The sequence below is a fragment of the Apium graveolens genome, chromosome 9, assembly GCF_009905375.1.
Source record: "Apium graveolens cultivar Ventura chromosome 9, ASM990537v1, whole genome shotgun sequence".
In the NCBI taxonomy this organism is placed as follows: domain Eukaryota; kingdom Viridiplantae; phylum Streptophyta; class Magnoliopsida; order Apiales; family Apiaceae; genus Apium; species Apium graveolens.
In genome coordinates, this window is record NC_133655.1 from 3,641,005 (window position 1) to 3,766,265 (window position 125,261).

Below are 125,261 nucleotides of genomic sequence, written 5' to 3' on the forward strand. Positions count from 1 at the left end.
ATAAGTTAAAACCTGCAGAAAGTTAAGTGACAAGATCAGTTTTGAATTCATAAAGACTAGAGAGGGCAGGGCATTTGACATGTTTGACTCATAGTTGGAACTGTGGTTATGACAGTTTGTTGTTCACCACTTGGGGGAACCTCCATTTGAATTGGAGGGGATTTGACCAGTTTACTGTCATGTACCATGACCTCAAACCTTGCTCTTTTTGCAGAGAGCTGACACTTGAATGTGCTTGACTTGCCTCCCCTATAACAGACTCATTGGCAATTGGACTCCTAGCTTCAATTGTTAAGGCAATGTCAGCTAGGGTTTTGAGGGGAGTTATCCCTACATGAGGAACCTCCAATTGAATTGGAGATAATTTGTTAGAAAATGGAAATTTGAGGACACGTGTAATATGTCTTTTTGATGTAATTTCGGGTTAATAACAAGTGGAGGTTGTTCCTTGCTATAAGGACATAAACTTTCATATTTGGATCTAAGACATTTTCTTAGTGAAATCCATGTAGAAATAAGAGCAGGAATGCTTATTTGTATAAGAGTTGTTTCGATTTTAGCTGAGAAGCATATTGTGAAATTTATGCAATGTTCAGGACCTAGGGCTAGAGGTTCAGGGCCTGATGATGTGCTGAAATAAGTTTCTGCAATGTTCAGGGCCCGATGGTATGCTGAGAATGTTTCTGCAATGTTCAGGGCCTCAATGTTCAGGTCCTGAGGTGCTGAAAAGTTTTGGTTTGTTTAGGGCCTGAGGCTTATACTCAGGGTCTGAACTGGAAGACAATTGCTAAAACTATATAAACATGTTTTGTATAAATAAGTATATTATATATTAATATTTGAGTGAGGATTATTATTATTTTAATAATAATAATAATTAGACTCTTATACAATGTAAGAACCCTGATTTTTGTAATATTTTAAAACTTCTGTGAATAGTAACTTGAGCTGATTAAGTAATACGTATGGGGATCATCATAAAATGAATAGTGGAATTTTGAGAATCCGAGATCATATTCTTGTTTATCGAGGAAAATAAGTGAATGTAAAAGCCGACGGAATTCGAAGATTCACGATTATACTACGTGTTTTCGTATCCGTAAAGAATGGCGTAAAATCGGGAATACTACGTGAAATAAATAATATATCAAGGTATTTCTATGATCAAGAGAAGGAATGTAATTGGTTATAGGAATATAAGTGATAAAAGAAATCGCTACGAAACAAGTCGTTATACGTGGAAACTATCGGAATGGAACGACGATTGCGTTTACGATAAATAAACAAATGAGAAATTAAATCCCATGCAAGTTGGTCATGCATAACCAAGTCCTAACTAGTAGTTAGGAGTGTAACTAAATGATTAGAAGCTAACTAGAATAGTTAGTGGAATAGTGTTGAATAGTGATGGGAGATAAACAAGTACACAAGCCATACTTCTCTCTTTTCTCACTTCACCACACAATCAAACTAACCCATACCTTTGCCAAATTATTGTCAAATCTGCTGCATACATCCCATATATTCATTATACACTCCCACACTTTAGCCACAAAAGAAAACAACCCCTTTTCCCTCACTTAAAACTCTCCCATTTTTCATTCCAGCAGTTCGGGTTTTCTGAGCAAGGGAGAAAGAAAAATTCATAACTCAAAATATACTCATTTAAATATCATGAAATTTTTACCATATCTTCTCTATATCATGGGTAAGCTTCGTACGAAATTTCAGCCTCAAATTATTTTGTTTAAATTTTATAAAAATGTTTGAATGAGGTGCTGAAAGGTAACTCCGAAATTCTAACTTGTTTCTTGGTTTTGTTTCTTAAGGATCTAGTCCTTCTAAGTGTTTTCTAAGCAAATCAAGCCTCAATCATCCTAGAACTAACATTCCTAGTGTCCAAGAAGGTATAAGTTTCAACCCTTTAAGGTTTTATGGTTGGATTTAAGAGTTATGTTTGTTGTAGTGTTAAGATCCAAAGGATTGTGTTTGTTTGAGTTTGTATTGATTATGTTCTTGCTAAAGGCTTGAGATGTTGAGTTGTAATCCATGTATGTGGTACTAGATAGAGCATATAAGGTGTATGTGGGTGGATCTTGAGAAGTACTTGTGTTTATGATGGTTATAGGTAGTGATTGTGTTAAGATCAAGTAGTAAAAATTGAGTTTGGACATTCTTGCACTTGATCTATTTTCTGCAGGACATTCGGCCATGAAAATTGTTAAAATTTGAAAACCACTAGACATAAACAGATAGATCTTGTTTTTTTGTTTCTATACATGTGTAGATCATCATGAGGAGATTTACGGTTTAAGAGTTATGGCCGTTTTAGTGTAAAACATTTCTGCGATTAGCCAACTGCACTTAAGTCCACTTGCAAGGTGATTTTGAAGGACTTAAAATAATTTTGAGATTCTGGAAAAATTATGAAAAATGAATATGACAGTAGAGAAGACTTTCCAAAACGAATTTTGAGAAAATATTAATTTTTCGGTTTTGTAAAAATGTTTTGGTAAAGCGAGCGCAAGCGAGAAACGCATAAAAACCTAGTTTTGACGCGCATTTTCTCACGTTCGAGCTTAAAACTCGAAATGGACTTTCTAAAGCGAATGATCGATTTCAAAACTCGACGATGTTATAAAGTGAGAATATAAGTGTTGAGAATGTGACGATCGGAGATTCGTTATACTTGAGTAGTTGTGAAAGTTGATTAATAAAAGCGAGACGTTAATCGCGTACTAACTTAGACCGTTGGTTCTTGTTTATAGATCGCCAACCAAACACCAGAGACCATACCACTTCGATTACTCGAGGCAAGTTTTCGAAACCCTATCTCATACTATCCATGCTATATATATACTGTTGTGATATTGATGCCATGATTTACAGTTCAAATACATATGCTTGTCTATGATATCAATGCATACGAATTATGCGATTGTTTACAAAAATAAATTTCGTTTTACACGAGTATGAGAAATTGAAACGTATTTCAAATATAATATATGATAATGGGAGTCAGAGATATTTTAATAACGATTTAATTTCGGAGAGAGCCGGACGCGAAAGATTTCTATTTCGATAAACAAAGTACGTTCGCGTAATATATATATCAAACGAACGATTGAGATTTTGACTTAAACTTCGAGAAATATTGGTTTATTCATTTAAGGGACTCCCTTACTTGATTGATTATTTTATAAAGCGATACTTAAGGGATTATTAAATATCCAGAAAGTATTTAAAAATATACTGAATAGTTTATAAATCATTTCACGTTATTTAATAAAGATTTAATTATTCAAAGAGCAATTATAGGATACCAAATCATGTTTTGATTATTTGATTAAGGTGTCTCCATTTGTTGGACCTTATTCAGAGATATTTTGTATTTAAGATTTTTTTATTAATTCATTGAACCTTAATTAGAAATACTTTGTACTTAAGATTTTATCAATTCATTGAACCATATTCAGAGATATTTTATATATAAGGTTTTTATCAATTCATCGAACCTTATACAGAGATGTTTTATTTATAAGATTTTATCAATTCATTGAATCCCTCTTAAATTATTATGAGATCTTAGATATTTAATATCTTCGGACTTCTAAAAACTTATTTAAAAATAGACATGGTTCCCAAAGGTACTTTCTAAATTATTTAAAACTCTTGAAAGAGACTAATCATTTGAAACGTATCAAAACCTTAGGGAACTTAGTCTAGAAGCATAAGAATTTTGTTTCCTCGTTCAATAAAGAACAAGTGAGTAATATATGTGTCACCTACTACAGATAGGGATTTGAAAATGTTATTAAATTCAAAACTCCGATAACTCCCAAAGATCAATTGAGTTAAAAGTGATGAATAAAACATCTTATTTACAGGTCAACTTTTAATGACCTATTCCTTCGAAAAAGGATTTTGAGCAAAAGATATAACTATTTTGGGACTGGAATGTGGCCTGCCCGACACAGAGTGGTATCGGGCAGTGACCAGGCGCGGAGTGGCGCATTATGCAAGCGCGGAGTGGCGCATTGTACGGTTATATGGTCTATGTGACCATTGACTTTCAGACTTGCACGACAATGGGCAATCACCGTGTAGTGTCTTGATGAGCCCAAAGGCGGCTAGGTTTGTATTCCTTCTACTAGTAGAGAAAATTTCGTATTCGGCTGATCACCGATACGTGGTTTGTTCCAGTATAGTCCATTTCTTCCATTTTAGAAAAACTGTTGTGAAATATACAACAGAGAGCCAATAAGGCTGAGTTTTAAACAAGGATATTGATGAATATATATCAAATCCATTTGAGAAATCTGCCGATAAGGCTGAGTTTTAAATTGGGATGTTGATGAATATATATCACACCCATTTGAGAATCTTGGTTCGAGTAACATCTTGAGATTTTGAAATAACATGAGTACGAGTATAAAATGATTTTGAGAAAGAGATGAATACAAGTATTCAGTGGATATACTATTGTAGTTGATTTTGAGAATATTATAAATTTGACAAGCATATAAACTTTCAGAACGCTTTGGAGATACAAAGTATAATTATTGGTTTTATTTATCCTTACATACTTAATTATGGGGATATATACCTTGCTGAGCTATAATGCTCACCCTTGCTTTTATATATCATATCACAACAGACTACCAGCATGGATCAGACCAGGACTGCTGTCCGTAGGCGGGTAAGGAATGCTCGTGAGTTCCGTAGGCTTTTTGTACGCCAGCCCCGTCAGGTAGATAAGTGGAGATGATTTATTTGATACTGTTTCCAAGCATATAACCTGTGTGTGTGGGAGTTTGAATAAAAGGTCGAGTAATATTGTGAAAAGAGAATTATTTAACTAATAAGTGATCGTAAGAACCCGAATTCACGACCTTGGGTTTTGGGGTGTTACAGAAATGGTATCAGAGCCAAAGGTTATAAGTCTTGGAAACAGTAAGACTAAAATGGGTAGACTGAGGATCTAAAAGTTAACAAGAACTCTCATCGAGTTCGTAGTCGGATTACTATGGAGTAGTCACGACGGTAGTACCCAAGAGGACCTTAGCCTTAAGAGTTGAGGCATTGGTTGAGTTATTAACAGTCGATTGAAAAGCCAACATTAAGGGAAGAGAATGAGTTGTAGCACTCAGAGAAAAGAGTGCTAAGAGTTATATGCAAAAGAGAGTCCATTGGTTGAGCCGATAGAGTTTGTTGATAGACTACTAGGAGTTATGTTGAAGTGTTTATGTGAAGTGTTCTACGGAAATTGATGGGATCGTTTAAGATCGACAAAATGAGGAAAGGAGAAAATTGTACATGATTTTTTATAATGTTGATATAGAAGTGGAGCTAAGTCTCCGGGGAAAGCGGGATGAAGACGATACCCCAATACCATGGGTTGATTGGAAAACCCGAGTCTTGCCACTCATAGCTCTTTATAGAGTGTCCTTGAGGAGACATATTAGGAAAGAATCAAGATGCTTAATTCTTTTACTATTAAGGTTATTACGTTACCTGAATTGGTTGAAAGTATTATTCCGATAATAAGGATTCAATACATGACGAACAGCGATTCTACCAAGAAGGGTATTCGCTATACCATTGAGGAATCTATGTCCTATAAGGAAGATTTTAGCGTGTCCCAAGAAGAGAATGCTATGCTATAATACGAAATCATTTCGTCCGTTAAGCCATTATGTTCGGCACGGAAAGCGAGAATCGACAGAATAATTTCTGAAAAGTTTCATGCTCCTGCAATCAACGCAGCAAGCTCCGAACTACAGGAGGAGAAGACCAATAAGTCTGACGTAGAATTCCAAGAGTGGGATGTCACTAGAAGTTACGTGTATATTCTCGACAGGATGTCGTCTTTTGTTAACGCATCAAATCAAGTGCGTGGGCACAACGTTGCGAGTAACTAAAGAGGAATGAAGAATGTATTTGAGACAAAGCGAGTTATTAAGCGACTTTAACATAATGAGTAGAGACGCGAATAATGTTATATTGGTGATCTTTTATATTAGCATAATGATGTCACCCCGACATATTGGGAAACTAGAGCAAACCCTGCTGAATTGGTAAACCAAAATAACCAAGAACACGAGGAAGTCGAATATAATAAATTCGACTTAGAGGATTACAATGAAGAAGAAACTATGGATACTAACGAGGGGGAAGGCCAGAGCGGAAACCCCATGGACCAAATTATGAATCTTCTTCGAGAGAATTTAAATTGTCACCCTCAACCCAGGTTGATCATGTTCCAGTTACTAATGTCTTTAAGGCCTTTAAGTTGTTAAATCCCCCAGAAATTTTAAGGGACTGCTAACCTGTTAAGGCCAGAGCTTGGCTGAAAGAAATGGAAAAGAGCTTTGAGATAGTGCCCATAGAAGAGACGCAAAAGACTGTGTTCACCAATTATATGTTGAAAGGAGAAGCAAATTATTAGTGGGAACCTAAAGGAACCCTGGAGACTAATGTGATTATCACATGGGGAAAAGTATTTCCCAGGTTTATGGAGGCTTAGATGGAGTTAAAGTTTCTAGAGATTAAGTAAGATAAGATGTCAGTGGCTGTGTACAAAGCCAAATTTATTGAACTGTCGAGATTCGTGCCGGAGTTTGTGAACACGAAAGAGAAAAAGGCAAGGAGATTTCAGCAAGGGCTGAAACAATGGATTCAGGACCGAGTGTCATTAGTTGAGATAACAGACTATGTGCAAAAAGGCCTCGATTATAGAGGCAGAGAGTGAGCAAAGTCAAAAAGAGGAAGAGAGCAAGAAGAAGAGTTCGGAAGCCAAGGCGGCAGAGCGATAAACAGAAGTTTCCGATTAGGACTGAGAGGGGAGCGGTGTCCCAACCCGCAGTGGGTACCGGGTTTAGCGAACCGGTAAGCAAGAGTATCGCCCAGGGAGGTGGTCAATATAGGACTACGTTTCATAACTAGTTTCGGTCACTCATACCAGATCATAAGTCATGTGGGGAGAAACATCCCGGGGTATATAATTTGGGAAAAGAGCTACTGAGGTGCTTTAATTGCAACCAACCAGGACATTATTCTAGCAACTGCCCCAACCCAGCTAGGGCATGATAACAGGTAACCTTTTACTCAATTTGGTTACTGCAAATATTCTGTTTAATTCTGAAGCAACTAAATATTTTATATCGCGAGATTTTTGGCCAAGTTAAAACTTAATGTGATTCCAACGCGAGAATTATTGCGAATAGAAATAGTGAATCGAGAGGTTGTTCCAATTAATGAGATTCATCTAATCTGCAAGTGGGAACTAGGAGGGAAGGACTTTAAGTTGGACTTAATTCCTTTCAGGCTGAGAGAATTTGGTGTGGTCTTAAAAATGGATTGGTCGTCGAGCAATGGTGCTCGGATTGATTATAAAGGAAAGAAAGTTAAAATCCGAATGCCTAACGGCAAGGAAATTGTGATTAAGGGTCAGCGTTAGACCCAATTTTTTTTGAATATTACTCAAGCGAAGCAATTATTGAGGAAAGATAGCAAAGCGTATTTTGCATACGTGGCGGATACCAAGAGAGAAGCCCCGATGTACGTGACATACCAGTTGTTAACGAATTTGAGGATGTGTTTTCCAAAGACCTTTCAGGATTATCACCTGACCGAGAGATAGAGTTCGCTATCGAATTATCATCAGGAACGACATCAGTTTCAAAAAGCCCCATATAGGCTAGCCCCGGTTGAAATGAAAGAATTGACTTCACAGTTGCAAGAACTATTGAACAAAGGAATGATGAGACCTAATGTGTAACCATGAGGCACACCAATGTTGTTTGTCAAAAAGAAGGATGGCAGTATGCGATTGTGCACAGAGTATAGGGAACTGAATAAGCTGACTATTAAGAACAGATACCCTCTCTCTAGAATTGACGATTCGTTTGACCAACTTGAAGGAGTTGTACACTTTTCGAAAATCGATCTAAGAACGGGATATCACCAACTGAAGATTAAAACAGGGGACAAATACCATATTTCACACGAGGTATGGATATTATGAGTTTTTTAAGATGTCGTTCGGGCTAAAGAATGCCCCAGTAGCTTTCATGGACTTTGTGAATCGAGTGTTTAAAAAGTATTTGGACGTGTGTGTCATTATTTTTATTGATAATATTTTAGTCTATTCTAAAATGGAAGAAGAACATGCGGAATATCTGAGGATAGTGGTAGAAGCATTGAAAAGAGAAAAGTTGTTTGCCAAATTCTCAAGGTGCGAATTCTGGCAAAATGAAGTTCAGATCTTAGGAAAATTGATGAGCAGTGAAGGAGTGTTAGTTGACCCTACCAATGTTGAGGCAGTATTCCAATGAGAAAGAATAACCACACCTACGGAAGTAGGAACTTTTTGGGAATTAACCGGTTTTATGAGAGGTTCGTACAGGATTTCGCTAAGATATCAGGACCTTTGACTAGGCCTACTTGCAAAACGGAAAAGGTTGTGTGGAATGAAAAATGTGAGGAAAGTTTTCAGGAATTGAAAAGGAGTTTGGTAACAGCCCTCGTGCTGGCATTGCCCGATGGAAAGGGTCATAAAGGATTAGGATGCATGCTCATGCAGCATGGGAAAGTGGTTGCTTATGCCTCACGACAGCTGAAGGAATATGAAGTAAGATACCCTACTCATGAATTAGAATTAGCAGCAATAGTTTTGCTTTGAAAAATTGGAGACAATATCCATACAGAGAAAATTGCGAGATCTACACTGACCATAAGAGCCTTAAGTATATATTTACTCAGAAAGAACTCAACAGGAGACAGAGGAGATGGTTAGAGTTAATGAAAGACTATGTCGGTGAGATTTTATATCACCCAGGGAAGGCCAATGTGGTGGCCGATGCCCTTAGTAGTAAAGAGAGACTCAATATGTTGACAATGCCGGAGGAACTAGTGAGAGAACTCGAGGAGATGGAGATAGAGGTGAAGTCACCGGTAAAGGGACTGATGGACTATTTGAGATCAAATTAGGAAGAGAAGACGGATGAAGAGCGAGAATCTTTGACTGAGAAGAAGCCAAATGTGAGAAAGATGAGAAGAAAATTATGAGGTATGCGAACGGGATTTGGATTCCGAATGTTCGAGAATTAAAAGATGAAATTTTACGTGAAGGACATAATTTTAGATATTCAATTCATCCTGGAGGTACCAAGATGTACCGAGATCCAAAGGAATATTATTGATGACCCAACATGAAAAGAGACGTGGCCAATTGGGTCAGTAAGTGTTTGACCTGTTAAAGAGTGAAGGTGGAACATCAGCGACCGAGGGGACTCCTACAACCCTTAGGAATTCCGATGTGAAAGTGGGAACAAATAGCCATGGATTCTGTGGTAGGATTTCCCCGAGCTAAGGCTAATCGTGATGCAATATGAGTAATTATATATCGACTAACCAAGTCAGCATACTTTCTTCCAATCAAGAAAACCTACATGGCGGATAGATTAGCAGAGCTATACATCAAGGAAATTGTGATAAGACATGGAGTCTCTATAGCTATCGTATCTGACAGAGATCCCCGATTCAACTCCAGATTTTTTTTGAGGAGCTTTCAGGAATGCTTATGAACCAAACTGAATGTGAGTACTGCATACCATCCCCAAACCGATGGACAAAGTGAGTGAATTATTCAAACATTGGAGTACATGTTGAGAAATTGTGTAATTGATTTTTAAGGTTATTGAGATGAACACCTATCTTTGATAGAGTTTGCCTAAAATCATAGTTATCGTGCGAGTATAGAAATGCCCCCACTGGGATGAAGTTGGTGAAAGAAAGTTACTAGGTCCCGACTTGGTGTAAAGAACGAGGGACATAGTTGAGTTGATCAGAGGATGCTTAGCGGCAGCCCAAGACCGACAGTGTAAATATGCCGACTTAGCATGAAAAGACAGAGAGTATGAAGTGGGTGACCAGGTATTTTTGAAAGTGTCATCATGGGAAGGACTGATGAGATTTGGAAAGAAAGGGAAGCTGATTTCCCGATATATGGGTCCTTTGAGATTTTATGACGAATAGAACCGTAGCATACGAATTGGCTTTACCTCCAAACCTTCAACAGGTTCATAGTGTTTTTCATATGCCAATGTAGAGAAAGTATAATGCGGATACCAAGAATATAGTGAAACATGAGTAAGTACTAGATTTGTCCTACATTGAGCAACAAGTTGAAATCATTGGTTGAAAAGAGCAAGTACTCAGGGACAAGAGTGTCAAGCTATTCAGAGTTTTGTTAAGATATCCTAAGGTCGAGGAGTCGACTTGGGAATTAGAGAGCCACCTGCGAGAAATGTACCCCCATCTATGTGTGAGTTGATTCCGGGACGGAATCCTTTTAAGGGGGGGAGACTGTAAGAACCCTGATTTTTGTAATATTTTAAAACTTCTGTGAATAGTAACTTGAGCTGATTAAGTAATACGTATGGGGATCATCATAAAATGAATAGTGGAATTTCGAGAATCCGAGATCATATTTTTGTTTATCGAGGAAAATAAGTGAATGTAAAAGCCGACGGAATTCGAAGATTCACGATTATACTACGTGTTTTCGTATCCGTAAAGAATGGCGTAAAATCGGGAATACTACATGAAATAAATAATATATCAAGGTGTTTATATGATCAAGAGAAGGAATGGAATTGGTTATAGGATTATAAGTGATAAAAGAAATCGCTACGAAACAAGTCGTTATACGTGGAAACTATCGGAATGGAACGACGATTGCGTTTACGATAAATAAACAAATGAGAAATTAAATCCCATGCAAGTTGGTCATGCATAACCAAGTCCTAACTAGTAGTTAGGAGTGTAACTAGATGATTAGAAGCTAACTAGAATAGTTAGTGGAATAGTGTTGAATAGTGATGGGAGACAAACAAGTACACAAGCCATACTTCTCTCTTTTCTCACTTCACCACACAATCAAACTAACCCATACCTTTGCCAAATTATTGTCAAATCTGCTGCATACATCCCATATATTCATTATACACTCCCACACTTTAGCCACAAAAGAAAACAACCCCTTTTCCCTCACTTAAAACTCTCCCATTTTTCATTCCAGCAGTTCGGGTTTTCTGAGCAAGGGAGAAAGAAAAATTCATAACTCAAAATATACTCATTTAAATATCATGAAATTTTTACCATATCTTCTCTATATCATGGGTAAGCTTCGTACCAAATTTCAGCCTCAAATTATTTTGTTTAAATTTTATAAAAATGTTTGAATGAGGTGCTGAAAGGTAACTCCGAAATTCTAACTTGTTTCTTGGTTTTGTTTCTTAAGGATCTAGCCCTTCTAAGTGTTTTCTAAGCAAATAAAGCCTCAATCATCCTAGAACTAACCTTCCTAGTGTCCAAGAAGGTATAAGTTTCAACCCTTTAAGGTTTTATGGTTGGATTTAAGAGTTATGTTTGTTGTAGTGTTAAGATCCAAATGATTGTGTTTGTTTGAGTTTGTATTGATTATGTTCTTGCTAAAGGCTTGAGATGTTGAGTTGTAATCCATGTATGTGGTACTAGATAGAGCATATAAGGTGTATGTGGGTGGATCTTGAGAAGTACTTGTGTTTATGATGGTTATAGGTAGTGATTGTGTTAAGATCAAGTAGTAGAAATTGAGTTTGAGCATTCTTGCACTTGATCTATTTTCTGCAGGACATTCGGCCATGAAAATTGTTAAAATTTGAAAACCACTAGCCATGAACAGATGGATCTTGTTTTGTAGTTTCTATACATGTGTAGATCATCATGAGGAGATTTACGGTTTAGGAGTTATGGCCATTTTAATGTAAAACATTTCTGCGATTAGCCAACTGCACTTAAGTCCACTTGCAAGGTGATTTTGAAGGACTTAAAATAATTTTGAGATTCTGGAAAAATTATGAAAAATGAATATGACAGTAGAGAAGACTTTCCAAAACGAATTTTGAGAAAATATTAATTTTTCGGTTTTGTAAAAATGTTTTGGTAAAGCGAGCGCAAGCGAGAAACGCATAAAAACCTAGTTTTGACGCGCGTTTTCTCACGTTCGAGCTTAAAACTCGAAATGGACTTTCTAAAGCGAATGATCGATTTCAAAACTCGACGATGTTATAAAGTGAGAATATAAGTGTTGAGAATGTGACGATCGGAGATTCGTTATACTTGAGTAGTTGTGAAAGTTGATTAATAAAAGCGAGACGTTAATCGCGTACTAACTTAGACCGTTGGTTCTTGTTTATAGATCGCCAACCAAACACCAGAGACCATACCACTTCGATTACTCGAGGCAAGTTTTTGAAACCCTATCTCATACTATCCATGCTATATATATACTGTTGTGATATTGATGCCATGATTTACAGTTCAAATACATATGCTTGTCTATGATATCAATGCATACGAATTATGCGATTGTTTACAAAAACAAATTTCGTTTTACACGAGTATGAGAAATTGAAACGTATTTCAAATATAATATATGATAATGGGAGTCAGAGATATTTTAATAACGATTTAATTTCGAAGAGAGCCGGACGCGAAAGATTTCTATTTCGATAAACAAAGTACGTTCGCGTAATATATATATCAAACGAACGATTGAGATTTTGACTTAAACTTCGAGAAATATTGGTTTATTCATTTAAGGGACTCCCTTACTTGATTGATTATTTTATAAAGCGATACTTAAGGGATTATTAAATATCCAGAAAGTATTTAAAAATATACTGAATAGTTTATAAATCATTTCACGTTATTTAATAAAGATTTAACTATTCAAAGAGCAATTATAGGATACCAAATCATGTTTTGATTATTTGATTAAGGTGTCTCCATTCGTTGGACCTTATTCAGAGATATTTTGTATTTAAGATTTTTTTATTAATTCATTGAACCTTAATTAGAAATACTTTGTACTTAAGATTTTATCAATTCATTGAACCATATTCAGAGATATTTTATATATAAGGTTTTTATCAATTCATCGAACCTTATACAGAGATGTTTTATTTATAAGATTTTATCAATTCATTGAATCCCTCTTAAATTATTATGAGATCTTAGATATTTAATATCTTCGGACTTCTAAAAACTTATTTAAAAATAGACATGGTTCCCAAAGGTACTTTCTAAATTATTTAAAACTCTTGAAAGAGACTAATCATTTGAAACGTATCAAAACCTTAGGGAACTTAGTCTAGAAGCATAAGAATTTTGTTTCCTCGTTCAATAAAGAACAAGTGAGTAATATATGTGTCACCTACTACAGATAGGGATTTGAAAATGTTATTAAATTCAAAACTCCGATAACTCCCAAAGATCAATTGAGTTAAAAGTGATGAATAAAACATCTTATTTACAGGTCAACTTTTAATGACCTATTCCTTCGAAAAAGGATTTTGAGCAAAAGATATAACTATTTTGGGACTGGAATGTGGCCTGCCCGGCACAGAGTGGTATCGGGCAGTGACCAGGCGCGGAGTGGCGCATTATGCAAGCGCGGAGTGGCGCATTGTACGGTTATATGGTCTATGTGACCATTGACTTTCAGACTTGCACGACAATGGGCAATCACCGTGTAGTGTCTTGATGAGCCCAAAGGCGGCTAGGTTTGTATTCCTTCTACTAGTAGAGAAAATTTCGTATTCGGCTGATCACCGATACGTGGTTTATTCCAGTATAGTCCCTTTCTTCCATTTTAGAAAAACTGTTGTGAAATATACAACAGAGAGCCAATAAGGCTGAGTTTTAAACAAGGATATTGATGAATATATATCAAATCCATTTGAGAAATCTGCCGATAAGGCTGAGTTTTAAATTGGGATGTTGATGAATATATCACACCCATTTGAGAATCTTGGTTCGAGTAACATCTTGAGATTTTGAAATAACATGAGTACGAGTATAAAATGATTTTGAGAAAGAGATGAATACAAGTATTCAGTGGATATACTATTGTAGTTGATTTTGAGAATATTATAAATTTGACAAGCATATAAACTTTCAGAACGCTTTGGAGATACAAAGTATAATTATTGGTTTTATTTATCCTTACATACTTAATTATGGGGATATATACCTTGCTGAGCTATAATGCTCACCCTTGCTTTTATATATCATATCACAACAGACTACCAGCATGGATCAGACCAGGACTGCTGTCCGTAGGCGGGTAAGGAATGCTCGTGAGTTCCGTAGGCTTTTTGTACGCCAGCCCCGTCAGGTAGATAAGTGGAGATGATTTATTTGATACTGTTTCCAAGCATATAACCTGTGTGTGTGTGAGTTTGAATAAAAGGTCGAGTAATATTGTGAAAAGAGAATTATTTAACTAATAAGTGATCGTAAGGACCCGAATTCACGACCTTGGATTTTGGGGTGTTACATACAATATATAATAGATCAGATTACATACGTTACTTTAGTAGAGAAGAGCAAAAGTTGAAGTGTGTGAAAATCTGAGAGGGAGATAGATTGGAAAAATAGAAAGAAACCCTAGAACATCATCTCTCTGGATCTTTCCCACATATACACACATATATTCATTGATTTTCTAGGTGAATTGAGGTGCTGATCGTTGTCGAGCCTTCTCGTATCTGTGAACGGATCGCTCTGAGCTGTTTTATCCTGGAAGTGATATTGCGGCAACCCATCACAGCGTAAGTGAGGCAATAATCTCTTCAAGAACAGTGAAGTCTTCTCGAGGGCTTGGCGACTCAGCTGATTCTCTAATTCTAATAAAGCTTCATAGATCTAAGTGATTTTCTCTAATTTCTTGTCAATTCGGTCTCTAATTATATATTATTTGTACCTTCGTGCTTGTTTCGTTACTTTGTTGAATTTGCTTGTTCTTGTTAATTTATTATATATAACTGTCCCATTGTTGCGCGTAGTCTTAGTTCTATTTAGAATTATACCCAACAGGATTTAGATAGCTCTCCCTCAAGAGTACTACCCTCAAACCTATCAATCTGTGAAGATTGTTTCGTCAACTTTGATAATTACATAGGAACTTGAACTTCCCCGTAACTAAGTTACAACTACAAGTTCCAAGGTAATTAAAATATACGTGTTTGGTTTATTGATATGTAACTAAATGTTACGTAATTAATTTTAATAAGTAATTAATATTTTTATATTAAATAGCTACGTAACTTGTGGCGACCATGATTGAGCTTGGTAACTAACTTCCCCTGTTTTGTGATAACTACAAAAATCATGAAATTTGAAGTTCACTTGCCCAATTTAAAATACAGCAACCCAAACAGTGTAGCTCATTTATATCCAAAGGACTTTAAATTACATAGTTGGTTTACATCGAAATAAACGAGGCCAAGAGAATATTATTAAAATACATTTTTTACTCTAATATATAGATTTTTACCAATTCGAAAAATTACCAAATTTGACAATATTGATAAACAAATACCAACTTATAGTCTTGTGGAGATACACTGACGTATACAACCCTATCTCTGTACAAATTATTTAGTTTTTTGAAAAGATTTCATGCAAATTTTATATTTTGTCGTTTTAGTAACTTATTATTAGACAATGTCACTTTACGACTTTACTTATAGGGAAAAAAATATCTTATTGTCTATAATGCCACGTTTTCCACCAATCGTTAACTTTTTATTTAAAAATAGACATTTGTTTGAATAAAATATGAAATCTGATGACCTGATTCTGATCTATTCTCAACGCAGCGTAATTATAAGGGTATATCTATCTATCTATACTATATTATAATATACGAAACATTAAAAGTTTGGTAGTCGGTCGGTCGGTAATTGCTGAAATTACTTAATAACCCTTACTTAATTATTCTAATCCTAATTATGGGGTCAATCAATTCTAATTCTAATTGATATTGAAGTCAATTTCCTCTATTGTTTTACCAATTTCAATTCTATTTTATATCAAACTCTATATCATTATAATTTATATTAAATTCAACTTCTTCTACCGATTTAAATTTGACAATTTACCAAAAATACTAACTTTTCTAAGTTTTTTTTTTCAATTTTACTAACTTTTGACTTTTTTTGCAAAAATACGGAATTAACCAAAATCAACCAGAATCAACCAGATATGCAACTAGTTGAATAAAATTTTTTTGGTTGATTTGAGGTTGCATATCGAGTTCATATCGAGTTCTATATTATTCTAATTTGTTACTTCGGGCTAAATTAAATTTAAGCAAACTAGATATAATTATTAAAATTTAGTTGATATATAATGTGACTCTGGTTAAGATAAAATAATAATACTATCAATTCTCCTAAAAAAATATATTAATGAACTTGATAAACAAAATAATATATTTTATTTATACAGGATAGAAAAATACATTATACAATTTATTCGGATTAACACAAAAATCTAAAACAAAAATACAATTCGACCAACAAAAACACAATCATATATACTAATTATTCAGTCTAAAATAAAATTATCTTATTGATCCAGACTTTAAAAAATTTAAAATTAAACTAAAAATAATTAGTTTGATTTGGTCGGTGTATTGGGCATCGGGCTAAAATAAACTAATGTAAATCACTGATCCGAAATATATCAAATTAAAATTAGATTAAGTATAATTCGTATCCTATTGATATGAACTAAAAAATTAAATTTTAACTAAAACATAAATATTAATTTTTAAAAAATACACCATGCTAAAATAATATTTTTAGAGAGTTATACTTAATTGATTAAGTAATCACCATACTAAAATAATATTTTTTAAGGTACCAACATAATGGAGACATTAAATTTTTACCCTCAATAAAATAATAATTTCGTTATAATAATATTTTTCCCTTACCAATGCTATCACTTTAAATATGTTTAAATGTTTTAAAAAGTTATGAACATATACGTCTACTAATATATTTAGCATGAAGTCATATCATTTAAACTTTTATATGAACAAAATTAAAAATTGAATTCCATTTTTTTTAAAAATTATATAATATTAAAAAAATCTGTGACATCCGTGCATCGCACGTGTTTTAAGCTAGTAATATCAAATTTCAAATCCTCTAATTAAAATATAGAAAATGTGCGAACGTTACTCCAGAATCTCCTTTAATGGAAAGTGGAAACATAATTGAAAAATGACTAATTTGTTAAATCTATTTTCAGGGATGTCAAAAAAAATTGTTCTATTTTTCTCTCCAAGTATAAAGCATTGCATCTCAAGACTCGAGGTACCCATAAGGCCACAGGCTTAACCATATGCATGCCAATTTTAGAGAAGAGTATGAGCCGTTTCGACTCGGTTTCCAGATAAAATCGGAATCCTAATTATATATTTTCGGTTTTTAAAATTGAAAACCGCAATCGTCGGTTTAGATTCAGATTCGATTTTGATTTAAAAAATCACGGTTTGATTATAATCAGCTCAATTTTGATTATAAAATCGATTAAATATAAAAAAATTAATATATAAACAAAATAAATTGATACGCCTTCCATAAATAATAATAATAAAATACTCCCTCTGTTCCATTTTATTTGTCTCTTGACTTTTCTGCACACATCTCAAAATGCATTCACCGCATAGTAAAAAAATATTATTTTTAAAATTTTCTTTTTGTAAATAAAAGTTTAAGTTATATATTTTTATCCAGGAAAAGAAAATTTTAAAAATTATTATATTAATTATGCGGTTAAAACACTTAGAAATGAGTGCAGAAAAGTCGAGCGACTATTAAAATGAAACAGAATGAAACAGTGGGAGTAATAATTAATGCAGTGGATTTAACCCAAGAACATGTGCTTTTAGTGTTGTGCTACTTTTGTACACATGGGTCAATGGCATCTGCAGATGATATTTCACACAGGCTCAGTTTAGCCCAAGTGTATACACACTTCAAGGTTCAGTTTCAGTTAACAAATTGAAATTACAGTTTAATTATTCTTCAAATGTTCAAATATATTATTATTTAATTAATATTTTAGTAATCAGTTCAGTTTTTATCGGTTTGGTTAGGACATATAACCGGCACTCAACCATTTAAATTGGGTTGGTTTTTATTTTTCAGTTTCGGATCGGTTTTAATTTGGATCGGTTCTCTCTATTTTTTCCCGATTTCGGTTCGATTCGGTTTCAATTTGATTTTTTCTCAGCCCTAATGTTCATGCATATATGGACTTTTTCTTAAATGTACGGTCAATAAATTCATTTCACCAAGTTTTTAACTGTTCAAATTAAGAACTTTTTCAGAATATATATTAGAACTTCTCATTTTATTTATTTTTATAAAAAATATAAGTATATATTTCATTTCTATTATAGTGCTGGATAAGTAGTCGGTCATCTCAAAATGTTGTACTAATTTGTAAACACAATTCTCGTTAAAATAAAATTTATTTGGGAAACTGAATTTTATTTAAAATTCTGGATTTAATCAAATAACATGTTTGGAAATTTAAATTTGGATTTAATTTGAATAAAAGTTGAATGTTTTAATTTTTATTCAGAAAAACAAAATTGTAATTTTTTTTTACAAAACTACACTATATTCACCTTAAAATGCAAAATGTTTTGTAAACAAGGGACGGAGGGAGTATTATATTTTAACACTGACATCCATGTGTTGCACATTGAAAAATTATAGAGGATTCATCTGTTGTGGGGAGATGACGATTAGATCTTCAAGTCGCAAGTTGCCCAGGACATGAAGGAGCAAGTACCCTCATACAAACACCACATGCATTGTAATTACACTAGCTAATATACAAACAGTACCTAGTCATCCAAATATATCTTGATTATTGTAAGTTACAATCTGCAGAAAGTTAGGAGACAAAGCGACCATTCGTCTGCAATCAGAAGCTTAAAAAAGCTCTTGATTCCTTCAAAACAGAAGATAAACAGAAATAGTAATGGAGCATTGTACTCTTTTTACTTGTGCCTCGACTTGTCAAGCCGAGGCACTAAAAGACTGGTAATTACAAGTTGTTAGTCCCTAAATTTCATATAGTAGTTAAGTATTTTACAAGCTTCTACCATTGAACTACTAGCTTTGAAGGCTTGCAGAATGATGGTTGCCACACCGCAAAGCTCATGGATTTTATGTAATCTGTATTTTCATTGTGTTGCTTACTTTGAACTCAACTAGGGTTGTTCCACATTTATATTTGTTTTGTTCCTATGAACTACTATTAATTAAACTTCAGCTTCGTCTGAGATTGCGTTTGGAAACATGTATTTCATTTAAAATGATAGTTTTCAAATGACATGAGTTGTCATTTCAAATTCTTACATTTATACTAATATTTGAATGTAATTCAATTTTTTTTGGTATCCAGTCATGTTAATCGATCAAATTCAGAATTTCAAATTAAATCCAAAATTTTGAACGGGGGCATAAGATTATTTGCCGAGTCACCGATGGATTTTGCCTTTGTTTATACTCTCTACAAACTCTAAATTTCATACATTAAATTAAAGTAACCAAAAAATGGATGCAAATATCAAAACAAAACAAATAAACAACCAAATTTGCCCTCTCAACAGGTGATAAAATCATTTTTGCAACAGCTGTTAGTTTCTTAATCACATCAATTTGGAGTAAAACGCCAATGATCTCGTATGGAAAACGAAACAAGTGAAACATGCCTATGAACTTGAATCAAGGTCAGAGACTCATCAAAGTATCAAATAAGATGTAATTATAGCTGGAGTTTTCATTTTTAGATTAATATAACATATATTAGATTTATAGTTTCGCATAAGGAAGTCACAAGAAAGAAGCTAGCAAGATAGATATATAGTAGGGATAAATAGACAAGCAGACAGTAATTAACTTGCAGAGCTCGCCCTTGAACTTCACTGTAAGCTGAGATACTTCAAAAGCCTACAAATTAAAGCACAATTACATATCAATTATGCAGGGAATATCTAAAAAAAACATGTTGTAATACATGACAGTATATATAAAACGTGTTCCGGTCCTTGACAAGCGATTGTTGAATCATCTGGTGAAATTTTCCGCGTTTACAAGAAAAATAGACATGCACATGAGGGAAAGGAATTAATAATTACCTCTTTTCTTCTTCTTCATCAGCAGCAGAAATATTAGTGTTCTTGTAACTAGGGATAGGGACATGGCCAGATTCGATACGACGAAGATCTTCAAGAAGAATCTCGTAATGCGTCTTCACTTCTTCTGCAATTTTGCCACCACCAACTGCTTCAGCTATGTTCTGCCACCTCTCAGGCGTGTCTTTGTCGAACTGAGCAAGTGCCTTCTCAAAGGCTTTGTTTTCATCTGCTGTCCATGTTGAAAGACTATCCCTCAGAGAGCTGGAAGCCATAGTTAAAGAAATAGTAGTTAAAAGAGTTGATGATCAAGTGTTAATGATCAAGACAACTCTTTGAATTAGATTTTGAGGGAAGGGTTACTGAGGGATGGTGTATGAAAAGAGGAGGCTTCTAGGGGATGCTGGCTTATGTACACAAAATGAGGGTGTTTGGCTTGGAGTATCATGACAAAATAAGTACATATATGTCCCCTAAGAAATATCTAGGGCATATGGCATTTCTTATTTTCAACAAAAAATGTAGGTCTACATATTCTTTTCCTGAAAATAACTACTTATTTCTAAAAAATAAGATAAATAGGATACTAAGTATATGTTTTTTGACGGACAATAAGTACTTAAATCAAACACATGCATCCTTGGTGCCGAGTTTGGAATTTCTTAAAATAAGTAATTAACTATTATCTTAAAATAAACTTGTTCTTTAAATGATTTAAGAGATAATTAAACGAATATACTTTGGGCTGTAATTCGGGCCAAATGAACGAGTTTTGAACCGGGTATAATTCGAGTCGAATTTAATGGAGTTGAGCCAAGATAACTAATTTAACTAATCGAGTCTAAAGCTCTGGCCGAGCTCGACTCGTTTAATTTTGCGAGTCGAGCCGGCTCGTATAACTTTTAACGATTCGAGCGTGCCGGCTCTTATAATTAAACGAGTCGAGTCAGCTTCTTTAATTAAACGAATCGGAACCTCTACTAAATTTGACTCATTTAATCGAGTTAAGCTCATCTTAACGAGTTCGAGCTCGCGAGCCGTCCGACTTGAGTTACGCCTCTATAAGTTATGTACATAAAATTAGCGAAATGCTAAAATTCTAAAAATCCTTCATAGTTGTTAGCATATTATTATTGATTATTCACTCGTAATTGATATGGACCTCTCGTGTATATATATGAGTTCCACCATAAAATCAGGCCATGTGTCATTTTGAAATATTTTTATCATTTTGGGGCTGTAATACTGCTCATAAATAATTATTTGATACAATGATCCTGGTAAACACAAGTGTTCAAATACAAGTGATTAAGAATCAGAAAATCAAGCAATAATAAAATTAAGTTGGGGGTAAAAATATGTTGTTAGTAACTTTTGACTCATCATCCGGACGGAGCCAGAAACCCGAGTTTGGGGCGGTGATTTTTTTTCCCGATTAACTAATATATATTTTTAATTTATTTTATATTAAATGAATTAATAAATATTATTTTTAACAATTTCAATGTACAAAATATACTTGAATTCGTGTATCTAAATTTAAAATTACTAGCATAAATCCCGTGCGATGCACGGGTTTCCATTAATATTTTAAATTTTTATTTATCAAGTTATATTATATTTTTAAAATATTTATATAAATATATTATGATTATAAATTTATAATAAAAATAATAGAATGACATGTGGTCATAATTTAGTAGAATAAATAGACTATTTCTTGCGGTTTAACAATTTAGTAGTTTAGCAGATATGTAACACTATTATTTATATCTTTTAATATATGATAAGTTGTATTCGTAGTTTAGTAGGATAAGTATACTATATTTGGTAGTAGTTTAATAATTTAGTAGTTTATTAGATATATAACACTATTTATCTATTTTTGTAATAATCAAAATTAAGGAATTATCGTTAAACCAAACCGTTGAACAAAATTATCTCTATTCCGGCTATTATAATATAGTATAGATTATTAACATAACTAATATTAGTACTAAATTCATAAAATTTATATATTTTTTGTGGGGGCGAAAATTGAAAATATATTTTTTTTTATTTCTAAATATATAAATATGTAATTTTTTTACATAAATTTTAATACTAATTTCACGATTATACCGGAGTTTGGGGTGGCGGCCGCACCCGCCGGCCACCCCTGCCTCCGTCCCTGTATGATTATGGAAGGCATAGCTTGAGTTTACTAGTTCAATGGCAAACACCTTGATAAAATTTTTTGAACTCATAGCTCTGTACAGTAGAAGTTCAACTAGGGTTTGCAAAACAGGCCCATTGTATATTCTGAGAAAAAGTTGTCAAGTCATCATCCTGTTAGAAAATGATACAGACACATGTAGAATAGTCAATATTAGTATATGTTATTGTGACAGGAAAAAAATAATTGAAGAGGGTGATTTGGCACCACAGGTGATCAAATACAAGAAGAGAGGGGAAAGCCAGAGAATAACATGGAGCTTGTCAGCCTGCTCTCTGTTTTGTTAATATCTCTCTGCAGCTACTGCCCGCACTTGCATGTACTGCTAAATTTTAGAGCAAATGTGTGTGTTTTTAATAATCGACATTCGATATCTAATACCATGCGTACATGCACCTAATAATACTAATCGACATTCGATATCTGATACTAATAGTAAGGTCAAAAACCATAAGAATAATAGTAATCGGCATTCGATATCTTATGATATATCAAAAGGTTGCGGAGAACGAGTCTTGATTATTTAATGATAATCGACATTCGTTATCAGATACTATATGCACGTACAATTAATAATACTAATCGACATTCGGTCAATATAGTATAGTCAGTATTCTAAAAATCGATTGACTCATATAAGTACTCAAAAATCGGAGATGAAACAGAATTGGATTTAAGCGAGTATTCGTCGGCCAAGTACCAGTACTTGAATCCTGAAAACGAGTACTCGAAAAATTGACTAATTACTCTAATTTTGGATACGCAACCGAGTAGAAACAATTTCCGGGATCTTTTAAGCGGAATATAACCAGTCTGTATGCTTGTCACTCCATCTCTGCTACAGAAGACTTGCTAGCTAGCTGTAGCAGCAATGTTACTACTCAGTTTAGTGTTTAACATAACATTTTCTGTGGAACGTTCTGCCTGTGACATATATTAAATATATATTGTGAACTACAAAAGCTACATGACAAGGTTGATCATGTTCCAAAGATGAAACAAAAGTCCAAAAGATAGCATTGTATTTTGGCTGCAGATTTGCAGTTGCAGCAGAGCATATAGAGGTGCATACATATAATAATACATCAGTATATATTTAACTATTTATATATTCGTTTCAGGACTTAGGAGTTGGGATAGTTTTGGAATATTTTGCAAGTTCTGAACAACATTCCAAAAACATTTTGTCTGTTCACCTGAATTTTTACTTACACACACATGCATACTTCATCATGCAATCTTTTCTTCACTTTTTTATAGTACTAGCTGTAAATCACCTCTCTGGAGTCTTCAAGAGCTATCTTCTGAATACAAAATATCTACCTGATTCTTCATTTTATATTAATAAGGACGCTCATGTACTCGTAGACCCCTGTATTCGCGTCAAAAACACTATAATTTCACGTTGCAGTAAGCATGCATATGGTTATTTTAAAAGATCGATAAGAGTAATAAGGCAAAGGAAAATGCTAAAGACCCCAAATATTGTTACAAAATTTTTTCCCAAATGCTTTATAAATGGTAACTTTCCTAGTAATAATATGGGACCCCGCGTGCTTTCATATGTGCCCACGAATTATATTTAAACACGCGCCATGCCACGTCACTTTGTAACTATTTTGATACGAATTTTGGATTAGGTAACATTACTCTAAAGCAAAATACCGTGAAATCTTATCGGACTTAATACCCGCCCCTAAAGGCATAGCCATGTAGATACACTTGCCAATTTGGGCGCCTTTATTAATTATTTTTATTGTAGGAATTTCCCAAAAAATCATCAATCATATAAAAGGGAGCAAATATATGAACATGTTGATTTCTAAATTGTTTATTTTGTGCCCGTTTGGGAAATTTAAAAATAAGTAACTTACGACTTAAAATGAATAAGTGAATTATAAGTGAAAAGTAGAAAAATACTTATAAGTTAAATAAGTGTTTGGATAATTTTACTTATAAGTCAGATTTTTTTTTCTTAAAAGAACTAAAATAAATAATTATTTAATATAATTATATTAATTCTTGAATTTTAAGTTTGGTTAACATTTAAAAATATATATTTTAAAACCGAGGTTAATAAATAAGCGAAAAATCAAAATAAGTTGAGAAAAAATACGTCATTGCTAATATTCAACTTATCAGCTTATAAGTTACAAATTCAACTTATAAGTTGGTTCGACAAACACTCGTTGATAAGCTGTTACGGACTTATAAGTCATAAATAACTTAAAAGTGGGGTGTGGGCCTTTGGAAACAACTTATAGCTTATTAATCCTGGTATATATGTAAATCTAATAGAAATGTTAAGTCCTACTAGCCAGTGGCCCAGTTGCCACCAGCCCTTAATGTGGGTTCATGAATTGGGCCTTAAACAAGCATACATGTTCTTGTTATAGGTAATCACTTTGATCCATAGTCGTTGGAATTAGAAAAATGTTGGCCCATTCTGATTTTTTCTACATATGCGCCCATCCCACTCATAAACAGCCGATTCATACTTGGTGAAATGTTTTACCTATAAAACAATACTCCCTCCGTCCCGCTGGATAGTTACGTACACTGTTTGTATTTCGAGACTTCAATAAACTATAGTTTCATAATATTTTTTCTTAAAATTTTTTTTGAATAAAAGTTTAAACATGAAACTTTTTTTCAGATTTTTTTTTTAAAAAAAAATATTATGGAAGTATACTTTAAACGAGCATTGAAAAACGTGCCGAAAAATAACGTAAACAATACAGTGGGACGGAAAGAGTACAATACTAACTAAATATAGGGTTTGGCTGCTTTTTAATAAGTTGCTTATTTACTTATAAATCGGTAAATACTTATTGACTGTGTTTGTCAATCCAACTTATAAGTCGAATTTGTAACTTATAAGCTGATAAATGAATGTTAGGAACGACATCTTTTTCTCATCTTATTTTGATTTTTTCACTTTTTTATTAAATATATTTATTTACATATCACTTGTAAGTCACTTATTCGTTTTAAATTGTAACTTACTTATTTTAAGATTTCCCATAACATACACACAGTAAAAAGGACATGATTCCGGTGGGAAAAAATTATATGTGATAATAATGAAATTCTTATGTTTTGTTGACAAAGAATGACATTTATACGTGAGAATATTGTTCTGCACCTTTTTTTTAAAATATGCTACAAAACAATTATTCTCACAATTTCCGGACTTTCAATGTTGTTCTATATATTTTTATTGTTCTCGTATTTTCGAGAGCGTGCTGTAATGTAATGAACCCTAAATGAACATTTTTAAAATGTTGAACCAAGTAGGAATGTATATTTTCTTACCGTTCTTTGATTTTTTCGAGAGCGTGACGCAATATAATGAACCCTCGATGAAAATTTTAAAATGTTGAATCAAGTACGAATATATGGATAAACTACATGTGACATATTCCAAAATTACATAATTTCTTAGTTGACTCAAAATAAAAATGATTGAAAATGGTGTTTTGACAAGACCAAATGCTAGTGCATTGGATCATTTCAAGATCTCGCAGGCTCTGGAATAATTCACAAGGTCAGGTACGTTACTAAAGTTACATTATACCTATCTGCATTATTTGTAGACATACACATGAAGGTACATGAAATAATAGGACCCTCTATCAAATATTTGATCTTGTACCCTTCTAGCATAGTACTCCGGATGATATGTAACATTGTTTAAATTATAACCGGTCTGTTTAATCGTACGATTGAACAAACCGGACATGCCAGATAGTTAGACAAATCCTGAGACCCTTTCTAAACCGAAGTCTAATACTAACGACTTATCTAAAAGATTGAGGTGTTAGATGGAGTTGGAACTGTAACACAATTCTTGTTTTGTCAATAAAATGGATAATAATAAGTAATGAATTGCAATGTGACACTTGAACACTTGGGCATGTTTATTGTTTGGGTTTTGGCCTAGCTGTAGTGTGATAATGTTTTTATACATGAAAACATTAAAACTAGTGTAATTAATTTATGGTTCATGTCTTCAGTGACATGGTAAGTAAGGTGTCTTAGATTTATATTATATGTGGTCATTGTGTTCCTGGCATCTTCTGATCATGAAATTACTATTTATAAATTTCAGTCTTGGATGAGGCTCAACTTATCACTAATTCGGAGTGAGCGAGAATCCAATCGAGAACCACATAGGCTAAAATCTTTATATATGTTACTCGGACTCTTTAATTTACCTTCAAGTATTTGTGCGGACACTCGACATTCGAACAGGACACTCAGATTTAGACACTTATTTTAGGCCAAAAACATGTATATTTTTCAAAAAGTTACCGAGTCCGATACTCGGACACGTGTCCATGTCGGGCACTTCTAGTCGAGTCCGAGTAACCAGGTATTTATTACTTGAGTTGTCTCATCGCGCTACTTTACAAAAATTTAGATACACACTGGACCTGATTTAATATTTGCATTTCTGGGATTCTATCATCTGATAACAAGAATGAAAGGGTGAATGCATGATTCTATAATGTACCTAAAAAAGATTGTGGGGTATAATTATAAACATAATGCAAGATAGATAGATACAAATTTGTTGGAATACATGCTAAGCATGAGTTGGGAAATGGTAGGTATTGAATAAAACTTTATGAACAAAAGAATTGGGACATGCCCATATGGCCTAGCTAGTGGAATTCAGTACAAATCTTCCTAACACTCCCCTAGCCTTTTAGTCTTATTGTACAAATTCAAATATAAAATTATGAATCAACAAGCAAATACACAAATTAGTCATATAAAGCTTTAACTTTGCATCTTCACATCTTTTTTTCTTCATCTAGTTATGCATCTACAGACTAAAGTTGTGTTATCTTATTTACAATCTTTTGTCTTTCCTAGTCACTAGTCACTTCTTTAATTCTTATTGATAATTTGATACATATATATATATATATATATATATATTTGTACTATTGCAGAGCATTATAAACTTCTCGTGTTATTGTGTTTTCATCTATTGAGCAAGTCCAACAACGTCCTAGTATAAATCGTGTAAAAATTGGTTGGTTGGTTGAGACCCTCGACAGTTTGTAAAGGAAACGAGGGTGATATTGTTGGATCTAAGGTCTCAACTTTTTATGGAAATGCTATGACATTGCTAGAGTATAGCTCATATAGCTAATACATTGGACTTGTTATAAGCATGGAATTTTTAAAATTTTGTTGCTTTTGAAAATCTATATCATGAATAGTATTGGAACCAAAATAGTTTAGGGGGAGAGTCTGATACATTACTTTCAACTCCATATTTGGTTTATATTCTTGTCTCCAAAATGGCCCTACAAATCTATACAAAATAATTTGCAAGTTTTTTTATTGGCAAATAAACTAGGCCCAGGTATTCCCTGGCCAAAGGATGAGTCTCCATTCTGAAAACTTCCATTATCCGCGTGTGACCTCGATACCAATTAGCAACGAGACGTGTCGATTTTAGTTGTCCTAAATTCGACTAATCATTCTAGTCCTAGTGCATTAAAACATTTAAAACTTCCGGTATCCGTGTGTGACCTCGATACCAATTAGCAACGAGACGTGTCGATTTTAGTTGTCCTAAATTCGACTAATCATTATAGTCCTAGTGTATTAAAACATTTAAAACTTCTGGTATCCGTGTGTGACCTCGATACCAATTAGCAACGAGACGTGTCATTTTAGTTATCCTAAATTCGACTAATCATTCTAGTCCTAGTGTATTAAAACACTTAAAACTTCTGGTATCCGTGTGTGACCTCGATACCAATTAGCAACGAGACAGTGTCGATTTTAGTTGTCCTAAATTCGACTAATCATTCTAGTCCTAGTGCATTAAAAACTGAAAACTTCCGGTATTCGTGTGTGACCTCGATACCAGTTAGCAACGATGTGTCGATTTTACTTGTCCTAAATTCGACTAATCAAAGGTTAATGGACGAAATGTGCTTAAATGTAACAGCAAATTTGACCTGAATCTTATTATAAGTTGTTCTAAATCAACCAACTACTGTAACAAGTTATGCAGATGAAAAATCTTAGATTTGTTCGAGTTCAGAGTCTGAAAATGAAAATGCTGAAATCATCCTCGTAACGATTGGTGATCTGTACACCATACTTGTACCAACTCCAGAAACTCACGCACAAATTTATTCCTTTAAGAAGACTAAACATGGTAATGCAGAGAGTAGAACTTAAGTTACAATGAAAATCATACAATACATTATGCAATCATTGCCTCTGCTACTGACTCGCGGCTGTAACAAGAACCATTATGTACTAGATTCTATCAAACAATAACTTCAAAGTAAAGAAAAACAATACTATAAACTACATAGGATATGTGTATTATATGAAATTGAATTCGGTTAACGAGAATCGGATTGAAATTCTAGTACATTAAGGTTCTACAATCTCATTCCAATCACGTTAACCAGATTCAAATCTCATAATTTAAAAGGTCTCGTACACGTGTGTTTTAACACATGGAGATGGTCATGAGTTAGCGATTGATGCACCGTACCATAATGTGAATATTTTTCGCGTTACGTACAAAAATGAGCCCCTCCACATCAAAAACCCTCCCTCATGTATGCACACCAAAAACCTTACTGTACAGGCACCGCAAAAACTTTTCGCGGTATGATATGCTGCAAGAACCGCTTGCTTCTGAACGGGTCTTGTGTTAATGGTATATATTATTAGCTCTGGTCAAATGTGCATGACAATGTACATTTGCTGGGGAAAGAAAGATCGAGTTTGGGAAGTAGGAGTCATAAATTTGGTGACCAAAAATGTTGACTGAATAGGAGTGACATTCTTTAAAATATAATTGGGCTAATAATATCTAACAAAGAGAATTCATCAGCAACAGGAACTGCAGAGAAACTAGCCAACAGATTATAATTGTGTGATGCAACATGTATCATCACAAGTAACAGATGCAAGTTACTTGCTAAAAGACAGAAAACCAGTCCAGAAAAAAAGTGGTATCCATCCAACTTGCTGTTTCTTTTTTCATTTCCTGTATGCGTAGTCCTGCTATTATTAGTTACTTCCACACGAGTGTTCTCGTCTGTGATCAGTAACCGACTCTAAAACCTTAAGACGTTAGAGGAATTCACAACCGAATCTTTATATTATATACCAATCGCTTAAAAATTGGATAGTCGAGTGATAAAGGTTCATCTCTCGTATCTTTTTCCAGTGACAAGATTACGAGTCAAATAAATGTGTAAAATTTACTCAACCGAGTAAATGTGTAAATAAGTAACTGACTCTAAAACCTTAAGTACTCGTTAGAGAAAGACTTAACTGGATCTTTATATAATATTCTTACAGTTTCGCTTAAAATTGGATAGTCGAGTGATAAAGGTCCATCTCTCGTGTCTTTTCCGGTGACAAGATTACGAGTCAAGTAATCACTAATCACTATAAACATCTAGGACACAAATACTACACTGGATCTGATGCTACAAATTTGATTGGCCACCCATATCTTAACTCCATTATTGTTACATGACTACCATTTTATCCATTATATAGATAGAGATCGAAGATAAGATGAGTTTCTTATTAATACTATAGTTTAAGCAAGAGTGAGTAGGGTTCTTGTATTGCTTGCATTAATTATTAAGTCCCATAGGATCTCCATGGAAGTTTGCACTGCTCCTCCACGAAGTTTCTAGTATTCAGAGCCTGTCAGTTTATCATTATTGAATCCCCCATCTCTTTTCCTCATAAATTCCAAACTAGCTACTACTCTGTTTATAGTTTTAAAATGTGACACTTGTAATACGAATATATTTGTCGTCCAGGTTCTGGGTTCGGATCTCGCTATTTCCGAGATTTCTTAGAATAGATACGTATTTACTCCAAAGTACCAAGTTTTGGGTGACCCGTGTTGGGGCTCAGAATTATAGTAGAATTATAGTACTGGTAGCTATATTATTAAAACCGAAATATTTAAAGTTTGATAAACTGTTGTTTGAGGCGGCAATAGGAATATTATTAACTGTATTATTAAAGCCGAAATATTGAAAGTTTGATAAACTGTTGTTTGAGGCGGCGATAGGAGTACTATTAACTGTATTATTGAAGCCGAAATATTGAAAGTTTGATAAACTATTATTTGAGGCGGCGATAAGAGTACTATTAACTGTATTATTGAAGCTGAAATATTGAAAGTTTGATAAACTGCTGTTTGAGGCGGCGATAGGAGTACTACTAACTGTATTATTGAAGCCGAAATATTGAAAGTTTGATAAACTGCTGTTTGAGGCGGCGATAGGTCTGAGAACTGTTCTCAGACCTTGCTATCGGCCGACCTGCCGCATACTTGCTATAGATAATGGAGAATAAATGAATTGTTATCATAAGTTGGAACTGAACTTTGAATCAAGCAAAGTAGATTAAATGTAGTGTAAGTACATTGCACTTGAACCTCAGCCAACGAGAGATCTAAAGGTGGAAACATCTTTGAAAATAAGGAACGGAGAGGTGGAGTTCAAGAATACGATATAAGATTCTGGTAAGTTCCTTCCCACGCATCTTAACGGACGATTCACATTAAAAAGAATTTTTTTAACGGTGCGATAATAAATAGGTTTTCATATATTCACATTGAAAAATTTATTGTGCACCGTATTATAATAAATACGGTGATATAACACGATACAAAGTTACAAACGCTTGTTGCGGACCAAGATTAAGAGAATAATACAAAGATGATGCTAGTGGGATTGGAGTAGTTTTTCTGTTGATATAAGATAGCCCACAGAGAAAGTGATTGGAAAAAATGGGATCGAGAAAGGCAGGTGGCAATTGCCTTTAGTTAAGTCATGCATTATACTTTTATAAATACATTGAAGTAAGGTAAATTATCCTCATACAACTTGGCGGAAATATATCAGTCGCAATATTTTATCGCGGGCGGTTGTAATTAGGGTTATTAACGAACAGAGTTGTTCACGAATAAGCTCGTCCCGGCTCGGCTCGTTAGTTAACGAGCTCGAGCTCGAACACAATTTTTGTTTGATAAAAAAGCTCGGCTCGGCTCGACTCGATTTGTCAGAAAAAAAAAAAAAACTCGACTTTATTCAATCAAAACTTATCTCGATCGGTTCGCGAACAATCCTAGTCGCAATATCTTATTGCGATATGTGAGTACTATCGTAATTAAGTATTGCAATAGTTGTATCTCATCCAATAATGACGGGGACATCCTTATGTGTTGCTCTGTCTCTATAGTTCTTGGGTGTGTATATGAAGTCATTTTACAAGGGACCCCTTGGTGTTAGGGCTAGTGGAAGTAGACTTCATCCTCACTGGACTTGTTCCCCACTTTGCCTAATTATCTTTCTTTACATGCTTCAAACTTCAAAAACAAAATACACACTTATTACTGTGTAAGCAATGGTCATTGAACAACCAAGTTCAATTGTATGTATTCCCCTGGTATTATCATGTACATACATCTTCAGACAATACATGCATCTACATCCCTGCAGTTAAAACTCTCCAAAAACAATTGAAATTTCTGCGCATATAGTTTAATTTATCAGTAAACCCAATAATTTGGTTGACGACACGATCATGAAAATTTAGTAGAGCTGTTCGCGAACCGGTTCGCGAACAAACTCGAGCTCGACTCGTTAAGGGCTCGGTTCGTTAAGGGCTCGGCAGAAAAAATTAAAACTCGGCTCGGTTCGATCAAAACTCGATTCGACTCGGTTCGTGAACAACTCTAAAATTTAGTGCTTGAATTCGATTTTTGGTACCATAAACACGGATGTGCACGAAAACAAAAGTACATAATCAATTCAATGTCGGATAAGAATTTTTGCCTAGAGTACTTGACACAACACGACACAAAACGACACAACGCCAAACGGAAGTATACAAAATAAATATACTTATTTATTCAAATACAAATGAAATGTTGGTGTAAAATATAATTAATTTTAGAATTGTTCAAAAAAATATGCAAGGCCAAAAATATTTTTACAAAAATACTGTAATTTTTTTAGGTTTTTGCAAAAATACCTTTTATTTGCAAAAATACTATTTTTTTAATTTTTTTTTACAAAAATACGATTTTCTGCAACTTGATTCAACTATATGCAACATTCAACGAGTTTTTGCAATTTCACGCGATCTCGTACAACCTCAAACGCAACCAAAAAAACTCGATTCAACTAGTTACATGTCTGCTTGATTTTAACTGATTTTGGCTGATCTTGTATTTTTACAAAAAAAAATCAAAAAATAGTATAAAAAAAATTAAAAAATGTAATACTTTTGGTAATTTCTCTTATATAAGCTACATAAAAGGATGGACGTGCAAGTGTAGAATCAATTAATAAATAACAATTACATTGTGCAATACAAATAGCAAAAAGAATTTAGTAATTACATAAGAATATATCTATTAATAACCATGAAAAAAACCGAAAGCTCCTATTTACAGAAAGTGGCTATATTTAGAAAGTCTTTTTACTTCCTTAAAATCTGCTGTTCTTCGGCTAAAGTTTTTGTACTCTCAGTATTTCTGATTGGTGCATTCTTGTTCAGTTGCATTTGACGCATCGCTCAGTCCCATAAAATATTTAATCATATTTGGAATTTTTATTATGGACTACTTATTTGTTATCCCAAAATTGATAAAAACTTGAATTTATGACGATTTTTTTTGTTGACAAATATGGCTTATATCCTTACACATGAGTATGTGTTCTCATAAATCTCGGGATGAGCGAAGATCGAACCCAGTCTGGGAGAATAGAGGATAAACTCTTAATCATTTGAGCTATTCAACCGTGCTAGTTTAAAAAAAATTACATGACAGTGATGTACTTCACATTCTGATTTGTGAGCGCATATATATATATATATATATATATATATATTGCAAATTCTATTCAAAATTCTAAAATTCTACATTATTACTAGGGTGTGATAAATAATATTTTACACTTGTTCATTTGAAAATTTGGTTTGTTTAGATAAAAGCCGGCTCGAATTCGTTAAACTCGACTCAGTTTGTTTAACATAATTTTAAATAATATATATTATAAATATTAATATTTAATTTAAATAAACTTAAATTTACAAAGTAACTAAAATTAAAAAAATAATTGAACTCTTCTACAATTTTACCTAGTTCAAATCTGATTCACATTCGGCTGGAATCAAAATGATCGTGATCAAGTTCTTATCTGATTCGCTTACTAACGAGATGATCTTAAATATCATTTTTAAAAAAGCTCAGCTCGATTTATAGTAAAAAATAAAACTCAGTTCGACTATCTTAATTTACAGGCCGTCATCAAGCTAAGCATAAGTAAAGTTAGCTGATATGTGACCACCATGATTTATAAATGCACATTCTTTATCGAAATCGAGATCACCGTCATCAAGCTAAGCATAAGTAAAGCGAGCTGATATATGCCCACCCATGATTTATAAATGCACATCCTTTATTGAAATCGAGATCAAATTATCCTTATTTTGAATGAAAATGAATATAGTTAAATATGTACATAACAATATTTTGATCTGAATGTCAATAAAAATTGTTCATCTATAGCCGAAGGGTGTGCATATATGACCTCCCGTCAAAATCATCTAATCAACTTGCTTTACAACCTTGAGCAAAGATAGGAAGATACATGAAATTAAATGATATGATAAAAAAAATTTAGCTAGTTACCTAGATTGTAAAGCAGCACCCAAACACTATATTCCTCCAACATTTGCACGTGACAGTCACGTCAATACTGGGCCCACAGCCCATGGGCATAAGATATGGTTACATTTCGGCTCTTGGGCCTTGGCTCCCTCTATTTATTCCGGCCTATTCTTTCAAGATTCCGGCACATTTTTATCTCTTTAAAAATCATTTTACACCAAACTCTTTGCTTCTATTATTAATCTCACATTGTTGGTCTTGAGAGGACCTCATGTTAGGAAAACACAAGGCCTAGTCTTTTCTACACTTCCCTTTTTTCGATATCAAAACTGTGACCGTCTTACGAGAACTGTATCCTTATATATAATAAGCGTGAGAGGAGTTATAAGAGTAAAGTTGAAGAAAGATGAATGCATTACCGGACATGCTACACTGCATGAGTTCTGCTGCAAATGTTGAGATGAGTGTTTTCGAAAGACAACAAGCTCGAATGAAGTGGCAACAACACCAAGAAATGAGTTTTTTTGGTGGGAATGAGGTTAACATGTACTCTACACAGGCTCAGGCTCCAGAGTTTGATCAGCTGATGAGTAATGACAGTGGTTTTGCGAGTCTTTTTAACTGCGCGGTGAAGCCTGATCCTGGAATGGACAACGGGTGGCCTGATTACGGCAAGTTTGGTGGAGATAGTGATTTTTTGAGTTATGGATATGGGAATGTGAATGTGAATGAGTTGAGTTGTGCTATTTCCAGGACTATTAGTTGTCCACCAGCAGTGGCTGCTGCTACTGCAGAGCCTTCCGGGGATCATGCTAATGGAAAATTATCGGTGTTTCACGAGAAGATCAGCTCTGGTGTTGGAAGAGTTAGCTTCAAGAAGAGGAAAGCTGATAAGGCCCTTGCTCACAAGGTTGGTTGGTTACAACCAAAACTACATTTTTTTTAAAATTGTCGAAAAATGCTTAATGGTTTATGTATTTGTTTAGGTTATTGAGGATGAATGCATTAAGGAAAAGAAGACTAAAGGAATTGCAGAAGAGGGAGAATCAAAGATCACAACAGAGCAAAACTGTAACACCAGAGAAACATCTAATGACACTTCGAAAGAGAATTCGAAGATTTCTGAGGTTCAGAAGCCTGATTACATTCATGTCAGGGCTCGGCGCGGTCAAGCCACTGACAGCCACAGCTTAGCTGAAAGAGTAAGATTTTAAGACTTCTTAGTTCTGTCTTGGTCTTGGACTTAACTGTTAGGAGTTATCCCACATCGAAGGGAAGATTGCTAGCATATAAGCAGCCAGTTAACTTCAATTAGTATGAGGCATTTTGGGAGTGATCCAAAAACAAACTCGTATGGGTCAGCCCAGAGCGGACAATATCATACTAATGTGGAGTTAGGCCTGCTCAGCAAGCCTAACATTAACATCTCTGATCTCTAACTTATTGATTAAATTTATGCAATTTACGCAGGTAAGACGAGAAAAGATTAGCGAGAGGATGAAATATCTGCAAGACTTGGTGCCTGGATGCAATAAGATCACAGGGAAAGCAGGAATGCTAGATGAAATCATCAATTATGTTCAGTCTCTCCAGAGGCAAGTAGAGGTAAAAATTTCGTGTTTTTTCACTCTATAAAAGTCGTTGTGATGAAAATTCTTAAAAATAATCTAACAAACTTGTTACTACAACAGTTCTTATCCATGAAACTCGCAACTGTCAATCCGCGGATGGATTTCAACATTGACAATCTCTTCGCAAAAGAGGTAAGCAGATAAGAAAGCTGAAAATTGCAGAGAAAGATTAAGTGTTAGTAATTTTTATCAATAAGTCTGTTTTGGTCGATTTTTACAGATGTTTCCAGCTTTTGCATCAAACTTTACGACGACTGGGGTAACATCTGAAATGGCTGGTCCTTCCTACTTACAGTATAATACATTACAACAAGCAGCTAACTCTTCTGATATGACACTGAAGAGAACAATTAGCACGCCTATATCACACACAGAAGCATTAGTCGATTCTTCCTGCTTCAACGTAATTTCTTATAACCTTTCATTACTCACTTCTACAATAGTCCTAGATGTTTCAGTCTTCTGATAAGGATAACTGGTGTGCTGCAGCCAATACAGCCCCTCGGAACCTGGGATGCCGAGTTACAAAACCTATACAATGCTGAATTTCAACAAGGAAGCTCAACAGCATACCAATCTCAACCATTTACAGGTATGAATACCATACTTTCATTTTGATTTTGTCTCTGTTTTAGGTAGCTACATGAGATGAAGGTAGACAAATGACCAATCTAAATGTGGTAACACATGATAGAGAGCACAAAAAACCCACCTATGTTAATGATTTTGCACAATCAAAAGGTCCCCTTTACTTTATTTGAGAAAGTTCTTTAGTTAGTACCTATCATTTTCCCTGTCTTCAACCCAAAATGATAATTGCAAGACAGGAAAAAAAGGATAAAACTACTAGATAACCATAAATTTCCCCATAGTTGGCCATCGGATAATGCAGATATAGATCAAGAACAGCAAGAATATCCGTACATTGACAATTCATCATATGTAATTGTTCTACACACCTATCAGTCTGCTCATGGCTGGTAGTGACATCAATTCAAGCATTTGATCATATGGCACGAGTGAAACTTAAAACTAAAATATCGAGTTCTTGCTTCTTTATTTCTTGATATCATGAATATACATAAAAAACCTCGGTGTTAATCACAAGAACAATGTTGTATGCAGGTTGCATTGACAGCACCAATTTGAAAATGGAGATGTGAACCAACCACAATTCATTAAGGAGTTTGCTACAAATGTCTTTGATCACAATTTTTTTACTACTAGTATATACATGTATAGGCTAGAGCTATATGTAAAGTCATAATATATAAAAAATAGCGATTTCAATAACACTAATCATCAGGCGCAAATATATCATTTCATCAAGTGATGATTTAGATCCTAACACAGGTTGCCAGAAGCTAGATTTTGAAAGGAAACACTTGCCAAAACAAAAAGAATGCAACTTATGAAGTGAACTTTAATGAAACCTATCAAGTCATATTAGGCAAGGGGCAACATTGAACTCGAATAGTTCCATCTGTGGACAGGAAGATAAACAGTAAATGGACACTAAGTGAACAATTATGCATCATCTGTAACAGGATGAATTAATGCTAGAACATTTTGCCCTTGGTATATGTTGGAAGCGAAACAATGACATCCTACCTTCTGGCATTAAATTTATCTGGTTGGTATGCATGTCCCTATCAGCCTTTGAACCATCTAACTTCCATTACAAATTTCCCGAGATGCACAGGTTATAGCGATCAGAGATTAGATTACTATCTAACCCTGTAATAGTCATGCCTATGTCGCAAGAAATGATTTTGTACCTTAAAGAATATCTGGAAATACTCTTAGAATGAAAAAGCTTTTACCAAGTCATTATAATGGTGTCACTAAGGTTGGTATTTGAGAAACACCACTGTTAAAACAATGTGATGCAATCAAACTAAACTAATTTTAGGTATATAAACCAAACAGAATGTCATTAGGTATATCATATATGGGAAGACATTCATATTTGTCGAAGCTGAGCATATGGTATAGAGCAGAAGGTTAGAGGCTTTATTGCTCAGCATTTCAACATTAATATGGTATCTACCCCTATAAATCTTGAATCATCATTTTGCTTATGAGCCTAATGCTAGAAACAGAAACTGATATGTTAGGAAAAAGTGGGAGATACATTCGCTAAGAATTTAAGACACCGAGACAGTATATCCAAAGGCAATTGCAGGCTATTCTGACTGAAGAAGTTGAATTTCTGAAGAAAAAGAAAACCTTATAGATGTTGAATTGTGCCAATGGACTGGATCCTAAAGGTGGCTTTTCCTGTCAATGGATCTTTGCGTTTTCTGGACAAGATCTGCAGCTTGCCTTCATTTTCAAGCTATAAGAATTGGCGATGGGGGCCATGGGGTAGGATAAGGATTCATCCAAGCTTTCATGGCAAGATCTCATGATCCTCTTTGCCTGGTCAGATAGTGGGATATAAGATCCTCCTTCTAGCACCTTAAGATTTTACGAGAACTGATAACTTAAAAGCACTATCTTTTACCTGAGAATTATTCATCAAAATCTAGGGTACTATAAGTTAAATTTATCTTTCATCTTATAGTTACTTTCATATTAGTTTTGTTTCCAAGTCGACTTTAGTTCATCCTGCATATATAAATCTAGAGTGAAGGAAAACAACCTTCTGTTTACTGCTACACCGTGCCAGAATTTAAATGGTGCAATAACAATCATAGGATATCTAGCAGAAACATTTTCATTGAAGTAACCTGGGTGACTGAGGTGATCACTTATATCAGCAAGACCTATAAGGCTACAATTAGCAATGCATAAAAAGGTCGGTACTTACCAGAGGAGAGGTTAGCGAGGTCTTACTAAAGTATGGCTAAGAAAACAAATATTACATCTTACATATTTCTGAAACTAGAACCTGCAAAACTGGGCAGAAGTCTGATATCATCTGCACATATTGCCAGATTATAACAATTAAAATTATATACTTATCAAAAACGAAAATCCATTTTCTACAAAGCAAACCTGATGTTGTCAAGAGACTTAGAAACAACAGTGACATCGATAAAATCCAAATATGTTTCAGAGAAATCGCAGAGTCTTCAGGGAAACTGTTTCGTTCCACCTCCTAAATTCAGCTAAATCATCAATTTTTCTCTGCGTCGTAGCATAGACCGTAGCTTGTGCCTTAAATCAGTTATTCATAAATACATTGTCCAGGGACGATAATAACAGCTGTCGATTTACAGTTGTGGAAACAGTACTCACTCACACTTCCCTGAAATACGCTGAAAACAACCCAAATATTTTAGAAAGACAGATAGATGGGCAAAGATGGAGATAATGATAGGAGAAACACCTTTGAAATAAGCTTCTCCCCCTGGTTCCCATTACCAGAGCTGCGGGCTTTAACCTTTCAACTTCCTTGCATATTGCTTCGCCTGCATCTCCTTGAACAATGCGAGCCTTTGTTTCTACCTATTCATCAACAAGTTACTCACATTTCACATCTAAATATTTGAATATATGAAGTTCACATCTAATTGATCCATAGCTAACAGTAGTTAAAGGCCGAAACTGTATCCCCAAAATTTAGATGCATCACAGAAAATGTATCCCCAAAATTTGGATCTCGCTACAAATAACATTAACATAGAGTTATGCTACAAGATAAAGGTCTCAAATTGGATCCCGCTACAAATGCATTTAGGACAATGCATTTTGTCGAGGGTACTGTCAAGCCAAGTACCACGTAAGGAGGCAAGAGGCGGTTCTCTTTTATATAAAACAAACAAAAATTAGTACGAGCCCTTTTGAAAGATACCAAAATATATGAATATGTGCAAACTTGGCCTAAAGCGAACAATATCATACCAGTATGGAGTTTAAGACTTGATTGCGATTAACAATTTAATATAAAAAGATTCAAGTACTACATAACAGGCTAACCATAGCAACATTCATGGCCTCCACAGCAAGCTTCTCCATACGAGCCTCTGCAGCTGAACACACAACTTCATTCCTCAAACCTAATCAATCAAGAGATCAAGAAAATTACGAAGCCACATTTATGCATTCCCCTAATCATAACAAACGTACATGCAAATTCAAACAATCACACTACACTCACAATTTTATATTTCAAAAAATGTACAAATGTCATTGATCATTAACACGTACTAGAAACAGCATGAACAAGGTGAATAGTATCCGCGAGACGACAAAGATGAACAATGGCCCAATCAAAGGCATATTTGCTAGTAGGACCATGATCAATGGCTATAACAATGTCACGGCCACGGCGCCGTTCTCGGGACTCTCTTGGGAGTTCCGGTTGGCGTTCTATTGGTGGTAGATTCACGTCTGCCCAATTATATTCTACGTCTTCCATTAATGTCTCCATTGTCATTTCCTCTGTTAAAAATGATGTAAATAATTTAAGGTGTTTTTTTTTTGAATAGGAGTGTGTGTTTTTGAAAGGCTTGTTGTCGTTGTATAAGCGAGTTTGGCGCCACCTAGTGGTGATCAAATGACAAATGTGGTAACAAAAGGTAGGCAAATGCAAGAAACTCGAGTTCGACTAGTAAAATATTCGAATTTAGCTCGGTAACAATCGAGTCGAGCTCGAACTCGATCTTTTTGAAATTTTTATCAAGCAAAACTCGATCTTTAAATTACTCGACTCCTAAAATTTGGGAGTCTTATCGAGCCTATGTTGTTTTTAATTTATTTTATTACAAATACATTTTTATAAAAATATTTACTATTTTATTTATATTTTATATATTTAATCAGATTGAACTCGAACTGAACTTATCATATTTAAAATTTTTGATAATATTTATTTAGCAAAAAAAATTGATAATATTTAGTGAAATTTGTTCGAGTTTTCGAGTTAAACTCGAGTCTATCATAAAAATTTTGAGCCAGGTTTCGATTTTTAAATTAAAAGTTTGGTTGAATTTGAGCTTGAGCCAAAATATTTTAATCAATCTCGAGATTTTTTAATTGAGTTCAAGCCGAGTTTGACCGTGTTCGACTAGGCTCGACACAATACTCGCTCGATTACACATCTGCACCTTTTTTTGACGTTAAAAGGGGTTATTAATATATTAAAATATATCACACCTCATCAAAGAGGAAAGTTCAGAGGGCGACAACAAGTCCAATTCAAAGGAAACTCACAAGAATAGGGGTGTGAACGGATCGGTTCGGTTCGGTTTTTACCGAAAACCGTTACCAAACCATATATGTTGGTTCGGTTTGGTTTCTACCTAATAACCGTAACCGAACCGTGCGGAACGGTTTTTTTCGGTTCAGTTAACCATACGTCGGTTTCAGTTTTTTTCGGTTTTTAATTTTAAAAACTAAAATTTTATTATAATTATAAAAAAGAATTACCGTCATTTTACCATTGTATTTAGTCCATCAACTTTATAATCTAGAAATTAAGAAATTAAATTAATTACATAATATATGATGAAACTGAACAACATTCTGGAAAGGTTGTTGATACTGAGGGAATAAACATATAAATGAATAAGGACATGGTAAGAGAAGAGTCAATACAGCAAGTAGCAAGGTACTGGTTTATTTCGACTACTAAGATTATGTATAGTAAATAATTTATTATGAATATTTAATAATATATCATACATAAATAATTCTAATAAATTAATAAATATTATAAGCGGTTCGGTTTTCCGGTTCGGTTTTGAGGGTGAAACTGAAACCGTAACCTAACCGTTATATCAGTTCGGTTCGATTACGGGTTTTTTCGGTTTTTATCGGTTTCGAATTTTTTCGGTGCGATTTTTCGATTTTTCGGCTCGGTTTCGGTTTTTCGATTTTAGTTTGCTCACCCCTACACAAGAATAAGTTTTTTGAGCTATCTAGTGAGCTGTCGCATTACATAGTCTAGGAATAAAATGGAACTTCAAATTAAGTTTAGTTGCAAAAACTCGAATATATTCAACAATTGTACTAACATGTCAAGGAGGAGGGTTTTTCGAGGAAGCAAATGAAACAACTATAATCGAGTCTGATTCAATGAAGGCCAAATGAAAGTTCCTCTCATAAGTAAGGCTGCAAGCTTCAAGAAGGTGGCAATTTCGAACTTCGTATCATGTTCGTATTTATAAACGGATCAATTTTGGATCGAGTCGGGTTCGTATAGTGTTTCGGATCATTTCCGATATCACCGCCCCTACACCTGACATACTCAAAATTTTAACACGAAATTCTCGCGTGGTTATGACCGTTTACAACTTACAGCAAAATTTTGTACCTTTACAGTTGAAAAAGTTATACAGAAATTGTTGATGGACCATGCTTTTCTTTTTCGGAAGGTCCTCGTTTTTTTTTGAAGTAAAAGTACTTGCTTTTATTCCATCGAATCAATAACTAACATATCACGAATACAATCAGGAGGGGTATGCACCCACTTATGAACGCCTGACAAAGAGTGTGTGGCTCGTGCTAACACATGAGCCACTACATTCGCAGGCCTAGCTACATACCCAATTAGCACTTCGTCGTAGTGCTTAAATAATTCCACACATTCCAAGACAATCGAATGAAAATACGTATTTCCTTGAGCACTTATACACGCATCCACAAGGTCTTTCGCATCTGTTTCAAACACACATCTCTTATACCCCAAGTCTTTAACCCATGATTATGCTTCTTTCAATCTGATTGCTTCTACTGTTAGGGATTCGAGCATAAAAACGCAATGGAAAAATAAAATTTTCGAATCTCTACCGCAGGATCCATGTATAATGAACGGATAATTACGGAGAATAGATGTTTTACCTTAAGAAGCTTTACTTTAATGGAAAGATGGAGGTCTTGAATGATCACCACGTAGCCTGTCGCTGGAACGATCTACGCCTTGAAGGTATCCACACGAATGATCGCCCGGAGGATGGGTGTGTACTTGCACGTTCTTTAGGTCGCCTTCTTACTCTCTCTATCTCTCTTCAAACTGCTAGGGTTTATGTTTTATCAAATAAAACGTGTAACCCTAATTCTATTAGAAAGATATATTATATAGGCAAGAGTTAATGGGCCTCCAACCCTAAACTGAATTTTAGAGTTATTATTATTATTAAATTCGAAATTCTAATTATTGTATTATTAAGTCTCACTTAATCATCCAATAACTTAATTTCGGATTTAATATTAAATTCGAATTTCCTATTTATTTAATTAATTAAGTCACACTTAATTAATAACAAATAATTCGAATTACTTACATTTAATTTAAATCCGAATTTAAATTAAATAATTCTCCAATCATTCTTTGTGCGACCCTTTAGGTTATCATTACGTTGACAACAATTTTAAATCTAATTTAAAATCATAAACAATGAGCGGCATCTAGTAATACATCATTGTTACCCAAGTAATAATAATTAAATCGGTGATCAATTAAATATTTCGTGAATAATGTACAATGTAATATAATCCCTTTAGCCTTATATTATAGATCAAACTCGAGGCATGCATTGTGTCATCCTCTGTTAACGTTCAATCCTTCTTTCCTTGATCAATGAATAAACTATTAAATAAATCAGTATTTGAGCACAACCATGCATTTTATAGTCTTACTCAATCAAGAGGCCAATAATATCACTCCTTTAATAAAGGAAGGCTAAATCCCATCTAGATCATTCATATTTCTCATACGATTCATAATGTACCCAATGTATACTTTTATTATTACCCGGTCAAGGATAACTTTCAATAGTATCGAAGTATATTAATTCTCGTATAGAAATATAATGATTTCAGGTCAAAGGACCAATACATCATTATCACTATGAGATTAACTTATGACACTATAACCATGCAGTATCTCACAACGGGTCAATCCAGCACCATGTATTTAATACATGTGCCTGTGTTTTGACTTTAGTATCACCATACCTATGATCAATGAGATGTGATCATCAGCCAACAAACACACTAGTCTCAATGTATTTATTATCGTCCCTTAACAATAATACTTGACTAGGGACCTTTAGGAATATCAATACTATTCTCATAATCTCATCTCTAAGTCACGTACTTAGAGATATATATTTACATATCATATTCCAAGGACATTTATTAATCTAACATCTTATCGCAGAAAATAAAGATATAATAAATTAATAAAGAATAATCCATATAATCATAATTAATAATCCAAATGTTTCATAATATAAACATAATAGTGTTGTCTCTAGGGCAAAACACTAACATCTACTTCTCTAGGACTATACATGGCCTGCAACTTCTGATTTCGAGCTCGTAGGAACTCGCCTTGTTCATTCCTCATCACACTTCCAATACCTGTGCTTCCTCCTTCCATAAACACAGCAGCATCCGTATTAATTTTAACCAACCCCTGTTGCTGTCTCTGCCACTTTGCTGAACTTCCTGTTGTCCCCAGAACATGAGTCTTCACCTCTGCACATCGTTGCCTCCACTCATACAACATATTCATTGCATTTGATCGCACACCAAATTCTGAAACACTTATTTTGTCCCACACCCATCGATTTCTATGATGTCATAGATTCAAACATACCATGACGATCAGAGCCAGAGTATTACATGAGCATTTTTCTACAAAATGGTGAAAATACTTGCAACATTTCCTTCATACTACATCCTAGTAACCTCACTGATTCCAATATTTGACCATACCAGCCTTGCAAAAGGGCAGTCAAACAGGACATGAACAACATCTTCATTCTGTATTAAGCACCAGGGACATATGACATTAATTTGTACACACTTCCTAGCCAAGTCTACAGCCGTTGGCAAGCAATCACGACATATCCTCCAAGCAAAATTTATAACTTTACTTGGTAATTCTAGTTTCCAATTTTTTCTCCAAAATGGTGCATTTGTCCACTGTTATACCCCTTGTAGTGCTCTGTAACAACTCTTAACAGAAAATGTACCAGACTTTTCCCAATTCCAGAACCACGAATCCTCCCTACTCTGATTTGGAATAGGTATACTTTTGATCAGTTGTACGTCACTTTCATTAAATATGTCCCTCAGCACCTCTTCATCCCATCGTTTGTTACCAGTTTCCATTAGGTTAATCACTCGTATGTGTTCCAGTTCACGTGGCATCTCAGTAGACACAAAGCCATTATTGTCACCTGGCAACCATGGTATGTGCCACACACTAGTTTGCTCACCATCCCCTATTTTCCTCCGAATGCCTTGTTTAATAATATCCTGTGCTGCAAGAATACTACGCCACATATATGAGGGATTAGCTCATAATTTCGCCTGCAGGAAATCACAGTTTGGGAAGTATTTTGCTTTCATAATGCTAGTAACTAATGGGTTTTGGTTATTCAATAGTCTTCATCCTTGTTTTGCTATCATGGAGATATTAAATTTACCCAACTCTTTAAACCCCAAGCCTCCTCCTTCTTTAGCAAAACACATTTTCCTCCATGACAACCACCTAATCCCTTTCGTCGACCCTCCATTCCCCCACCAAAAAGAATTCATTTGCTTCTGAATCTGGTCACATCTTTCCTGTGGTATTAAGAACAAATTCATCCAGAAGTTCGATATAGTCTGTGCTGCAGTTTTTAGCAGCAAAACTTTACCTCCCCTCGATAATGCTTTATTACTCCAACTTGTTAATTTAGCACTAATACGATCTGCCTGAAACTTAAAAGCAATGTTCTTCCTTCGTCCAATGTGCATTGGCAGGCCCAGATAATTACCAGGTGTTGACACTTCATGCACCTGCAATATACCACAAACTTCACTTCTATTTGTACATGTAGTATTAAGACTAAATACCACACTAGATTTGTTAAAATTTATAGCTTGTCCCGAAATTCTTTCATATTTCAGGAAAATATTTCTCATAACCAAGGCCTCGGTTCTTGTGGCTCGGAAGAAAAAATATGAATCATCTGCAAATAAAAGATGTGACACCGGAGGTGCTCCTCTAGCAATGGAACATCCATGCAACAGACCCATTGCCTCATGTCTACGAAGCATAGAACTTGATCCTTCTGCACACAATATATATATATAAGGTAAAATCGGATCCCTTTGTCTAATACCTCGTTGAGGTCTCACATCACCAAAAACTTCCCCTTCTTGAATAAAGCTATACGACACTGTTGTAATACATGTCATCACCCGATCTCTCCACACAGCGTCAAACCCAAATTTTTTCCATCATAGCCTCGAGAAATGGCCATTCCAATTTATCATAAGCTTTAGCAATATCAATTTTAAATCCCACCACTCTTATCCCCCGTTGTCTCTTCCTTTTAATATAATGATTTAACTCAAAAGCAACTAAAGCATTGCCAGTAAGCAAACGACCTTCCACAAAAGCACTCTGCTTATCCGATATTAATATAGGTAAACATTCTTTTAACCGATTTGCCATAATCTTTGACATGATTCTAATTATTACATTACACAACGAAATCGGCCTTAAATCAGTTACTTTTCTGGGTTGTTTAACCTTGGGAATTAAACATACAACTGTTTTGTTAACATCAGTTGGTAACTCCCCCGTAATCATGAACTTTTGACAACATTCAACCACATCCTCACCTATTACATTCCAATATGTCTGAAAAAAACACGGATTTAAACCATCAATACTCGGAGATTTATCCGGATGCATCGAAAATGTAGCTAGCTTTACCTCATCTGTTGACACTGGTTTAATAAGCTTCTCATTTTGTTCAACTGATACTTGCTGCACTTCATCCCGTTCAGACAACATTCCAGCTGAACCTGAACTCTTAAAAAACTCTGAGAAATAATCCACAATTACATTTCAGATTCCTTCTTTATTTTCTTGTCAATCGCCATTTGAATCCTGCAATTTTCGGAGCTGATTTTTCTGTTTTCTACCAGTTGCATATTTATGGAAAAACTTTGTATTTTGGTCCCCTTCTCGGAGCCAAAATTGTTTCGCACGCTGTTTCCAATACACCTCATGTTGCTCCAATAATTTTAAATATCTCCCTCTTGCTTCATCATATTTTTGAACTCCATATCCATCCCTTCTTGATCTGAATTTCTGCATATCAGTTTCGCACCTTTTAATCTTTGCTCGTAATATGTAGTCCATCGAGTCTCATATCTATCTACTCGGCCCGTCCATTTGGTGCGAGACCTATAAGTTTGCTATATTTCTTCTGTCTTGCTAATACTTGTGTTTATGCTGTTAAGATAAGGTCGCAAAATCTGACACGATCTGATGTCGACTTAAAAAGTACAAATTAACGGTACATGTTGGACAATAATTAAAATACATTATATATTATCATTTTATTTTGTAATGTTGCAAATTAAAACCTTTTAATTTTATTTTTATAAATTTAATTTAAATTTTGGATTATTTCGAGTTGATTATGACACGATCCATTTAGTTCATGTCAAACATGCCAATTTTAAGTAGATTTGGCTAATCGGATAACTGGTTCGGTTTCGGATCGGATCAATTTCGAATCGGATCAATTTCTGATCAGTTCCATTTTCGGATTATGATATAATTGGAGACTTATCGGATCAGGTCGGATTTGATTTGATTCGGGTCTAATTTGGATTAAAAACGAATGAAATTCGGATAAAAATCGGACAAATTCAGTTCGAATTAAACTCGGTTGGAATATTTTCGGATCATGACCTATTCATTTTTTCAATTTATGAGATTATAAAAATATCTTTTTATTAATAGTAGTACTTTTAATATAATATAATGTATTTTTACAAAACATTATGATTAAATAAAAATATAATCATAAACATAAAATACTTTTAAATATGAATTTTATGAATTTTGATTATTTCAAATCATATTCGGTTTTGATAATATTTGACTCGATTTTGTTCGTTTTCAATTTATAATCGGATCCAATATTTCGGATCATTTTACGATTAAATTTTTTGTTCAGATAATTTTTGGATCGATTTAATTTGATTTCGGATAATTAACCGATTATATGTTTCGGATATCAGATCGGATATCGGTTACATGAATTTCAGTTCAATTTAGATCTCGGTTACATGAATTTCAGTTCAATTTTTCCGAATCTAGACCCATTTTATCAGATCTAGTTTCAAGTAATTTGGGTATCTATCGTGCCGAGTTCATGTCACTATTTGAACCCATTTCGGGTTGGCTACGTTAAAAAAAATCGGGTAAATCTAACTCACACAAACCCGACCCTGAACCTGCCATACCAAGAGGTTGAATTTCTTTAACAATTTTCGTTTGTCCACTTTAGCTCCAAATGACAAGATTAATGCTACTTAAACGATTCGTTACACCATATACATACGCTCAATACAAAATAACTGCGTCACTTACTAAAATGAGTTTTTAACAAGAAAAAAGGTTAAGAAAAATAAGTAAGAGGAAGGGCGCTCAGAAATTAAAATGGATTAGAAATTCTCCTCACAAATCAATCAGATTAACGAGATTACTTGTTCCTCATCATCGCGCCCTCAAAATTAACACAAATTATTTACACAACTTAATTAATAATAATATAAATCGAAAACACTTAATTATGATACATAGAAAATAGAGAAGAAAGAAGAATAAAAGGAGTGAGAGTGCTGAGAAGCAGCTGTGAATTAGGGTTTAGATCTGTTTGCTATGAATTTATAGAATTTTAGAATGGTTGGAAGATGTGTGTTATTACCAAACTGCCCTTTGTTTTTTAGGTAATAAATCTGGGCTTTTGATTGGGCTCATAGATTCAGATTCTTTTGGGCCAACACTTGGATTTGATCCGGCCTGTTTTGATGTTGTTCAGGCAGACCAAAATTTTTAAAAAAATTACCCTTGAAAAGTGTACAATATTTGATTTGAATGTTTTTTTTAATTTTTTATGAATTTAAATAAATACTCCCTCGGGCCCAAATTATTGTCTTTTTATTGCCAGAATTACTGAATTTTAACAAAATATGGTAAGAAAATCAAACTGGACGGTTAATTTGGGACGGTGGGAGCAATTTATAATTTATCGTCAAAATTAGGTTACAGTTAAACTTCGATTAAGTAATAATCGATAAAATAATAACCTTGCTAAAATAATATTTTTATTCGGTCCCAACATACAGTGTATTTTTGCTCCCGAAAAAGTAATAAACTAGGTAAAGTAATATTTTTTCTTGATCCCGACCCTGTTACTTTAGAGAGGTTTAACTGTAATTTGACGGAACAAAATCGAAATATATTTGTGATTTTTAAAAGGAGATAAAAACTTCTATACCGAATTATATAGTTGTGAACTATGGAAGGCACATGCAAACTTAACTTACTATCTTCTTAAACTAGATTGTGGCAACTAGCTAACGTTTCATGTTAGATATCTGAAGCTGCAATTATAATCTAACTGTCTTTTTGATTTGCCAACTGTGTAATAATTAACAGTTTATCAAATGCATTGTTGTTAAATCATTAGGCAAATAATCTGGAGAAGCCTGTGATCACGGCCGCGAAGAACTGCAGCAATCGACAAAATTTTAGTACTTAACATGTGAGGAGCATTTGTGAAGCTAAAGCCAAAGGGATTCGTCGAAGATTTTCTGAAAAATTGGTTTAGTATACAATGTATGGTCTTCCTTGCTTTCTGCAAATTTGAACAATGAAATAACTATCTTCTAACTGCTGTAATCAATGATAACTTCAAACCAACTTAAGGTCATGATCACAAAAATCAGACAATGTCAATGATATCTTCTAATTGTCGTAACGTGGCTGCCACAAGCAACTTCTGAGATACTTAGATACATTACATAATCAAGATTACTTGCAATTTTGAAATCTTGATCACGAAAATCAGACCATTAGTCCATTGACTATTATAGGCCATGCAAATTGTTAAAGAGTATAAGATCCTGTTCGGGACTTCCTCTACCACCTTAAGATTTTAGAACGACTGGTTACTTAACACAAATGTACTTCTGAAGATCAACTTTACTTGGTTTGGTTACAACTTCAGTTCACTCAAACAAAGTCTTCTGCACAATTTGTAGCAACTGCACATGGGGATTGACAACTACTTAAATCTTAGTGTTTGTGTTATTCCGATATTACTTGAGATTCTACTTTTTATTTTTCAATGGCTGATTCAAGCACAGAGCCGAAAGATTTGTCAACTGCAATTCTTATAAGGGTTGATCAATCAGGACAAGGAGATTTTAAAAAGATACAGGATGCTATTGATGCTGTTCCATCTAATAATTCTGACCTTTATTACATTTGGGTTAAGCCTGGAACTTACAGGTTCTAATTCTATTACAAGCACTGGACACTGGTATTTGTTCTACGGTTAAGACGATGATTAATAAACTATTTGATTATTGTTGTTTTGACAGAGAAAAGATTGTTGTTCCTGTGGATAAACCTTACATAACTTTGAGTGGCACAAAGGCATCAAACACCATCATAACGCGGAGTGAAGCTGGAGAGATTTATGATTCTCCAACGCTCTCTATATTAGCCGCTGACTTTGTTGGAAGATATCTCACAATCCAGGTATTTAATTTCCTAATGATCAAAGAACATAAATTTTTTACAATTATGTGACATTTAAACAAGAATAATGTACAATAAACAAAGGGGTTAAGGAAACCAGTAGCTCTAAAACCTCAAGGTGTTAGAGGAAGGTCTTTTTCACGATCTTATATTAGTATTCTAACAAAAGGCTACATATAGAAAAACAAAGTGGTATGACCGACCTTTACTGATTAATCGTTGTAATGTAGAATGCAGACGAGGGAAGTGGTAAAGCTGTTGCACTGAGGGTATCAGGAGATAAAGCTGCAATCTATAGTTGCAGGATACTGTCTCGTCAGGATACGGTGCTGGATGATGCTGGAAGACATTATTTCAAGAACTGTTATATCGAAGGAAGTGTTGATTTTATATGCGGAAATGCTGCATCCCTATTTGAAGTAAGTGCTTGAAGTTAAATTATCTTGTCTGTTATAATACAATAGTTCACCTTCAAAACTTGGAGGGCTCATTTTATAAACCTCAACATTTACATTAAGATATTAAGAACTCGAGGATCATAGCGTCCTTGACTTGTTTTGATATGCTAACATTACTAAGTCTCATGAATGTTTTTAGAAATGTCATCTGCATTCACTAGCAGAACGAACCGGATGGGTGACTGCTCAACATAGGGCCTCACCAGTAGAGAACACAGGATACACATTTCTAGGTTGTAAGATTACCGGGATTGGAACAACTTTACTTGGAAGGCCCTGGGGAGCTTATTCTAGAGTTATTTTTGCTTTAAGTTATCTGTCTAGTGTGATACAGCCAGAGGGATGGAATGACTGGGGTAATCCAAGCAATCAAAGGTAAACTATTACTCATTTTCGCCCAAATAAATACTTCCTCCGTCACAATTTATCTGTCATGTTTGACTTTTTATGGTCAAACTGACCCAATTTTGACCAAACTGACTCATATTAAAAATAACGATAATGCTACGTATATTGGTACATTCCCCATATTTGATGCGGAAAGCTTGTGTACTGGGTACGACCTAAGACCCTTACGGTTTGTCTGGCAAATAACTAGAACCAACAGCCCGCTAGCTCTTTTTAGCGTATTTTACAAAACGATACATTGTAAATCTGACAGGACTGCATTTTACGGGGAATACAAGTGTTATGGACCGGGAGCAGATAGATCAAAGAGGGTTGCATGGTCTCGAGGCCTATCGAAAGAAGAAGCTACACCTTTCCTGAGTAAAGGCATGATTGGAGGTGGTGGTTGGCTTAGAATCTCCCCTATCCACTTCAAAAAAGGCCTGTTGTAGCTACTACATTGCAAGCTGATATGTAGAAGACAACTAATAGCTATTAACACTTTCCTAATTGTCATGTTGTGTTTATAACATCTTATTTTTTTTAAAATTCAATATATTGTGTCAGTTTTTTACTACACATTTCATTGTAAGTTCATGGAACTCAAGATTCTATGTGTTTGAGAATTTCATTGCAAATGATTGAGAATTTGATGATATTCATACATATCTACCTCACTTAAATACTTAAAAGCTATACTAGAACAAAAAAAGAGAGATAAGATAACATAGTGATAATGGGCTTATTATCGGTTTTGTTCATATTCGATTCTTGTTCACCCGAAAATTATAATTCAACTTGAAAAAAATAAGAAAAAAGGAATTTTTAAAATATATCAAACACTTTCAGCAACTTGAAAAATTAAAATCTCAAGATTCCCATTAAAAATATATAAACTTTTATAAAAAAAAAATACTAGGTGCAAGAAGTTTTTATTGAAAAAAATAGTGCTTTTTGGGAAAGTATATTTGAGGTTGGGATAAGAATTATTGGTAAAGAGAAGAGAAAATGGAGAAAATGGAAGAGAAGGAGAAGAAGAGCAGAGTACTAATAATAGGATCAACAGGGAATCTAGGGTTTGAGTTAGCAAAAGCAAGTCTGCAATCTTCAAATCCCACTTTTGCCCTTGTCAGAAACTTTGATTCTGATTCTTTAAAATCCCACAAGCTTCAGTTTCTCTCCAATGCTGGGGCCACACTTCTTAAGGTTTGTGTGTGTGTGTGTGTGTGTGTGTTTGTGTGTTTTCTTGGAAATGTGCTTTGTGGGGTTTTTTAGTTTATGAATTTGCTATTGATGCTTTGATTTTTTTTTTAATGTTTTTTTGGGGTTTTAGGGTTCACTGCAAGATGAAGAGAGTCTTGTTGAAGCAGTTAAGCTAGTAGATGTTGTGATTTGTGCTGTTTCTTCTAAACAAGCCCTTGATCAGAAGCTGTTGGTTCGGGTTATCAAGAATTTGGGATCCGTTAAGGTTGGCAATCTCTTCTTCCAACTCTGTGTGTGTGTGTGCGTGCGCGCTCTTTGTTGATATTGTCTGTAATTTCCGCAGAAACATAGGATCTTTTTTAGTCTTATATAGAGGTGAAAAAAATTAGCCATTCTTTGTCATTTACGCGGAAAGATGGGATCCTTTTTAGTCATATAGAGAGGTGAAAAAATTTGGTCTGATTTGAAGAGTATACAATTACATTTGTGTCTTGCGAAGTAATTTTGAATTCTTTGTTCCTCAAGTGTCTATTTTGAGGCCAGATGTAGAGATCGAAACTCAAACTGGTGTTATGCGTTTTAATTTAGACATCAGCACTCAGAATATGTTATGCGTTTGAATTAATTGTCAATGGCATTTGCAGTGTCTCGTGATTTTTAGACCATTAAAATATGTGTGGGTTGGTGCAGAGGTTCATTCCATCAGAATTCGGGTTGGATCCTTACAAAACTCAAGTATCTGACTTGGATCACAACTTCTATTCTAGCAAGGCTGAAATTCGACAACTTGTAGAAGCTCAAAACATTCCCTACACTGTCATCTCTTGCAACTTCTTCATGAGCTATTTACTCCCATCCTTAGTTCAACCTGGTCTAAAGGCTCCACCCAGGGACAAATTTACTGTGTTTGGAAATGGTGATGTCAAAGGTTTGTGGATCAGTATTATACTTTAGGTGTAGCAATGTTTGAAGTATAATTCATGTTCGGGTTACTAGGTAAAAAACATCACTAACTCACTATCAACTTGTAAGTGGGTAATCATTACGTGGATGACTAATTGTTCGCTTTAGTGTAAAAATTTAACGGACTTCCATTAGAGTCAAAGGAGAATTAACGGCAGGGAAATATTTTTTTACATTCAATGATTATTTCGCAAGTTTTATTCATTAGTAAGCCTTTTGAGTTCGCTGACCCACCTGCAAATTGGCTACAAGTGTAGTGATGTATTTGCCTATTAACTCATTCTTTTTTCCTTGTTTTGTTTGTTTTGTTTATGAGTGGTTTATTTTCTAACGTTTGCAATGCAGCCAGTTTTGCAGAATTCATTATTTGAGTTACACTGTATTTCTGCTGGTCCATTGCATTGTTTGCAGGTGTCTTTATGAAGGAAGCTGATGTTGCCAGTTTTACCATTAGTGCTATGGATGATCCACGTACATTGAATAAAGTTCTCTATTTGAGACCCCCGGGGAATATATACTCCCTCAATGAACTAGTTGAACTATGGGAAAGTAAGCTCAAGAAGACACTTGAGAAGATATACATTCCTGAAGAATGAGCTCCTAAAGAAAATAAAAGGTGTGCCTTCTGTTCTATTTTATTGGTATGCGCATGAATTTTTTATTTAACTTCCAAAAAAGTTTGCGAGAAGTTGCTACATACTATCATTATGTGGATCTTGCAATATGCAAATGATAACATTCTTGTCTTGCAGAAATCGACATCTTTACTCAGGATAGCCAAATTGATTTTAGAATAGCAAACAGTTCAGTAATTGAAAATGATTCTTAGGTGGCATGGCATCTGAATCAAGTACAAATATAATTTTTCAAGTGCTTTGACACTTGCTCGTACCCCAGTAGTTTCAGTTCTTGTTCCTAATGGGACTTGAATCATATTAATATTTATGACAATTAGAAAATGTGTACCTGTTAGTCCCCAAGGCTAAATAGTATTTTTATTTGAGTGATCACATATAGTTTTATGTATTTCCATGATAGTCTTGATGCCAGTCCGTCTATAGATCACTTTCAAGTTATGTATCAGAATAGCATTATTAAGGTCTGCTGTTTGATCCTTATAAGCAGGCCGCGAGTTCTGTTATGATTAACTGACTGCAGCACTTGCTACAGCTATTCATAATAACACACTTGAATCTTGTGGCTTGGGTCTTGTCTTCTGCGTGTGATGCTCTTAAGAGTATCCACCAGGCTTTTTACTTAAATGGTGGCAGTATCTACTGTATATCTACTTATCTGTGCTTCAGCTAATGTGTGAATCAAAAACCTACTATCTACACATTTACTCACCTAATATAATATATTTTTTCGGTGTATTTTGAGCAAATAATCTAGTATATGATCCATTTTTATCCTTTATATGTCGTGAAATCTTTCAGGTTTGATATACAGTTTTTAGTCTAATTTTTCCCTCGAGTCATCAGTTTTGTATCAGTGCTTCATTTCTTTCTATCAGCTTTAATTCATACTCGATATTTCTTTCTGTTCCAGTTTGTTCTGATATATTTATAAGAGAGACTCCTTTCATGTGTTGCAGAAACTCCGTATCCAGAGAACATGACTATGGTTTTTATATACTCGGCCTTTGTAAAAGGAGACCAGACATATTTCGACATTGATTCATCTGGAGGGGTGGAAGGGTCACAGTTGTATCCAGAATTGAGATACACCACTATAAGCGAGTACCTTGACACCCTCTTGTAAGATTCATGTTCAACTTTACCAATGTCTTGTTATCTGTTTGTGTACAACACTGGTAGTAGGGAGAGGCAGAAACTGTAGTATGAATTCCAGGTGGCCAAACCACCTGGAAACCATTTTTTCTTGATATATTCTCAATATTGATACAATAAACACTTGATAGTTCACTTTTAAAACTTTGCAATAAAGGCTTTATAATTAGGACTTGGGAGTATCCTCTGGGCTTAGAAGATAGTATTATCTTCTCTTACAAGCATAATAAGTTAATCAAATGGATGATCTAACAAACACAAGCATGATATGATAAGCTCCAACTACCAACAAACTTTTATGTCTTTTGAGTAATTGACAGGGTACAGTTACTATCTGTCCCATTTAAATTATCTTTGAAGAAATGTGACACCTTAGGAATTGGAAACCATATGATAATCTCTAATTACTGCTCTTTATCAGTAACTATCACAACCACCTTTATTTCTTCAGTAACTATTACCTCAGTAAACAGAATTTGAAATAAACACTTGACCCTAGTATAAGAAATCAGGAGCTATCAATGCCACAAGAATAAGAGCATATACAACCATCCTTGTTTAATAATTTTTCGTTAGTCAACCCAAAAAAAACATCAATTTCTACATGAAATAGAATATCGAGTAAAGCTACCCATTATATATTTGATGAGCATTTGCTAAATGAACTCAGTTCAACAAATCCTTTTCCAAATTTAGTACAATCTAACAGTAGTCCATCATCATAATTGGCTACAACAGTTTGCTTCATACTCAGCTAGGCCTAAGATATGAAGCAGCAGTTTCAGTCTCTTCTGGACATGCTGCCGCTGCCGCTGCCCCCTGCAGGCTTCTTCCCCTTGTACTTCTGAAATAAGACAACAAACAAAATTATGGTTCCGATGGACACGGATATTACAGGATAAACTAAACCTACTGTAGTGGAAAAATCCTAAAACTCACCTGCTTTCCAATGTTGAAAGGAACATATTTGTACTTAATCATGTGCATAATTTGGCGCTTCATAGTAAGGAGGAACAGAACCAGCCAGTAAAGTAGTAATATAGGCCAAAAGACAGGTACATCGAACATTGAGAAGAACGTCATGAGAAATGCTACACAAAATGCTTTTGTTATAGCATACCTGAAATAAGGAAGAGAAGAAAGTCAACACCATGCACTGACAAGTAGTCTGACTGTGGGCTGCAACATGTTACTGAAAGCCAAGTGTTTATGTGATGTGGTGCAGATAAAAGCATCTATAAACATTTGTGCAGACATCTAATCCATAACAGAACTAAAAAACTGACAAAGCCGAACTACGACCACAATACTGAAAACTACTCTACTCAACGGTATATGATACAATATTTATGCACTAATGTATCACTTGATTAGGGTCCACTCTAAGTCTCCAGGTTGACTTGTAATTACCCAAGCAATCATGTTGCTCAAATTCTCTTATGCATAAACATACATATGAATAGACTGCTTAGTCTCGTCAAGTAATTAAAACAATTGATAGCATAAAACTTAACATTGATGATGTGCATGCAAGTGTAAGTGTATATTCTCAATTGCGTTCTAATCATATGGTAACTTAAATTTATGGCAATAGAGATTATAAAATTTTGCAACCAGAAACCACCTTATGCATCAATTTCTACTTTTACTTATCAAGGACTAAGATTTAAATTCTGTAAATTACTCGCCTTATATAATCAGAGACTTCTACTTGTTTATAAAAAAACGGCTTAATGGAAATGACATTTCGGCACCCAATTAACCTATACATATGTTCAGCCGTATTCCTTTACTTTCGTCATCATTAAAATGAACAGTTGAACAAACAATTAAAAAACCTATAGAAGATGATACTAACAAATTTATTAAGTTATGCTGCAATGCCTAAGCCATCTTCCTAGCCCATTAACATTTAGTGTACTTATAAGCTAGCGTGATATAAATAAACAGTGGCAACTAGCAGCACCTTGTGCAACCCACAGTGAAACAAATACACATGCAACTCTTTGAAAAAAGTATCAGTTGATCAAAGCAAGGTAGATGAGAATTAAACATAACCTTTTCAAACTGAAACAGAGACCTAAAAGAGAGAAAACAATAACAGCAGAAACGTAACAATCAAAGAAAGAGACCACTGGACGCTGGTAGCACCACTGACAAACTCCATTTTATCAGCGCATATGATATACAAAACATAAACACAAACTACAAAAAGGATGTATCAATCACTCACCAGAACTTAAACTCAGGGAGACGGCGAATGAAAGGCTTGAACTCATCAGAATCTTTCGTTGGCAGCAAAGACCCATTCGAAGGTTCCAATTCAGGATCAACAAGAGGCGACAAAAACCCAATCAACAAATTCAGTAGATAAATTCCCAAACCATAGCTAACAACGTAGAACCCTTGAACGTAATAACAACGCAGAGCATAAAGAGACGCTAAAACCGCAGTTCCAACCCATCTATAAACCGCATGTGGACTGCTCTTATCCAAATAATACTGAAAGCGTTTCCAAACATCATGTCTCCATTGATTAAGAGGCGCCCCAGCAGAGGCACCTTCACTTCCAACACCCTCCATGTTAAAAAATTGGCCTCCAAACCCTAACACATCTCGAAACAAACCTCAATCAACTCCACTGCACACATTCCCATTAACACACACCAAAAAAACCCTATAACCCAATACACATTTCCACACCAAGAACCCAACTTTTATCGAAAAATCAATCAAGAATCACTTGGGCAGCAAGGCACACACATTCTTTACAAAATCTTTAAATCTTTACACTAAAAACACCATAAACTACACTACTTGACTTCTTAAACCACAAGAAACCGAGAAAAAAGTCAATACACAGATAAAATCTTCCTGTTTTTCCAATATTTTCTCATAATTTCACCAACCCAGTACATAAATAATCAAGAAAATCAAGAAAAGCACTAACTTTACATTAATTTAGCACCAGATCTGAAAAGGGTCAGCCCAAAAATTGTTTCTTGGTTAGTATCTAAATAAAGATAATTTAACACATAGAATAAATTAATTTGAAGAACTTAAAAGATCAAGAAAGTATATAGGGGGGAGTTATAGACAAGAACAAGAATATAGATACAAAACTTACCTCCGGAGAATATGGAGCAGTTGAGAGATTGACAAGGAGAGGGTCTGAAGAGTAAAATTAGGAAGAGATCTGTTTTTTTGGTTTAGATATCCAATTTTATTTTTATGCTCAGAATATCATATTCTTTTTTCTTCCCTACGCAAATATATTTACGGAAAATAGGCAAAGGAACATAGTCGAGCCGAGCCGAGTTTTATTTTTTAATTTGATAACCGAGCTCTATTCATTTGCATTTGCAGGCCTAGAAAATACTATTACTTCTCAAAATAGTTACGGATTTTTATTTGATGAATTAAAATGGACCCATGATTGATACTGCAGACAACTTCTTGGTGGCTTTCGAAGTTATACATCACATGAGGAATAAAAAGAGGGGGCAGGATGGTGAGATTGCTTTGAAATTAGACGTTAGTAAAGCATATGACAGAGTTGATTGGTCATACTTGCATCAGAGGATGGTTGCTATGGGTTTTTGTGAGGGTTGGATCAAATGGATGATGAGATGTGTAACAACAGTGGGGTATGAATTCTGCTTCAATGGAATGACAGTGGGTCCGATTGTTCCAGGAAGGGGACTTCGACAGGGTGATCCCTTATCCCCCTACCTGTTTTTGTTTTGTGTAGAGGGGCTTTCCATTGCTCTTGATAATACTGCAGCTAGGGGAGAAATTCATGGATGCAGGATAAGTACTTCAGCTCCAGAAATTACCCACCTATTGTTTGCAGACGACAGCTTCCTTTTCTTTAAGGCAGAGGTGAGCGAGGTTTTAAAAATCAAGTCTATATTGGAGGAGTATGCTGTTAAATCAGGTCAGTCCATCAACTTTCAAAAGTCTGGGATTTTCTATAGCTCGAACGTTAGAAGAGAGAAGCAAGTTGAATTCTCGGAGATTTTGGGGGTTTCTAATGATATCTCCAGTAGTAATTACCTGGGTTTACCTGCTTTGATCGGTCGCTCGAAGAAAAGGATGTTTGGGTTTTTAAAAGAGAAAGTTAGTCGCAAACTGCAGGCATGGTGTGCAAAGCCTATCTCGAGAGCGGGTAAAACAGTTCTTCTAAAAAATGCTGCACAATCTATTCCCAGTTATTGTATGACATGTTTTTTGCTTCCAATATCGCTGTGCCAGGAGATAGAGAGATTGTTCAATGAATATTGGTGGAAATCAGGTAATGGTCAGAGAAGGGGTGTCCACTGGCATTCATGGGAGTCAATGAGTATGTCAAAAGGTAAAGGGGGCTTAGGCTTTCGAAGCCTGTATGGGTTTAACATTGCGTTATTAGGTAAACAAGTGTGGCGTTGTATGAGTCGTCCCAATCTTCTGGTTTCTAGAGTGCTAAAAGCTAGATACTTTTCTGATTCAAGTTTGTTACATGCTGTTAAAGGAAACAACTCGAGCACGGTCTGGGGGGGAATATGGCAAGTCAAGGAACTATTGAAGGGTGGTTACAGATGGGTGGTAGGAAATGGCAGTGATATTATTGCTACTAAAGATCACTGGCTAAGAGATAAAAATAATTTTTGTGTGGAAGATTTTCATGGCTATGCTGGCAGGTCTGAATGTGTCAAGTCGTTATTCATTCCAGGAACTAAAATATGGGATGAAAGGAAAGTGAAGCAGCTGTTTATGATGGTTGATGCTAAAGCTATTCTGGCAACTAGGGTGCCACATCATGAAGTTGAGGATAGAATAGTATGGTCCAGCTCCAAGGATGGGATATATACAGTGAAAGCTGGGTACAATTTTTGGCATAATCGAAATGTTGACAGCTCTGCAATTCCTCAGTCGAATGGCTGGCACAAGGTCTGGCAATTGACTCTCCCACACAAGGTCAAAATTTTTATCTGGAGATTTTGTCGCAATAATTTGCCTGTGAGAGTGAGGCTGCAAGGTAAAGGTATCCCAGTCCCTACTAGCTGTCCCATGTGTAATGTTGATATTGAGAATTTACGCCATGTATTCTTTGAGTGCTCTTTTGCAATGAGCTGCTGGCAACATGTAAATTTGCTGTACGACACGAATGAGATGGACGAAGCTAATGTATGGCTTCTTCATAAATTGGAGACGGCATCCCAGAGTGAAATTACGCAGGGGTGCATGGTTCTATATGGAATCTGGTTCTGGAGAAATAAGCAAGTCTGGGAGGGTAAGACGGTTACAGGGAAGGTAGCTGTGGAGTGTTGTAGCAAAATGGTGCAGGACTGGAAGGAAGCCAGAGCAAAGGGAGTGACAGAGAAGAGAGTTCACCAATCTCAAACGAACTGTAATCTGAGGAAGTGGACGACCCCAGCAGCTGGGGAATATAAGGTTAATGTAGATGCTTCGTGGTTTCAGGGGGCTGAATCTTTCTCCATAGGAATGGTAATACGTAACCATCTTGGAAGTTTTGTCGAGGGCCGAACTGTAGTCCTTTCTCAAGCAGCAGACGCATTGGAAGCAGAAGTTCTAGGGATAAGAGAAGCTCTCTCGTGGGTGAAGAGTATGGATGGTAGAAAGGTGACGGTGGAGTCGGACTCACTAGTAGCAGTCAATGCAATTAATGGCCAGAACAAGTTTCTGTTAGAGGTTGGCCACATAATTGACCATTGCAGACTATTGCTCCAGTCGTTGTCAGGGGTTAGTGTCAAGTTTGTTCGAAAGCAAGCCAATGAGGTAGCTCATGGATTAGCTAAAATGCCTTGTTCGGTTAATTGCTTTATCATTTTCACGTCTCCTCCTACCCATTTGGTGGAGATTTGTACTATTGATGCTTCTTGAATGAAATATTCAGTTTTGTTTCAAAAAAAAAAAAAAAAAAAAAAATGGACCCATGAATTTAAACTAATAACATCAATTAAATTATTTACTCAAAAAAAATATCAATTAAATTATTATATACTGTCAAATCAGTAATGTCACGATATGTTATAATAATTGTTTATATTTTTTTTGCCTCCGCATTACTCAAAAAATATTTATATACTTAAGTAAGTTTTTCTTTATTTTTTATGAATATTTTAAATAGGGTGATCAAGGTCTGATTGATTCGGGTTAGAGTTCAAAACTAAATCAAATCTTATGGTGCGGTTTTTAAAATTTTTAAACCAATCTACAACCATCAATCCATCTAATCTGAATCATGCGATTGCGATTTTAGATAATTCGGTTAGCGGGGTTTAGCCGATTAGTCTGTCTGTGACTAGTGATACAATGATTATCATAAACAACTGATATTACTAAAAAATAAAATGAAATGTTTCTCATTTGAATGTAATAATAGCCTGCAAATCATGATGTATTAATCATATAATCACAAATAATAATATTTGGATAATAATAACCAAAAACTTGCAATAATGAATAATAAAGGCAAATAAATAATTAAGAGTATTCCAAAAATAATTAAGAGAACAATAATATGGCAGCATAATTGTACTATATGTTTAACTAAAATTTTATTAAATAATGACAACTTCGGTGAAATTCCCGGAAGTAATATATAATTAATAAACTAAAATATATATTACTCTATATATGTGATTCAGTTTGAAAGTGGTTTGGCTTAAGATAAAATCGGAATTAAAACACGAACCTCGATTTATTAAATTAGGTGAACCGAAATCATGAACCTTGTTTCGATTCGTATCAGATTAAACTGAATTGGTTTTTGCGATTTTTGTGGTTCAAAACGAACCATGATCACCCCTAATTTTAAGATTGTTTTTAGATAATTTTTAATTTTATTATTAAAATGATAATTGTGTAGATTGATACGATGGAGGATTGTTTGGTTTTTTGACATCTGAATATTATTTAATTTTTTTCCTCTCTCTCGTGTTAGTATTTTTATGAATAGAAAAATCTATACTATACTTTAATAACCAGAATTTGTAGTTTGGTTAACCCCTCATTTTAATTATCCCTTTTCATCACGACCGTCGGATCTTTTTTATCAAATAATCAGAGCAGTTAGATCCAAATGCTAAAAAAATACACTACACAAGTTCTCATATTCGAATCCCGTCAACAACAAACATTTATATTAATATTTATAAAGATACATATAAGTTTTCAGGTTCGAATCTCAGCAAGAACAAACATTTACATGAATAAGATCTCATCAATCATATACTATATATACTATGTGAACTTAACTTGAAATTATACACAATGAAAGTATAATTATATAATCATTATTTAGAATGTATTTATTTATATAGAATTTTAATAAATTTACATAAATAAAAATGAAAATATATACATATTAACCGAGACCCGTTCATCGCACGGGCGTAGGCTAGTAATATTTAAGACGACAGAGAGAAAGAAATGACACGTTTAAAGGAAATAGAGTTTGTATTGTGATTTTTTTGGTCAGACTTTATCTAGTTATTAAAATTTAAAGTTTTTATCGTTTCATATTTAAGAAATAGTTATTTTCATGATTGGGAAAAGATGACTTAAGAAAAAAGTTGTATATCAAGATAGAAAAACTTCTAATAGATCAAATCCGGCAAGTTTTAGACTTTAAAATTTAAAATTGAACAAATTTTATATTAAAAGTAAGCCAGTAGAGTATTAGTTTGGGCTTTTTTGAAAAAATAAGCTAGTTAAAAAAAACAAAAATTATGTCACTTAATATAAAATATTAACAAAAATACCTTTTTATTATAAAAGTACTTTTTTTTGGCAAAAATAATTTTTCTGCAATAAGTTGCAACTAGATGCAATCTCCAATCTCCACAAATTTCCGAACTCCATGTAATCTCGATTGCAACCCAAAAAATCAGATGCAACTACTTACATATGTGATTGATTTCTGTATTTTACAAATATATAAAATCATAAAAAAAATTTAAAAAGTTATTATTTTTAATAATTTCTGTATTAGTTTTTACTTACCAATATTTTTATTTTGAAGAGTAACTAATCCAGAGCACTATAGCCTTTTGAAACTTGAAAGGCCTGGTAACAGTTAGCAAGTGTTTAAAATGATATAAGTCAAATCCTATCTATCAAACTGTTAGAATAATATAAGATCATTTTCTAATGCTTAAACTTTTAGAGTAACTGATTCATTTACATGGTATCAGAGCTCACGCAAGATGGGCACCCGATCCACTTTTCGACCCATAAATGGGCTTTCGAGCCAGGGGGAGTGTTAGAATAATATAAGATCATGAAAAGTGTCATTCTCTAACAACTTAGCTTTTAGAGTAACCGGTTCCTCTAAAAAACAGTAACCGGTTCCTCTAAAAAACAATAAATAGCAGAGTCAAATTCTATATTTGAATATTCGTTTCTGCATAAGCTTTTAATAATAGGAACCAGAAAGTAAAAACTTGAAAGCTGTTAGAAAAAATTGAATGTTGAAAGCATTATTTTTGGTGTGATCTGCATGTCTTATCCAGTCCAAATAATTTGGCTCTACTACCTTCAAAGAATCTCCTTAATTTACATTGCCTTTCCGAGCAATGCTGAGATATCAAAATTATTTCCGAATGACATGTATCGTGTTTTAATTAGTGGAGGCTTATATTATGCAGGCTTTTCATTTTTCAAGATATACATCCAATTAGATTATGTCAATTTGATAATGCCAGAAAGAATGTCACTAGTTCTATGATCTGCAGTACCAACATACTAATCTAAATGATTTATGATGGTCTGGATCAAACTCTATAGTTGTCCAAAACAGGAGCAGCTAATTTGTTATTCTTCAGAATTCTCAGGTTGTATAAAAAGAAAAGGAAGTAAGAAGCTACAGCTACCAGTCACCATCCAAACTCATCTGCTGCAGCTCAGCAAACGACTGTTGTTATTGTTCAGGGCATTAATCGACTAATCGAGGAATCATGGGCACTGATATTCATTATTTTGAGAACTCATTATACAACAGTCATCAGTAAAAAGCATACAGAAGTTTCGAGGATTATTTGGCAGCCTAGTGGTTCTTCTCCTAGTGTCCAATGGTAGTGAGTTAGATTGTATACTTATAATCTAATGCATTGAAACATATGTAATATACTCACGCTGTTTGAATTGGCCATCACAATATGAGCACTAGATTCTATATCATCTAATGCCAATAATCAAGTTAAAGTCTTGTCTAAATCTGTAAATGCATCTATAATTTAAGTGATAACTGAGATGTATGTACCAGAAGAAGAGTTGGTGGTGGCGTTAACCGAACAAGTAGGGATGTGATCAAGAAATGGATGAAGGGCATTGCCAGAGTAAATTGAAGCTGACATCGGTTTTAGAGCGGGTGGCTTCGACTCCTGGTGTGTTCGTGTGTAGTTAATTAGCAATAAAAGGATTGTGGTAAATTAGCATTAGTCTCTGAGGCTTGATGCTAAGAAATACCTATTAATGATGAAGAGGGGAATGCATTCTGGACCTTGATCTGATAGGATTTTGAAACATTGAATCTAGAAGTGCAGGCTAAACAATGGGGTCAAAGAACTACAGTAACAGTAAGCCAATTTCGCACTCTCATGAAATATAACAAGGCAGTACTTCAGACAAAGTTTATATAAACTGCTAGCAAGAATTCCAAAAAAAATCAGTCAAACTAGATATAACATAACCAATATCGATTCATGAGAATATCTTAAATAGAACTAGAGTAATATGTTTAAGTAAAACTTAATATTAGTCTGCTGAACCTATCATATAACTAGTCATATACCATGTTTTATCTCTTAATTTCTAATATTAATAGTACCCTTTGTGATCTTCTTTTGACATGGAGAATATGCAGGCATTTGAGACGACGCTGATGTGCTCCTGACAAGATGCTCTACATAGTTCTGTGACATCGGTTGCATGGATCCATCTGTATAGTTCTGTGCCATTGACTGCATGGATCCATCTGTATAGTTCTGTGCCATTGACTGCATAGAATCACCAAAGTAAGGCATACTGGGGGCTGCCATTAAATTGTTTAAGAAGTTTATGCTCTGCGGAATTCCTGCCAATGGATCACTGTAAGCCATATTTGGATCAACCTTTGGGAGAAGAGTAGCATTAAAATTGTTGGAAGAACCAACAAGAAAAGGATTATTCGAGTAATCTGTCCTCTGAATAGTGCACTGGTCTAAAGTAGGCCTATACTGCTGCAGTGGTATTTGCATCTGCAATGGCGTTGGAAAGTGAGAATTGTAAGAGTTATAAACTGGCTGGTGAGAATAGCTGTAACGCGAAACTTATTAGGTTGATTGAATTCTCCAAACTCCATGCTCCTTTTCTTAGTCCACATCTTTTGTTGCTGCTGCAAATTATAAGCATAGTTGTTACTCTCGTTTTCTTTCAGAATCTTAAATTTCTTTGCATATCCGAGCTTAGTCTCCAAGAACCTAGCAAAGTCAATAAGCTTCTCCTCCGATAAGTTATTAAATCTTTCATCTGATGTTGGGTACTTTGCTTGCACCTTAGAATTACGCAGTTTTCTAAGAGCATCTTGCGCCTTTTTGTTCCTATCCTCGAAGAAATTAGATAAAACAGATGTCTTCTTTTTACGCTCATCTCTGGGCTGAACTTTGTAGTTTTTGATCACTTCAAGAACCTCAGTGTGATTCTCAGGCCAGATGTCAGGTTGATTATCCTGCTCAGAAGCTTGCTTAGGCCCATAAATCATCATTATAGCTTTGACACCACAAAGAGTTGATAGCTCCTTAATTTTTTTCTTCAGAGATATTTTCCTCTTCTGGAAAGCCAAATTCCTAGATTTTTCTTTCTGTATCAATTCCATAGTTAGCTTAGCTCTACCCATCTGCAAAATCAGATCACTAACACTTCAAACATAGTATTGAATATTATTACTCTACATCTAACGGGACACTTGGGTTGCATGCCGAGTCCACGTGTCTGATACTTCGACACACGTCCCGGTATCGAACACTCGGATTCTTGCAGAATACTAATTTAATTACTATGTATGCAAACTGTATAATTTATTGAATCAGATTAATACTTCTTATGCATGCAACACATATCTAAAGATCACTATATAACCAATACACAATTTATTAATGAAACATCAACAAAAAGTTTACTAATTGTAAACCTGGTACATGCAATACCTCTGTGATTACTTCTTTGACCTTGCTAAATCAATACAAATATATATATATGATAAAAACAGTGTAAAAAGGATACATGCAAAATCAAAATCATCACCTGTGTGAATGTGTGAAGCAGTCTAATGAAAAGGAAGATTAGAGAGGATGAGGATTATGGAGGGTTTGGACAAATGTAATATATAGGTTGGTTGTAAGAAAAGATATTACAATATATAATCAAAAGTAAATCTTTGATGGACTCAATTAGGAGCATGCAAAAAGGAAAGTTTCAAGAAATTAGAATCTTCATAATTATATTGTGTTATGGTAATGATGAGATATTATTATCTTTTAATAACCATATGTTCCCTCAACCAAAGAAAATAAAGTTTCCTTTTACCAATTAAAATTTGGTTTCAATTTTTTGTATGTGTTAATATTTTTTAGAGCTCCCAAATTTTACCTGTTGTAATCTGATTGATTATAAATCAATTATTAACAATAAAACATCATGTATTCACGTAAATTTAATCAATAAAATATGATAATTAAGATATGACAGATGTACTAAAAATTTTAGGAGAATATTATGAACGATGATAATATATTTAGGAGAATATTATAAACGACGACAATATATTTAGGAGAATATTTAGTAATCATAGTTTTTGATATTTATTAACTCAAAAAATTGATAAAATTAAAAAAATAGATGAAATAATTTGAAAGACGTCACATAAACGCAACAATGGAATAGAACGGGATGTTTTGAGAGTTGTCCCCCTTGAAAATAGAAAAGAATGGGAGAATTTGAGATATTCATCGATGATTGATACATTGATTAATCATTGATCGATTACATAAGCATATTGATTTTATATGTCAAATATATTTATTTAATTGAAATTATATATATACAACTTTTAACCATTTTATTTTAAATCATTATAGCGTTTTAAGTATTAAATAACTTTAATTTTGTAATTTATTTATTAAATATACATCAAATTGCTTAACTTTGTGTGTGATCACGGCATTAAAGAATTATTTAGATGAAACTCAAATACACCTATTTAGCGCTCTTGCTACAAACATATTATAACTTTAGTATCAATCATGTAAATTTTTTGTTGTGATTTTATTACATGTAATAAGAGATCCATGTTTCAAAATGTGTTAGCTAGGCTGTCTGTTACTATGATATATATATATATATATATATATATATATATATATATATATATATATCATAGTAACTCTTCTCTGATCCTATTTCAAACCTGTCCAAAATATGGTGTTCACAACATGTTTGATAGAATGTCAAAATGAATACTCCCTCCTTTTTGTAATGTTATGTTGTGGAGCCCTCCTTTATTCCGAACATGTAACTGATCATACACATGATCTTAGCTTTCATCACTTTGGCTAAGATCTCGTTGGTAGTTTCGGAGTTTGATAATGCAACCTGACCTTGTAAAATTACATTTAATTGTGACAATTATGATTTATGTTATCTCCGTGCTTAGTACATTGTTGTAGGATACCATCATTTACTTTAATATAATGGCCCGTTTAGGAAACTGAATTTCATTTGAAATTCTGGATTTGATCAAATAAGTTGTTTGAGAATTTGGATTTAGATTTCATTTGAAATCCAGGATATTCAAATATTAGTATAAACATGAGAATTTGAAATGACAACTCAAATCCTGTCATTTGAAATCCCTCATTTGAAATGAAATGCAAGTTTACAAACTCCCTCTAAAGAATTTCATGAATATGTATTACACCGTGACAGAGTATGACAATGCGGACTAGTTTGTTGTAGCCGTGCCTGGAGCCGAAGTACAATGAAGAAGGGAAATATAGATATTAGGCCTCAAACAGATGAATCATAGAGGCTACGGTTTGAAAGACCTGAAGTTGTTTCGTGAATTCATATAGGTACTGGACTGAGGAAGAGTCATGTGTTAGATTGATCTAAGCTGCAGTTTTAGAATTTGCGTTGCAGATACTTGATTTGATACATTTTTTGGCTGTACAATACTTTGTGGTGTTTAAAAGTTGAGGTGCACCAATAGTCAATCAAAATTTAATTTATAATGCATTGTGCTTAATGTAACTCAAGTTGAAGCATTTTTGATAGTATTCGCCTTTATTGTTGTTGGTTCTTCAATAGGACTAGGTAGCAAAACCAGTCACAAGCCTAACTCACTATTGCTTTAGATCACTACTCGAAAATAAAGATGAGTGTAGGAAACACATATTTTCAGCTTTCTGTTTTTTAAGCTCATATATGAGCAGTTAGCAGCATGCGTGCTATGCTTCCGCTGTCATTACTTATTTAATTCAATTTGCCTATTTTTTCTTTCCTTTTTCCCTGAAATTTTTTATTTTACATGTTAATACAGGAGTTACTATGCCCTGTGACTGAAGTTGGTCATTCGTTTTGTCTATGACATACTGGAACGTCCTCTGAAGTCTTCAATATCCTGTTTAGTTTCATCATACATCATCTGGAGGTGAGTTACTTACGAGTTTTGATTTTTAATAAGTTTACTTGGGACATATTTATTGCACTCCGTCCCTTTGGCAAGTGTTTGCTGGCTTTTAGTGCCTATAAAGGAAGAAGGTGAAACGAAAGTTTTTAATTTTTCTTAAACTTTTTCTGTGGACCTTGTAATGACCAGTTCCAGTTCCACATCTACTTAACACTTTCTCTTTTCCAACCTTCTGTTTATAGAAGCATATAATAAATTAATTGTTCTTAGAATTTGGGATAAATAGATTAGCATGTGTAAGTATTCTCATTCTCTTTACTATTATATACCTAGTAGTAGGTTTGGAAAATGTCAGCAGTGAGATGGTAATGTAAGGATGACTTCTAGTGTCATAATAAAGGTTGGTTTATAAACTTCAAAAAAATTATTAGTTCAGTTCTATAGACAATAATTTTATTGATAAATAGCAACTATAATTATCAGATATTTAATGTAATTTCCAGGGGTGACTTTCACCTATCTCATTAGAAGATTGAAGCTCTTGAGACTTCTTCATGATCATCACATGATGACTAATTTGCCCAATTTTGAGTTTCCTACAAATATTAATATGTTCTCGCTTTTCAGGATGAGGCTGTCAAATACTTCATGTATTTGAACGAGACATTGAAAGGTCTATGCTACTTGGGGGTGGCTAGTACAAAAATTGGAGTTCTTTGTCGCTTAGGTTTTGACAACGAAATATTAATACTCCCTCCTTCCCAGTTATATTGGCCACAATATGGCAGCTGAAGTGTTAATTTTGTTAATTTATTTAAAAAATAATACATTTCTTTGGTAATTATTAATTTATTTAATATGGAATTCTATCTGTGGACAAAATAAATGGGACGGAGGGATTATATTGTAAATGCATATTTAAGAATTCCAAATGAAATGTCTGTTGAAGGATATGTTCATGCTCAATATCTTAATGTTACTTTACTGATATTGTATGCAAATGAATGGGATCCTAGAATCATGAGTCACAACCTAATCAAGTGCAGATTCAATTCACAGAACTTAACCTCAATCAATAATATATTACCTTTACATTTACCCTAACATATGAGCTAATTAAGTACCATAATATTGACTTTGAATTCACACCACAGCTTGAAACTAACTTTATTTTCTCACCTAACTGATGCTGAAAACAAAGGACACAAGACTTTGATAACTCGGATTCTTCTTAACCTTGCTATGACATGCATTTGTATTTCACCGATATCTTTGTCAATGAAAAATCTCATTATTATCGATATGTTGTATGGCGTTTGACATGTTGCTGCTGCTTTAAAATCATTAATTTAGTATAATGTATTATCTTTATTGAACTGTGTTGTATGCCACATGTGTAAGCTAAACAGTACAAAGTCTGTGATCCGATATATTATAGCAATTAATTGAACAATTTCCGGTGCTACCTTTGTATATGGACCAGATGGAGACACACTTGTTATCAAAGTCGTAAACAATTAAGAACACTTTTAATGCTCAGGTGAATTCCTGAGGTGTTTTATCTTAATTGTTTTCTTTTATCTTCCTCATTTTCTGTACTTTACGTTAAAGCACGGATTTCTGTTTGTGAATTACGTAAAATTTAGGCTTCAGTAAATTGATTTATACTTGTAAAAATTGGGAATCCATGGCAAAAATTAGTATTATATCTAATTTTATATTCTTGCGAGTTTGAACTTTGATTTTGGGGATTGAACTGATTCTTTTGATAATTCTAGATTTATGAGATTCAGGGTAAGGTGATAGCATCCATATAAGTCCTGGATCTTTGAATGTTTGTGTAACTTGGGTGTATGAACTGAAAATCTGTAGTAAGTGAGAGAAAAAAAGCGAAGTATGTATAAGAATGCATACTTTCCTGAAGTAATTATCATTTCCATCCTTTTCTCTTTTCGTTCTTGTTGTATCGTTTTGATAGAAAATCTAGCCATCATATCACTGCATGAATGAGTTATTAACGAGAGTTAAAGTTACATGGCAAAATTAGTTTTTATTAAGAATTGAAGTGACATCTAGAACTTTAGCATATGAAAATTGCAGTGAGACATTGAGGTGGAACATATAGTATGGTGATACATTGACATATGACGTGTTCTAAGCACACTGTCCTCTTATTTTGGAGTCTGCTGGTGAGTTATTAATATTAGTATACTTTTCTTTATAAGTTCCATTTTCAACAGGTTAATTCTTTTGCTTATTTATTGTAATCAGACTATGAGAGCATGTCATTAAACTCTTAAAGCAAATTTTGCATCTCTATATAGCGGCATAAGCAAATTGGCATGTTCAGTAAAATGCTTCGTTAGAGATAGTAAATCCTATTCCAGATTATAATTGTGTAGTTGTACTGCCTTAATGTCAAAAACGTTTAATTTTTGGTATGTGTTCACTTATACTTGTGGACTTCTTATATTTGCCAAGGGGTACCTTACTTTATAAGATTACCATACATATGCTCTTTGAATATTATATTCTAGAAATCTTAGGTTTGCTATGATACATTGTCTTCGGCACTCTTATATTTGTTACTGCAGCTACATCAAACAGAGCCTCATCTACGTATTCAAATGAATTGACAGAGAGAGTTACATGAAAAAATTCCTCGTGCTCAACATAAAGTTGCTCTGTGGTTGTCTGGATACTTGCATGAATGGAACATGGTAAGTTTTTGTTTGCTTTAGCAAGTTTACAGTAAATGCGCGAATATTTTTGTATTAATACATTTGTTCTATAAAAATGTATATTTTAAGTCTTGAATTTATATGTTGGCTAAATGACCTTTTGAGCCCCAAGGTTTGCACCAATATACTATCATCCCCTGTAGTTCAAAATTGTACCTATTAGCCCCTGAAGTACTGAAAACGTATCTTTTTACCCTTGGACCGGACGATTTACACCGTGTTTTTTTCCCGGTTCAAAGGTAAAATGATACGTTTTTAGTACTTTAAGGACAAAAATGAACGGTTTTGAACCATAGGGGCTGATGGGTATATTGATGCAATCCTTAAGACTTAAGGATCATTAGGCCTTATATGTTTGACGACTGTGAAACCTAAAATTTAAAATTTAGGAGGGACTTCAAAATAACAGAGTTTGTGTTTTTTCGAAGTTTATAGTGAATTTGGAAAACTATTGTATAAAATGTGATATCACTAAAATATTTCTGAATTTATATCCAAATTTCGATCGTAGTAATATTGGTAGTAAGACAAATGCTAATAATATGAAATTATTATACTTTACTAAATGGAATGTTTTTTTAGTACATTGTTTCTCGAAATGTTGTGGTCTCCAATATGGGAATATGGGGACTGTGCTTGGAATTGTAATTGGCAAAATGTAGTCAGAATTTAGAACTGAATTTATTTTTTTAATTCATGCTTAATGGTATCCCGATTCTTTAGTTGGTTACAACTCGTTAACATGTCATGCACATAAATGCTCAATACTCCCTCCGTCCCCACTCATTTATTTACACTATACTTATTTGGATGTCACTCTCAATTCTTTACATTTGAAATATTACCAATAGTAGTAAAATTTAATAAAATGAAAATCAACTACATCCACTACTTTACTCCACTATACTCACTTTATACTTAAAATATTGTTGGGTCCCACCACTTTACTTCTTTTATTTTTCGCCACTAATTTACACATTTTCTTAACCTCCGTGCCCAAATCCAATGTAAAGAATTGGGTGGGACGGAGGGAGTATTATAATGTGACATAGACTCTAATTGTATTGATGATAGGCTCCAAACAAGTATCTAGAATTAAAAAAACATGATATGCGATGCATATCAATAGTTAAAACAAAGAAGAAAAAGGTAATAGATTAAATAGTTCTGGATTAACAATAATAAACTCACAAACCCTTAAATGATTTAAGCGTAAAGAAAACATTATTTCTAGACTTTCTCAAAAGAGAAAGAGAAATATTTCTTAGTATTGCAACTTGTCACAAGAAAGAGAAAAAATCTCAATTTTTAAAAAATTAATGAAATTTTTCGAATGACAAAATATTCATACCTTATGTAGGGTAAACCTATAAAGTTACCACATAATTTTCTAATACTATTAAGATGGTGTTGGGTAATCCTGATTTTATCTTTAATATAATTAATATCTAATATATATATTAGCATTAATCTTATTTAAAAAAACATAAGTTTAACATTTTGATTTTGTGCTTTACATCATTTGATGCACGATAACAATTAAAAGAGGAAAACAATAAAAATGATTAATTCATCCGTGTAAGGGAAGCGTTTATTATTTCGTAAGTCATGACAGGAAACAAAATTAATTCTCAATTTTCTATAACCAATCAATATTTCATCTTCTTATATAGGAGTAGATCTCTAAATTAGGCACCATTAAATATCTAACAAGGAGACTACTAATACATAGATAAAAGAAACAATTATTTCCTAATTATGCTAAGATAATGAAGTTATTGCTTTTAATATATTTTACTAATAAAATTGATATGTAATAAACTATAATTAACTCGATTCATATATAAAAATATAAAAGCATAAAAGAAATAAAAATTAGTATTTTAATTTTGTAACCCACGTCATTTCTTTTCCTACGGAAGTTTTATAAAAATTCAAGAATTAACAGACAAAGAGATGATTTGTCACAAAACTTGAAACTATTAAATTTTAACTCCCGGATAACCTCAGAAAGAGAATGGTGCTAGAGTCATTCTCAAATGTTGTAAAGGCCTAAAATATCCATAGGTCCTACCATGATGACAATCTTCTCATTGTTTACAAGTTCTTCACTTTTAAACACCTCATCAGCCTACTTTTTCAATGTTTGATACACAAGTGTAAAAGGTTCAATAATATCATTCTCTTCAAAATAAAAACACGTTCACCATGTGACATGTTTTTCTTCTGGTGCCAAAAAAATCCGAACCAAACTAAATGTACTTGGCATATCCCACATAAAGTATAAAGTAGGGTCTGAGGAGTGTATGATGTACGCATCCATACCCTCATTCATAGGAATGAAAAGATTGTTTTCACAGAGAGCTTCGGCTTGTGTGTGTACATATGTAATGTATGAAATACATTATTATAAATAAGATACAATATACAAAACAAGATAATGACTGTTGTAAGTCACTTCTATTCTCCGTATACCCGCTCCCTTTGATATCTCGAACTCAATCTTGCTTAAGGTCTCTCATGAAAATTTTGTTCCGAAAATCAAATGAATATTTATCCAAAAACATTCGAAGGAAATACATCCTGTCTACCAGAAAATACAAGTATGATTAATACAAGAATTTTAATGGTTAGAGACAATACTTCATGAATTTGACAACGTATTACCAAAAGAAATAAGCACAATTATACAAGGAAAATAAGAGAACAAAAAGAAAAAAATCTACATTGTATTCTACTTACACTTTAAAATATAAGATCTATCGATCCCATAAGTTAATCCACTACACGCCTCCGAGAGCCTCAGGCTCATGGTGCCAAAAACAATTCTATCAAAAAAAATCCCCCGTATCTCAAGACTCAAATTCATCAACTGACTTAACCATGTAAATTCGTCGTTAATGCTAACACTTTTACCGTTCTACCATCAAAAAACTCGATAATAATGTTCATGGAAGTCTTTTTTTGCAAGATGAATATAATTTTTTTTTATTTTTTCGATGAACAATATCGCCTCGATAAATTAAATCACTAGTGAATCGTATCATAGATTGTGGCCTATGAACAGTGTTTTTTAATCATAAATCTACAAACAATTAAAATAATGATGTAGTAACCTACACTCTTCATACTAGTTTGATACATGATAAAGTTTAAACTAAGAAAAATAGTAAAAGGATCGATTATTATAGATTTAACGTAGCAAATCCACTAGTTATTAAGATACAAGCGCATAAGAACCACCGTGCCTAAAATTTCTCAACGACATAAGAGAAGTGTTTGTTAAGATTAAAACTTAAAACAAGAAAGTGAATCGGTTCTCAGTTTTCAATTATCAAAGTCTTCATATGATAATTTATTACATCACCTTGTCTAAGTGTTTAATCACCAAGTAATTATCTAATAAATAAAGGACTTGATAGAGAAAACAATTCATTTTCTTATTCTACTAAGATAATTCAAATGATTCTAATAATCAATTTTTCTAATACAATTAATTATTTATTTCTAATCACTAACATAGACAAATACATATTAGCATTTTGGTTTCGTGCTTTATATCAATATATATATATATATATGCATGACGTGAAGTGATCACATGAGATACTTGGACGTACTTTGAGTTAGTAGATCTATTCTTATCTCTAGTTTGACAAAATTTGGTCAAGTGAGCTTAGATAGCGAAGATAAAGAACCAAAGACCAAACGTATTTGTGGTAGACGTATTTTTCAATCGGTAGACTTAAAAAATATCTCAAATTAAAATGCATGATATTTATGCAAGACACTGTGTGATTACACGAGGTACTTGGACGTATTTTGAGATATTGGTATACACTTCTCTCTTGTTTGACTAAACTGATTAGCTGGACTTGAATATTAGAGATAAAGAAGATATAACGCAAAGCATATCTCTAACATGTTAAGTCTTGCCTGACGAAACATAGTTGTTAGTATACGGCCAGCTTTAATAACTTTTTTTCTTACTTGTGTGTGTGCATATTGTGTTTGGTTGGTGGACACGTTACGATTTATTATTTTTGTCATTTCGTTGGGAGTTGGTAGAGATAAGGCATTACAAATAAAGAGATTTCAGGGAAGTAATAAACACGAAAAACACAAGGTTCACTGGGAAGGAAGTGGGCACTCAAAAGTGAAGAAGATTTTGAAGATATTGAAGGAGATTTCCGCAAGACGTTTCGAAGAAAATAATGGTATTGTTTCTAAAGTTGTTAGAACGTTCTTGATTAAGCAAAAATATTTGTTAATTGTGGTAAATGTTTTTAGTTAATGGAGTCATATATTATACGATGTTAGATCGTAAGTTTTGAGAAGAGTTTAGATTTGTAAAAAGAAAGAATAAGGAATCTGAGATAATTCAAGTTCATTCCTTGAGATAGCAGCGTTTTGCTGCAGAACACAATTTATTGTTCTGCAGTAAATACATATTAGATAGCATTATTATGCATTTTTATGTAGTTAAGTTTTATATGCATCATAAATAGCATGAAAAGTCAAATAAACAAATAATAAGAAATAGAGGAAGTAATTTACTTTTTAGTAAATAACCAAACTTATCCGGTGTATGCAATTCGTAGAGGAAAGGGTAAGATGTAGGAAGATCTTTACTTTAAAAATGGAATTCCTCAATTTATAAAACATTTTATTGATGTGTATACATTGTTTATATGCTTAGCCACAATTTTTTTCAAATATGTATGATCCTGGTAATAAAACAATGTATCGTTGCTTATGATGTCATAATCTGATCTAGATATATTTGATATGTCTCTTTATTAAGGTTTTTCGTCCTGAGATTTGACAGTCTCTTCTTTTGTTTAACATGAAGCTCGTCTTTGTTGTATTGCCAATAAACTTAATTGTGCATCTTTGTAGTATATTTGTAGTCGGTCATATCAATTTTATCTTTTTGAAGAATTTTAAATTCTTATTTACAAGCAAATTTGTTATACTGTTTTTTGCACTCACATTGTTGAAGAATTCAAGTGAATAAGCTTTTCTTGCTTCCATTTTGTTCTTACATGGTAGTTATGGAAATGTCAACAAAAATTTAATTTCATATATTTTCAGTAATGTTATTGTGTTTAGAGAAAAATGCCCCTAAGTACGTACTTAGGGGAGTTATATGAGTACGCAATGTAATTTTAATGGTAGAGTTCTAATTTTTTAATCAAATTCTGTAATTACAAAAATACACCCATGCATTCACATTAAAAATCCTTTGTATTCTAGGTGAGTACGTACTTAGGAGCATTAAGCCCGTGTGTTTAAATATAAAGAATTTATTTGATTATTGTAGCTGGGAACACTCACATTTATTTTGTCTACAACATGCTTTGAACCTTGGATGTGAAGGTAAATCCAAGGCCTCTGTGCTCATTGAATTGAGAGGAGGTCAATCTGAGTCATAGGCACCTCTTCTTCTTTTTTAAAAAGGATTTATAGTTTAATTATAGTTCATTTATTCATTCCAGGACTTGAATCTGAGATTATATGGAAAAGAAGACATGTCACATTCGTCTGGAACAAGTTTCAATAGCGGACGTCAAGAGCAAAACCAGTTACTTACTCCTCTTGTGCATGATGCTAAGAATTACCTATCAGTGGGCAAAGTGGGGAATGCATCTAACATTTCTGAACCTCTGAAAGGATTTCAGAACGTTGAATCTAGAAGTGCAGGGTTGACAATGGGGTCAAGGAACTACATTAAGACTAACCCTAGTTCGCAGGGTCATTTAATGTCCTCCTATCTATCTCAGCCAAGTGGGAGCCGATTTGTTATGAACTATGGTAAACAGGCCACTGATGTACAACTACCGAAGAGTCAACTGGCTCAGAACTTTATAAACAGTAATAATGCATCATTTATCAGCACGGGAAACTACTCAGTACATCCGGCAGGACCTATGTGGGCTGAAACTTCACGCAGTAAGTGTCGTATTCATGAATAAAGTGTTTATTAAAACCTTTATATCTTCCAAGTTTGTTTACTGACTTAGTGGCAGCAGCTATGCTTACTTAGGCTACATGTCTATTTTACAGGTAAAATACCTCAAATTCAACCCCAGGGAAGTACTCTTAGAGAATGCATAAATGATGGAGGACGAAGTTCAATGCCATTCGCTATATGTAGACAAGAAAAGGCTGACCACTTGCAGTCCATGCAGGCATTTAGAAAAAACTCAGATACTGATCTAAGAATTCTGAAACAAGGATGTGGATGATTATCAGTCTAACTCTACACTGTTGCTCGGTCAGGAAAAGGACATCAGCTTAACTTCCAAAAGATCTGTAATTCCAATATTGAGGAAGGATGACGTTTCTTTCCTGATGCTGAATAATGTTTCTCCAAATAATCATTCACAAGCATGTTACCAAGAACTTCATCAGGGAATCCAGAATCTTTCTCAGATTGGACCCTTTCCAAGTTGGAGCAGTTCCTCAAAATCGAAAATGTTAGATCAGCAGCACTGCTTGCAGACAAGACTCGGTTCTGCACATGATGTGAGGACTATGAGGACATTTACTCCCGTAAATTCAATCATAAGAGCAAGTGAAGGTCCTCACATGATTTCTGAAACAACTCATAATTTGCCAAACGGGGAAAGGCTTAGTGCTAGGTTTTGCAAGGACAATCAACTTATCGAGAAGTTTGAAGTTCTTGACTTGAACAAAGATTCATGTCTAGCTTTTGGTCATAGTCAGCAAGGAGTAAAGCTTCAACGACTGGATAATTCGACAGGCAGTGGTGGAATAGAGAGTGTTCAGCATCCCTCTGCTTTTCTGTTTGTTTCAAAGAATGAATTATCAGCGGAAACTGGAGCAAACACAGATATCAAAAAAAATCTTTTTTCTGGTAAATATGTATTGTATTACCTACCTAAAAGAAAATTAATTAATAGAGTTGCAGCTCATTTGTCCAATTAATAATAGAAATATTGCTCTATTGTTGATTTGGCCATTTCTGTTCAATATAATGTTCTCATATTAGTATTATTTCTTCTCTGGCATGCATCTAACTTTTATTTGTTTATTGTTGCAGGTGCAGAACCTTTTACTGTAAACAAGGTACATAAATTTCAAATATATATTATGCACTACTTTCGTACTAGAAATTTTGCTACAGGTAGAAAACCCTTATGCAAGCATATATGGTATCTTTTATCTGTTACTAAAGATATCGTGAGTAAGGAAAACAAAGCTATGCATATTGGCAGAAGCTAACTGCGAGAGAACATCTATTTCTGGCTTTTACCAGCATCTGTGCCCAAATTTCTTTTAGCAAACTCTTCAAAAACTCAACCATGCTGGTTTCTATTACGTTTAGGCATCAATATTATACTAATTACTGATTTTACAGGATGTCAAGAACATCAAGTTAACTTCTACCGAGTTATCTGTTCCCCTTGAAGAAGTTCGGTCCAAACGTGTTATTCCTGTAATTCCTGATTTGAACATAGCACTCCCTGAGTCCCCTGATGCTGGAAAATTGATGGGGCATTCAGACTCAAGCACTCACCGAAGTAAGACCAGGAAAAAGCGTAAAATGAGTGATATCTTGGACTCAGGCGACAGCTCTCGGCAGGAGATGAACAAGTCTTTTAGGCAGGTTTTGAAAGGTAAAAGAACCAAATTGGAACGTACATTTGCTGGTAAGGAAGTTATTGTGCTAGATTCGGATGATAATGCTGATGATGATTCATCCCTTGGTAATGATCAGCGGGTCCTCTTCAAAAGAACTGATAGAGGTTAAGAAGAAAACAACCTCAGATAAGAATGCAAGACCCCTTCAGGTCTGAAACCTTGTAACTAGTATTCAAGTTTATTACTTGTTGGTAGATTGCTGCCTTTTCACTTGGGGATTTTCATATCTGATATGAAAAAATGATCTTCAGGAAGTAGGCAAAGTCGATCAAAGGGGTTATCCTGGCGGGGCGAGCTATCGTTCAATCTAGATTATTGTAGTAGTAACTTGGTTTGTTTCAGTTTGTTATTCTGTTCTTGATAGACATGTTACTTGAGTTGTAATAATAAATCTTGGTTACTCAAGACAGGTTTGATATACATTGCACATGTGTTTTGTGGTGTGAAGGCTCTGTTTGTGGTGCCATATGCATGTTCTTGTTTAGACCATTTTGGCTCTACTATCCTTTTCCTTGCTGTTGCAACAAGTGAAATTAAGTATATACTGCATCTGAGTTTAGGTTGAATTTGTCACCCTTTTCCATTTGTACCGGAAGCTGAGTTTGTTGCCGGAAAATTGATTGAATTTTTACGCTACGTAGAAATTCACCTGAGAGAGGTAAAACTAGTCCAAAGGGAGTACAATAAGCTTATGCTGCAGCTGCCTAGGAACTGTAATGCAGCAACTCAGATTTCGTTTATTTACATTCAAGAAAACGCATTTTAGCGATTGCTTTCAAAAATTAAGGTCCTATCTTCGACTTCACAGCCACTTTGTTCAAGTGCATCTTCAAAGAATCTCCCTCCGGTGATTCTAGAATCCATACAAGGTGGAGCAAACTGGATAATTATATCCCTCAATGTGAGCAATCCTGTTACTCTTTCCGCGTCATCTACTAAGAAACAGACATTGCTTTTGCTAGACGCAACTGTTTCCATTGCTTGCTTAAGACTCTCGGTGCTTCTAATTGTAACCGGCAAGTTCATGTTTGGAAGAAGCTTGTTTCTCAAAGAGAGAGTCTCTGTGGAGGTTAGATCGGATTCTGTTGTAGCTGTAGCAGTATCAAGATCATGATTAACAGCTTCGTCGGAGTTTAAACCAGAGGCTGTATCATCGAGATTCTTGTCAATAGTTGGATCAGAATCTGCTGTAGAGGGTTCGAGCTCGGATGAACTGATCCACACTCACAATCCTGTAATTATGTTTAATTTACATTATCATGTCACGGAGAATGCCAATAACGATATATTGGAAATCGAGTGCTAGAATGAAATAAACAAAATCAAGATGCAATGAAGCAAATACAGATGAGTAATCTAGGTGTCTATCAGTCTGTGTACAGGACTTACTTTCTATTGTTAAAGATGTCGTCGTTATTAAGAAGATGATACACGTCACTGATCCTCACGCAACCAATGATCCTTTCAGTCTGTCGCTGCACAACTGCAACTGCACATATTCGGTTAACCCACAGCATGCTCATTGCCTCCACAACGCTTTGGTCTTCATAAACTATGGCAGGCTGCTTGTCGAACCTGGTAGGACCAATAGGAAGTATGAGCAACAGGTTGTTTACATGAGTCCAAAAATGTTCAATTCATTCGCGAAAACACCTGAAGTCTGACAGAGCTTTATCTGCGATATTATCAAACCACTCTAGCCCTGCTTGATTGGAGAAGCAGGTCAACAACTGCACTCTACAGGAAGCAGCCAATTAATCGAAAAAAACCCTTCTTATACTGACTAGATCCTGTACTTTCTTCTTTTCCCAAATTTGAACTAATAATGTGATCATATTGTACTATTTTGATCACATTGTATTAATTTGTATACCGAAATCAGTAGTTACAGAGTCATTAAAAGAGTAAAAATAACTCAATTTTGCAACAAATTATTAACTAAAATGTGCTGCTCGACAACTGTTAGAATATCCAGTTTTCTATATTTGAAACTGAATCCAGTGAACTTATGCCGTAGCAGATGAAATTTACCTCGGTAATAAAACCGGTAATATTAGTTTTCTGTCCTTCGACGATAGGAACAAGGTGAAGCTGGTGTTTTGAGAGCAGCAACAGAACATGAAACAGTGTGTCATTTGAATTGATTGGGAAGAAAGGTTCCCACAGATATGACTTTGCTAGCTCACCAATCTAGTTTTCAACACAAATATACGGATAAGTAACTTAAGGAACGACAAGTAACAAATCTCGCAAATGTGCAAACCAAAAGATTAGTAAGTAGAACACCTTAGTTTCGGCAATGTGATGAACCTGTTCTAGCATTGAGAACATCCCACTGGTGACTTCGTATCTCAAGTCATCGTCTCTTTTGTTTCTAAAGTAATTTTCGCATTCCTGAAAATTTAATTTCCAAGTAATCACATATGGTACATGAATACATTATCGGATTAGGGTCCTTGTTCCCTGGCAATCGGGTGCCATATAAACTTTATCCAACACATTGATCCAGGGGCGTCGGATCTATATTTCAAGGGCCCAGATTCAATGATTTTTTTTTCTTTCCGCGGATGGGGCTTTTTCCTTTCCTCGGAAAATATCCACGGAAAGGAGAAAAGCCCATCCGCGGAAAATATACATGGAAAGGTTAAAAAAATCCTTGGATCTGGACCCTTTAAAGTAAAGACCTAAGGGCTTCTGGAGTAATATGTTAGATAAGCTTTAACTAGCACACGATTGTTAGGGATTAAGACTCATCGGATTAACATACGAACAAACACAACAAGAATTTAATTTCATTCGAGTACCTCGAGAAACCAAAGAACCATGCTACCAAAATCAATAACACCAACATAAGGATCAGAATGGTTAATGATGTCTGGATCAAACTCCTATATTGTCCATTATAGGAGCAGCAAATATGTTGTTATTGTACATGGTTCTTATCCCATAACTCACAGAATCATGAGTTCTGAATTTCAACACTTGCAAAAGAATTAAAAAATTAATAATTAAAATTCACTACATTCACAGCTCACTAAACAAAATCATCAGTACAAGTCACACAAAAAGTTAATGTAACATTGTAAATGCATATTTAAATAAGAACAACTAACAACTCAGTGCGCACCCGAAGGGTAGCAGTACGATTAAAAAAAATAAGGACATTAGTCTCCGGTAAACGATTTCTGTAACATATTATATTATTTAACGCAACATGGTATGTTGTAACAACAACATATCATAATATATACCGCAGTATGATATGCTGCAACAACCGTCTGCGGACAGGAATCCTATAAAAAGAGGAGATAAGTGACAAATATCAAGTGTAATTACCAGAAGAAGAGCTGGTGATTGTATCAAGAGAAGAAATAGGGATATGATCAAGAAAGAGCTGAAGAGCAGAGCCAGAATCAATGGAAGCTGCTGAGATGGATGTTTTGGTGGGCTTGGGCTTGGCATGGCCATGTTCATCAACATCATTTGCAGTGAGAATGGGAATAAGAGTTTCTTTTTTCTCTACAATACCACCCTTTGTCTCTTTCACTATCCTCTCTATCTCTCTCAAATCCATCTCTCTGTTGATAATTTCTCCTCTGTAAGCTATTTAGTATTATTTTTCAAAATACAGCAAAAAAACACTTAGTAATTAGTATAGCCAAACTTGTTTGGGGTAATATTTTGATAGTAGGAATTTTAATTTATACTATAATGATTAAAAAATAGGGAATTTACCAAAAATACCGTTTTTTAGCAAAATATTTGCAAAAATACGGACGCGGGTTGCACATGAGGTTGCAACGATTGCATATGTGGTTGCATATGAGTTTGATCCGTATTTTTGTAAATATTTTCTGCAACTTGGGTATTTATGAAAAAATCCCTAAAAATATTATTTTTTTTCGAGAAAAAGGTGATTAAGCCACTTTTCTGACAAAGTAAATTATTATTTATTGTTGAAAAAGTGATACTTAATCGCATGTTTAATCTCGGTTCTAAAAATTATCGATTTCATTGATTAATCACCCAATTAATTGTTTCAATATACTCCGCCGATCAGATTTTATGATCCGATTAATCAGTGTATTTTTTTTAAAGTTAATATATTTAGTTTAATATTTGATTATTCTATTAATCATTGAAAGATTAATCTAGTGAACAATGTCGATTTCCGTTTTTTAGAACAATATATTTAATGGATAAAAGCAAAATTTGGTTGCTATATTATAAAATTGAAATTTAGGTCATGAAAATGTTAAACCGGGTAAAATTTAATCACCACTTTATAATATACTCGAAAACAAATTTAAAATTATTTTCATAGAAAATTAATATGGACAAATTATCAGGAAAATATAATATATTTACCTTGTTTCCCTCCACGTATCAGATTTTATCACACGTGTCAAACCAACAGAACACTATCAATTCTTGCAGACATCAATTAAGAAAATTATGCTACATATTATATCAGGCTCTAAATTGACCTGAAATAGATTGTTGATAGTTGTGTCAATCCAAATATGTGACATCAATACTAAAAAACGGGAAATCGATATTATTCGATAGAGTAACCTTTCAGTAATATTGATAATTAATCAGATTGATTAATGATTAATCGGATTATAAAATCGAATCAGCAAATATATTAAAATCAGATTATAAAATCGATTCAGCAGAGCATGTTAAAATGATTAATCGGTAAAATAGGTGATTTTTAGAAGAGAGCATTAGTTATTAATTAGCTCAAAAAGGTTCTGCAGATTTTATTGTTATTCCTGGCTGGGAAGATATATCAACTCTTCCCTACATACACTCTACTCTCGTACTCCACCAGGGAAACTATCCAGCTGCTGCAGATTTATTCATTAACTTCAGTTGTAGCATCATCTTTATATACGATCGGAGCTTCTAGCCTCTACGCGAAACAGCAATGCAGCTTGCGTTTCGCCAAGAAAGCATCATGCCTCGAGATTCTCCTGGTATTGATCTCGGAAAGAGAATGTAGGTTCTCAGGGCGCATTTTCATATGACTGTACCATCTTTGATAGTGGCCTTCTCCATTATGATTGTGATTCCTGATCGAATGTAGAATCCTTCTTCTGGTCTATCCGCTTCTTGAACACCCTGACAAGCCAAATTTTATAGTGGAGTTGAGAATGCAGATGAAAGATGATAGAAATACCGATATTTACTTCAGAGGATACGAGGCGTAGGGGGGAGAAAAAAGGCTTACTTCTTTGTTTGCGATGACAACGTCACTGCCAATTTTTGCATTCTTGTCGATAATACAATTACTGTAATGAAGATAACAAGAAGTTTGTCAGGACTTGATGTGTTGAAGTCGAATACAAAATAAAAGTTTTTTTTCAATAATGTTCCTTACCTGATTTTTGAGTTTCGACCAACCCCGATTGGGACTTTCCCCTCTGCCAAAAGAGATGCAATCTCAGATTCTGTTTGATAGTAGTCTGCTCCCAGCATTAATGTATCCTATATTTATGAAGAAAAAGTAGAATCACTTGGATCTTGCACTAAATTTTGTTTGTTTACAGCGTTTTTTTTACAAGGACAAAAAATTCAAGATGAATGACCTTAAGCACCACGCCAGAATCTAAACGTGAGCGTTCACCCACAACTGAGTGAATAACATCACATTCTTGAAGAAAGCAGCCGTGTGATATTAATGCATCCTTAATCTGCAGACTCGTGTGAACCATGAGAATTAAGCTGTTCAACTGAAGTCATGATAGTCCAAGTACACTGACTTACCCGGCTTTTTTCAAATTTGGTTGGTGGCAAGAACCGAGGAGAGGTGAAGATTGGTTTCTTAGGATCATAAAACTCGAATTTTGGTACCTGTATCAGCCATGAAGAAGTGTACAGGTAAGGATGAAACATTCCCCAAACTCTATAGTGCGGAAAATCTGAGATAAAATGTTGAATTCGTTGTACTTAAAACTAACCTCATCTGTAAGTGCCAAATTAGCATCATAAAAAGATTTTATAGTTCCAATGTCATCCCAATAGTCTCTGAATAGATATGCCTGTCAAAATTTAATTTCACATTCGTATAAATTAAATATGCCTATCAAAGTGTCAATATTGATATAAGCAGGAATACCATGATACTGCATCCAGTACACATACTTGCACATTATGCTCCGTAACAGCCGAAGGAATGATTTCAGATCCAAAGTCATTGGATGTGGGATATCTCCACTTAAGGAGCTTCAACAAAATATCTTTCTTAAAGACGTATACTCCCATTGACGCAATATATGGGGATTTTGCAGCATCTTGTGGAGACAGCCCCAGAAGAGTGGTATCTACCTTCTGCAGTAAACCAACATGAACATGATTACATAAAAGTCGGTCTGTATCAGTAGAAATATTGTTGGAAACAATTTTTTTTGACCCGCAAGAGAAGGCATATAATTGTGAATCTGTCTACATGCTATTGTAAATAAGCAAAAAGGTATCTTTTTTATAAAAAAAACTGCATCATGGAAAATTATAATGGCCTTGCCCAAAACTGAAATCGAAACATCATCTAAGAACTCTTATACGTTTCAATGTCAAATAAGATAGAAGGACAGGACTCTGACTTGGAAATATTTTAGCTACTTACCATGGCTTCCAGATCAGCTCCCCTGGGTTTTTCAGCAAATTGAACAACTTGCCCCAGGTTATCAACTTTCATCAATCCATAGTCTGATGCACGGCTGACAAATATAGCTCATTTTGAGATGGTATGCAATAGCATATCAATTTAATAAAATTAAGGCTGTAACATTTTACTAAAACTGTCTATATTCTTTTACATTTTGCATACACACAATATCCATAGAGATATAAGGTAGAAACATTAAAGCAAATAAAAAAACTCTAAATGTTAGTAGGGAAGATCTGATGGGAACGAGGCCATTATAGTCACAAATAAAAGAAGCAGCTAACCTGTCCCCTACAGGTACACATGAGACTGTAATATCCGCATTCCGATCAACGTGATTCTGTTTATGCATTGAAATAGTTAGGAGCTTCTGAAACAGGACTGTGTCATCTAATGTTCCGGAAACAGCAACATACCTGCACGAAGTCCATATAATCCATTCGATAAAGGTGATCCCCCGATAAGATCAATACATTTTCAATGTCCTTGTTCTTGACATCCTGAAGTAGTGAAAATATTGCAACACCAATAGATTAGAACTCAAATATTATTCACTAAAATGAAGTTACGTAATGTAAATGTGCATCAAGTTATTTATGCACATATAAGGAAGAGTTAATTGCAGGTAGAATCATGTCACCCACCTCAAAAACCCATGTAAATTGCCTCACGGCATCTGCAGTTCCTTGGAACCAATTCATTCCCGCCTCACCAGGTGTCTGAGTAGCAGCAAGCACCTATATCAAAACATTCATATTAGATCACTCAACACTACATACATTCTAAAGTATACTACTAGTTATCAATAACTATAAATATCCATTTGATTCCCCCCTAAAGTTGTTTAGGATTCCGAATTCATCTAATAATAAGCTGCAGGTATATCCGATATTTTGACAGAATGTCCGACAGTATGAGCAGCCTAAGTCCGTTCTAATAAGCAAAATGTTAAGCTACAAATAATATTCACCAAGAAATAACCACATAGCCAACAACCTTTATGTGCCTGAAAGCAAATGAAAGAAGGACGGATCTACTAAGAAGTGATCTGCCTAAAATGAATGTTTGAGGCTGAAGCCTAAAATGAATGTTTGCTAATGCTCTTTATAGAATTATAGCATGCTTGTGTGCCTTTGTAGAGTTTACCTCAACAAAACCATCACCAAAGTTCACTCCATTTCCGAAGTATGTACGAGCAAGATGACGATTTAAAGAAGCAGAGTTGAACTGAGTAAGAACAAAGATCTTGTTGATGCAGCTGTTGATACAGTTGCTCATCGGAATGTCTATAAGTCTATAACATCCTCCAACAGGAACCTGTATTCAAACCACAAAATAAGAACACTTAACTATTGTAAACACAATTATTCACAAGTGAAAACTTCCAGAAATTATCCAACCATATAACAAATTCACTTAAAAATTGCATTTCCAAATCAAATGAACAATCAATAACCAAGTAAACCTAAAGAAACTATGTAATATGCTTACTGCAGGCGTTGCTGATCTTCTTGTAAGAGGAAACAGTTGAGTCCCAGCACCTCCCCCCAATATTATAGCAGCCACATTTTTCGGATTCGCAGTTATCCTCTCTAACCTTGGAACTTTTATGGCCTTAAAAAAATCAAAAAACATCAAATAAAAAATCATCAATACAAATTTACATCATAAAAATCCAAACTTCAACCAAATATGCTAGAATACAATATGATCCTGACTAGCCCTCCTATACCATGCTAAGTTACCAGTTCTCCTAAAATCTCGAAAAACCTCCAAAGGAGGGCTTGTCAGGATCATGTTGCATTTTAACAAAGTACACATACAAAAAAAAACATTCACCATTGTCTCTACACCATTATTTGATGTAAGCACAGAGAAACAAACACCAGGCTTGATCTTCCTCACCCTATTCCCAAATTTCAAACATTTTTCGAAACAATTACTCCACTCATTCCTATCAAAACTCCCTCTAATTCTCTCCCCAAAAAACCCATTATCTCCATTACTCACAAAACACTTCCCAACATTCAATGCTGCAGAGCAAGAATCCATTTAAATTTTTTCAAGAAATTACAAAAAAACCAAAAAAAAAACAAGATGATATAATGATCAATGGACTAACAATGAAGCATTGATATTGTAATCTAACTAAAGCATACAATGTACGGCCCTAATCTAAGTAACCAAGTAAAGTATAAATGACATAAAGATGCTAAACTAGTATAGTATTTTAATATAATAAGGCCTAGTCCAAGAGCTCAAACTAAGAATCTAATTAACGATTTGCAAACTGTTTTGTTAGGTTTGGTTATAATCTTGAAAGCCCAGGTTAGCAAGATGCAAACTTTAAGCACTAAAAGTGAAAAAGATGAAATCTTGATGAAAACAAGTGAGTGTGATCAAGAAATGAATATGGAGAGTGTTTCGAAGGTTGGCCAAGTTGATCACATTTATTCCTAATTTTTATTTTGATTTTCGTTCACCCGAAAATTTATTCGGAAAAAAATTATGTTTTAAGTTTAATTTTCAGTTCAGTTCAAATTTTATTCAAAAATAAAATTATACATTCATTTTCGAGTTCGATTTTTCACTTACCGAGATTTATTAAATTTATTAAATTCACGTTAAGAGTTACCGATTCTCGTAAAATTTCGATTTATCTCGAAAATGAGAGGTTGGTTCCCAATGGGTCGGCAGATTAGGAGGAGGGAAATGCGTGAATGGTTGGGTTAGCTTTATTGACTTCACGAGAAATCTAGCAACATTGTTATTTACATTATCATAATAACATCATGTAAATCTATTCTTGTATTATTGTTGATGTTCCAAATAGTTTTATAAAAAAATTTCTCATATATTTTATAAATGATAACTTTTTTGTAATAATAAGAAATTACACACACATTTACATGTATTTAAAAATTAATTTTTTTTATTATAGATAACCCGCAGCCGCTACGTTTCGGATGCGTATCAGGTAAAGTCCTACAAGTCTAATACTATGCAGATCACGTCGAACAGTTGGGGTTTTATTTTGAATGCACTAAGGTAGACAAACAACCAAAAAAGAGCCCATTATGCATCAAACAACTGTCTATTTCACGCTATTATTTTGTTTTAAATACATAAATTTACAGACATATGCATAGGATTTCGAAATACAAAAATTGAGCACTCAAATCTATGTTACATGTAAAAGATCTGGGTATTGTCACATGGCTGCCATTGTTCAAGAATTTAACAAGGATAAGAGGTCGTATACCGGTTCGGTTCGGTTCGGATTCGGGTTCTAATAATAGAGTATTACGGATTCAGATTCGTGTCCTGACAATAGATTATTACCGGTAACAGTTTTTTTTGATATATTTTAATATTAATTTCTATTAAAAAATAGTGAATATAAAAGAGATTATTATGAAAATGAGTTGAAGAATTAAGTTTCATCTTGAATTTACTTTTCCATATCAAGATATGCAAGAAACTAACATAGTAAATAGGTCTGTCAATAGATCGGGTTTGGATCGGATCGGTCTAAATCCATATCCATATCTATTTATTTTTTCGAATTCGGATTCGGATCGGATCGGCTTCGGATTTTTTATGGGCTGATCCATATCTGGATCCGTTCGGATCACGGATTTCGGATCGGATATTCGCTCCATTTATGTATATTTATTTTTTAACTTAACTTATTACAAAATTTATTTAAAATTTACAATTCCGAAAAATATTAAAATACAAGTAAAATACAATGAAATTTAAAAATAAATTATAAACTAAAATTCGCTTTTCAAAATAAAGCATACTGAGTTGTACAATATTTTAATGCTAACTTTGAAAAAATTGATGGTGCGAAATTGAAGTGTTATATGAATTGAGATTTTAGGTTATGCGGCTCTAAAAGGTAAAAGAACTACGGTTATAGAAATGGACGGTACGCTTGAGACCGAATCGAACGAAATATACATAATGGAACTTGACTCGAGAATAATACATTTAAAATTAGAATTATTAAAAATATTATATATATTTATATATATAATCGGATTGGGTTATTAACGGATCGGATCGACCTAAATCCATATCCGCTCCATTTATAATCGGATATTTCTTATCGGATTGGATTCCGGATCGGACTTTTAATAGGTCAATCCATATCCGCTAAAATGACCTCGAATCAGATCGGGTCGGATCAGATTTTCGCTTCATTGACAGGCCTACTAGTATAGCATAATCATAATGCTTCATTGACATTTAAGTTAAATTAGTTAAATTTTCAAATTTATAAATTATAGCCATCTTGAGGTTCTTATACATCCCCATGTTACTAGCTAGTTGCACCTAACCAATAATCCAATATGTTTTTTTTGTTCATTTACATTTGTACTTGATGTTTGGAATTTCCATATCACTTGTATGTTGATTTTATTTCCTTGTCTTTTTTTTTGCTTTTGTTAGTCATTACCTTATTTTTGGACCCTCTCTAGTATTTTTCCGGTTGTTATCAAAAACCAATCATGTGTGGGCTGTGTAGTTGGTTTGATGTCACATTTTACATCCTCTACTTGAAATAAATTTGATCATATTGTCATGTGAAGCTCTTTAATTTTCTGCCATGTTTTGATGTTGAAAGAAGAAATATCAAAACAAGTTGTTATAATTGGTATCAAACTAAATATATCCATTATATCTTATTGGTTAAGAAAAATCCCAAGATGGCAGAGAAAGACGGTCTTCTCATTTTCATTCGTTTAATTTAAAATATTTGTTGTTGGTATTATTATTGGTATTGATTATATTTGTCGGTGTCGATCGTAGCGAAAAATATAGTACGATTGATAGAGTGTTAAAGAATATAAGATACTTTTCAGACCTTCCTCTGCAATCTTAAATTTTTAGATCGACTGATTACTTAACATCACGAGTCGAGAGAGTATAAGATCAATGTAGATATGCTTCTATCCCCAAGACAGGAAGACTGTATTCGTGAAACCCCGTGACTTAATGCAAGACAAATATAGTGTGATAAACAAAAAAAAATTGTCAAAATAAGAAATTTTAAGATAAATATAAAAACTGAGAAACAATATTGAAAAAACAATTTCTTATCAAAGTAATTGGGGACAAAACTCGTACACAAATTTGTCATATTTTATTTTTAACTGTTAAACACAATCATGCACGGGGCGAAACCAGGAATCTAACATGTGGGGACTAAAATAAATAAAAATAGAAAATATACCGATTTATTTGAGACGTGCACACTTTTCTTTGATCAAATAAAAAGAATCAATGATCTCCTCGGCAGAAATGGTCTCCGCAATCTCCTTTTCAATATACACTATCAAATAATCCCTAAGAAATTCATATTCCATTCGATTGCGAATACTTGTTTTCACAATTTTCATAGCAGAATGAAAATTCCATGATTTCCATCTAATCAATATTATTTTGAATGAAATAATTAACAAAATCAATAAAATTTTGTATAATCAATTCTCAATTTCAATTTTTTTTTTTTTAAATCTAGGGGGACCAAAAAAATTTTTGATAGTAAATTTTAAAATTTTATATTAAAATTTTAGGGTTATTCCGCAGTTGGCGGGGACCGGGGCTCCCTTCGGCCCCCGAGTTCCTCCCCGATCATGCACCCATGCCATGACCCAATTATTCAACTTACGATATTTTGTAAAGAAAACATACTTAATCGGGGAAGTGAAATTCATATTCATATATTTAATTTTCGACATTCCGTAATAAAGGAGCGATAAAGAAAGCGGGATTAATGTTCATATTATTTAACTTTCGACATTTTGTACATATTAATAGAGGAAGCGAAATCAGGATTCATCTTTTCATATTTTCGACATTCCTTAAAGAAAACGAGGCCGAGTTTAGGTGCTCCCATACATATCATCATGCTTGGAGAATGAAATAAATGAAGGGTTTTTCTATTGTATGCCCAATGACACATGTTAAGAATCTGTGTTTGATGAGTTGTTAAAATTTTATTGGTTCTTAGCATGTGCCCTTGGACTCACACCGGAAAATTCGATGAACGAATGCAATTTGTCACAGAGCTGTTGGGCTAAGTAAGTTGGAAAGATATGATAATTGTATGTGTAGCTAACTTCACGGACTGTACTGTGCATGTATAGAGATAGAGAGGCAGCAGAGGAGGCCCATGATGTGCCACCACCAGTAATAGCCTAATAGCCCCCTGCCACCGTTCACGTGTCACTGACTTGGCATATCAAACGTTACCTCGGTCTCATCCAATTCTTTACACTCTGGATCGGGACTCGATAACATATTTTAAGAATTTTAGTAAATTTAGTTTTTTAAATTTCTTTTCTTTGATAAAAATATAATATTTACTTTTTTATACATAGTAAAAAAATTTAAAAATAAAATTTGAAATTATACCTTATCAATTAATTAATTAATAAAAAAACATGTCAAGCATAAAAAAATATATAAAAAAATAAGTGGAACGGAATGAGTATTCTTCCCAACTCTTTTGAAAGCACCTCCTTAAATTATTTTCGAGATGCGTCAAAATTATTAAACCAGCATTCAGATTAAACATTCAAATATATCTATCTATACTATAGTATTATAACGAAAGATAATTTCGTTCGGTGTCAACAGCTTTCTAAAATGTTAGTTAACATATTTCAAAATAAAGTTTCAATAAATATAATTTAATTAAAAAAATTAAATCATATATATAATATAACTACAAATTTTATGATTTATTATCCAACTTAATTTCTAATCGTACTCAACTTATTTCTTATATTTTTTTTGGAAATCAAACACTTAAAATATTAATTATAATCATAATCATTAGTCAAATTTCTAAGAATTTGTGAGATTTGCTCCCCTCTACATCTTATTGCATAAGAATTTTCAAGCAATATTTTGCTAAGAATTTGTGGAGTTATTTCTGATATAACTTTTGCTGTATCTATGTATAACTAAATATTATATTAATTTTCTCCGATATTTAATCTTGTACATCTTTTTACAAAAAATAAACTATATCCATCACTATCAAATGTTCACAAAACAATTTTATAGTCACTTGATGGTGATAAAGTGTGCAAAATAATTAAGTGTAGACACATAAATCGTGACTATTAATTTCATGCAAAATGAGCCAATTCATGCCGCACTTGAGTTTTGGGCCATATATTACATTAGGGCCTCAGGCCCGTTATAAAAAACATTTGGTCAGTCTTATTTTTAAGTAATACCCAACAATATATAGCGACATAAGGCCCGTCCGGCCCGGCCCATTTACTACTCATATTTTTCCCAATCTATATTCTATATATCTATATATCTATATAAAGTAAGATCACAGGCGGCTGACGTGGCATCACTCGGAAGGGTTAAAACTATTTTCTCAAGATTCTCCACTATCATCCATTTCTAGATAATTCTTTAGTGTCTATTGTAGCTGCATAACAATTTATTGCCAAGAAAATCAGCGGTTGAACAATTACAGCAGAGGAGATCAACAGGCAAGCATTTTTTTCAATTTTATCAGTTTCAACCTTTGGGATTACCAAATCCAATCAAGTGGTGGACCTATTTATAGAGTGGAACAGCTACAAACCTTTGCAATTCAATCCAAATTCACTTTCCAACCCCAATCACTTTTAGCCTTTCTCTTTACAAAATCTGATTAAGTGGTGCACAAAATTATAATCGTGTGTATGATAATTGGTAAGCAGCTAAAGCTATGTACTTATCTTGTATAATGTATGGTATGTATTTGTATTGTGATTTTACCCACCAAATTATATTCATGTTCTCTTCTTTTTTCCATGTACGCTCGCTGCTTTAAGTGTTAATTGGTCTTTGTTTTTCTGTTCTATTGATTACAGGACAATGGAACAATTGTTACCGTCTTTCTTTGTGGCATACAGATTGTTGTCAACCGACTCAAATTGGTCCGATCTTAGGCAGATAATTCTTGCAACTATTTCAAGGTAAAATTGCCTTGGACTTAAATTTAGAGACATTGACATGGATGGCCTTACAGACATGCCTGAATTAATTAGGCTATTTATGTCATTGATTTACAAATTACAAGCTCTAAATTTGACTCTTTCAGTTATCTAAGGTATTTGTATTACATTACATCCAGTGTTCTGCTTTCCGTACAAAAAAAACTCAATTTAGGTTTAAGATGTGAGGACAAGAAAATTATAACAAAAATATTTGTTAGTAATTAGAATGTTGTTGGTTGTTACGTTTGTATTTAATTTAAGTTATGTGTGCCCGAACTTTGTTTACAGGATCACGGTATAAGTTGAAGACTTCCTACAATTACTTGATCAGCTCTTAGCACCATGCCAAAGTTACCAAATATATGCAGGTCTAACATCTCTTTTGTAATAATGGTTTATATATATGAGCCATAAATCTATAGATTTGTGTCTTAATTTGACAATCTATGTATTGAAAATTGTTTGTAATTCATTAACTTGATCATTTCATATAATTATAAAGAGGTTATGTCTGTTTGGTTATTTTGTCTTGCTAAAATGTTGCGTGTAGTGGTTAGGCAATAAGGATATGTCATAGCTCACATAGAATCCGTATAAGAATAAAATGTCAAAAAAGTTGGATTTTTATGCTCCTTTTACCTGCATCCAAAATTATTTTGCTAATATAACTTGATTCATTTTAATCTTAACAAGTATGCATATTTTGACTTTGAGTTCTTGACATTTAAGTCTATCTAATCTTAAATGGTAAATAACACCTTAGAGCCTTTTCTTTCACCAGGAAGCATTCCAAGAATTGTTGCACAAAAGTGATGAAAGAAGAGTTGATTGGGACTTGGGAGTATCCCTTTGTTGTTGCTAGCATTAATATCTATTTTATGTTGAAACAACCTAATCTAACAAAGAAAAGGAATCTTAGGAAAATTCTTATGACATGTAAAATAAAGTGTCAGCCATTTATACTCTCTGGTTTGCTGTTAACTAAAAAAACTCATTAGGAAAAGACAATCTACGAGGCTATGATCAGTTACTCGCTATCACATTGATCATTGTTTACTGGTTCAATTTCAGTTATGAGCTGCTTTATATGATATACCGCACAAATCATAGAAGTGTTAGCCTCTGTTAACCTTTTCTTTGACCTTTTCTTTGATTGATTTCCACCCGATCTTAACAATTTTCTGATTTAGTAATAATAAATTTTAGGCAGATTGTAACTTGAATTTATGAATTATGATAGGAAACTTAACAATTCTATGATTCTGTACTACTAAGTTTTAAACAAATTGTAACTTAAATTTGTGTACTATGATATCAAACTTAGAGCTACTCCGACTTTATCTAAGAAAATCAATTTATTAATATTATTCGAGTAATGGACACTTTACCATGTATAAGGTAATGATACTACATGGCATTGCCTGACATGTTGCATGTTACAATTACAATGGCATGTGTTGTAAAGTGATGTGGAAGTCTCACTATTTGCGACAAATCATATCTTTCAGGGTTTTAGTATAATGTCAGGATTTCATTGATTTTTTTTGAAATGACATTTGACTTGCTTGATACTTTTATTTACTTATTTGATTTTTGAAATTGGTGTGAACTCTGATCCTTAAATTATTTAAAAATATTTGTGGGAGAGATAACTAAGAGAAGAGTTGAGTTAAATATTATGTTTATAACTTTTAAGAATGTTATTATTTTCTTTCACTATTGATAGAAAGTAAAATTAATGGTTGAAATGATGGATTAGTGGTTAAAGAAAAAAGAAAAAAAGGATACACCTTACATTATATTCACTTATGGAGAGGTATGTAAATTCACTCGTGTGTTTTATATAGCGGAATTGTCTGATCAGTACTCTAGAGAGGGTTATAGTTTATTTCTACACTTTGTGCTTTTTATTTACTGGGATTTGGAAGAGGGAGTGACTGAGTATTGCTGGTATTTGCCTCATGCATTTATTCATTTGTTGATTGCTATGTTTTTCTTTTGCAGTATGACTTTCAATGCTTAAGGGATTTGTCACATCAGTAACTCAAATGCATGGCATTTGCTTTTCCCGAAGGCTTGCCTTCACCTACAAATACAATGCTAAGGCTCCTAGAGTGGCAACCGTATGTGGTTAATTAGTTGAGTTTTAGGGCAGATGAGTAGTCTAACTCTCGACTTCAAATTTATAATGTTAATTATACATTTTCAGTTTTGGGTACACCTATTTTTTAACACCTATTTTTTAAGAACTTATTTTAGAAGTTAACCCGTTCCTGGTACATTTTATTATTTCATTACCTAAGATATACGGGTTAAAGCAACATGATATATTATTTGCTTCTCCAAATGCATTCTTTAAAAGGCCCGGAATTGTATATATAGATATTTATAAATTGAAGGAGATGAAAAACACGTAGTAAATTGGATGGCACATGGTGTGATCTTATGATCGAGTTTTTTTTTATTGCATCAACTAAGCTTTTTTGTTTTATTAAATGTAAAACAATGTGCATATATATTTTGCGAGACGGTTTATTTCACTAATATTTACCTTTCTGTTTTACTATATGTAAAGCATTTTTTTATACAAGAAAATCGTAAATTTAGGGTGTCATTATAGATGTTATTTTCTATGCAAGAAACCAAATATATATATTTTTTGTTTTGAGCTTTGCACTACCAAACAGCTGCTATGAGTTCAATAGTACCTTGCTCTGTAATTTTTTTTATAAATTCAATAATTACTAAACTAAGATTAATAATTTTTAAGAGGTTATAAAGCACCGTATATAACTCAATAAAAATTATATATATATAATTGAATAAATTTTTAAAACACCGCGCGAAGCGCGGTAATTTCACCTAGTTACAAAATACAAAACATACAGAAAGCAAAGAGAGAACTGAGCAAGCTTCTACTCTGCAGCAAGTCTACAATTACAGGTTTATTTATATTATTCTCCTCTTGTTTTTTTATATATTTATGTAGTTTTTAATTTAGTTATTATTCATTTATATTGTTTAATTAGGTTTTAAAACATTAGATGTTGATTTTATATTGATTCTGTTATGTTGATACATTAGGATTGCAGTTTTAACTGTGTGCTATGCTTATTGTGTGAATGTATGTTACTTGATGCTGTTTTTCCCTGTGTTTTTGTTCTACGAGTTTCGATTTTTCGTAATTTCGCAATGTGTTGTATCGTGTGTGTGCTGGATGTAAAATTTGGTCTGAAGTGCATAATTAATGAGATTAATGATTATCTGCTTCCGGTCACGAGATTGTATTCGTACTCGAGTATTAATTGTGAATGTATGTTAGTTGATGCTGTTTACGTGTTGTATTGTGTGCTAAATGTAAAATGTGGTCTCAAGTGCATCAATTACGATATTAATGATTTTCTGTTTGCGGCGTGGGGATTTTATTTATGCTAAGGTGTGTGTTGTATTGTGTGCTAAATGTGGTCACAAGTGCATCCGTTACGAGATTAATAATGATCTGTTTAGGGTGAGAAGATTGTATTTATGCTAAGGTATGTGTTGTATTGTGTGCTAGTGTGGTCTCGAGTGCAGTAATTACGAGATTAATGATGAATCTGTTTATGGTTAGAAGATTGTATTTATGCTAAGGTGTGTGTTGTGTTGTGTGCTAAATGTGGTCTCAAGTGCATCAGTTACGAGATTATTGATGATCTGTTTACAGTGACATGATTGTATTTATGCTAAGGTATGTGTTGTATTGTGTGCTAAATGTGGTCTCGAGTGCAGTAATTATGGAATTAATGATGATCTGTTTAAGGTGAGAAGATTGTATTTATGCTAAGGTATGTGTTGTATTGTGTGCTAAATGTGGTCTCAAGTGCATCATTTACGAGATTCATGATTATCTGTTTATAGTGAGAAGATTGTATTCATGCAAAGGTATGTGTTGTGTGTTATATGTGGTGTGGTCTCAAGTGCATCAATTATGAAATTAATGATTAGTTGTTTATGGTGAGAAGATTGAATTTATGTTAATATGTGGGCTGAAGTGCATCAATTACGAGATTATTGATTATTAGTTTACCGTGAGAAGATTGTATTTATGCTAAGGCATGTGTTGTATTGTGTGCTAAAATAAGTGCATCCCTTTGAGATTATTGATTATTTGTTTGCAGAGAGAAGATTTCTTTTATGATTAGTTACATGTTGTATTGTGTGCTAAATGTGGTCTCGAGTGCATTGATTAGGAGATTAATGATTATCTGTTTTTACGGTGACAAGATTGTATTCATGCTAAGGTATTGATTCTGAATGTACTTGTTAGTAGTAAAAGACGATTTATGACGAATATGAAGTTAAAGAGAGGAGAGAAGATGCAGGACGAGGAGGAAGCGAAGAGACCGAAGCTGCTACATCCATCTATAGCTTATTCGCCTCCTCAACCTGCACTAAACAATCCGCTTCTTCCGCTTGCTATTTATGAAGATGATGGCGACGAGGATGGTGATGTACAAGCAATTTTGGAGGATAATGGTCTCGAACATCAGGAGGACGAGGAAAATGGTATTGATCATCGGGAAGTTGAGGAGGATGAAGATGATGAGATAGATGTAGCCCAGGGGCAGCGTAACCGAATGATCGAGCTCCGTAGAGATTGCCCTTATCTTGACACTGTCAACCGCCAGGTATTCTATTCATCATTTACTATTGTTTTTTCCTGCTTTATAGCTTCTTCTGAGTTGATTGATGAGATTTTTCATGTTCCATCTGCCCTCTGGATAATGTTATTTCTCAACTAAGCTAAGCCACCATAGAGGTAAATTTCTTCAACAAAATTAAAGCTTCGTTTTTAATCTGTTTTAAATTTATGCAAGTAAAGTTTTCTGATTTTATTTTAATTGGATGGCTAAACTCGCTAGCATAAGGCCTATATAGCACATATAAGGCAACAATATATAAAAGAATGAACCATTTCAAGCTTCAACGTTGTGAATATGCCCAAAAAATTATATAACCTTGCTCTTTTGCACACGTCAGCTGTCCGGGTCAGTCTTTTTAAACCAGCACCTGATAATAAATAACATTAATTAATAAGCTCATTATGCACCATGCAATCAGACCAGTGAATATCAGGCTCAATTCTTATAGGCTTTTAATGGTATAGGATTGTGTATGCTAGAACTAAATTAGCATTAGTTCATCTCCGCCATTATCTCTTCAGCTCCTTTTGAAGCTTATGATTTTAAGGATAAAGGATGTAGTTCTGGTTTTCTGTGCTTGCCATCTTAGATTAATTTTATTCACTTAATTAATTGCAGGTTTTGGATTTTGATTTTGAAAGGTTTTGTTCAGTATCTCTCTCGAATTTGAATGTATATGCATGTCTAGTTTGTGGGAAGTATTTTCAAGGAAGATGGCAGAAATCTCACGCATATACTCACAGCCTTGAAGCTGGGCACCATGTTTATATCAATATGCAGACAGAGAAAGTTTATTGTCTCCCTGATGGATATGAAATTAATGATCCATCGTTGGAGGATATCCGACATGTTCTAAATCCAAGGTTTTCCCATCTAATCTCCTCATTTTTGCAGATTGCATATTTTATCCGAAGCTCAGCCTAGATTGAATGCCTTTATCATATTATTTTGTGTTTTTACCTTTTTTCTGGCACTTGTGAACTGTTTTTTGTGGCTAGGTAAGCGAGGCAATGAACGTCTAGGATGTTTACGGATTCGAGAATTATTATTAGTTATGTCCCTCCACCCAACAACGAACGTCCTAATTTTTTTCAGATTTTTCACACAATTTTAGGTGTACAAAAAAGATACTTAAATATTTTTTTTTTACGTTTATTGGTTTTTTGTGCTTTTATACGAAACAAGAGGCATTCTAAAAATATTATCTACATAGTACTATGTTGTCTGTCTTCATGTCAACTTATTGTACCAGTTCACTCATTCAATATTATTTCATGTACTTCACAGATTTAGCCGGGAACAAGTTGACCAGCTTGACAAAAACAGGCAATGGTCTAGGGCACTTGATGGATCTGATTATCTTCCCGGAATGGTACCCCGTTTCTTTTTCTTCCTGGAATTCTTTCCCATCTTATTCTCCAATTCTCTATGTCAAGTGAGCTGTCTCTATATTAGTTGCTGATGCCTATGTTTGTTATTGTTTAGGTGGGACTTAACAACATCAAAGAGACTGATTTTGTGAATGTTACTATTCAATCTTTAATGCGTGTAACTCCATTAAGGAACTTTTTTCTTATCCCTGAAAACTATGCACACAGCAAATCTCCTCTTGTGCAGCGCTTTGGAGAGCTCACACGGAAAATATGGCATGCTAGGAACTTCAAAGGGCAGGTTTGATATTCCTGTCTACATTTTTTTTCCTTGATGTTTCCTTGGAATTTATGTGTGTAATTATTGTTGCACATTTGTACAGGTGAGTCCACATGAGTTTCTACAGGCAGTTATGAAAGCAAGTAACAAGCGTTTCAAAATAGGTTCTCAGTCTGACCCAGTAGAGTTTATGTCGTGGCTTCTTAATAAGCTTCATGAAAAACTCAAGTTTCCAAAGAAAAAGCACAGCATCATCCATGACTGTTTTCAGGTTTGCTTTCATATCTTGTCTACATGGAGCCATGGACATATATTAGATTACTTTCCCTTTCAATTGCCTAAGGAGTTACAATTGGGTTTTTTAGGGAGAACTGGAGGTCGTTAGAACTGAAGGTACAAATGCTGTCACTGAGACGAGCAGGATGCCATTTTTAATGCTGGGATTGGATATACCACCACCACCACTTTTTCAGGATGTGATGGAGAAAAACATAATTCCTCAGGTACTTGTCTTCTGTTTCTTGTTATCAATCATAACTTTGTAAACTATTTCTTGCCAATATCAATATTTGGATATATTATCTAATAAACACATTTTTTGCGGCACTTTAGTTTTTATCTGTTAACTGTAATCCAGTTAAATCATTGAGTCAAGGAAACTGATGAATGTATTTTGGTCTGTTGGAACCAGCTAAAATCATGTATGAGAAATGATATTGATACATCAGACAGTCACATTATAAAAAGGGAACTTGGAGAGAATAATAACTTAAAAGCATCTGATAATATCTGCTATACAATATTTACTGTAGGAAATTCCATTATGTTTTGAGCTACCAATTTATAAGTATTCTCCTTCGATGAAATAAAGACATTCAGTAATCATTTAGAACTAGTATATATAAGAATTCCTAAAGTTATTGAATGCTTATACTCCACTTAAATTCCTAAAGTCATTTAGAACTGGAATTGTTAAGATGGTTAATTATTATCATTATAAAATATGATATCTTGTTTTATTTGTTCAGCTATTGATGAGTAAAAGTTCGATAATGGAGCCACTTAGAAGAGAGAAATATTGGTATTAAAACAAATGCCTGTCTTTGAGCATATTTTTTTGATAGCAAATTGATATAAAGAAATAATAATGAGCTCACTTCAAAAGGATGAAAGGACCAAATATTCAATGTGGAGCAAAATAATTACGTATTAATTTTGTGTTTGTTTTTTGTCACAATTAGGTATAATGTTAACTGTATTTAGTTATATTTGTTGAATAGAAAATGTAGGAATATTCCAAGGGTTTCTCTAGTGTGTGCCCATGAGCACACTCTAAGCACTAAATTCTATACACTTTTTATGAATTGGCTTAATTTTATTGGTGGAAATTTTTGTGCTTATAAACGAGTCAAATACCAACCAGAAAATGCTACCTCATATCTTAGTGTGTGCCCATGAGCACACCATAGAAAAAACCGACATTCTAAATTATGGTTGTAGGGTTATAAAAAGCATATGTTTCCTTGTTATTAGAATTTCACTTGTCGTGCATCAAAATTGCAAGGAAAAAATGACACTGGTTAAGCCACTTATGCCGTATGATTTGTCTCTCTAATTGTCTGTATTTTTTCCTGGCCAAATTTATGAACTTATCTGGGTATGGATTCTGACCTCGTGAGAATGTCTCCTAGGTTCCGCTTTTTAACATACTGAAGAAGTTCGATGGTGAGTCTGTCACAGAAGTTGTGCGCCCCCGTATAGCAAGGATGAGATACCGTGTTACCAAGCTACCACAGTATCTAATACTCCATATGCGTCGATTTACAAAGAACAATTTCTTTGTGGAGAAGAATCCAACGCTAGGTATGTTATCCGTTAATAATAGTCCTTTTACGACATTTGATATTGCATTTCTAAGCTCCGATCAGAGTCTGTTCTCACTCTTGTCATATGCCCAACCAGAAGAGGTTGGTTGAGAAAATGTTCAAATAGTATGATGTATAAGATTTCCCTTCTTTTATATAGTTAATGCTTTCCCTACTAAATTATGATAAAGAAAAAAAGATGTGGGTTCAGATTAATATTTCGTTTTCACTTCAGGTGCAAATGAATAGAATAGCTATATTAATTTAACATTATTATAACCAGCGGTACTAATACTCGCATAGGGTGGTTTGATGGACCCAGTTGAATTCAGTTTTAAATGGTTAATCAACAGAGGACAGAGGTACACGATACATTTGTCCATGGTGTAAAGTCAGTTGTTCAGAAGTGTTTATGTACACAGGAATCTGGTAGTTCAGAACCTGAGTTTTAATGTAGATTTATCAACATCATTCATGTTCAATTCTTCCCCCAGTTAATTTATTTGATGACCAAGGCCTTGTGTTCTGATAGACATAGATTTTATTCTATTAACCTGGTTGGATATGCTGTTAGTTGTCAGAAGAGATTAAGTTGTATGTATAAAGAGGTATAATAGTTTGGAAGTGGGAACTTCTTCATTTTTGCAGCATGTTTCTTCCAGTGAAATGATTCTATTTCTCAAGATTCTCTTCTTCATCTCATGCATGCGCCAAATGAAGCACACATTAGATACAAACATATTTATATTTAGGGGACTGGGTCCTACACATGTGATGGTTGCAACCATCTATCCATAGAAATTTCCACGGATAGGATAACACTCACTATATCCGAGCTTAAAATAATTTTTAAAGTTTCACCTATTCGTGGAAAATGCCGCGGATAGATGGTTTGCCAACTGTAGCTTGCCATGGACCATCTGCCTATATATTAAAATGTCAAAACATGATAAATATTCACATATCTCTAATCTGCCCATCCTTGAACTTTTCTTCTACAGTTAATTTTCCTGTTAAAAATTTGGAGCTGAAGGATTACATCCCACTCCCAGCCCCAAAAGGAAAGGAGAAGGTTAGGTCTAAGTATGACCTAATTGCCAATATAGTACATGATGGGAAACCAGGTGAAGGGTCTTACCGATTATTTGTACAACGGAAGTCAGAAGAATTATGGTAATATTAACTTCTATATTTGAAATGTATCCTGTCTCTTGTAATTTAGCGACTGACCATTATTTTCACCACATTACAGGTATGAAATGCAAGATCTGCATGTTTCTGAGACTCTTCCTCAGATGGTTGCACTATCGGAGACGTATGTGAAGATTTACGAGCAGCAAGAACAGCACTGAGTTTGATAGTCTAATTGCTGACAGGTCTTCTTTTTTTTTTTTTTTTTTTTGTGGGCCAATGAGAAGCTAGGATTTAGAACTTGACCCTTACACTTACCCTGTGTAAAGTAATGTATACAATAACTGCAAAATATAAATTAACAGCTGCCTTATTTATGTGTCTGATTTGCAATGGACCACTAAAATTTGGCTTATTATTATTGGTATAGTTGTCGTAAATGTAATATTAGAAGTTTAAGTCAATCCAAAGTCCAAACAAACTAAAGTTATATATACTCATGGAAATTTTATAAATTCTGAATATTATTTAATTGTAGCATAAGCGTCTCTGTCAATAGATGTTTACTATCAAAATACACCGGTGACAGAAATTATGGTAAATCTTCTGTCCTGAAAGATGCTCTAGATTCGGTGCCTATATATTTTTTTTATTAATAACTAATTTCGAAAAAAAAGTGCCCTAAGCTTTGAAGTAGATGATTTATGTCAGTACTACAAGGCCATGGTTTACCATCAACTACTAAAGCATTGCTCATCATTTATCAATTATCATGCAAATCATTGCAGCCCACGTATTAATCCGGAACTAAACCCTAGTGTTTAGTTAAACGCTAGTTAGAAGTACTGGTTAAACTATTAGATGACCGTTAAACTAATAAACGAAATTTTTTCCGTATGACTAAAATATATAATTTCATGAAATCATTTACACTTTAATAAAAAGTCCATTTATGACCTTAAACAAGTACTTATAGACTTGTATAAAAAGTTTGATGAAACTGTGACTTCGAGTTTTTAGTTAATGAAAATGACAAGTGTGGACAAGTGTGTCTACTAAAAGGTTAGAGGTAATGACTGTGTAATTGTGTGCTTGTATATAGATGATATTTTGTTATTTGGAACCAATATTGAGATTATTAACGAGATAAAGAGTTTCTTGAAGAGGCACTTTGAAATGAAGGTATGGGTGAGCATGCTTGTTAAATCGATAAGTCGAGCCTAAGCGCTTGAGTATCTTCAAACTCATTAGTCGACAAGTCACCCGACTAGTCGTAAAAAGTCGATAAATAGTCGACAAACATATATTTAGAGCAATTATAATATATGATATAAGTTAACACATATCAACCTCATAATTTTAAATAAAACTAATAGATAATAAGTTCTAGTACCTAAAGTCATATAGTGAAAACAACTAAAAACACAATAATGCATCAAAGAGTGAAATAAACTAAACAAAGACAATTATGCATCAATAATCATCCATCTCATCATCATCATCATCTCCATCTCCCTCTTGAGTATTCTCCTCCGGTGGTAAATCATAATCATCTTCAACGTCCTCATCATCAAGAGGAATGTTATCTTCGTCTTCCCTTTCTCCATCATCATCATCAATAGGTTGATCTTGTGTTGAACTAGCTCCACGTCGACTATAAGTAAGAGTGGGATCACCTCTAGCTCTCCTCGGAAAATTGCATCCCTCAAGTGCTTCAGATGCACCCGAAGCTATATCCACCGCACTCCAAAACCTCTCCTCAATGTCACCAATCCACTCATTAGTCCATTCCAAGTCTTCAAGTACAAGTGGATCAAATTTCTTTCCAAGCTCACGCCTCTTTTTGAATCTTGAATCTATCTTTCGGTTGTATTGGACATACACTAAGTCATTTAAACGTTGATGTTCCAACCTATTCCTTTTATTCGTGTGTATCTAAATCAATGAAATGAATTATATAAAATTAATTCTCAAGTAGGAATAGTTTGGAATTGGTAGTAAAATAATATTTCAAGAAAGAGGAGACACTTACAAACTCAAATGTACTCCAATTACGTTCACAACCGGAAGATGAACAACACAAACCAACAATACGCTTCGCAAATGATTGGAGTTCAGTTGCACGACCTCCATATGCATCCCACCAATTAACTAGTATAAAAACAAGACTTACACAAAATAAGTATTTTATAAAATTACCAAGTAACTAACTAGTGATAAAAAAATATATTAAGTTTTAAAGTGAACTTACGAGGACATTTTTCCTTTCTATGCTCAATAGCCATCTCCCTAGAAAAGCCTTCTCGTGTATTTTTGTAGGCTTCGGCAAAGTTACTTATTTTGTTTCTTGTATCCCGATCCTTGACCATCTTCTCAAGCACATCATTGAAGTCTTCCCTTACTCGGGAGGCATAGGCAGGATCTGTCTCAAGAAGATCAAAATACTTTCCCGGATTAAGAAACAAGGCAGCCCCAGACAAAGGTTTTCCCATCTGATTATTGCAACGATCCTCAATGATCTTCACTACTTTGTTCCGAATAGCAATTTTTCCACTTACAAATATTTTCTTGATTTGGACTTTTGCATAATCAATAGCAGATGCAACCTCTGCCAAAGCAGGCCTTTCATCACCATCAGCTATGCGCAACACCTGAAGAAGCGGATTTGATGCACTTATCATCAACACTACCCCAAAAGATAGAAGAGAGAACAGTGCCACAAACCCTCCTTCCATTTTCTATTTTAGCCAACTTGGATCTGGTCCAATCTAAGCCACAAAATGAGTACCACAATGGCTCTTGGTTCTTTTGCAAGCACTGTAATGTAAGAAAGGCAGTAGCAAACCTTGTAGCTCCAGTCCTCACTAAGTCCCCTCCATTAGTCTTCTCCCTCATAACATCAAGGATACGCCCATGCCTATAGATAAATGTAGTGCATCTTCTTGCTTGATTAATTGCCTTCTTAAAGCTTGGAATTTTGCCAACGTCCTCCAACATCAAATCAAGTCAATGCGCGGCACATGGAGTCCAAAATAGTGTAGGCATCCTAATCTCCAAAATCTGTCCAGCTAGCTTATAGTTTGCCCCATTATCAGTCACTACTTGAACAACATTTTTCTAACCAATTTCCTTGATCTTGCTTTCAAGTAAGTTCGCCAACATTTGTGCATCGTGTGATTCGCTTGAAGCATTCACCGGACCCAAAAAGAAAGTACCTTGAGGACTATTAGCAAGGAAGTTTATAAGACTCATTCCTCGTCTATTCGTCCATCCATCCGACATAAGAGTGCAACCATACATCTTCCAAGCCTTCTCGTGCTTTTCCTTCAATTTTTCTATTTCTTCTTTTGCTTTTTTAAGTAGAGGCACCCTCAAATCATGATATGTTGGAGGCTTCAAACCGGGACCGTATTGGCCTATGGATTCGATCATCACCTCATAACTCCTAGAGTTTGCAGCATTGAAAGGAATCCCACATTCATAGAAAAAGTTTGCAATATGCATATGAACTCGTTCCTTCTCTTCTGGAGTCCTTAGACGATTTTCCAAGGTTGTTTGCTTTTCTCCCGGTGTGTGTCGATCTTCAACAACCTGTTCTGAAGTCCTCATGAGCATGGAAGCAACAGATTTTGAGCTAGCTGCTGGTTTTTTGAATGAAAATGACTGAGCAGCAGCCTTGTCTTTTTTCCCAGCACCTGATTTTGAACTTTGGAGAGTATTTGAGGTTGTTGTTGAAGGTATTTCTTGAACATCATCATCAATGTTCTCTTCCTCAACCTGTTGCATATTTTTTTTATTCTTCCTCTTTTTATTTTGCACAAACTCTTGCATTTCATTGGCAATTTCTTTGGTTATTTTGGAACACTTGACAATATCTGGATAGCCTCCAATTAAGTGTTGTTTAAAGCGATTCATTCCTCCATGATTTTGATTCACGCAAAGAATACATTTGATAATATCTTTATTAATGTCCGGAAGGGGATAATATGCATATTTCCATCCCGGATCATTTGATCTTTTAGCTTTTCTTTTGGGATCTTTAGCCAACTTTCTTCTTGTATTTTCATTTTCAATTTCAGTGTCCATCTTTTTCTGCAGAAAATAAATCAGAAGCAGCACAACATTAGTAAAGCAATTCGAAGTGCAGCCCTGTAGTGTAGCAGAGCAGCAGAGAAGAGGCAGTGTAGCATAACAGTGTACCAGTGTGTAGAATAGTAGAAGTGCAGAAAAAAAAATCAGAAGCAACACACATTGTTTGTAAAATTTTGAAGCTGTGTAAAATTATTCGAAACTGCTCAAATTTATTCAGGAGTTTTACTTTATCAAAATTATTCAAAACAATGTTTGAATTTTAATAATTTGTAATACAAAAAAAATAAAAAGATTTGAAGTTGTAAAAGCTATAAACAAGAGTTTTTTTTAAGATTTTGATGTAAAATGTTAAAATAAAGAAATAAATTTGAAGTTGTAAATAAATATTTTCCTGTGGAAACGAATAATGTATTAGAAAATAAGAATAATATTTTATGTTATATACATAAGGAGAGGAAGAGTACTGATAAGATAAAAATTATTCTTTTAAAAATAAAACTAAAAAACTTTTGAAATAAAAAGTAAAAAAACGTATGTATATATGCACTGACTGTGTGTATATATATTCAACGTCGGGAACAAACAAAAAAAGGGAACAAAAAAGTGAGAGATAAAAAGGAGATTTTAGAAAAAGAAGAAAGATTAGATGAAGAAGAAGAAGAGAGAGGAAGAAGAGATAAAGAATTTACCAGAGAATAGCCGTCGGAGAGCCGCCGAAGACGAGATCTGAGCCGCCATCGCGGGATAAGATTGGAGATGGTTGTGGATGTTATGAGATGAAGATAGGTTTAAATTAAAAAACCACGTAAGTTTTATTACAGATGCCTAATTTTACAGATCGGGTCGGGTAATTAGTCGGGTTTTGGGCCGAGTACCGAGTACCGGGTCGGACCCGGGTAAAACCCATGGACGATAAACTAAACAAGTCGAGGCCCGACTTCCTTTCCTATGTCGACACGTCGACTAGTCGACGACTCCTGCGGGTGAGGCTATTGTGCTTCTTGGGATCAAGTTGACTCAGTCAACTGTTGGAAAAACATCGTCACAGTCTCATTATATAGATAAATCTATACTTGAAAAGTACGGTTATTCAAATTGTAGAATCACTAGTACACCACATGATTCAAAAGTTGCTTTATTCAAGAATAGTTCAGGAGTTCCTATGTCTCGGTTAAGGTATTCTCATATTATTGGGAGTTTGCAATATCTTGCTAATGTGACTAGACCTGATATTTCATATTATGTTTTTTAAGTTAGCTAGATATACAAGCTGTCCAAACAAAACTCATTGAGAAGAACTAGATAAAATTCTTAGATATCTCGAGGGAACTGTTTCCCTTGACTTGCATTATCGGATATTTCTGTGGGTACTCGAGGGGGTACAGTGATGCAAGTTGAATATGTAAGAAATCCGATTCCAATGGAGTGACTGGATATGTGTTTACTCTTGCGGGTGAAGCAGTATCCTGAAAGTCTTCTAGACAGACTTTGATTACTCGGTCTACTTTTGAGTTTGAGTTGTGTGCACTTGATGCCACGGGGACGGAGACTGAATAGCTACATGGGCTTATGTCTATGTTACCTGTAGTAAGTAAGTCGCTTCTTGCCATTTCTGTTCATTGTAATAGCCGTACAACTATTGACAAGATCAGAAGTGTAAACTATAATGCTAAGACAAAGAGACACATCCAAGTTAGACTGAAGTCTATAAAGGGTCTTGTGTCTGATAGGATTATTTCTATAGAGTTCATAGGAACTCAAGATAATATAGCTGATCCGCTGACTAAGGGGCTTGAGCATGCTGTAGTCCTTAAGTCGAGGTTGGGGATGTGATTGGTAACCCATCATGATTCATCAACAGCGGGAACCCAATACACCTGAGAGGAGATCCCTCGAAGGGTATTCAATGTGTAATAACAACTTGTAAGGATGAATTGGTAGTACCTCTAGGGGATTATTAGAAAATGAAAAGGTTGAGGCATGTTTAAGACATGTTCTTGATGTAATTTCCTAAAACTGCTTGTTGGAGGTTATTTCTTGTAATGAGGACTTAAACTTTCATATTTGGATCTAAGTCATTTTCTTAGTGTAATCCATATAGAAATTGAGGCGAAGTTAGTAGCTTAAAATAAGTTTGTGGGTTTTTTCCACATTGATTAAGTAAATAGGGGTGTGGTGCTTTATATAGTACCTTATGCAAGAGTAATATACCAACTACTAAGGCATGTGGGTATGCATGGTGTTATTGTGTGCCGCGCGCGCACACACGCGCGCCACCACCTTGCCACACGAGTCGAGTTGGGTCGGCGATTTGGGCGAATGTTTCGGCGTCTCGCGTACGCAAGGCAACCTGGGCGAGGAATTTTACTGCTTGTTTAATTAAAATATTTACTGACTTATTATATTATTTTAATTTGAATATTGAATCTATATAACAAGGAAATCAGTATTTCCTGATGCCTGGTTGCATCAGGATTTGCTGAGGCTGTCAGATCCTGAAGCCTGGCTGGATCATAATTTGCTGAGGCTAATAAATCTTGATGCCTGACTGGATCAGGATTTGTTGAGGCTGATAAATCCTGACGTGCCTGGATCAGGATTTGCTGAGTCCTGAGTGTAAATACGGATGAGCTGGGCTGTCCTGACTATTACGTAAACGTTTGGGAAAAAATAAACTAAAATCAGACTTGTGAAAACTCTAGATGCTACTTCTCTCTTTTTCTATCCTCCATAACATACAGATCATAGCATAGGTTTTCTGGAAGAACTGAGGTCAGGTCACTGTTAAGCTTTACGTAACTGTGGACGAATTGCTCTGTGTTGTTGTATCCTGGAAGTGATATTGCTGCAACCCAACACATCGTAAGTGGGGCAATAATCTCTTTAAGAACAATCTAGACTTCCAGAAGGCTAGGCGCCTCAGCTGTTCATAATTCTTTCCAATTTGTTAAAACTTCTGTTAGAGCTAAGTATTCTATCCACTTTTTGCCAATTCAGTTACTGATTTATCTTGTTATTTGCCTTCATATTTTATTTCGTTACTTGGTTAATTTGCCTCTTCTTGTTAATCCTGATTATATAACTATCTCATTGTTGTGCGTAATATTAGTTTATTACCCAACAATCCATATAACACCAACATAATTACTAAATTTTTATTTATGTTTGTCAGGGTGTTTCTCTCAAAGTGATTGAAACTCAGTTCCTTCCGTTCTGGTAATATTTAATTGGCGCTTTCTTTACAATAAAAGTCTTCCTTTTTTGTTTATTTCTTTTTTCTTATAAAATTTCTATATGAATATGTGGTTTCATCAGCCGGGCAATAGAAAAAGACAAACCAGGTAATGATGGTATCTTAGAGTCGGACATGTCAACCATGAAATGTGTCTTGTTTACTGCTAAACCATGCTACAAATCAACTATAGTTAAACCCTCTGTCACCGGAACCCCGCTTGTTTTAATTACTAAACCGCATGTCGATCAATTAGAGAAGTTGCATTCTGAATATGGGTAATCTTTGTTTAACTATCCACTAACTGACCTAAATTTATTTGTATAATGACATTATTAACATTATGAGCTCTAACTTGTTTGGCAAGGAATGACTTTTTGTAAGAATTCTAGAAAGTAAATACAAAGAAGATAATATTAGTGGTGATTTAGTAACAGTTTTCTCGTCGAGAGGTCCATCAAGATTATATCAAAATAATTTAATAGTAAGTTTCTTTTTCCTTTCCAATTTGGGTGTTGATTCTATTTCATTTATAATTTGTACTTAATTGTGAAGTGTTTTTTGTTATTTTTACGGCAGCCTTACGTGGTCGCTCCAGGTTATGCGATTCTCGTGCCACATCCCACTAGTATCACACCTAACTACGAAGGCGACCCAATGTTTGGAGATATCACCATTGATTAAAGAACTTCTTACGCTTGTGCTCAAGTAGCTGCACATGCTTTTATAGTTTTTTCTCACCATCCCGATTGGGTTCCATAAGCTGTGAAATCAGCTTTGATATCCACAGGTAATTAAAATAATAATTTTTATTACAATATTACATTATATATATATACGCACATTTAATCGGTTTTGGTTGGTTAGTGAAAAAGTCCGACAACCATTCTGCATTTTTTTTTATTTTTTTTAAAGACGGTGTTTCTTTTAAATTAATTGTCAAATTGAACTTTAACCTTTAAACCTGTGTTTGATGTAGCTTCACGTTTCACCGCAAACCGCATCCCAGGAAATAAATTTTCATTTGGTGCCGGATCAATCAACATTGACAGAGCTTTGAATCCTAGCTTAGTCTACGAAGAAAGCTCGGATCATTTTCATGAATATGTTAAACAAGATCGTACAATTTTTGACCTGAATTTTGCGACTTTTGCAGCCTTTTTCTCTTATTCTCATCACCAATGCAAACATATATTTACATGTGAACTCAAGAATGTTAGGGAAAGATATGAGGAGTACACAAGTCATATAACACTTTTGACAACTCATTAGATCCTAATGTTGTCATCTAAGTAACACCTCCTACTTTAAAGTTTACACCAGGCCAGCAAGGGCGGTGATGGGATAGCGCGAGCTGAGCCACCGCACAGGGCCTTTGCAATTATAAGTTCCCGAATTTTCATATTAAAAAATAACTAGAAATGAAAATTTTAATTCTTAAAAAAAAAATTGGTCAAGTTTTCGTAAAAAAATAAGAAATTAGGATAAAATAGGAGAATTAGATTCATTAAAATGTTCTTAAAAAGATTTTCTGATTTCATAATGTAAAAAATATATATAGAATTTTAATAATTATTCATGTTACCGTTACACTTATAAAAAAAAGTTTTTCTAAACTCAAGTTTTAAAAAATTTATTTACGAAAAACTATGTCGTAGGAAATGTTAAATGTTGATGATGATTTCGTTACAAAATATTCTCTTTAAGTGAATATATCGAAATGTATTTGTGGTTTACAATGCATTTTTAATAGTTAATTTTGCTTAGAATTCGTAACTCAAATTTCTTATTCAAGTAAAGATAATGGGCCCAATTTTCAAATTTCACACTGGGAACTTAATTTTTTTGCCCCGACCCAGCAGACCAGAAGCAGAAATTTGAATTACATGTGACAATTCTTCCTATTTTAGGTCCGGGGAAAGTGTCTGCAATCATTGAGTGGAAGCCACGTATAACCGGTCATCAGCCTGTTTGTTTCTCAATCAATCTATATCATCATAGCACTTTTGACGGTTTGCCAAATTACGAGGATGACGAGTTTGTTACACAAGTTTTATATTGACTATATACCATTTAGTTTATTAATTTTTTGATGAGTCGAATTGCGTGAGAATAAAATTTGTAGATTAAAAGGGATAATTGAAATCATGCTTTGGTAAATTTTCTAATATATTAAAAATATCAGTTAATTAATCGTGTCCAATATATACTGCATAAAGCCGATGAGGGTATACTGTATGCAAACTTACCCTCGTTCTAAACAATATTGAACTCATTAGATCAGTTAAAACCTTTTTCTCCGACTAATTTTCCATTAAAGTAAAATTCGTCGAGAAATTTGAAGGTCAATAATGACATCAATTTCTCATTTTGCACTCATTTTGATGCCTCAAACTCAATTTTTTACTTGAAGATCACACTCAAAACTAAATATTTTATGTTTATCATATGCAAATGGAATGTGGCAGCCTAATTCAGGTTTTAGAGAACAAAGAAGCATTTCCATTTTTCATGCTAAATTGAAGATATTCAAAGATGTTGGAAAGAGAAGTGAAGAAGCATGAAGTTAGACTAGAAATAATTTATCTTATTTGTTTGTCTTTTTATCATGTAACTTGGTGATATATAAACCAAGTGTAGCAAGTTAAATAGTATCCAAGTTAGCAAGAAAATTACCAGAGAAATAGATAAGGCAGAATTTGTAAAGAATTTCTCTGGATTTTGTAGATTCAACTTGTAAGCAGCTGTGTACAATTCTGTAACATAGAGTTCTCTACTACATATATATCTCTGGTGGAAAAGTTCAATCCACCAGAAAGTTTTTAAGTACTTGTATTTAACTACTTTATGTTTTGATTTCTATACTTCTTTTATGCCGCACCATTGCAAAATCAAACACAGCTATATACATTTATTGAAGAACTGTTCTTAAAAATTGAAAAGAAGCCATAATTACATTCAACCCCCCCCCTTCTATAATTCTTATTTAGATTGTTTGGGAATAACAATTGGTATTAGAGCAAGCTCTTGAAGAACAATGAGTTTAAAGATCACAACAACTAACAAGATGAGCAGAAAAGATGTTGGAGTAAAGATTCCATTTCTGGACAAAGACAACTATCACCACTGGAAGGTGATGATGCACCTGCATCACCTATCTCAAGATGAAGCATATGTAGACTGCATTGAGAAAGGCCCACATGTCCCTATGAGAGCTGCTACATGAAATGAAGCATCTGTCCCAAAGCCTAGAGCAGAATAGTCTGATCCTGATATTGAACAAGTCCATACAGATAAAAAGGCCATAAACATTTTGTTTAATGGTGTTGATGGTGACATGTTTGACAACATCATAAACTGTAAAATTGCTAAGGATGTCTGGGACACAATTCAAGTTATATGTGATGGAACTGAGCAGGTAAGGGAGAACAAAATGCAATTCTTGATTCATCAATATGAGCATTTCCACAGTGAAGAAAGTGAGTCACTCACTGACATTTTCAGTAGATTTCAAAAACTACTGAATGCTCTAAAACTGCATGGAAGGGCCTATCAAACAAAAGATTCAAACCTCAAATTCCTTAGATCTCTGCCAAAGGAATGGAAGCCTATGACAGTCTCATTGAGAAACACTCAAGATTACAAGGAATTCACCTTGGATAGACTGTATGGGATTCTAAAGACCTATGAGCTTCAAATAGCGCAAGATGAGAAGCTAGAGAAAGGAAGAAAGAAGGGAGGATCCATTGTATTAGTTGCTGAGCAAGAAAAGGAGAAGGAAATAAAGGTTGAAGTTGTTGAATCTGCACCAAACCATAGAGTTTGTGAAGGCAAGGGAAAAGGGCTAGTATCTGAACATGAAGACAATTTGAGTCAAGAAGACATGGATGACATAGATGAGCATCTTGCTTTTCTATCCAGGAGATTTGCCGAGCTCAAATTCAAGAAGAATTTTGGAGCAACCAAGTTAAACAGAAACATGGTTGATAAGTCTAAATTCAAATGTTCCAAGTGTGGCTTGGCAGGTCATTTTGCTAGTGATGCAGAAAGCCTGATTCTGGTAAAAATAAGTTTGAGTCTGTTGATTACAAATAGAAATACTTTGAGTTGCTCAAACAAAAGGAATGGGCTTTCATCACACAAAAAAATGACTGGGCTGCAGATGGATTAGATGAGGATGGAGATTCAAGCTATGTCAATCTAGCACTTATAGCCAAATCAGATGAAACAGAGGTCAGTTCATCAAGTAATCAGGGAAACAGAAAAAATCTTTGGTATTTGGATAATGGGTGCTCAAGGCACATGACTGGAGATTCTACCCTACTCACTGAGTTCAAGTAGAGAGCTGACCCAAGTATCACTTTTGGAGATGACAACAAGGGTTATACAGTGGGATATGGCTTGATTTTAAAGGATAATGTCATCATTGAGGAAGTTGCCCTAGTGGATGGACTCAAGCACAATTTGTTGAGTATCAGCCATCTTTGTGATAAGGTCAACTCAGAAATATTTAATTCTAAAGCCTGTGTTGTGACAAACAAGAGAAGCAACAAAGTGGTTCTCACTGGAGTGAGAAAAGGGAATGTGTACTTAGCTGACTTCAACTCATCAAATGCAGAATCTGTCACTTGTCTATTTAGCAAGGCAAGTCAAGATGAAAGTTGGCTATGACACAAGAAGTTGTCTCACCTTAACTTCAAGACTATGAGTGAGCTAGTCAGGAAAGATTTGGTAAGAGGTATTCCTCAAGTGGAATTCTCAAATGATGGACTGTGTGATGCATGTCAGAAATGAAAGCAAATAAAGGCATCATTCAGAAAGAAGCTTGATTCAACAATTGAAGAACCTTTGCAACTATTACACATGGATTTATTTGGACCAGTCAATATATTGTCCATCTCAAGAAAAAGATACAGCCTAGTAATTGTGGATGATTTCTCAAAGTTCTCTTGGACATATTTTCCAAAATCCAAAGATGAAGCTAGCGAAATCATCAATCACATAAGGCAAGTCAACAATCATTCTGATTTCAAAGTAAGAAGAATCAGGAGTGACAATGGAACTGAGTTCAAGAATTCTGTGATGAGATCATTTTGTGAAGAGAATGGGATTATGCATGAGTTTTCAGCAGCAAGAGCCCCACAACAAAATGGTGTGGTGGAAAGGAAAAAAAGGATCTCTTATTGAAGCTGCAAGAACAATGCTAGAAGAATTAAAATTACCAACATATTTTTGGGCTGAAGCTGTAAATACTGCATGCTACACTCAGAATATTTCTTTGGTTAATCAAGCAAAATGCATGACACCCTACCAATTGTTCAAGAATAGGAAGCCAACACTAAACTTTCTTCATGTCTTTGGCTGTAAATGCTATATCTTAAGGAATCAAACTGATCGGCATGGGAAGTTTGATGCCAAAGCAGATGAAGGCATTTTTGTTGGGTATGTAGATGGAAAAGAATATAAAGTCTACAATCTCAGAACCAAGATTTTTATGGAATCTGCACATGTTGTGTTTGATGATAAAAAGATTGAAGGACTGCAAGATGGAGATTTCCATGAAAGCCTCAAATTTGACAATGTTGAGATGATTTGTGAAGACAGAGATGATGAAAGTGATCAAGATCAAATATCTAAGGACAATGCAGAAAAGTCTACAACCAATAAAGCACATAACTCAACATCCGTCGAAAGATCAAGTGCATCATCCGTTGAAAGACAATCTGCATCATCCGTTAAAAGGCAAAACTCAACATCCGTTAAACCATCAATAGAAATTGAGAGCCAGTACAGATTACAATTAGAAAGGACCCCAACTACAAGTCAAAGATCCACAAACTCAGGGGGGTTTCTTCTAATCAAAACTCTGTCACACATCAAGACAACAATGAGGCCTCTTCATCTAGAGCTAATCTACCACAACAGAGGAAATGGACTAGAGATCACCCATTTGAACAAATTATTGGTGATGTATCTTCTAGAGCGCAGAAAAGAAAAGCAACTCAAGAGGAATGTCTATATAGCAGATTTCTATCTCAGGAAGAGCCTAAAAAGGTAGAGGAAGCTCTGTTGGATCCTGATTGGGTTTTAGCTATGCAGGAGGAGCTAAACCAATTTGAAAGAAATAAAGTTTGAAAACTGGTACCCAAGCCTAAAGGAAAGAATCCTATTGACACTAAGTGGGTATTCAGAAATAAGATGGATGAAAATGGCATAGTAGTCAGGAACAAAGCTAGATTGGTTGCTAAGGGCTACTGTCAATAAGAAGGAATTGATTTTGATGAAACCTTTGCTCATGTTGCAAGACTTGAATCCATCAGAATCTTCTTAGCCTATACAGCCCATGCCAATTTCATGGTCTATCAAATGGATGTCAAAAGTGCTTTTCTAAATGGAGATTTGGAGGAGGAAGTCTATGTCGGTCAGCCTCCTGATTTTGAAGACCCAAATTTTCCAGAGTATGTCTACTATCTTTTGAAAGCACTTTATGGATTGAAGCAAGCACCTAGAGCCTGGTATGATACTTTGTCAAAGTTTCTGTTAGAAAATCACTTCACAAGAGGTAATTTTAATAAAACTCTATTCTTTAGAAATGTTAATGGCTCTAGTATACTTGTTCAAATTTATGTAGATGATATTATATTTGGTTCTACAGATGAAAAACTTTATAAAAAGTTTGTCAAACTAATGCAAAGTAAATATAAAATGAGCATGATAGGAGAACTAACTTACTTTCTTTTTTTACAAGTTAAGCAAGTTAGTGATGGAATATTCATCAGTCAAACTAAATACATTTATGATCTTTTGAAGAAGTTTGACTTAATGGATTGCACATTGCAAAAATTCACATGGCCACTGCAACTAAACTTGAATTAACACTACTGAAAAGTCTATGGATATTTCAAGCTATAGAGGCACGGTTGGCTCACTTTTATATTTAACAGCCAGTAGGTCAGATATAATGTTTGCTACATATCTTTGTGCTAGAGTTCAGGCTGATCCTAGAGAATCTCATTTAATAGTTATTAAGAGAATTTTCAGATATCTCAAAGTAACACCAAAACTTGGCATTTGGTATCCTAGAGATTCTGGTTTTGATCTAACTGGCTATTTAGATGCAGATTATGCAGGTTGTAAAATTGATAGAAAAAGTACAACAGGAACCTGTCAATTTCTGGGAAATAAGCTAGTATCCTGATTCAGTAAAAAGCAAAATTCAGTCTCCACTTCTACAGGTGAAGCTGAATATATTGTTGTTGGTAGTTGTTGTGCTCAGATTTTATGGATGAAAAATCAATTATTGGACTATGGTCTACAGGTGAATAGGATTCCTATTTCCTGTGATAACACAAGTGACATTGCAATTACTGAAAATCCAGTACAACATTCAAGGACCAAGCACATTGACATCAAGTACCACTTAATTAGAGAGCATGTTATGAATGGTATTGTGGAACTTTATTTTGTTCCAAATGAGAAGCAACTTGCAGACATCTTTACCAAGCCACTTGATGAATCCACCTTCACTAGGTTGATAAGTGAGTTAGGTATGCTTAATTACTCTTAATGTATTTTGATGTCTAAGCAGTTTGAATTGCAGCCAGAATAACATTTGATATTTCCTGTCAAAAATGTAAATTGTGGCTAAGTCATAATTTACATCTCGACGGATGTTCATTATCCGTTGAAAATGAACATCCGTTGAATTTTATTATCCGTAGAAATATCAATTATCACCCTGGGTACTTTTATCATTATCCGTCGAATTGCACTCAATCTTAGCCGTTAATTTTAAGCATCATCCGTCGAATTTACTTACAGCCTGTATGTATTTTTCAATGGATAATCTTAGAATTTTGACAGTTTTCTTTAATTTTTTTAAACGGCTATTTTGGGTCAGTTTGATTGGTTACTTTATTTACTTTTTAATTTTTGACAGTTTATTTCCGAGTAAGTATAAAAGCTAATTTCATTTATATTTTTCACTTTTATCATTCTCAAGCAATTTCTCTAACTCTCTTCTTCCCAAATTAAATACTCTCTTTCTGCAACTAACTCCAATCACAGAAATGGCACTCGTAGTCAAAATCACGTCCTCAACTGGGTTTATCTATGAAAAGAACAACTTTGTGGCTCTGCTAAACAAGCAAATTACGGCATTCGAAGATTATCACAAGATGATGAACTTCATACTGAACTGCAAATTGAGTTATGCCATGCTTGAGTCTCCAACCATCTATTGTGAAGTTGTCGGGGAAATTTGGACTAAGCAGTGTTCAACTCTAAGGACAAAACTATTACCTTCACTCTCAAAGGTAATGAACATTGTGTTAACTGTGATGCTATTGAAAAATACTTTAAATTGCCTAAAATTAACACACTTGCTTCACACACAAACACTGATGTGAGTAATATGCTAGTTTCTATGGGCTATGCTCTTGATGCCACTAAGTTAGGTGATGTTAGGAGATTGAGTCTTAGAAAAGAATGGAGTTTTCTGTGTGATTCGTTCATTAAAGTGTTTTCTGGTAAAATTAGCAATTTTGATGTTGTATCTTACTCACTTGTTCACATGCTTCATATGTTCCTTAGTGATAAGTACTTCAATTTTAGCACTTCTGCTATGTATGAGTTAGGGAGTAAATTAAGGGATATTAAGAAGAGGTCTAAGAATATTTATTATGCTAGATTCTTTATGATGATAGCTAATTTTGTTTCTGAGAATCTCTCAATTGAGAACCCAACAAACAAGTTAGCTTGTTGGGTCCAAGAGAGAAGAGTTATTGTTGATCTAAACAGGACAAATCACCACAAGGATGTTCCCCTTGTGTACATGTCAATCATGGAACAACCTCAGGTGAGTGAGGTAAAAAAATTTGTCCCTACTACTTCCCAACCTATTACTTCTTTGCAATTAAATGTGGCTATAGCACCTATGACAGTGACCAAACAGGTGCCTACCCAAGCCACAAAACCTAAAATCTCCAAATCCAAGTCAAAGAAAGCCCCCTCTAGTTTCTCACAACAGAAACTAGTTGTAAAATCCACTAAAAGCCTAGAGGGGAGTGTGAAGGGAAGTGAGGCTGATGAGGGATAGGGTGAACATCAAAGAAGCCCTAAGAATAAGGATGGGGAGGTGTGTGCATCCCATCCTAGCCACACTACAGTTTCTCAACAAACTGTAGTGCTTAACAAGGTTATAAGCTCATTGCTAGTTGCATCCTCCCAAAAGGATGTGACTATTGAACAAATCTCTCAACCAAGAGCACATGCCAAGATGGTTAGGGACACAAGCTTACCCCAGACTTATGTCAGAAAGAAGAAATCAAAAACCATTGGGGATACACAAGGTGCACACACAGTGCCTACTGCAGTCAAAGACTCAGTTCATGCACCTTCTCAAAGTCAGATTGATGTGGTTTCAATAAATGTGGAGTCACAGCCAAAATCTTTAGTTATAGAAGCACCTCACACTCAAAACTCACCCACAAATTCTCTGGATGTGTACATGATTCACACATCAATTCCTGTTTCTCCATCCTTAACTCTCATGGAGAAGCCAAAATCTCAAGCAAAATCTCAAGCAAGTGAGCATCATCTTTTAGATGATTTGTTGGCTCACTTAGCATTCCTTCTGATTCTATTAAGAATACTGTGCAAAATCTCAAATCAATCTCCACAGATTTTACAGTAGTCTCTACTCTAAACTCTGTCATTTCTACTATCTTGATGGATATTGTTCATATGTCTACTAGTGACTGTATCTCGACGGATGTGCTTCACAGCAGTCATCCGTTGAAACTTTCAACTACTATTTCGACGGATGTTTCTCATCCGTTGGATATCACTACACCACTCCAAATTTCAAGTACAGTTACAAGTGTTGATGATCTAGTGATTGTACAGTCACTCTTAGGATTGAGGGAAGTGAGTGAATAGAGTGAGAAGCTGAGTTGCTCTCAGGCAAAAGGAGAAGAAATGAGTGACACTCTGCAAGCTATTTCTTCCAGCTTGGAAAAGTGAGTGAGTGGAGTCCCACCTTAGTATGTGAAGGTGAGGGTGTGAGGGTGGGAAGCCAAGGGGAGCCCTTGATGCAAAAATAAAGAGCTTATGAGGGAAAAGCAGGTACAGGAGATACAAGGATGTAAACCATTGCTAGTGAGTCAATGAATGTTAGTGATGCAGAAAAGGAGAGACTGTTTCAGCAAGAATTTCAAGTTGTAATAGATTCTATCTTTTTGGATGCTGAGACATTTACTCATCATGTTCCAGTATATCAAATTCTGGTTGGACAGGGTAATGAGGAGGCTGGGAAGACATTGAACTTGGTGCACACTACTGCTTCAATGTAAAGGGCAAAGGATGCTATAACTGCTATGCCCTCCACATCTAGTAATGACTTTGAATTTGCTGAAGACTCATTTGGGGATGATGGTGAGGATGATGAGGATGAAAGCATGAGCACAGGGGGAGATGCAGAAACTCCATCATGGATGCTGCACAAGGAATGCTCTTACCCACATCTCCAATCCACACTATTCAAGCTTATCCATGATACCCAAACAGCAATTCAAACATCCACTAGTGTTAGCACCAAAAGACTACTTTCAACCCACCTGGAATCTCTCTAATTGCATAAAATTCAAGCTCTCCAACAAAGTCAACATGTGGATGCCATCAAACAGGAAATTGGTGAAATTAAACAACATTTTGTAGCAAGGTTGGATGCTAGGCTTCCAGGCACCACGATGACAGAAATAGCTCAAAAGCTCAGAAAGGAAGTTGATTTGAATAGGAAAGTTGAGGTCATGGATTCCAGACTGACATGGAAAAATCAGTGGCCAAGATACTTGCACATCAGGAAGCTCAAACTGGTCTACTATAACAGTTGGTGGTTGCACAAACCTCAACCTCCACTCAACTTGATGCTAACAAAAAGGGGGAGAAAGACTCTATCATTCCAGTTAGCCCGGGGGAGTCAACAAGTGAGGGGGAGAAAGTGCTTAATATTCAAGTAAGCAAAGTGATTGTTCCAGTAATTACTTTCACAAAGCCACCAGCCTTGGACAACATTGATCTGATCCAAATAGCAGCTGCAAAGTTGGAATCAAATGAAAATATTAAAAAGCTTGATGTTGCAGCAGTTGAGCAAGAGCTGGATGCAAAATTGAAGAAGCTTGATGAAAATATTAAAAAGAAATTTGGTCCAATTGTGAAGCAAGACAAGGTCTTTTCTCACTTCTGCCAATTGAGACAAATTTCAGCTAATAAAATGAGCCCAGGGAACATGGAAAAGGGTCAACCCTCATCAATCAAGTCTCCAAAGGCCAATGTGATCTTTCAACCAAAAAGGAATTAATCAAAGAATTCGGACAAAAATCCACTGGACCTATCTTATGAAACCCCTAGGCCAGATGAAAAGAAGCTGCTTGCAAGGTCTATTGCTTTAACCAAAGATCCCAGAGACACAGTGTCAAAGAACAGAATTGTTAAGATCTACATGAATGGTAAACTAATCTGTGTAGTGGCTGGACATCCACAGTTTGCAGAGGCTAAGAAAGAATAAAAGGTGAGGCTTAAACAACAACAAAAGCAAGCTGCTTTAGAAGTCAAGAAGCCTGCAACCACAGAAGTTACATTGCCTGATGTGACAACTGAAGATCTGAATGAAGGAAAGAAAGAAGAACCAAAGCAAACTAAGAGGAAGTTTAGATACAAAATCCATGCAAGAGGAAGATTGATTTCAATGAAGATAAGGAAGACTACATGTCAACCCAATCTACAACTTCAAGCTAACCAGCCATATAAACTGTGAAGGAGGCTGAATTCAAGGTTGATCCTAACATCACCTTTCATGGTGAAACTGTTGTTCCTAAGGATGAACCTATAGATTGGGACAGCTTGTCTCTTCCTGATATAAATCTTCCAATCTTTGCCAAAAAAAGGAAGACAAAGAAAAGAGTAGTCAAAACAGTCAAGTCTGTTAAACTTCAATCCAAGCAAGTGGCCAAACCCAATCCTAATGTCAACAAGGGAGATCAACTCTACATATGTGACATCAAAGAATTTTCAGACATAAATCTCTATCTGGATGAGCTAGAAGAAGTTAGAGTTATTGATGCCTACAAGCACCTTCCAGAGAGACTAGTCTTCAGGTACAAGGGTGGTAAAGAGATTACATGGCCACTTCACAGAATTCTCAATGAAGGTTATTCCACTTTGGTGACCTTCTCTACAATCAAGAAAAAACTTTGAATTTAATATAGTTGCCAAGAAGATGGTACTAAACAAGATTGAGGAGATAAGAAATAACTGGAGATGACCAAATGCACTTCCAAGAGTATTGACAATCCCTTTTACTGGAGATAGGGTGCATTTGAGGCCATACTGGATCATGGAGTTCAAGGATGAAAAATACATCAAAAGATTCTTCAGATTGGAAGATCAGCTAAAGATTGCAAGCAATGAAACTCTCAAGGAGATGAAGAAAAGCTGGATCAGACAAATGAGGATGAATCAGAATTTTTCAGACAACTCCAACATCAGATTGAAGAGAATGATGTGAAGCTGGGAAAGAAATCAAGGCAGTCAAGGAAATGATCTAAATTGGCTCAGTCTAAAGGAGCACCTTGAAAATGACCTGTAAGAAACTCTACAAATCTTTCTTTGTGAGAATTTTCAATAAAATGCAGCACTTGTAAACTTTATCTACTTTATTTCATTTTGTATTCATAGAGTGTTTTGTTATCATCAAGTTTCTCTTAATTTATGGCTACAATTCACATGCGTTGGTTGTATGCAAATGGAATGTGACAGCCTAATTCAGGTTTTAGAGAACAAAGAAACATTTTCATTTTGATGCTAAATTGAAGATATTCAAAGATGCTGGAAAGAGAAGTGAAAAAGCATGATGTTAGACTAGAAATAATTTGTCTTATTTGTTTGTCTTCTTATCATGTAACTTGGTAATATATAAAATCAAGTGTATCAAGTTGAATAGTATCCAAGTTAGAAAGCAAATTACCAGAGAAATAGATAAGGCAGAATTTGTAAAGAATTTCTCTGAATTTTGTAGATTCAACTTGTAAGCAGCTGTATACAATTCTGTAACACAGAGTTCTCTACTAATTATATATTTCTGGTGGAAAAGTTCAATCCACCAGAAAGTTTTTAAGTACTTGTATTTAAATATTTTGTGTTTTGATTTCTATACTTCTTTTATTTTGCGCCATTACAAAATCAAACACAGCTATATATATTTATCGAAGAACTATTCTTAAAAATTGAAAAGAAACCAGAATTACATTCACCCCTCTTCTGTAATTCTTGTTTAGATTGTTTGGGAATAACAGACTTTGTATTAAAAAAACAAATAATCAACATCGTTGCTTACGTCCGAATTTCCATGCATCTAAGAATAAGAGTCCTGATTTGAATGAAGTGTAACTCTTTCGTAAAGATGAAAATTTTCTATCTATTAAATTTTCTTTTCCAAAATTTTCTAACATTTGCTAAATTTTCCATCTCTTAGAAAAAAGATGAAAATTAAGAATACATGTTTTAGTACAAAATAGACTCCGGTAATTTTTTATTTATTTAGGTTCATAAATTTAATGTATAAAAGTATGTTTTTTTTGTCTGAAATGTATATAGCTAACACGTAACTAGTAATTTTATATAACTTAAACGTGCATGGCCTTTGTTTATAACTATATTGTCACGTATTTAGTATTAAAAAAACAACTGAATATTGTTTAAGGAAAAAGTTAGAAAATTAAAATTTATCACAGAGTCAATTCACCGTTTTATTATTTTTATTTAATTCATCAGCATTGCTTAAGGCAACATTCATTGATAAATTTTAATATAAATTTAAATATTATTATTATAAATTTAAATATTGTTAGAGTTAATACTTATATCACATACAGCTACTAATAATTATGAATAGAGCTGATAATTCGTTCGTTTCGCGTACTTTCGTGTCGTATATTTTCGTGTTTCGTGTTATGAATGCCCCATTCAAACCCGAACCGTTATGGTTTCGTTTCGTTTCGTGTACCTTCATTTTGTGTATGTTTCGTGTAATTTAAAATTGATAATAAAGATAAAGATAAATAAAATATATATTTAAATATTAAGTTTTTATTAGTCCAGTCTTAAGTTAATAAAACATAAAGACTCGAGTGTATTCAATTCTTATGAAATTTAAATTTGAATCTATTTTATACTAAATTCATCCGTATACTTTCGTGTTCGTGTAATTTCGTGTAAAAAAATGTCAAACCAGACCCGTTATTTTCGTGTCGTTTTCGTGTTATCGTGTCGTGTACGAAATTGCCGGCTTTAGTTATCAATAACACTTTAAATCTTGTTCGATTTAAATTTAATACATCATAAAGTATTTGAAAAAGAAATTAACACTTTACTCTATATATTTAGTATATTAATGACTATTTTCAAATTCTTTAATAGATTACATATTATCTATTGTAGTTTTATTATCTTCTTATATTTTTGGTGAAACTTTTTTTTCTCGTTGACAGAAAAAGATTAAAAGATAAAGCTGTGGTTAACGGTCAAGGATCTATCAACAGTGGTGTATTATGATCCTCCTCTGTTGTAGTAGTTGAATACATTTATATCTGAAGAGATGTGTAATCTTCTTTTTTTTGGGTTAAACTGCGTAACCAACTTCACCTCTGAGCTTATGCATCATAGATTAATTGGGGTGCCATGGGTGGAGCGCCATGAGTGAGCTAGGCTTCTATTAGATCGTCAATACAGAAAAGATCTATTAAACTTTGAGGAGCAAGAGTCACCGTGAAGCTTGAGAATAAGACATGTGTTCCGAGCTACACTACATGCTCACGTAATAGCCTGCAGTAAGCCAAGATAAACTGCATTGAACTGCA

General features: G+C 34.2%; 13 protein-coding genes, 1 long non-coding RNA gene, 1 other non-coding gene and 1 pseudogene across 38 annotated transcripts; 6 read left to right on the top strand and 10 right to left on the bottom strand.

Moving 5' to 3' along the window:
• Positions 1-10,963: 10,963 nt before the first annotated feature.
• LOC141686817 (uncharacterized) lies at positions 10,964-14,873 on the top strand. Of its 2 annotated transcripts, XR_012560814.1 has the most exons (5): positions 10,964-11,184; positions 11,306-11,383; positions 12,245-12,289; positions 14,132-14,224; positions 14,559-14,873. It is a non-coding gene; the product is annotated as an uncharacterized LOC141686817 (long non-coding RNA). The 2 variants fall into 2 exon arrangements; XR_012560813.1 differs by lacking the exon at positions 14,559-14,873 and having other exon boundaries at positions 14,132-14,415.
• Positions 14,874-19,541: 4,668 nt separating this feature from the next.
• LOC141685118 (protein RADIALIS-like 4) lies at positions 19,542-20,496 on the bottom strand. Its single transcript, XM_074490242.1, has 2 exons — positions 20,060-20,496; positions 19,542-19,871 (listed from the first exon to the last, which is right to left on the bottom strand). Exons 1-2 carry the CDS (start codon positions 20,329-20,331, stop codon positions 19,844-19,846), a joined length of 300 nt encoding a protein of 99 aa, XP_074346343.1. The 5' UTR covers positions 20,332-20,496; the 3' UTR covers positions 19,542-19,843.
• Positions 20,497-34,130: 13,634 nt separating this feature from the next.
• LOC141687001 (transcription factor bHLH63-like) lies at positions 34,131-37,425 on the top strand. Its single transcript, XM_074492136.1, has 7 exons — positions 34,131-34,882; positions 34,959-35,174; positions 35,443-35,577; positions 35,664-35,735; positions 35,824-36,006; positions 36,093-36,195; positions 36,729-37,425. The coding sequence occupies exons 1-7, from the start codon at positions 34,379-34,381 to the stop codon at positions 36,764-36,766; spliced, it is 1,251 nt and encodes a 416-aa protein (XP_074348237.1). The 5' UTR covers positions 34,131-34,378; the 3' UTR covers positions 36,767-37,425.
• A 430-nt stretch (positions 37,426-37,855) lies between these two features.
• Positions 37,856-39,981, bottom strand: LOC141687002 (universal stress protein PHOS32-like). The gene is made up of 5 exons (XM_074492137.1): positions 39,759-39,981; positions 39,528-39,607; positions 38,938-39,056; positions 38,604-38,866; positions 37,856-38,526 (listed from the first exon to the last, which is right to left on the bottom strand). Exons 1-4 carry the CDS (start codon positions 39,979-39,981, stop codon positions 38,776-38,778), a joined length of 513 nt encoding a protein of 170 aa, XP_074348238.1. The 3' UTR covers positions 37,856-38,526; positions 38,604-38,775.
• A 3,825-nt stretch (positions 39,982-43,806) lies between these two features.
• On the bottom strand, positions 43,807-44,846 carry LOC141683749 (uncharacterized). Its single transcript, XM_074488501.1, has 3 exons — positions 44,493-44,846; positions 44,236-44,321; positions 43,807-44,128 (listed from the first exon to the last, which is right to left on the bottom strand). Exons 1-3 carry the CDS (start codon positions 44,844-44,846, stop codon positions 43,807-43,809), a joined length of 762 nt encoding a protein of 253 aa, XP_074344602.1.
• Positions 44,847-44,951: 105 nt separating this feature from the next.
• LOC141683750 (uncharacterized) lies at positions 44,952-45,746 on the bottom strand. The gene has a single exon (XM_074488502.1). It carries the CDS (start codon positions 45,744-45,746, stop codon positions 44,952-44,954), a length of 795 nt encoding a protein of 264 aa, XP_074344603.1.
• Positions 45,747-47,998: 2,252 nt separating this feature from the next.
• LOC141688267 (small nucleolar RNA U30) lies at positions 47,999-48,077 on the bottom strand. Its single transcript, XR_012561723.1, has one exon. It is a non-coding gene; the product is annotated as a small nucleolar RNA U30 (small nucleolar RNA).
• Positions 48,078-49,705: 1,628 nt separating this feature from the next.
• On the top strand, positions 49,706-51,418 carry LOC141683751 (putative pectinesterase 11). Its single transcript, XM_074488503.1, has 5 exons — positions 49,706-49,869; positions 49,962-50,121; positions 50,352-50,540; positions 50,719-50,954; positions 51,241-51,418. The coding sequence occupies exons 1-5, from the start codon at positions 49,706-49,708 to the stop codon at positions 51,416-51,418; spliced, it is 927 nt and encodes a 308-aa protein (XP_074344604.1).
• A 472-nt stretch (positions 51,419-51,890) lies between these two features.
• Positions 51,891-55,104, top strand: LOC141687076 (putative pinoresinol-lariciresinol reductase 3). Its single transcript, XM_074492229.1, is given in 6 exon segments — positions 51,891-52,172; positions 52,300-52,434; positions 52,860-53,097; positions 53,544-53,722; positions 53,724-53,748; positions 54,727-55,104. Coding segments are annotated over 6 exon segments (942 nt in total). The 5' UTR covers positions 51,891-51,974; the 3' UTR covers positions 54,894-55,104.
• Positions 55,105-55,421: 317 nt separating this feature from the next.
• Positions 55,422-58,201, bottom strand: LOC141686880 (protein RER1B-like). The gene is made up of 4 exons (XM_074491973.1): positions 58,050-58,201; positions 57,156-57,528; positions 55,862-56,042; positions 55,422-55,766 (listed from the first exon to the last, which is right to left on the bottom strand). Exons 2-4 carry the CDS (start codon positions 57,503-57,505, stop codon positions 55,704-55,706), a joined length of 594 nt encoding a protein of 197 aa, XP_074348074.1. The 5' UTR covers positions 57,506-57,528; positions 58,050-58,201; the 3' UTR covers positions 55,422-55,703.
• An 8,904-nt stretch (positions 58,202-67,105) lies between these two features.
• Positions 67,106-79,476, top strand: LOC141683676 (uncharacterized). Of its 12 annotated transcripts, none has more exons than XR_012560401.1 (10): positions 67,106-68,034; positions 68,502-68,612; positions 69,219-71,311; positions 75,432-75,549; positions 76,831-77,284; positions 77,399-78,212; positions 78,399-78,424; positions 78,717-78,975; positions 79,077-79,149; positions 79,252-79,476. XR_012560401.1 is itself a non-coding variant. In XM_074488427.1 (10 exons), exons 7-9 carry the CDS (start codon positions 77,687-77,689, stop codon positions 79,107-79,109), a joined length of 945 nt encoding a protein of 314 aa, XP_074344528.1. In that variant the 5' UTR covers positions 67,111-68,034; positions 68,502-68,612; positions 69,219-70,780; positions 71,186-71,311; positions 75,432-75,549; positions 76,831-77,284; positions 77,399-77,686; the 3' UTR covers positions 79,110-79,149; positions 79,252-79,476. The 12 variants fall into 12 exon arrangements, 11 of the variants coding, with proteins under 11 accessions (XP_074344536.1, XP_074344528.1, XP_074344531.1 ...); XM_074488427.1 differs by having other exon boundaries at positions 67,111-68,034; positions 69,219-70,780; positions 71,186-71,311; positions 78,717-79,149; XM_074488430.1 differs by having other exon boundaries at positions 67,111-68,034; positions 69,219-70,780; positions 71,231-71,311; positions 75,401-75,549; positions 78,717-79,149.
• Positions 79,477-79,605: 129 nt separating this feature from the next.
• Positions 79,606-82,672, bottom strand: LOC141683758 (SNF1-related protein kinase regulatory subunit gamma-1-like; annotated as a pseudogene).
• Positions 82,673-83,714: 1,042 nt separating this feature from the next.
• LOC141684303 (glucose-1-phosphate adenylyltransferase large subunit 1-like) lies at positions 83,715-88,096 on the bottom strand. The gene is made up of 14 exons (XM_074489219.1): positions 87,513-88,096; positions 87,165-87,287; positions 86,820-86,990; positions 86,318-86,410; positions 86,090-86,173; positions 85,958-86,013; positions 85,632-85,725; positions 85,151-85,336; positions 84,967-85,047; positions 84,773-84,859; positions 84,595-84,699; positions 84,387-84,493; positions 84,237-84,297; positions 83,715-84,127 (listed from the first exon to the last, which is right to left on the bottom strand). Exons 1-14 carry the CDS (start codon positions 87,723-87,725, stop codon positions 84,026-84,028), a joined length of 1,563 nt encoding a protein of 520 aa, XP_074345320.1. The 5' UTR covers positions 87,726-88,096; the 3' UTR covers positions 83,715-84,025.
• Positions 88,097-93,014: 4,918 nt separating this feature from the next.
• On the top strand, positions 93,015-103,408 carry LOC141682994 (uncharacterized). 12 transcript variants are annotated; one of them, XM_074487682.1, is made up of 13 exons: positions 93,015-93,407; positions 93,569-93,673; positions 93,983-94,062; positions 95,699-96,637; positions 98,001-98,361; positions 98,995-99,239; positions 99,664-99,748; positions 99,862-100,047; positions 100,130-100,297; positions 100,392-100,529; positions 101,718-101,889; positions 102,893-103,064; positions 103,144-103,408. In XM_074487682.1, exons 5-13 carry the CDS (start codon positions 98,017-98,019, stop codon positions 103,241-103,243), a joined length of 1,611 nt encoding a protein of 536 aa, XP_074343783.1. In that variant the 5' UTR covers positions 93,015-93,407; positions 93,569-93,673; positions 93,983-94,062; positions 95,699-96,637; positions 98,001-98,016; the 3' UTR covers positions 103,244-103,408. The 12 variants fall into 12 exon arrangements, with proteins under 12 accessions (XP_074343783.1, XP_074343784.1, XP_074343780.1 ...); XM_074487683.1 differs by having other exon boundaries at positions 98,004-98,361; XM_074487679.1 differs by lacking the exon at positions 95,699-96,637 and having other exon boundaries at positions 93,015-93,448.
• A 1,087-nt stretch (positions 103,409-104,495) lies between these two features.
• Positions 104,496-105,757, bottom strand: LOC141683759 (uncharacterized). The gene is made up of 3 exons (XM_074488512.1): positions 105,274-105,757; positions 105,055-105,173; positions 104,496-104,957 (listed from the first exon to the last, which is right to left on the bottom strand). The coding sequence occupies exons 1-3, from the start codon at positions 105,755-105,757 to the stop codon at positions 104,496-104,498; spliced, it is 1,065 nt and encodes a 354-aa protein (XP_074344613.1).
• A 382-nt stretch (positions 105,758-106,139) lies between these two features.
• On the bottom strand, positions 106,140-107,108 carry LOC141683761 (uncharacterized). Its single transcript, XM_074488515.1, has one exon. It carries the CDS (start codon positions 107,106-107,108, stop codon positions 106,140-106,142), a length of 969 nt encoding a protein of 322 aa, XP_074344616.1.
• Between the last annotated feature and the right edge of the window lie 18,153 nt (positions 107,109-125,261).

What these genes read in the sequence shown, in the direction of transcription:
- LOC141682994 (XM_074487679.1), top strand. Translation starts at nt 94,037, where the DNA reads ATGCCAAAGTTACCAAATATATGCAG. An exon ending in AAGTTACCAAATATATGCAG is followed by an intron (nt 94,063 to 98,000) that starts GTCTAACATCTC and finishes TGTACTTGTTAG; the next exon opens with TAGTAAAAGACGATTTATGA. An exon ending in CGGAAGTCAGAAGAATTATG is followed by an intron (nt 103,065 to 103,143) that starts GTAATATTAACT and finishes ACCACATTACAG; the next exon opens with GTATGAAATGCAAGATCTGC.
- LOC141685118 (XM_074490242.1), bottom strand. Translation starts at nt 20,331, where the DNA reads ATGGCTTCCAGCTCTCTGAGGGATAGTCTTTCAACATGGACAGCAGAT. An exon ending in GATGAAGAAGAAGAAAAGAG is followed by an intron (nt 19,872 to 20,059) that starts GTAATTATTAAT and finishes TTTAATTTGTAG; the next exon opens with GCTTTTGAAGTATCTCAGCT.
- LOC141683759 (XM_074488512.1), bottom strand. Translation starts at nt 105,757, where the DNA reads ATGGAAGGAGGGTTTGTGGCACTGTTCTCTCTTCTATCTTTTGGGGTA. An exon ending in TAGAAAGGAAAAATGTCCTC is followed by an intron (nt 105,174 to 105,273) that starts GTAAGTTCACTT and finishes TTTTTATACTAG; the next exon opens with TTAATTGGTGGGATGCATAT. An exon ending in ATTGGAGTACATTTGAGTTT is followed by an intron (nt 104,958 to 105,054) that starts GTAAGTGTCTCC and finishes TCATTGATTTAG; the next exon opens with ATACACACGAATAAAAGGAA.
- LOC141686880 (XM_074491973.1), bottom strand. Translation starts at nt 57,505, where the DNA reads ATGGAGGGTGTTGGAAGTGAAGGTGCCTCTGCTGGGGCGCCTCTTAAT. An exon ending in CTCCCTGAGTTTAAGTTCTG is followed by an intron (nt 56,043 to 57,155) that starts GTGAGTGATTGA and finishes TCCTTATTTCAG; the next exon opens with GTATGCTATAACAAAAGCAT. An exon ending in CTTTCAACATTGGAAAGCAG is followed by an intron (nt 55,767 to 55,861) that starts GTGAGTTTTAGG and finishes GTCTTATTTCAG; the next exon opens with AAGTACAAGGGGAAGAAGCC.
- LOC141683761 (XM_074488515.1), bottom strand. Translation starts at nt 107,108, where the DNA reads ATGGACACTGAAATTGAAAATGAAAATACAAGAAGAAAGTTGGCTAAA.
- LOC141687001 (XM_074492136.1), top strand. Translation starts at nt 34,379, where the DNA reads ATGAATGCATTACCGGACATGCTACACTGCATGAGTTCTGCTGCAAAT. An exon ending in CTCTCCAGAGGCAAGTAGAG is followed by an intron (nt 35,578 to 35,663) that starts GTAAAAATTTCG and finishes TTACTACAACAG; the next exon opens with TTCTTATCCATGAAACTCGC. An exon ending in ACAATCTCTTCGCAAAAGAG is followed by an intron (nt 35,736 to 35,823) that starts GTAAGCAGATAA and finishes CGATTTTTACAG; the next exon opens with ATGTTTCCAGCTTTTGCATC.
- LOC141684303 (XM_074489219.1), bottom strand. Translation starts at nt 87,725, where the DNA reads ATGGATTCTTGCTCTGCAGCATTGAATGTTGGGAAGTGTTTTGTGAGT. An exon ending in ATAATGGTGTAGAGACAATG is followed by an intron (nt 87,288 to 87,512) that starts GTGAATGTTTTT and finishes GATTTTTTTAAG; the next exon opens with GCCATAAAAGTTCCAAGGTT. An exon ending in ATTTGGCACTTACAGATGAG is followed by an intron (nt 84,860 to 84,966) that starts GTTAGTTTTAAG and finishes TGGCTGATACAG; the next exon opens with GTACCAAAATTCGAGTTTTA.
- LOC141683750 (XM_074488502.1), bottom strand. Translation starts at nt 45,746, where the DNA reads ATGACATGTATTACAACAGTGTCGTATAGCTTTATTCAAGAAGGGGAA.
- LOC141683751 (XM_074488503.1), top strand. Translation starts at nt 49,706, where the DNA reads ATGGCTGATTCAAGCACAGAGCCGAAAGATTTGTCAACTGCAATTCTT. An exon ending in GTTAAGCCTGGAACTTACAG is followed by an intron (nt 49,870 to 49,961) that starts GTTCTAATTCTA and finishes TTGTTTTGACAG; the next exon opens with AGAAAAGATTGTTGTTCCTG. An exon ending in GAAGATATCTCACAATCCAG is followed by an intron (nt 50,122 to 50,351) that starts GTATTTAATTTC and finishes GTTGTAATGTAG; the next exon opens with AATGCAGACGAGGGAAGTGG.
- LOC141683749 (XM_074488501.1), bottom strand. Translation starts at nt 44,846, where the DNA reads ATGTGGCGTAGTATTCTTGCAGCACAGGATATTATTAAACAAGGCATT. An exon ending in GTTACAGAGCACTACAAGGG is followed by an intron (nt 44,322 to 44,492) that starts GTATAACAGTGG and finishes TGCTTAATACAG; the next exon opens with AATGAAGATGTTGTTCATGT. An exon ending in ATCAGTGAGGTTACTAGGAT is followed by an intron (nt 44,129 to 44,235) that starts GTAGTATGAAGG and finishes ATGACATCATAG; the next exon opens with AAATCGATGGGTGTGGGACA.
- LOC141683676 (XM_074488425.1), top strand. Translation starts at nt 77,687, where the DNA reads ATGCTGAATAATGTTTCTCCAAATAATCATTCACAAGCATGTTACCAA. An exon ending in CAAAAAAAATCTTTTTTCTG is followed by an intron (nt 78,213 to 78,398) that starts GTAAATATGTAT and finishes TTATTGTTGCAG; the next exon opens with GTGCAGAACCTTTTACTGTA. An exon ending in AACCTTTTACTGTAAACAAG is followed by an intron (nt 78,425 to 78,716) that starts GTACATAAATTT and finishes CTGATTTTACAG; the next exon opens with GATGTCAAGAACATCAAGTT.
- LOC141687002 (XM_074492137.1), bottom strand. Translation starts at nt 39,981, where the DNA reads ATGGAGACATTAATGGAAGACGTAGAATATAATTGGGCAGACGTGAAT. An exon ending in CCTTGTTCATGCTGTTTCTA is followed by an intron (nt 39,608 to 39,758) that starts GTACGTGTTAAT and finishes TTGATTGATTAG; the next exon opens with GTTTGAGGAATGAAGTTGTG. An exon ending in GGGAGAAGCTTATTTCAAAG is followed by an intron (nt 38,867 to 38,937) that starts GTGTTTCTCCTA and finishes GGTTGTTTTCAG; the next exon opens with CGTATTTCAGGGAAGTGTGA.